The following is a 142,515-nucleotide window of genomic DNA, read 5'->3' on the forward strand; positions in this document are numbered from 1 at the left end:
GAGTAGGCTCGAGGGAGACAATAAAATGCCTAGTATCAGTAGTTAAGATTCATGAGACCTACCAATACTTTGCCCCAATGGCTACTCCTCTACACTTCCCTAGGATTTGTTTTTTTTTTTTTGTTTGTCTGTTTCTTTGTTTTTGCTTTTCGAGACAGGGTTTCTCCTGTAGGCCAGGAAGGCCTCGAACTCACAGAAACCCGCCTGTCTATTGCCTCCCGAGTTTAAAGGCGTGCGCTACCACTGCCCGGTTTTCTTAGCAGCTTTTTTAAAAAAGTATTTATTTAGTAGGTGTGTTTGTGGGCGCGCGTGTGGAGGTCAGACGGCAATCTGTACGAGTCAGTACTCAGTTCACCACGTGGGTTCCGGGGATCGAACTCGGACACCGAGCTTGGCAGCAAACGCCTTTATTCGCTGCGCACGTCGCCGGTCCTTCGCTGTTTTGTCCCCACCTCTAAGCCAAAGGGCTAGCGGGGACTGAAGGAGTAAACAGGATGGACGCAAAGCGCAGCGGACCGGGTCATACTGTCCCCGAGGCCGAGCCGAGCCCGCGGAACCCTCAGCGCGCGCGAACCTGCGGACGTGGAACCCGGCCGCGCCGCCGCACACGCCCCCGGCAACACCGCGCGACGTCGCGCGCAACCTCGGCCCCGCCCTCCGTGACGCACACCAAGGGGGCGGGAGCGCGAGGCCCCGCCCCCATCCCTTCGATTGGTCGGCGCGCTGTCACCACGTCGCGGGAAGCTGGCTGGGTGTATGTGTGTGTGCGTGTGAGTGTGTGTATGTGTGTGGGGTTTGCTTTGTCATTCGTACCCGGCTGCCGCGGCCGGCATGGCCGCACGCCTGGGCGCTCGCAGAAGGTGCCGGGGCTCCGCTCCCGGGACGCCCTCTTACATAAGGACGCGGCTGCCTGAAGCACATGTCGGCGCAAGGTCCGCACACGCAGTACACCACGCCGTTCGCTTCTCGCACCGCCAGGCGGGAGCCCGCGGCGCTGCACCGCACGGTGTACTCCGGCGTGGGTCTTCCCACAGCGAGATGCAGCCCAATAGCCGTGAAGCGCACCTTCGCAACAAGGCATAATATAGGATGTTATATTTATAGGGCCTATTTATAAGCCTCTATTTAACTCTTTTCTGATAGGCCCAGCCACGCGTCTAGACCCTTTCCTGATTGGTGTGTCCTTCTGTCCTTCAAAGAGGCGGGCTGAAGAGTCCGTGTTACCTCAGAGAGCCCCAGGATTGGCCCTGCACGGCGCGCCGGCGCCTTCGATTGGCCCCGCGGGCCGTCCGTCGGGGCAGAGGAGGCGGGGCAGGCGGCTGGCTGGTGCGGGGCGGGCGGGCCCCGGAATTGTCATTTCTTTGTTTCCGAAGGCGGAGGAGGCTCGGCGCCCCCCTCCCGACCCCCCCCTCCCCCCGGTGCTAGCTCCATGTCTGTGTGACCGGCCGCAGGGGTAGAATCCAGGCCCGACGCAGGGCGGGCGGGCGGGCGGTGGCGGCAGAGGTGAGAGGCAGCGGCGGCGCGGCGCGGGCACCGGCCCCCCAGCGGGAGGATGAAGCGGCGGAACGCCGACTGCAGTAAGCTCCGCCGCCCCCTGAAGCGGAACCGGATCACCGAGGGTATCTACGGCAGGTGAGCGGCGGCGCCCGGCGTGGGCCCGCGGGTCCCAGGCGCCGCTCTGGAGGGGGCCCGGCCCCGTTATGTAACCCCCGACTAGGCCGCATTCCCGCGCCGGGGGCTCTCCTGAGGTGCGCCGCCCGCGGAGCGCCCGGCCTGCCCGCCGAGGGTCCGCCCCGGGCCGCGGGGTGTGGCGAGGACCGGGAGGAGGGCGCGGCGGGCGCGGGCGGGAGCCGCGGGGCCGCCGTTGGCCGTGGTGTGCCGGGGGGAGGGGCGGCACCCCCGCGTCCCGGAGCCCAGACGCCCGGGGGTCCCCAGCAGGCTGCGCGCCGCAGAGTCCGGGTCACGCTGGGCTCGGGACCTGGGGAGTTGGCTGCCCGAGTCTGAGGCTCGTGGACCGGTGCGAGGGGGAGGAAGGTGAGGCAGCCAAAGTTGGGAGCTGCCAGGGGCCCTGGACCCCGGACCTCCCAGCTCAGAGCGAGGCCACGCCGGCTACTCTTCCGCCCGTCGCTGCCCTCACGGGATCCCAACTTGGCCCGGAGTGCCAAGACTGAAACCCCCAGATCATGCCCGTGGCCCCGCTCCAGACCTAGGCTGCTGTCAGCTCCTCAGCAAACATTATTTTAACGATTGCAAGCAGACACGTTGCTCTGAACCTTTAGCAGAGCTTCTCTCTCCCAACTCAGGTTTGGGATTTTTTTCTTTTTAATTCCTTCTTCATGAAGGAAAGTGGTGTCTCTTTAAATAGAAATTGAGTCCACTCCTCCTGGAGAGGACAACAGGTTCACGGGGCAACTTGGTTGACTGTCACAGCTTCCCCAAGCCCAATTTGTGTATGGCGGTTTTTTTCCGGGAATGCCTTAGAAAGAACCGATTTCAGTGGAGAAGTCATCAGTTTCCGAAAGAGAACGCTCAGCATGTGGCTATAGGCTTAATTGAGTCCTCAAGGCTGCACGGTTTTGTTCTTGCTGTGAGTTTTGGAGACATTTAGGAGGTAGCTGTTGACAACCAAGTTCTATCATAACTATACACCTTGCGCATGCAGTTGTTTACACGTGTGAAGTGGCTGCCCTCCACAGGCAGGTGACTGACCTAAACAGGAAGGGGGATTCTTCAAGTTTAGAAGGATTAAGAAGTCAAAAATCCTTGGCTAGATCCTCTTGTAAGGAGTCATCGATCAGAGACCCATTCATTCATTCAACAAACATAAATACTATCTGCTCAGCAGTGTTGGAGCCAGTCGGGACACAGCTGTTAGTAAAACTGAGGAACACTGTTGCTGAATCAGATGTGACGTTTAAGTAAAACTGAAAAAGCAAAACCAAATTTTTCCAGCAGATTGAATGGGTGGAGGCAAGTCTGCTTACTATAAATTCTTGAATGAAGCAAAGGCTTTTTTCCTACCCATTGAAAAAGATTAGCAGAACTTATTAATAGCAGCACAAGAACAGAAAACGTGTTAAACAAAGTAGGCAAGTTAGGAGGACTGTGACATTTGAATTTCTATTTACAGTCACATAAGACGAGGACCCTCATAACAAGATTGGGAACTCCGTGTTGTTTGCATGTTTTCTGATGTATATTAACTTCTTTTCCTATTTAAACCAACACCTGGTGTATGACTCGTACCTCAGCAGCCATTCAGTGTGTGTTGACAAGGAGTTCCTCTTCTAATGAAGATCTGATGTTTTACTAATGGATTTTAGACTTTGAATTTCCTTACTCTAGAGGTTAATAGTAGATACACCTTGTCCATCATTTGGTTTCATATGAAAACTTCAGAAAGTTTCTTTTGTCCCCTCATTTGTTTTTAAGGACTTCTTTGGACAGCTTCCAGTTAGTTCTTAAGAGAACAGAATGAGTGGGCTAGTTATAAATTAGGACATTTGAGGATTCATGAATATCAAATTTCTGTTGATCATCAAATTGAAGTCTGTATTCAATTCTGTTTCACGCCATCTATTGCCTGTTTTGTTTCTGAACATCTGGCCAATTTAGTCTCATTTAAGAGGCGCTATCCCCCCAAGGGCTTTGTTGACAATTTTGATAACCACTGTCTGCTGTTTCATAGCCTAACCTTTGGTGGAGTACTGTGTTCATGTTTCCTGTCTGCTCAGCTCTCTTGAGCCCTGGCATATGTGAGGGAGCAGCTGAGGTGGGAAGACTGGACTGCAGCCCACCAGAGACCTAGGGTTAGACTCAAAGTCCCAGCCCTGATGCTTTGGACTTGCAGAACAGCCCTGCTTTGAAGCTCAGTTTTCCCATCTGTTAAATGAACTTTGAAGATAAACGTACATACATCCATGCATACATTCAGTTTGTGTAACTCCTTATAAATTTCAAGGTGTTATTCAGACATTATTTACCATATGATTGCTGTTACAGTTAGCATGTATGGCTTAATTCTTTTCTTTTTTCATCTGAGACAGGGTTTCTCTGTGTAGTTCTAGCTGTTCTGAAACTGACCAGGCTGGCCTTGAACTCACAGAGATCCTCCTGCCTTTGTTTCCTTGTGCTGCGATTAAAGGGTGCCACCACTACCTAGCAGTGTGGTTTATTCTTTAAGGAGGCAAGAAAGGTTAGATTTGATCCAACCAGAAGCAAAAGTAGTCAAAACAAGGGGCTAGTTGCTGCTTGATCATGCTTTAAAACAATGGTTCTAACTTTCCCGATGCTGTGACCCTTTAATACAGCTCATGTTGTGCTGACCTCCAGCCATAAAATTGTTTTTGTTGCTACTTCATAATTGTAATTTTGCTACTATTATGAATTCTAATGTAAATACCTGTTTTATGATGACTCCCGTGAAAGGGTCATTCAGCTCCCTAAGGAATGGTGACCCACAGGTTAAGAACTGCTACTTTAAAATCCTGGTGCTAATGGGCTTGGTGGTGCACACCTTTGATCCCAGCACTGGGGAGGCAGATGTATCTCTGTGAGTTCAAACCCCCAAATCCTGGTGCTTTTAATCATGAGCAGCTGTTACTGAGGTGACTGTCAGATAAGAGCACTTGTTGTCAGTATCTAGCTCCGTTGGAATTATGTTTGAGGGACCAAGATGCTATGAGTATTAATCTTAGATATTATATTAGTACTGTGTGTGTATGCATTATCTGAAGATCCAAACATTCTCTGAAAGTGTTATTCCAGTCAAGTTAATGATCAGAATTAACAGGAAGGAAACAAGAATGGTCTTACTGTTGTTATTATTATAGAGCTTACATTTAGTGCAATTTTAAAAAAGCCACCACAGAATTTAACATGCAAGGCAATCACTATACAGATGTTGAATGAATAGATAAATACATAAATATAAACTAATGGATTCTATTCATTCAAACCCTACATTGTGGTGGAGTTGTGGAAGCTCTAGGATAAGACATAGGTCCCCAGCTTCAAGGATTTATACTCTAGTAGGCCATAGTAATACTCTCATAAACTTGTACAGTGACTTAGAGGTTTCAAAGAACCTGGGGTTCTAGTCAAGTAAAAATATTTCTGTTGGATCAAATTTTAACTTCCTGTTTTAGTTGTTCACCTGTCATGTTTGCAACTGCATTTTCTCACTGTGCTGTTTTTTTTTTTTTTTTTTTTTTTTTTTTTTTTTTTTTTTTTTTTTTTTGGTTTTTCGAGACAGGGTTTCCCTGTAGTTTCTAGAGCCTGTCCTGGAACTAGCTCTTGTAGACCAGGCTGGCCTCGAACTCAGAGATCTGCCTGCCTCTGCCTCCCGAGTGCTGGGATTAAAGGCATGCGCCACCACTGCCCAGCTCCCTGTGCTGTTTTATGAGGTAGACAGTTACCACTAAAAGAGGGAATGCTTTTTAACCCAAATGAGGTAAATTTGAAAATTATGCAAACAAGTTATTAATAATGAAAACTCTTCTTAATTATTACATATGGAAGTCCCTAGACTTCCTGGCTGTGAGTCCCTCTCCAAGCTTCCCTCACAACCAGCAGTGCACTAGGCTACTAAGCATTTCATTGCAGGTCACGATTCTCTTGGTGTGGTGTCTGACCCTCCTCTGTGTAGTTCCCTCCCTCTCTCTCCTGCCACACTACCCACTCCTTTCTTCTAAGACTTAAAAAGAGGAAGATATGGAGATAAAAATACTTTAATTAAAGTATTTTTATTAAGTATATTTCAAATCTCTATATTTAAAATTGTTACCTAAAAGAGTAACGTAGAATAAGAACTTGGATTCAGTTATGCATTTCCAGCTTCAGGAAATGGTTTTCTTTCTGTTACTGGTGGTTGACGGTGGCAACCTTCATTGTGCCGGCCTCAACTTGAAATGATGCCTGAAGCTTACAGTGCAGTACTGGACATGACAGCATAGGCAGTAGGACTGCCCTAGTTACATGAGACGTTTATACCTGTTTTTCAACTCCAGAGGTGTTGTTAGAAACTATCAATCTTTGTACTGTTCCTCTCCCTTCCAGTTTCCTTTTCCAGACCCTTGTCTAAATATGGCATCTCCCAAGGTTTTCTCTCTGTTGTTGTTCCTGTCTCCTTAATGATGTTTTCTAAGTCTGGTTTTAGATTCCTTAGGGCTATGCTTATTAAAGTCACTGGAGGCTGGCGCCTTGATTGTACATGTATTCTGCAACTGAAACTCCAGATTCTAGTGTTGCAATCTCACAGCCTGAAAGCATTTCTGTAATCTTGGTAGGCATTGACTTCAGGCTGGACCTGACATAAAAGACCTAGATAGAACCTAGATACAGGCTCTGTATGTTCTAGAGGGCTTTGGGGAAGGGATATAATGAATAAAGCAAAGTATTCAGCTAAACACTTAGTTTGTTATTTCTATAAACTGCAATTAATTGGTCACACTGGAGTTTGTGTTTAATTTTTACTTGTGGTATATTCCCTTAAAAACACTTTACTTCAACTTCCATTATGATTCTTACTGTTTGAGTAGTTTTGGTAGTTTAGTTTTATTAGATGTTTTTAAAAGCCCTGTAGGGGACTGGCTAGATGGCTCAGTGGCTAAGAGCACTGTCTACTCTTGCAGAGGATCTGGGTTTGAGTACCCACATGGTAGCTCACAACCATTTTTTAACTCAGGTGTCAGGGGATCCAGTGCCCTCTTCTGGCTTTTGTGAGCACTAGGGGCATAAAGAAAGGCAAAATACCCATATATAAAATGAAATACTAAAAATAATAGCAAGAAAGAAGAGCCCTTCAAATTGTTGCTACTGGGTTGAGGAGGGGAGGAGGGCATGCAGTTCAGGTTTTCTGCAGACCCTGCCTGCCCTGTTGTAGGAGCGGTATTCCCTTCATCTTCGTGTTGACTGCTCAGGGTCTTGAACCTCCACAGTCTTGGAGGGTGATTTAACTGTGGGCTTAGGAACTTGATATTTTTACTAATTTTTTATTCTTGTTATGTACCCTGTCTGCTATGGACTCATTTGGTATTCTGTGAACACTTATATTTCCAGAGACTTTCTGGGCTATTTCTCTCAGATATGCTTGCTAGGTTAATTTGTTTGCTTGTTTTGGTGTGCATGTGCACTCAAGTGCAGTTTGTTATTTTCTAGGCTGCTAACATCTTGTGGAGTCTACAGGATCAGATAAAACTCAGAAACACAAGGCCAGCAAGATGGGTTGAAAAGGTACAGGCACTTGCCACCAAACCCAACAACCTGAGTTCAGTCTCTGGGACTCACCTGGTGGAAGGAAAGAACTGATTCCACAAGTTGTCCTCTGACTACCACACACATCACGATACATGTGTGTGCACACAAAGTAAATAAAATGAAACAACAACAACACACAAACCTAGTTAGGTGAAATATTGTAATTGAGCTACTTCATAAAGTGTGGCAGCCTCTTCAAATGCACTGATTGTTCTCTGGGCTTACTCAGTTTGGGTGTAATTATTTTATTTGGACAGTATTCAGGAGTTAGGTTCTGAAGAACAAGTTGGCTGTGCAACAGGTGGCTCACATGAGATGGTGCATGCAGGCAAGAGCATACACCTTCTCTAGACTTTCCATCATGGGTCTCTTCAAACCTTTAGATGACTTGCTCCTCAATGACCTCACTTTTAGGCATGTGTGTGCTTGTGTCCTGGCAATGGAAACTAAATCTCTCTCTCTCTCCCCCTCTCTCTCCTCTTCCTCCTCTTCCCCTTCCCTCCCTCCCTCCCTCCGTACCTCCCTCCCTCTCTCCCTCCTTCTCTTCCTCCCTCCCTCCCTGCCGAGATGGGTTTTTTTTTTTTTGTGAAACAGTCCTGGCTGTCCTGGAACTCACTCTGTAGACCAGGCTGACCTCGAACTCACAGAGATCCACCTGCCTCTGCCTCCCAGATGCTGGGATTAAAGGGGCGTACCACCACTGCCCAGCCGAGGTTTACGCTTGATGGTCACCTCAACTGACATCAGCTGGGTCTCAGTTCATCAGACTTCCAAAGTCCTTTCATAACATTGCCTTCATTTCTAGTCTTTTATGCTGCCATTAAGGACAGTGTGCTTGTTTTGAGTCATAGGATTATAAAAGCAGAAGCTGTTCATTCCTCACTGCCTTCTCTGTGAGAAGTCAGGCTTGACATAATAGTGAATTGAAGTGGTGAAAGTGGCCATCTTATATTGGTTTCTGTCACTGATGCATTTGGGCATACGTGATCTTAGCACAGAGGAGGTGGCTGGAAATAACCTTGCTCTGTCTCTAGATCACATTATTGTTTTGCTCGTCTTCAAAACACATTTAAAAACCAAGACTTAATACTAAAGTCAGTACTTGACCATGTGGTTTCTGGGAATTAAAGAGCAGCCAGTGCTCTTAACCATTGAGCTATCTCTCCAGCCCATTAACTTTTTTGTTTGTTTGTTTGTTTGTTTTGTTTTGTTTTTTTTCGAGACAGGGTTTCTTTATGTAGCTCTGGAGCCTTTCCTGGAACTGACTCAGTAGACCAGGCTGGCCTTGAACTCAGAGATCTGCCTGCCTCTGCCTCCCGAGTGCCGGGATTAAAGGCATGTGCCACCACTGCCCGGCTAAAATGTTTTAAAACTTTTTAACATGAATTTCATTTTATTCATTTGACTGTTTGCCAGCATACCTGCATGAGTACCACACATGTGCCCTGGTGTCTGAAGAGGATGGGTGTCAGACCCCTTGGAGCTGGAGTTACAGATGGCTGTAAACTACTGTCACTGAACTTGGTTCACTTGAATGGGTGGGAACTGAACCTGTTTCTTGTGGAAAAGCAGCAAGATGTGTGCCACTACTTCCTGGCTCAGTTTTTCTTTTTCTTTTTTTTTCTTTTAATATTTATTTATTTATTATATATACAATATTCTGTCTGTGTGTATGTCTGCAGTCCAGAAGAGAGCACCAGACCTCATTACAGATGGTTGTGAGCCACCATGTGGTTGCCGGGAATTGAACTCAGGACCTTTGGAAGAGCAGGCAATGCTCTTAACCACTGAGCCATCTCTCCAGCCCCTCAGTTTTTCTTTTCTTTCTTTCTTTCTTTTTTTTTTTTTGTTTTTGTTTTGTTTTTGTTTTTCGAGACAGGGTTTCTCTGCAGCTTTAGAGCCTGTCCTGGAGCTAGCTCTTGTAGACCAGGCTGGTCTCGAACTCACAGAGATACGCCTGCCTCTGCCTCCCGAGTGCTGGGATTAAAGGCGTGCGCCACCACCGCCCGGCTCTCAGTTTTTCTTTTTAAATGACATGTTTCTCTGACACACTGATCATATTAGCTGGGCCTGCAGTACATGTGCTGAATCCCAGTACTCAGGAAGCATAGGCAGACAAATATTTGAGTTTGAGGTCAGCCAGGGCTACATAGTGAGACCCTAGCTCAAAGAGGGGGAGGGCATGGATATTATAGAACTCACCTATAGTTGTTTTTTGTAAAGAACCTTTAATTTTAATTATTTTTTTCAGTTTTGTAGTGTGTTTATAATTATCAACTGGAAATTTATGAAAACATGAGTTTTTTTTACTTTGATTAGAGCATATTTGCTCATATGAAAAAAAGACCCAACAAACCTACACAGAGAAACCCTGTCTCAAAAAAAACCCAAAAAACCAAAAACAATTTATATTAGATACATTCATTTTGCATGTGTTTTGCCTGCATATACATTTGTGCACCGTGTATGCTTGTTGCCTGCGGGGACTAGAAAGGGTCATGAGATCTTCTAAAACTAGAGTTATGGATACTTGGGAACCACCATGTGGGTGTTAGGAACCAAACCCAGGTCCTCTGCAAGAGCAGCAAGTGCTTCAAACCGTTGGCCCATCTCTCCAACCCCACTTCTTTGCATAGACATTTCTGGTATTCCTTTAAACCACATTCATGTAAAATTAACAGTTTCTGCTTTCTGTGCTCTTTCAGTGGTGTCCTAACCTGTTAGTTCCCTTCTTGTGCCTCAGGTTCCTTTCCTGTAAAATAAAAATGTTGTCCTGCCTACTTCACAGGAGAAAAAATGAGATAATTATAGGCACACATTTAGAAAACTTACAAGTGTGATGTAAATGTGTGGTGTGATTAAGTAGATTACTGTGTCTGTGTGAATAGTGGATTTACTGATAAGTGGATTTCTTGTGTTTACACTATCAACACAGTTTTTAAATTATTTTAAAAATTTCTGTGTGTGTATGTGTTGCTGGTTCAATGATGGTTTTGTAAGAGGCTGTGCATTGTCTTCTCTCCCCTATTTTGCTTTTCTTTTTATCCCCAACTTCATACATTCCATACTACTAAAATTTCATACTGTTAAAAAGTATTTGGGGGTGGGGGTTTTGCTCATTGGGCAGAAACATTTGTGCAAGCTGAGGACCTGAGTTTACGTACCCATACCTACATAAAAATCCAGGCATGACCAGTTGGTCATGTGACTAGTGCTGTGGGTGTTGTGACAGGAGGATCACTGGGGCTTATTGGCTGCTGTGGGTTCGGTAAGACAAGACAGTAAGTGCAGCAAACTAGAGCAACACGCTCAGCATCCTCTCACCTCCATGTGTACACAGGAACTCACACACATATGCAACATGCATCACCCCCCTCAACCAAAGTGTTTTTGAAGCAGAAATTATAGAATGAATTTCAAAGTCTCCACTTGCATTAGGTTACATTGTCTGTTCTTGATAGCTTTGTGATCTGTCCAGCTCTTTATAAAAAAAAGTCATACCCCCAAATTATAAGTTTATTAGTAATCCCCTGCCCCCCACGCGCCCACCACAGAGTTTCTGTGTAGCACTGGCTGTCCCTGAACTCAGAGATCCGTCTGCCTCTGCCTCTTAAATGCATGTGGCCCCAGCCCCTGCAGGGGTGTTCTTTTGAGGAAGTGAGATGGTGATTGGGCTTTGTGCTAGAGGGTGAGCAGGAATAGAAGTGCTTTGGGTGGTTTATTCAGCTAGAAGAAATTGTGCAGAAATGGGTGGGGGGGTTGGTTGGATTTTCTTTTTGAGACAGGGTCTAGTTAAGTCTTCTGAGTAAGTCCCTTTCTGATGAATCCACCAGATTGGGATGAAACTTGTCATCCTCCCACCTCAGTCTCCCAAGTGATGGACTTAGGTGTATGCCCATACCTAGTTTTCTTAGTCTTTTTCTTTCTCCCTCCCTCCCACCGTGCGTGCGTGCGTGCATGCGTGCGTGCGTGTGTGTGTGTGTGTGTGTGTGTGTGTGTGTGTATGTGTGTATTACTGAATACTTGGGTCTGTACTTTATTTTAAAATGTGTTTCTTGCCCTGGGGATGTTGTTCAGTTGGTAGAGTGCTTACTTGGCCTTCAGGAAGTCCTGGACTTGATCCTTAGCACTGCATAAACTACAGTGGTACAAGCCTATAATCCCACCACTTAAAAGACAGAAGCAGGAGGATCAAAAGTCAGGGTCATCCTCAGACACGTAGGCCGTTTTAGATCAGCCCTGGCTAGAGATTCTATCTCAATGTATAAATGAATATCACATAAATAAATGTATAATCCCTCCATTCCCCTGACAAGGTTTCTCTGTGGAGCCCTGACTGTCTTAGAACTTGCTTTGTAGACCAGCCTCCCAAGTGCTGGTATTAAAGGTGTGCATCACCACACCCACCCTGTAAATAAATATATAAGTTCTTAAGTTTCTGGGCCTAAAAGGTCCAGGTGTCTGAACTCAAGAGACATCTGTGTGGCATCTAATAAAGACCTGGCTACATTGTGAGGCAAAGCAGAGCAAGGCTGTTTCACTTAGGTGTCTTCCTCTTTCTTTGAGATGAAGTCTTATTATGTTTACAGGCTGACTTTGAATGTGCAAGCTTCTGAGTTGACTGTGTGAGTACCTTATAAACATGCTTATAAACATGCTCCAGGCTGCTGCTGCCCCTCCTCCTCTTTTGTTAAAGATTATTTTATTTTTTATAATGTGTGTGTCTGCAAGTGAGTGTCGGTGCCCATAGAAGCCAGAAGAGGTCATCAGATCCCCTGGAGCTAGAGTTATAGTGACTATGAACCACCTGATGTGAGTGTAAGGAATGAACGCCTGTCCTCTGCTAGAGCAGCAAATGTTCTTAATGGCTGAGTCTTCTCTCCAGTCCCTTTCACTTATGAAACTATGAGCCTATAACTTAATCTAATCCCAGTTACCTCTCTAAGGGCCCACCCCTGACTGTCATCGATACTTGAATTTAAGGATGAAGTTTCAACCTGAGTTTCAGAGGAGACCTCTAATCAAACCATGCCATGCTGCCGGTGCTTCTCAAATGTTAATATATGCACAGGCCTAGGGAGCTGGTTAAAATTAAGGTTTAGGTTAAATAGGTCTGGACTGGGCCCTGAAATTCTGCTTTTCTAGAAAGTGCACATGATACTGATATGGCTGTGCTATAGACTGTACTCTAAGTAGCAAGACTGCAATTACAGCCTGCCAGTGTGAGACTTCAACAAATCAGAGAAAGGGGATAGACGAATATTCTAGCAGTGCTGCATAACAGAGAAGACAGGGCTTGACAGGAAGTATACCACGTACTGAATGTGAAAGGCGATTCAGTTGCCGTTATGAGAGGACAAAAAAGCCTGGATTGGGACAGATGGCTACCAGCAGAGCATAGTTTGCCTAGGGAAAAGGTCAGGGACTGAGGATGGACGGCTAGCCCGTGGTAATTATGTGTACTGCAGACAAGCAGTTAGTGACAGTGGAAAGAGACACACTGTCCCTAGAAGGAAGAAGAATGTTCACTCCTCATTCCCATTAATTGGGGACGATGAATCCATAGATGGAGAGTATTGCTAGATGGATTCAAGTAAAAATGGCTGTAATTGACACTGATGGACCTAGAGTGAGGGGAAAAAGCTTGTAGTTGGGATCTATTTTCAAAGATTTACTGTGGTTAAGCCAAGTAATAACACTTATTTTTTCTTAATTTCATCGGCAACTTTAACAGAAGCATACAGTACCTTCTATCAAAAATGTTATGATATTAGAAAGTATCATTTTGCAGGTGTGCTTTAAGTTTTACTCACTTTTTTTGGGGGGAGAGAGGGGGTTGAGACAGGGTTTGTAGCCCTGGCTGTCCTGGAACTTGCTCTGTAGACCAGCCTGGCCTCCACCTTCACCTGCCTCTGCCTCCTGAGTGCTGGAATTAAAGGCGTGCGCCACTACCCCTGACTTATTCACGGTATTTTATAATTATTTGCCAGTAAGTGTTTATCAGAAATTTGGAATATCATCAAATTAGCCATAAATCATGTAATGAGCCATGTATGTAGAAATGTATCCAGTCATATTTTCTTCATGGATGAAAAGAAATGTTTTGATATGCCCTTGGGATTGCATCTCCTTTAATTTGACAGAAATCTCAGGATCTTCAGAATATAGAAGGACAGGGACTAATAAAGGCATGCTTTCTATGATCTCTCAAGAAGGGGGACAGAGTGAGTCTGAGTGCGCTGAACCTGGCATCTCTTGCGAACTCTCCCCCCCCCTTTTTTTTAAAAAGATTTACTTATTTATTATTTATGTATACAGTGTTCTGTCTGTATGTATGTCTGCAGGCCAGAGGAGGGCACCAGATCGCATTACAGATGGTTATGAGCCACCATGTGGTTGCTGGGAATTGAACTCTGGACCTTTGGAAGAACAGCCAGTGCTCTTAACCCTTGAGTCTCTCCACAATCCTCTTGTAAACTCTCTAAACTTATAAATGAAGCAACTTCAGTAGAATTCAAGACTGAGTCTAGGGAAAATCAGCTTTGTTAATTTGTTCTTAATGTTAAAGGACACCTTCCTGAAAAGGAAGCCTGAGGGAAGAGCTAGGATATGGCCTGTGTTTACTGTCCAGATTTATTTAGGTGTCTTTGCTTCTTAATAGACTCGGCAAAGAGTGATTGTCAAGGAATATCAAAGATCTGAAAGAGCTGCACCCTGGCCCCAAGCTGGAAGTTTCAGAATTGAAAAAGAATATTCACTAATAAAGACCATTTTGTACTGCCTTCTGTTTAAATGATTAGGATATCAAAAAATATTCAGCTGGCTGCTGTTCTATGGACAGTGCTGTCCTGTTACTGAAATAGGGTGTTGCCTGCTAAACTGGAACTCTGCCATTCCTTGGGTACCTTTTGGACAGAGCAGTTGGTAGGCACTGTTCATTTCCCACCTGGGAGTAATGACTGTACTCATTCAGCCACATTGCAGGAACAGCTCCAGAGATTATAAGGCTGGGGGTGTAGCTCAGTTATTAGGAGCGCTTGCCTCTCATAAGCAAAGCCCTGACGTGGGTCCCCAGCACCTCATACACTGAGTGTGGTGGTGCATAGCTGTAATTATAACACTTGGAATTGGAGGCAGAGGATGATGAGAAGTTCAGGGTCATCCTTGGCGACATAGTGCGTTTGAGGCCTTGGATACATGAATACTCTGTCTCAACAAACAAATGAAGCAAAACAAAAACAGGGCTAGAGGGATGGCTCTGTGTTTAAGAGTGTTGTCTGCTGCTCTTCCAGAGATCCAAGTTTGGTTGCCAGAACCTACTTTGGGCAGCTCACAACTGCCCGTACCTCTAGCTCCAGAGAATCCAGCTCCCTCTTTTGTATGTCCTCAGACATTATATTCACATACACATACCTGCATTCAAACACAGCCATATATACACAAAATAAAAAATAAAAAAATTATTGTTTTGTTTTTTTGAAACAGGATTCTTCTTTTTAGTGCCAACTGTCCTGGAATTCCCTGTATAGGTCAGACTGGCCTTGAACCCAGGAATTCCTCCTGCCTCTGCCTCCCCAGTGCTGGGATTAAAAGTGTGTCACTACTGCCTGGCTAAATAAAAATCTTAAAAGAAAAGAAAAGAAAAGAAAAGAAAAGAAAGTTTTCTATATTGAAAGACAAGGAAAGGTAGGATCCACAGTTCAGGTGTAGATTTGAATTACCATTTGACAGATGACTAAAGAAAGAAGTAGGTGAGAGTAAACCAACCCAGCATTCCCAGGAGAGTCTGTAGAGACACATACGTTTCCCTTGGGTGACACGTAGAAGAGAAGTGTCTGGGTCACGGGGCTGGTGTTTAAGAAACCGGAAGCCATCGAGTGTATGCTTACCAGTTTACATAATACAGAAATACATTTTCATGCATGTGATGCTGAGGATGGACCCCAAGGCCTTCCACATGTTAGACAAGTGCTTTATCACTGACCTGTACTTCCACCCCTCCAGCTAGTCCCTATTTTTTTTCCCCTGAGATGGGGTGGGGGGAAGGATGTAGCCTTGGTTGCCCTGGAACTCGCTCTGTAGACCAGGCTGGCTTTGAACTCAAAGAGATCCACTTGCCTCTGCTTCCTGAGTGCTGGGATAAAGGACACATGCCACCATTGCCGGCCTGCCCTGTACCATTTTTAAATGCCTTTAAAAAATGGCCAACAGACTGGCTTTCCTTTTTTAGTGCCTAGAAACAGTTCTGGATCAGAGGAAATTTTCTTTTAGTTTTGAAATCATTTATAATTCTAGGTATCTGCAGAACTCAGCTTTTTCTACTAAAATGCTTATCGCTTTCCACGGTCAGCTGTGGGTTTACAACAAAACTGTAGTGCAGTGAAACTGAAGGTAGGGCTTCGAATGAGATGGAACTGTTTTTTCCTTTGCCTCCTTGGTACTATGCCAGACGTCTTAGGAACTTATTACCAAACTCACAGAAGTTCTAAGAATTAGTGTTAGAAATTAGCAGCAGCAGTGGAGACACAGTTTAGTGATTAAGAACAATTACTGCTCTTGCAGAAGACTTGGGTTCAGTTCCTGGCACCCACATGTCTGCTCACAACCACCAGAAACTCCAGTGTCAGAGATCTGATGACCTCCTTGGGCATCAGGCTCATATGTGGTGCAATACATACATACATGAGGGCAAAAAACTCATGCACAAAATAATTATTACAAGAATTAAAAATAAAATAAATTAACACTAGATGGCAAATTCTATATTGTTTAAGTATCACATCTCTATTCTTGGTGTCTTCTACCTGTGTGGCTTCATAGGACACAGAATCTGCCGACTGAATTTTGTTTTGTCCTTGTCCTCAAGCATATTAACCATTCTATATCTATGGAGATGTTTCTTAGTTATTACAGTTCTTGGTTTGTGCTAGAAGTATTGTAAGTAAGTGGTAAAGCACATATTGAGTGTCTGTGTGCAAGGCCTTGGATTCAATTCCCAGCACCAGGAGGGAAAATACCTTGGCTCATTTTGGTCTGTATTTATTCAGATAATTAATTTGATCACATCAGCATAGGAATGCTGGCATTGCAAAGTATACAAGACTGGAAAGCTTTAAAAAAATATTGTGCCAGGTGGTGATGGTACATGCCAGCACTAGGGAGGCAAAAGCAGGTGGATCTCTGAGTTCGAGGCCAGCCTGGTCTGCAGAGTGAGTTCCAGGACAGCCAGGGCTGTCACTCAGAAAAATAAAAAATAAATAAATAAAAAATTTAAAAAAAGGATAGAAAAGAAAGAAAACAGTTGTTATTGTGTATGTGTGTGAGAAAGGACGATTGGTATTCACATGCCAGTAGTCCGAGGACAACATTCAATCTTTTTCTCTTCCACAGTGGAACTCAGGTCTTCAGAGCAAACTGTTTAAAGAACATTTAAAGTCCTGCTGTGGTGGCATTCGGGAGACAGAAGCAGGTGGCCCTCTGAGTTTTTAAAAAAAAAAACAACTAATTTTTAAAAATATTTATTTTGTGTCTAAAAGTGTTTCGTTTGCATGTATGTCTGCACTGTGTACATGCCTGGTACCCTTGGAAAGAGGATGTTGAATCCTGTGGAATTGGAATTATGGACAGTTGTGAGCTGCCATGTGGGTGCTGGGAATCAGCAAGTGCTCTTAACTGCTGAGCCATCTCTTCAGCCCTGAAGGGCAATTTGCAAACTATATTTATGTACTGGAAACTCAGAATACATGTATGTGTAACCCATTTTGTTGACAAGTTCTTTGGTCTTTACTTTTTCCAATTTGGCAAAGTGAGGCAGAGTTTAGACCCAGGACATTGCCTCCCTGTGGCAACAAATCTCATCATGTCTGTCTTTGTCATTGGTCCTGGTAGCTTCCACCAGCTTAGCCAGGGTTTTTCTCTTTGAGTTAACCTGTGTGAAGGCAGCGGTGGTGTCTTGCCGTGGTCCAGCTGCCACAACCCTGGTATAGCAAGGGACCCACCTTTGGACACCAGGCAGGGAGACTACCAGTTCCCTCTGGGCTGTAATGTGTAATCACCTGCTCCACCACCATAGTGACAGTATTGACCCCCCCACTCAAAGGACAGGTGGTGTCTTAGCGCAGGCCAGCAGCCTATGCTAACTAAGCCTATGGTCTCTGGTCTGTACTTGTGGGGTGACTTTAGCAACTGAGAGGCTGTCTGCCAGTCCAGGGCCTGGGTGAACTGGTTAATCTCAGGAGGCACTTTCAGTGGCTGACAGGGGACAGATAGCCTTTTGCCACTTCAGCCAGGTGTAATGAGGCCGTTTGACCAAGTAGGTGAGGTCTTGGGTTAGATGTCCTATTCACAGCCAAAGTTCTTACTTAGGCTTTTGTCTGACCGGATCCACTACCTTTTGACCTGCTGCTGCTGTTTCTTTTTCTCTAGTAGATCAGGCTGGCCTCAAACTCACAGACTGGCCTGTGCTGAGGTTAAAGTGTTTGCTACCATTCTTGGTTCTTGTCTCTCTGTCTGCAAGCTTTCTTACTCTAGATCATTTAACACTTTCCTAAAGTTTAATTTGTGTTTCTGCCGAGATTTTTGGGGGACAGCTCTGTGCTTTCTCGTGAATGACTGTTTCCTGACAGTGCTGAGTAGTATTACTTGGTGTAAAACCCTAATTGACTCTTTTTCTTTCTTTCTGTGTTAATTTACCTTTGGTCTGTAGCTGACTGCTGGTATCAAACAGTTGTAGGTAATATCCCCATGAGTCTGGAGACAAGTGGGCGTTTCTCTTGGGTATCATCCCCTCCACATTGTGAAAGTTCATTCTCAACTGCTTACATTTTCAATAGTACTCATATATGGTTAGTGTGTAAAATTTATTTTTCTAGGATGGAGTCTTTCTTAGTCAAGGCTAGGTTGGAACTTGCTGTGTTGCCCAGGCTGGCCTCAGACCTTGATTTTTCTGGCCCAGCTTTTCCTGTGCTGGAATTGTAAGTCTATGCCACTATGCCTGGTTTAGAAACCTTTTTTTGTTGTTGTTGTTTATTTTTTCAAGACAGGGTTTCTCTATGTAACAGTTTTGGCTGTCCTGGAACTAGCTCTAGACTAAGCTGATCTCAAACTCACAGAGATCCACCTGTTTCTGTCTCCCAAGTGCTGGGATTAAAGGTGTGAGCCACTATCACCCAGTTTGATTTTTTTTTTAAACTGTGTTTGTACCTTATTTTGAGCTCAGTACAGTGGTTATATGTGTGTACTAACTGGCTTTTCAAAATGTTTCTCTTTTACACGAATAGGAGGGAACTCAGAGCACATTTACATTTCAAGTCCCGAATGACTGAAGATGTCTCCTTTAACAGACATTTTTGTGTCTGCAGTCTTTGGTAGTGACTGGTGTCTGCCCTATGAGTTAACTTTGGTATTTTTTAAAAAGAGTTGTTTATTTGTTTATTAATACAGTGTTCTGCCTGTATGTATGCCTGCAGGCCAGAAGGGGGCACCATATATCGTAACAGATGGTTATGAGCCACCACGAGGTTGCTGGGAATTGAACTCAGGTCCTCTGGAAAAACAGTCAGTGCTCTTAACCACTGAGCCATCTCTCCAGCCCCCAGCATTTTTTTAAGGTTTATTTGTTATGTATACAGTATTCTGCCTGTATGTATGCCTGCATACCAGAAGAGGGCACCAAATCTTATATAGATGGCTGCAAGCCACCATGTGGTTGCTGGAAATTGAACTCAGGTCTTCTGGAAAAACAGTCAGTGCTCTTAACCTGAGCCATCTTTTCCAGCCCCAGCTTTGACACTTTTTGGGAAGTCAGTTATGTTTTGTTTGGTCAATGCAATTGAATGCTGTATAGAGAAGCAAAAGAAGAGAGAAAAGCACAGAATTATTGAAGCGCGCAGAGGTGCAGAGCAGGAATTTCCAATTCTCGAGCAGGTGTGGAGGGTGAGGAAGCAAAGCAGCACATTTGAAGCCTTTCAGCCATGACATTTTCTTCTAATGAAGAACAGCTTGAAAGCTGTTGTTCTGAAAGTATTGCAGTATTTTAAAGTCAGGCACTTGGCACATTTTTAAAATTGTGGTTAGATTTAGTGTTTTTCCTCCATTTTAAGTGAGCTGAGCAGGTTTGGTCATCATCTTGACAGTGTGAGGCTTGGAGAGAAGGAGGCTTTACAATCCAGATAGGCCACAGCAGCAGCTTTCGGAGCTTTATCTCAACTGTGTTCGTGGTAAATGAAGTTATTTTTATCTATTTTAAACAGAAACAGTGCATTCCTATTTCTGGTTCTTCACACATGACCTTGAATCCCTTCTTTCTATGTTTACAGTACATTTTTATACCTGAAATTCCTGGTAGTGTGGGCACTTGTCCTTCTGGCCGACTTTGTCCTGGAGTTCCGATTTGAATATCTGTGGCCATTCTGGCTTTTCATCAGAAGCGTCTATGATTCCTTCAGATACCAGGGACTGGTATGTTTCTATTGGATGCTCTCCAACTATAAGGGATTTAGTTACCATTCTAATTAAGAGAATACCTTTAGTGGCTGATACTGACTTGTTTTAAATGAATTTTATTAACAATACTGAAAGTGCCTAATTGGGTCTGTGGATTAAAACTTGACTGTTCTAAGCCCACTGATTAGCAATTCTGTTTTCTCCTCCTCCTCTCCCACTTGAGGGGACTGAGGAGACTGGGTAGAGGTTTCCGAGAGGGAGGAAGCACTCTGAGAGTGCTTTGGAGCTCTTGTCACTAGGTTGTAATTGAATTAACGCAGTGATTCTCATTGATCTCAAGATTCCTTTTATATCCTTAAAAATTACTGAAAACTCCAAAGAGTTTCTGTTAATGTAGGTTACAAAATAAAACAAGCTAGGTGATAGCACACACCTTTCATAACAGCACTCAAGAGGCAGAAGTAGGAGGATTTCTGTGATTTCCAGGTTCCAGGCCAGCCAGGTCTTCAGATTTGGCCAGCCAGGGTTGCAGAGACCCTGCTCTCAATGAAAATGAAACAAACAAACAAAAAATAGCAGCTAAAAAACCAAAAGAGAAAATAAAGCAAAAAATTAAATATATATTTATTAATTTATTAAAAATAACTACTTACCCAAAAAATAAAATAGAAAAGTAGCTCTGCTGTTTTTAGAGCTCTAGGTTTAGAAGAATCTCAAAGCCCCTCCAGGAGCCTGCAGTTCACAGGTTAGAGTTTGGGGCATAGCCTGAGCTTATTTTTTGACTTATGTGTTATTCTATTGTGTTCCATAGCTACATCTCATAACTAATTTTCCAATTCAGGTCTTGTGCTTTGGTTAGAGCAAATCCATGCTTCCAAAAGATGTCTTCAAGCTTTTGTCTTATTAGTGATGAGTAGTAGTGTCCAGAGGAAGGCAGCATTGTTAATATTACCACCAGCACATTTTTTGCCAGTGGTTTTGTTCATCTGCATTCCAGCAAGCCTGTCCTTTAAGAATGAAGCTCTTTAGGAATGGTTTATGAGGAAACAGGAGGCTTTTCAGTGTTAGAGTTCTTATTTATTCAGGTAACCTGCCTGTAGCATCCCAATGAGTTCACTGTGGTCCAGTCTCAGTTCTGGTCCAGTTCTTCCCCATGGTTTAAGAACCGTGGATAGTATCACTCTTTAATGTTGAGTCAGCCACTGCTTTTTAGTATATGTGCTGCTCAAGCAAGCTAATAACCACTGCTTCTACATGGTCTATTCTAAGTGTTTAAAATGTCTTCTTGTTCATTTGCTCTGTATTTAGTAATTTTATTCAACCAAGCTTTTAATAACATGATTGAAAATGACAAGTTCTGAAATGTGGTTTTAATTTGTCTTTTTTTTCTCTCTTCAGGCCTTTTCAGTATTTTTTGTTTGTGTAGCATTTACATCAAATATCATATGTCTCCTCTTCATTCCCATACAATGGCTCTTTTTTGCTGCTAGCACATATGTATGGGTCCAGTACGTATGGCACACAGGTAAGTCTTAGTAACTTCTTGGTTAGAAATTTTAGATACAAGTTTTTAAAATGTGGAATCTTTGAATGAATTATTTAATATTGACATTTTAAAGTTGCCTTTCCCCAATACATGGTAATATGTTGTTTGACCTTTGGTGGTGGTGGTTTGTGGGTTTGTAGGGTTTTGTTTGGGGTTATAGGGTTGGTTATTTGAGGCAGGAGCTTACTAGATAGTCTTGGTTGTCCTTGAACTCACTATATAGACCAGGCCAGCCTAGACTCATAGCAATCCTTTGCCTTCTGAGTTCTGGGATTATAGGTGTACCCCACAATGCCTTGCTCTATATGCTTTCATACATGGATTTTTTTTTTAAATTATTTGAGTCAAAAGCTTAAAGTTGAGGCATTTCAGTTGGTACCTTTATTGCAAAGATGTCAGTTTAAAAAGAGTTGAAGTGATTTGTGTTTAGTAGTTGATGACGTTCACATGCCATACAAGAAGACTGTTCACTGTATTTCAGTATTGGAAAGAGGGCTGGAATTCATTCATGTGAACCCAATCATTTAATCCAAAAGCATTCCCCCCAGCACCCCGGTACATAGTGACCCTTCTACAATTGGAAATGTGCAGTGGTCTGGACTCCTCAGCTATTCCCGCTCTCTGCTCTGTCATTCACTTTGGGCTACATAGGAGAAAGTAGTTCTTTATTCTAGATCACAAGTGTCCTTCTTGCACTTTTAACCAAAGGCGATGTTACACTTGGAGGCTTAGTGATTCTTAGAGGATCCAAAAAGGATTTATCCAGAACATAAGGGGATGGACAGAATTTGGCCTTTAAAGTTTCAGGGGGCTTGACAGAATACCAAAATTTCATAGGACCCTCCCAGCTGACATATATCAAGTGATTTGAAGACCCTGTCATAGTCTCTTAAGTCCTTGTTTTCTGTAGGCAAAAATACTCCTGATGTCACTAGCTTTTAATTGTCTGGCATTTTAAGTATCTTCCCATTTTGTGCTCCTAATTCTTTGCACTGTATTTCAGATAGATCCTTATTGGTAGAAATACACAGTCAGCTTCCTTCTTTTTTCAAGCTATCCTGTTATTTCGAACCAAGATCAGAAGAGAGATGTTGACAGCTCCAGCTCACTATGAAAGCATACATGGCATGTACTGCTGGGGTTTGAGGACTGGTCCTCAGAGTCACACTGTCTGCAGAGCTTTGTGAAGCGTTGTTTTCAGACCTAGCTGTAACCTGTAGGATTTTGACTCTGAGAGCACACCAAATAGTAAAAGTTTCTGGAGCAGCTTCATCCTTGAGGCAACACTGCTGAAAGTGGTGTTGGCCACTGCAGAAGACAGCTAAGCCCTGCTGTTGGAGGTCTCCACTGTGAGCAAGGTTTCTCCACTTGATTTTAAGATACCCAGAATGTTCTCAAGTTGACTATTGTCTAGTCTAATTCAAGAGATTTTCCTTTGAACCAGTTTTCCCTTGTATTTGCGTCTTCTGGGCCATTTATTTGTATCCCTGTCTCTAGAGCCCAGTTTCTTCTCTGTCACCTGAAGATGGGGTAATCTAAATGTCTGAGAGCCTCCAGCCCAGATGTGCTAGGACTCTGTTAGGCAATGGCAACTTTTCTGATTTCTTTAGTGTTCTTTTTTTGTTTGTTTGTGGGTTTTTTTTTTTTTTTTTTTGGTTTTTTCGAGACAGGGTTTCCCTGTAGTTTCTAGAGCCTGTCCTGGAACTAGCTCTTGTAGACCAGGCTGGCCTCGAACTCAGAGATCCGCCTGCCTCTGCCTCCCGAGTGCTGGGATTAAAGGCGTGCGCCATCATCGCCCAGCTTCTTTAGTGTTCTTAATAGAACCTGTTGGGAACACCTCCAGGTTCATAAAGTGACATACACATTGGAGAAGCCAAGTTGTGAAATATGTTTTAATTTGAAAGTTAATGCTGAGACAACCAAGCTACATTAAATAGAAATACTGTGTTTTTATTGGCTCTAAAAAATAGGAATATAATGTATATAACTTGGAGGGCTAATTTTTCTTTCATGTGTTAAAATTAAAATTCCTTGAGATTAAGAATGGTTAACAAGGGCTGGCAAGGCAAGACAGCTTGGCAGATAAAGGCACTTGATGTAAATAAAGCCTGAGGACCTGAGCTGGAACCCCAGAATCCTGTTGATAGAAGCAGAGCCCTGACTCTGAAAAGCTGTATAGAGCCAGATTTGCTGTGGCAATCACCAGTGTACACCCCCACAAAATACCTGAATAAATGTAAAAAAATTAAAAAAAGAATGCTTGATAAAATTGTGTATAGCCACAAAAGAATGGTAATGTTGTGTCATAAACTTTTTGGTGTTGGTGATGATTTTTTAAAATTTTATTTATGTATTTTATGTTTGAGTATTCTGCCTGCATGTACACCTGCATGTCAGAAGAGGCCTTCAGATCCTAATATAGGTGGTTGTGAGCCACCATGGGGTTGCTGAGAATTGAACTCTGGGAAATCAGCTGGTGCTTCGTTTTTGGGTTGGTTTTTTTTCTCCCCCTCCCTCAAGACAGGGTTTCTCTTTATAGCTCTGGCTATCCTAAACTCCCTCCATATGCCAGCCTGGCCTTGAACTCTTGGAGATCTACCTACCTCTGTCTTCCAAGTGCTGGGATTAAAAGTGGGTACCACCCAGCAAACAGTCAGTGCTCTTAACCTCTGAGCCATCTCTCTAGTCCCCCTGGTGATGATTTCTTTGAGGCAGGGACTAATGTATTCCAGGCTGTCCTTTTATTTTTAAGGTGGTCTTGAACTCTTGATCCTCTTACTCCCCAAGTGCTGGTTAAAGTTAAAGCTAGGCAGCAAGACAAAGTCTGCAGTATGGTTCTGTACTTACTTAAAAAGCTTCCAGTGGGGGGCTGGAGAGATGGCTCAGAGGTTAAGAGCACTGCCTGCTCTTCCAAAGGTCCTGAGTTCAATTCCCAGCAACCACATGGTGGCTCACAACCATCTATAATGGGGTCTGGTGCCCTCTTCTGGCCTTCAGGCATACACACAGAATATTGCATACATAATAAATAAATAAATATAAAAAAAAAAAAAGCTTCCAGTGGAGTTAGTCATTTAATAAGTGGAGAAATAACATGTTTTGTTCAGTTTTACCTATTTTTCAGTAATATTCTGGCATTCATTTTAACTTGATAAATTAATGTAGGAAGTAGGAAATATTTTAAAAATCACTGTTGTTTTGAGACAGGGTTTCACTTTGTATCTCTAGCCAGTCTGGAACCTTCTGTGTAGAAACAGGCTGGCCTTGAACTCAGATTCATCCACCTGCCTCTACCTCCATAGTGTTTGGATTACAGGTGTGTGCCACCACACTCAGCTGGAAATTAAAAAATTAAAATTACCTTGAAAGTTTGGTTAAGTGTGAAAATACTCATTTTAGGTGTATTAGATCTCTATGATCAGTTGAGGTTGTTAAGCTATTTTCACAGAGATTCCCAGCTTAGCTAAGGGACGAGGCATCAAGGTGCTTGGATTTCCTTTCCACAGAAGCAGACTTAGTCCCCTTTCTGTGAACTTGGACCCTTATGTTATCCATGTCCATAAACACTCCACAGCAGCCCTTTCCCACACTGACAGATGCAGATTGCACATTGTATTTTATTTATTCTGATGCAAGTTGCTTTCATCTCCCTGGTATTTTCATGCTCACTTAAATGGGCATCTGCTCCTATGGAGAAAGTTTTTTCAAGTGCTTCTTACTCTCAGAAAAGGAACAGTCCCTAACTGGCCTGGAACTCAGAGACCCACCCGGCTCTGCTGCCTGAGTGCTGGGCTTACAGGCGTGTGCACTACCACACGCAGCACTTTGCTTTGTTGTGGGTAGGGTTGTTGGAGTTGAACCCATGGCTTTGCACATGCTAAGCATAGGCTCTGCTACTAGGCCACATCCTCTGTGGTTTGATTGATTTTATTTGCTTGTTGAATCAGGATTTCACTATTTGCCTAGGCTGGCTTCAAAGTCATTCCTCAAGCCATTCCCCTGCCTCAGTCTTCCAAGTACTGAGACTACTACAGGTAGGCATACGGTACCATACCCAACTTTGGTTGCTTTTTTTTTAAGGTTTATTTAATTATATATACAGTATCCTGCCTGCAGGCCAGAAGAGGGCACCAGATCTCATTACAGATGGTTGTGAGCCACCATGTGGTTGCTGGGAATTGAACTCAGGACCTCTGGAAGAGCAGTCAGTGCTCTTAACCGCTGAGCCATCTCTCCAACCCCGGTTGCCGTTTTTTTTAAAATGATTTTTAGGGGCTCTTTGTATATTAAGATTTATGAGTCTTTTGTTTGACATGGATTTTGAATATTTCCTGACAGATGTTTACCTTTTGTTTTTGTCAATGAGTTTGTCATAGAAAAGCTTTTAGTTTAGCTGACAGTTGCTGTCATTGACTGAGTCTCCCAGACAATCCATCTGTTGTGTCAGCTACTGTATCATTGATGGTTGTCTCTCTGCTGCTTTCCTACAGAAAGGGGAGTGTGTTTGCCTACAGTGTCCCTCTGGATACTCTTTGTTTATATTGAAGCAGCAATTAGATTCAAAGATCTGAAAAATTTTCATGTAGACCTTTGTCGTCCATTTGCTGCTCACTGGTGAGTATTACCTCTGTTCTTAGTCTCTATTTCTGTAGTGGTAAGTTCAGCTGAGCCCCACATCAGTACAGTATGCTGGTGAAGGGTGTGAGCCTTTTCAGAGATGGAGTCCCAGCTCTGGCCCAACAGCTGTGCTGCTGAACCTGTCATTATTTCTAAGCATCAGCTTCCTAACCTCTCTCTTGAGGTCATGGGAAAGAGGTGCAGTGTGTCAGGTGTTTAACTTAATGCCAAGTGTCTGACTGATGATTTTGATAATTCCATCGTCATCTCGATGAGCTGTGGCCATGTCTTAAAGCTTCTATAGTCGTTTACAGAAGTGACAAGACGATTAACACTTTAAAAGGAGCTTGTCTTCTTAGAAGTGAGGATTATTTCATTTAACCTTAACTAAAAATATTAGAAAATAAGCTTGGTTTGTTTATATCAGTTGTAAAAAATACAAACCCCCAGATAAATAGGAATTGTTTCTAGTTGTTTTAGGTTTTACAAATAAATGAGTTAAGGAAACATTGTCTCTTTAATTTTGAGTGAAACCACATTTAAACTAATTAAAAACTATAACACTTTTTAACACTTAGGAGCCTTAATATGGGCTTGACAGTTTGTAGCTCTGGGAAAGCATTAAGCAGTCTGATTGGTTGGACGAAATACTTTTATTTTCTGTCTTAGATTAGAGTTCTAAGTATACTCACTTGAACTTTGTTAACAACCCTGATGATTCCTGACACTCACACATAAGAGGTTTTGGAAATGCTGTATGACTGTTATGAATTAATTTTACAAAAGCAGCTATTGCTCTTACTCCTTAGACACAAGAAGATTAATGTAATGTAATTGCCTAAATTTGACTCTACTTTCTGATGTTAAAAATTAAGTAATGCCCTGTCTGTCTGTCTGTCTGTCTGTCTGTCTGTCTATCTATCTATCTATCTATCTATCTATCTATCTATCTATCTATCTATCTATCATCTATCTATCTATCATCTATCATCTATCTATCTATCTATCTATCTATCTATCTATCTATCTATCTATCTATCTATCTGTCCATCTATACTTATTTATTTATTTTTGGGTTTTTCAAGACAGAGATTCTCTGCAGCTTTGGAGCTGGTCCTGGAACTAGCTCTTGTAGACCAGGCTGGCTTTGAATTCACAGAGACCCGCCTGCCTGTACCTCCCATGCTGGGATTAAAGGCATGCACCACCTCTGCCCGGCCTATTTGAGAATTTCATGCATGAGTGTAATATGTTTTGATCAAGTCTACCCCTAATTCCTTCCCTTCAAACTCTCCCTATTATATCCTCCGCATACACATATACTTATCTGTTCCAACTTTATTCTTTTTAAATCTACTGAGTTCACTCAGTGCTGCCAGTATGTGCATGGTGTAGGGCCATCCACTGGAACATGGGGAGCTTTAACAGCCCCTCAGCTAGGGGTGGACTTCATGAGCCCTTCACTGATCTGTGCTGCAACTTTGGCTTGCTATTGTGCAGTCATAGCCTCTGAGTTCTTGTGAGCAATGGCCCCATTATGTCCAGATACCTTTTCATTCTTAAAAACATAAAGATACCTAACTTCTAACACATAAAGTTATTTGTTTCCTCAAAAACATTAGCTACTGTATCTATCAGCCCTGTAGGGACTCCTAGAGGTATGGCGGGAAATGTTTTCCTATGGTGTCCACCAGACCTGTAGCCTGGGGCTTGTTCTGTATGCATGGGTTGATCATCATCAATTAGAACTGACTTTCTAATCTTTGGTCTCAGTAGCTGTTGTGCTTGATACACGCATTGTTTGTGTTGACCTTGTAATTGAGGCTGGACTGTCTTCTTTCTAGTATTGGGTACCCTGTGGTGACTTTGGGCTTTGGCTTCAAAAGTTATGTGAGCTACAAAATGCGGTTAAGGAAGCAAAAGGAAGTTCAAAAGGAGAACGAGTTTTACATGCAGCTTCTTCAGCAGGCCCTCCCTCCAGAGCAGCAAATGTTGCAGAAGCAAGAAAAGGAAGCCGAGGAAGGTAGGTCTTTACTCTGAAGTTGTGAACCTAATAGGCTAGTCAGATTTTGCCTCAGTAAAGAAAAAAATGACCAAGAGTCCAGGTTTTGGATTCCTTCTTGGGGCCATTGTTTGGTCATGAAATACAGAATGTGAATATAGTGTTTTACTCTCGTGGGGGGCGGAGGCATCTGCTTTTAAATACGGTATTTGTTTACATGTACTTCTATTTTATGTGTATGGATTTTTTCTGCATGTGTATATGTATAGTAGACTGGAGCCCTGGAACTGGGGTTGCAGGTCGTTCTGAGTCACCGTGTGGTACTGGAACTGAACCCAGGTCCTAGAGCAACAAGTATACTTAACTATTAAGCCGTCTCTCCATTCCCTATTTTATTATTTTTAATTTACAATTTAAAATTTTTGTTACAAATATTAAGAAATACTTATTTTGATGACTTTAAGAAATATTTGTCTTGACATTGTAATTGAAGCAAGTCAAGAACCAAAGGATAATAAGCAAGATGGTTGTGTGGACATGTGACATTGCCTTCTGGCAGAACAAGGAGCTGTGAGTCCTGTTTGAGTGTTTCATATACTGTATGGTGGATTTTAAATGGAACTTTTTTGTCTTTTGAGACAGTTTCTCTGTAATAGCCCTGATTGTCCTGGAACTCACGCTGTAGACCAGGCTGGCCTCAAACTCAGAGATCTGTCTCCTGAGTGCTGGGATTAAAGGCATGAGCCATCACACTCAGCAAATGGAACCAATTCTAATGGGGCTTTTCTTGTGGCTATTCAGCCAGTAGTGTTAGGTGAGCTCATAGTAATACTGGTTTTCTGTGCTTGGGAGTTAAAAGTTTGAGGTCATGCTTTTTAATTAATTTATATCAAAATCCTTTTTTTTTTTCTGGAGTGGTACAAAATAGCTGTAATGGAGATCACAGCAGATTGAAATGTACTGAGCTGATACAAAAAGTTGTTTTTAAGTACCCTGGTGAATGACACAGACATTACTCCAACACTGGAGTCACGAAAAAAATAGATGTCTGTAGCCAGAAGTCACATCTTTTTTTTTTTTTTATTTGAGCTTTTTTCAGTAATATTATCAGGTGTTTGTTTAAACCAAGCATTTAAGAAAAAGATTGTGTGTGCATGTGTGCGTGTGTAAATGTATATTCATGAGTTGGTGTGCATGAGAGAACGACTTTGTGACAGAGTCATTTTGTCATGTACCTATACTTGAGTCTTGGAGATTGAATTCTGGTTACTAGGCTTGTGTGGCAAACACTGTGCCATCTCCCAGGTCCAATTTAGGTCTCTTTTAAAATAGGGTTTCTTGGAAGGGTAGCCATTGTTGGACCAACCTGCCTGTAGCATACACCAATATAATAAATCCCTTTTCAAAATATTCGTTAAAAATAGGTCTTTAAAAAAAAAGAGTTGCTTTTGTTCTCTTACTTTTATGACTAATCTAGTTGACTTTATATAAATCTATATGCACCTATATAAATGTATGTTATATATGACTTAATTATGAAATTTTACTCTTATTTTAAAGCCAAATCTTTAATGTTTTCAAGTTCATATTATGGTGATTTTTCTCAAATGTGTCTGGACATGGGAGTTATTGTAATACATTGTACTTACTGCTTCTAAGGTTCTCCCGTGATTAATGTAGTGAATTTCTAGGTCTAGCTAATACAGTTACTAAGTCAATGTAGTCTTATGTTTTTAAAAGCTAAATATTCCAGTATGGGTTTTTGTTTGTTTGTTGGTTTGTTTTTGATACTGTAGCATCCAAAGGATTGCCGGACATGGATTCCTCGATCCTTATACACCACAATGGAGGTATCCCAGCCAACAAAAAACTTTCCACAACGCTGCCAGAGATAGAATATCGAGAAAAAGGGAAAGAAAAGGACAAGGATGCCAAAAAACATAACCTTGGAATAAATAACAACAATATTTTACAACCTGTAGACTCTAAAATACAAGAAATTGAGTACATGGAAAACCATATCAACAGTAAAAGATTAAACAATGATCTTGTGGGAAGTACAGAAAATCTCTTAAAAGAGGACTCATGCACTGCTTCCTCAAAAAATTACAAAAATGCTAGTGGAGTTGTAAACTCCTCACCTCGAAGTCACAGTGCTACAAATGGAAGCATTCCTTCTTCATCTAGTAAAAATGAGAAGAAGCAGAAGTGCTCGAGCAAGAGCCCAAGTGCACATAAGGACTTAATGGAGAACTGTATTCCTAACAACCAGCTGAGCAAACCAGACGCACTGGTGAGGTAAGTGTGTGCTGGCCTCATCACCTCTCGCCACAACTCTAAAAGTAAGGCTCCATGGCCTGCTGGAGCTGCTTGTGACCAGAAGCTTGACTGGTAGTGTCTGGGTGTTTGTTTTGAAAAGTTTGTTAGTCATCTGTGTCAGCATATTAAAACACTACTTAACCTTTTTTGTATTCTGAATAAGAGGTGATGGGGATGACTTCCCACATGTGATGGATTTACATGCAACTCAGTGGTGGCTTTGAAGAATGCTGTTAGTCCTGTCCTTTTAGGTTTACATATCTAAAGTTCCTTTTAGCAAAAAGAGAAAAATTTGTGTACAGTTGGTGCAAATCTTCTGTGATCAAACTGACAGATCGGGAGAGGGAGTGGGAAAGTTGTTGTTATTACCCTGAAGTTGTTTTATTTGTTAGTTTCTTTTTCACCAATTAGAATTTAAATTATCCATAGATAAGTCTGAGATACTCCAGCTTGAAAAGTATAATCTCTTGGGCTGACAAGATGGCTCATTGTGTAAAGGTGCTTGCTGCCAAGCCTGATAATCCCAGGACCACATGGTGGACAGAGAGAACCGATGCTGACAAATGTCCTTTGATCTCTACATGCACAGGATACGTGCACATACAAAATACATTGAGAGAGAGAGAGAGAGAGAGAAAGAGAGAACTCTTGCTAAAAATTCCATATGGGAACACAGTGTTAGATGTGGATTTTAGTCAGAAACATTCCTTTTCTCAGCCTTAATTTGACACTGACTGGCTCAGACTTCATTTGATCTAATGAGCAAACAGGTGTGGCTTTTACCCCCCTGGTCTTCAGTCCTGAAGCTGAGAGCTGAAGTCTGGAGGGTTTTTTTTGTTTGTTTGTTTTCGTTTTGTTTTGTTTTTTGAGACAGGGTTTTTCTCTGTAGCCCAGGCTGTCATGGTACTCACTCTATAGACTAGACTATCCTCGAACTCAGAGATCTGCTTGCCTCATGAGGTATGCTGGGATTAAAGGTGTGTGCCACCACTGCCCATTTTTTGGTTTATTTGAAGGCCAAGGACAGTTTATTCTTTGAGGAAGAGTTTCCAGCATTGTAAATAATGTAACCAAAATATTGATTAGTTTTAATTTTTGAGTAATAGCCAGCTGAGAAAAATGGCCGTGGTTCCATACTCTGCCTCTCACTCCTGCAGCAGCCTTGGCGCTGTGGAAGCTTGCATTGCAGATGCCCCCATCCTGCAGAGCCTGCTTCCAGATGCCCAGAGGAGAAAGGCCAGTTGTTTACCACTTATTTCAGAAGGCATTCCCCAGAATTCACTAACTGCAGCAGGTGAAACATTCGACACATGTTATTTAACATCTTTACATGATTTTAGTTCTAAAACAGGTCTCCTGTGTTTGGTGTTACAAATGAGGTGAAATGCTTTCTTAGGTACCCCAGTTAATTGTGATGCTAATTGGCTTTACTATCTAATCTACCTTTGATACTGAAGATTGAGAACCCAACTGGAGGGGCTGGAGAGATGGCTCAGCGGTTAAGAGCATTGCCTGCTCTTCCAAAGGTCCTGAGTTCAATTCCCAGCAACCACGTGGTGGCTCACAACCATCTGTAATGAGGTCTGGTGCCCTCTTCTGGCCTGCAGACATACACACAGACACAGAATATTGTATACATAATAAATAAATATTTGGGCTGGAAAGATGGCTCAGTGGTTAAGAGGATTACCTGCTCTTCCAAAGGTCCTGAGTTCAAGTCCCAGCAACCACATGGTGGCTCACAACCATCTGTAATGAGGTCTGGTGCCCTCTTCTGACCTTCAGGCATACACACAGATGGAACATTGTATACATAATAAATAAATATTTAAAAAAAAAAAAAAAGAGAACCCAACTGGATGGAGAAGCAGGACTGATGCTGTGGTACTTGTGCCCCTTGCCTGCTCCTGGGGACTGCTGTGCCCTGCTGTCAGCAGTGTGGACTCTGTCTTCACCTGTAGCCTGCCCCCCAGAACAAGTCTATTTTAGAGAAATACTTGCTGTCAGTGAGTTAATAGAAAATATATTTAAGTAGTTTTGTAAACTTCTCTGGAATGATTTTCAACTTTATTTATTTATTTATTTACTTACTTACTTACTTATATTTTTCAAGGCAGGGTCTCTGTGTAACAGTCCTGGCTGTCATGGAATTAGCTTTGTAGACCAGGCTGGCCTTGAACTCATTGAGTTCTGCCTGCCTCTGCCTCCCAAGAGATAGGATTAAAGGCTATCTCTTTAAAGTGCGCTACCACTACCTGGCTCAGTTTAACTTTTAATATAATATAAAAATAAAAGGAAGCAGGTATGGTGGTGTCCACCCTTATCCCAGTACTCAGGAGGCAGAGGGGACAGATCTCTGTGAGTTTAAGGGCAGCCTGGTCACGTGGGTTCCAAGAGAATCAGGGCAAGACAGTGAGACCCTATCTCAAAATAAAAGAGGAACCTAGTTATCCAACAATGAGAAAACATATAGTGTGCTGTTCCTTTGATGGATTTTCTTTTTTCATTTATTTTGGAGACATGATCTCTCTGTGTAGCCCTGGCTGTCTTGGAACTCTCGATGACTCACAAGATATCCACCTGTCTCTTGTCTCCCAAGTATTGGGATTAAAGATGTGAGCCACCACGCCTGGCTCTTTTGATAGACTTCTAATTTAGATACTGTTTTTTGTTTGTTTGTTTGTTTGAGATAGGATCTCACTATGTAGGTCTGACTCACTGGCCTGTCTCTGTGCTACTACACCTGGATTTTAATATAGATATTGTAAAATCATACTCTTGGGCTATACTTAAGAATTTGGGAGAAAAGTTACAGTATGAATGCTTCATGAAGAAAGAGAAAGCAGTGTAATTTAAAACACTTTCTTCAAAGTATACAAAAAAGATTTGAAGAGTAAAGCTGAAATGTTGAGAATAGCTATAGCCTGTGATATAATCCGGCATTCATTTTTTTCTTTTTACTTAACATACATTTCAGAATTCTCCACAGTGAACAAAAATAAAAGCATTTAGAAGGAAAAACATTATTTTCTAAGCAAATTATCCCCTTAGTTGGAGGAGACCTTGTCACTTCTTTCTTGTCTCCTGTGTTTGAATTACATATGTTGTGATGACTGCTGTTCAGGCTGTTTATCTAGGCCTGATGTGTTTGAGGTGTTAGCTAGAGAGTGGAGTGGGTGTGTCATCTGCAGATTAGTAAGATGGACTCAGGTGTGTCTGATTAGTTAGGGTTATCATTGCTATGGAACACCATGACCAAAGCCATTTGGGGAGGAGAGGGTTTATGTGGCTCACACTTCCACATCACTGTTCCTCACTGAAGGAGGTCAGGACAGGAACTCAAGCCGGGCAGGAACCTGGAGGCAGGAACTGATGCAGAGGCCATGGAGGGGTGTTGCTTACTGGCTTGCTCTTAATGACTTGCTCAGTCTGCTTTCTTTTAGAACCCAGGACCACCAGGCTAGAGATGCCACCACCCATGATGTACTGGGCCCTCCCCAACAATCACTAAGAAAAAGCCCTATGCTGGGCGGTGGTGGCACAATCCTTTGATCCCAGCAGCAGGAGGCAAAGACAGGTGGATCTCTGAGTTTGAGGCCAGCCTGGTCTACAGAGCAAGTTCCAGGACAGGCTCCAAGGCTACAGAGAAACCATGTCTTGAAAAACCGAAGAAAAAAAAAAAAAAAAAAAAAAGAAAGAAAGAAAACAAAGAAAAAGCCCTATAAGCTTGCCTACAACCTAGTCTTACGGAGGCATTTTCTTTTTTTTTTTTTTTTTTTTTTTTTTTTTTGTTTTTCGAGACAGGGTTTCTCTGTAGCTTTTTTAGAGCCTATCCTGGAACTAGCTCTTGTAGACCAGGCTGGCCTCAAACTCACAGAGATCCGCCTGCCTCTGCCTCCCGAGTGCTGGGATTAAAGGCGTGTGCCACCACCGCCCGGCCGGAGGCATTTTCTTAATTGAAGTTTCCTCCTCTCAGATGACTTCAGTTTGTGTCAGGTTGACATAAAAACTAGGCAGCACAGTCCCTAAGTGTCATAGTGCAGGGATACAGGACCAACTGTGGACCTGTGCCTTCTTCAGGCATGCCATGGTTTGCATAGTGCTAAGCTGGGTATAATTCCACAGGGACACTTTTTCCGCCTATTTTCAAATATTTGGGGAAAAAATTGAAATTGAGCCAGGCAGTGGTTTGGCATGTCTTTAATCCCAGCACTTGAGAGACAGAGGCAGGTGGATCTCTGTGAATTTAAGACCATCCTGATCTACAAGAGCTAATTCCAGGACAGGCTCCAAAACTACAGAGAAACCCTGTTTTGAAAAACCAAAAAAAGTAAATAAAATAAAATTGAATTACATAAACTGACCCATAGCTTTTTAAAAAATCATTTATTTATTTGTTTGTTTGTTTGTTTATTTGTTTATTTGTTATGTATACAATATTCTGTGTGTATGCCTGCAGGCCAGAAGAGGGCACCAGACCTCATTACAGATGGTTGTGAGCCACCATGTGGTTGCTGGGAATTGAACTCAGGACCTCTGGAAGAGCAGTCAGTGCTCTTAACCTCTGAGCCATCCCTCCAGCCCCATGATCTGTAGATTTTTATAATAATAAATTAATTGTAACACGATCTTCAGTTACATCTGAGGACCATGGTTGAAAACTATTTTTGAGGAGTGAATTTAATAATTTATTGGAGGATGTTAATTAGTGGGTAACAACTTTCAAAGAGAGTTTAAGCGGATGGCTGTTGAGATCAGACTTGCCAGCACTGTGCAGGGCCAGCATGCCAGTAGGTCTTTCCTCAAGCTTTACTAGCTCTTGAGTGTGCCCTAGGGTGCTGTATTCCTTAGTAGGCAGTTACACACAGGACACATCTTGCCCAGTGCCAGTTTTGCTGTTTGCTTGTTTGTTTTTAAGATTTTGTTTTTATTTTTTAAATGTTATATATTGTTTATTTGTTAGAGATAGGGTCTCATTTTGTCATCCTGGTTTGCTAAGAACTCACAAAATAAATAGACCCAATATCATCAAATTCATAGAAATTAGTCTGCCTCTTCTTCTTGAGTTCTTGGATTAATTTTGTGTGTTACCATGCCAAGAATATTTTTATTTCTTAATTATGTGTATGTGCGTGCATGTGGTTTCCTGCATTTGAGTGCAGGGCTGAGGGAAGTGTGAAGAGAGCATTAGGTTCCCTGGAACTGAAGTTAGAATCATTTTGAGCCCCCACCATGGGTGTTGGGGACTGAGATCTGCACAAGAACAGCGTACTCTTCCCCACTGAGTCCTCTCCAGTGCTACACTGCTGTCCTTGTCCATAGAGTCCTCTCCAGTGCCACACTGCTGTCCTTGTCCATAGTCCTCTCCAGTGCCACACTGCTGTCCTTGTCCATAGTCCTCTCCAGTGCCACACTGCTGTCCTTGTTCATACACATTTTGTTTATTTGTTTACACTATGCCAGTGGCTGCTGTTTTACCAGAGTTTAGTAGCTGCCATGGAGACTATAGCTACAAAGCCACAAATAATCACCTTTTGGCTCTGTTCAGAAAAGTGTGTTGATCTGCTTTGTACAGCACTTGCTTGCTCTTTCTTTTTAATAACTTGTGAATTTCACTTTTTGTGTCTTTGTAAAAAGAAGGTTTGGGGATTAGAGAGATGACTCAGCGATTAAGAGCACAGGCTGCTCTTCCAGAGAACCTGAGTTCAATTTCCAACAACCAAATGGTGGCTCACAACTACATGGTGGCTCACAACCATCTATATAATGAGATCTGATGCCCTCTTCTGGCCTGCAGGCATACATGCAGGCATAACACTATATGTATATACACTATATATAATAAATCTTAAAAAAGAAAAAGGGGCTGGAGAGATGGCTCAGAGGTTAAGAGCACTGATTGCTCTTCCTGAGGTTCTGAGTTCAATTCCCAACAGCCACATGGTGGCTCACAACCATCTGTAATGAGATCTGGTGCCCTCTTCTGGCCTGCAGGCATACATGCAGACAGAACACTGTATACATAATAAATAAAACTCTTTAAAAAAAAAAAAAAGAAAGAGACAGAAAAAGAAGATTCTTAGTGAATGGAGGTTTGTTGGCTAAGAGAGTAGCATGAGAGCAAGGAACTGAGTGAATGAGAAGGCCTCCCAGGCGATGCTGGGTAGAAATCAGGTATTGTGCTAGGTAAGAGATGCAAGGTAGATGCTGGGTAGATTGCTTCATAAAGGAATCTAGGGGAACTTAGAGAAGGCTGGGAATTTGGTCTGGGTTTTGTTTTTTTTTTTTTTTTTTTGAGACAGGGTTTCCCTGTAGTTTCTAGAGCCTGTCCTGGAACTAGGTCTTGTAGACCAGACTGGCCTCAAACTCAGAGATCCGCCTGCCTCTGCCTCCCGAGTGCTGGGATTAAAGGTGTGCGCCACCACCACCTGGCTGAGGCTGGGAATTTGGTAATAATGTCGCCTGTGGACTCTTTCCAGAAAACTTACTGACTTGCCAATGCCAGTCCAAAGTCTTCTTGGTTTGAGAAGTACATATGTTACTAAAGGCCCATGTTACAGTGTGATTTTTGTGAATTGTTTTGTGATGTGTGTGTGTTTTAGACAGGGTTTCTCTGTGTAGTCCTGGCTGTCCTGGAATTTGCTAGGTAGACCTCATTGACCTTGAACTCAAAGTCCTCACCTGCCTCTGCCTCAGGAGTGCTGGGATTAAAGTCCTACACCACTCCTGGTGATTTTGTGAATCCAAAACACAGGATTAAAAAAAAAAAAAGACTTAAAATATTAATAGCCAAAAATGTTTTTATTCCTAATGTAGCAAAAATCTGAGCCAAACGAGAAAGCAGAAAGACCAACTATTTCAGCTCAGTCTATGTAGGACAGGAAGATCATAAATCAGTAGGTTTGTTATTTCTCAGCATCCAGGTTAAAGACATGTTAGTCTTTCTAGTGCTACAAGGAAATTCCTGTGGAAATGGCTTAGTTAAAGGAGCTGGGCTGGACTGGTGGCTCACCAGTTAGAGCTTTCTATTGTTCCAGAGGATCATAGTCAGTTTCTTACAAAAGTTAGCTTACAGCTGTCTGCAGCTTTAGCTCCTGAGATCCAGTGGGTACCCACATGACCATGTGTACATGTGTGTGAGAACAGACCAACCGACACACATTCTATAAATTTAAAAAAAACCAAAAATCATCTTTTTAAAAATAAAAAGGAAGCCAGCACTTAGCAGGCAGACACAAAGTAGATCTCTGTTAGTTTATGGCTGGCCTGGTCTACAAGAGCAAGTTCCAAGATAGCCAGGGCTACACAAAGAAACCCTGTCTCAAAAATCGAAGAAGAGGGAGAGGGGAAAAAATAATAAGGAAGTTGGGCATAGTGACACACACCTTTAATCCCAGCACTCAGAAGGCCTAGGCAGGCGGATTTCTGTGAGTTCCAGGACAGTCAGAACTATATAGTGAGACCCTGTCTCAAAACTTACCCCCCAAGAAAATAAAAATAAAAAGGAGGAAGTTACCCCACTACCATGACACAAGCCCCTGAGAATTTTGTTGTGTTTTCTTTTCATCAGCTAATTCTAATTGATAGTTGTGGTCAGTATTTGTGAAATTTTTAAAAGACTTTATTTATTTTTCTTTTTTTTCTTTTTTTGGTTTTTTTTTTCAAGACAGGGTTTCTCTGCAGCTTTTTTAGAGCCTGTCCTGGACCTAGCTCTTGTAGACCAGGCTGGCCTCGAACTCACAGAGATCCGCCTGCCTCTGCCTCCCGAGTGCTGGGATTATAGGCGTGCGCCACCACCGCCCGGCAAGACTTTATTTTTTTTTTATATCAGTTTTTAAGTTCATTCATAGAAAAATTGAGCAGGAGGTACAGAGATTTCCTAACACATGCCCACCTTTTGGTACAACTGACAATTTGTATTGACACATCTCTCTTACCCCAATCCTTAGGGTTGACGCACATTTTTTTTTGGTGGACTAAGACAAGTTTCTAACAGGTATCCATCATTAGAGAATCACACAAGGAGTTTGTGTTAAAACTCCCACTTAGTCCTCCTTTGCCACCAAACCCTGTGATTCTCTGGTGTTCTTACATCTAAGATTGCTTCTGTCTTTGTGGCTTACGTGTGGGTAGATGTAGGATAGTTTCCTGTAGTCCTTTGTCTGCTGCAGCATAGTTATTGCTTCCAGGTTTTGCAATAGGATCGAAGCCACGGTGATGGCCATGTAATGCAGTGTGTTTTTTCATAACTCATTTGCACTTTATACTATCTTCTTTGAGAGTGTTTAAAAACTTTTTAATCCCAGTATTTAATCAGGTTGTTTCTTATTGTTAGGTTTTAAGATTTTTTTTTTTTTAATGTTTGGATCTTTTTTTCATTGAGACAGGGTCTCACTTTGTAGTTCAGGCCACCTTTGAATATGAAATCCTCTTCAGCTTCAAAATACTAAAATTGCAGGGATATGCTGCCATACCTGGCTGGATAACAGGTTTTTATTAAACCTCTTTTGCAAATATTTTCTCTGTCTGAAGTGCCCCCTCTCATTTGCTAAGAGCCTCGGCCTATAACTGATTAGTCATCTCTTCCCCTTTTCTCAGATATGTTTATTTTTATGTATTAATGTTTTGCCTGTGTGTATGACTGTGCACCAAGTGCATGCATGGCCGATGCCAAGGAGGTCAGAACAGAAGGGCACTGGATCATCTGGAACTAGAGTTGGAGACAGTTGTAAGCTACCATATAGATGCTGTACATTGAACCCAGGTCTTCTGCAACCACAAGTGCTTTTGACTGCTGAGCCATCTTTCCAGCCCCAGTGATTTTGTTTTTGTGTTGGCCTGTTTTTAAACAGGGTCTCACTGGGTAGCCCTGGCTTGCCTGGAAGTCCCTCTGTAGATCAGACTAGCCTCAAACTCACAGAGATCAATCTGCTTCTGCCTCTCTGCCTCTGCTGTATTGGTATTAAAGGTATCCACAACCACACTTAGTTTGTTGTTTTATACTTTTGACAGTCTTTTTTTTTCTTTTGGAGTTGTTTGTTTGTTTGTTTGTTTTTGTTGTTTTTTTTTCTTTATGTGTATATGTTTGTTGCATGTGTGGGTTTTGGAACCTCTGGCACTAGAGTTATATATAGGTGTGATTGGTGAGCTGCCTGACTTTGGGACTAAACCTGGGTCCTTTGAAAGAGCAGTGAGCATTTTTAACTGCTAAACTATCTCTCCAGCCCTCCTGGTTTTGTTGTTGTTGTTTGTTTATTTGTTTGCTTTTTATAAAGCATGTCTCCCATTCAACCCTAGTACTGGGATTGGATACAGCCCTTGCTTATGCTAGGGAAGGACTCTATTGGTGAACTTAATTCCTGATCCCAGATTTATTTACTTATTTATTTGTTTTTTCAAAATAGGATTTCTCTTTAGTTTTGGGGCCTGTCCTGGACCTCACTTTGTGGACCAGACTGACCATGAAATCAACAGAGACTCACCTGCCTCTGCCTCCCGAGTGCTGGGATTAAAGGCATGTGCACCACTGCCTGGCAAACCCCAGAAATTTTAAGTTTTAAGAAATGGAGGTTAGATTTGAAGTTCTTGCTTTCCTCACTTTAGAATTCGTAATTTTTCTGCTTTCCTGCTTTTCACTTAAATCAAAATCACTTTCTCCACTTCTCCTCACCCTCATTTTCCTGGTGAATGAAATAGTCCATTGTTGGTCTGTGGTTGTCAGGAGTCCCTGTCTGAGGCCCAGCAGGTCACGGTGTGACACCTGAACTGCTGCTGTCCTGGACGGGTCAGCAGTTTCATTTGCATTTGGCTCAGAGTTTCTTCTCAAATACAGCCCAAGACTGAGGATTCTTGTTTGTGATTGTTACTTGTTTTAGTTCCCTGGTTAAGGGAGACCTCAAAATGCTCCACATTTGGTAGAAAGCCTGAAACAAAAATCTCTTTTCAGTATATTTCTGTCCCCCTGCCTTTTATGCATCAAAAACGGGAGACTTTGTGTTTTGTTTTTGTTTTTTGAGAGAAAGTTTCTCTCTGTAGTCCTGGCTGTCCTGGAACTCATCCTGTAGACCAGGCCGGCCTCGAACTCAGCTCCATCTGCTCTGCTTCTGGAGTACTGGGATTAAAGGCATGGGCCACCTTACCTGGCTAGTAGACTCATTTAAAAATATATATTTTTTAATGTAACAAAAATTTGCTAAAGTAGCTGAATTATATATAGTATAAAGAGTTATTAAGAAATAAGTATCCTGCTGGGCAGTAGTGGCATATGCCTTTAATCCCAGCACTTGAGAGGCAGAGACAGACAGATCACTGTGCGTTTGAGGCTAGCCTGGTCTACAGAGCAAGTTCCAGGACAGCCAGGGCTATGCAGAGAAACTCTGTCTCAAAAAACAAAAAGCAAACAAAAAAAAAGAAAAAAGAAAAAGAGTGTCTAGATGCTATGATTGACAGAAGAACATTTAATACAACCATATGAAATTGAGAATGGTTTTTTTTTTTACCTATAGAAAAGATCTTAGAGGGGTGCTGGAGAGATGGCTCAGAGGTTAAGAACACCCACTCCTTCAGAGGTCCTGAGTTCAATTCCCGGCAACCACATGGTGGCTCACAACCATCTGTAATATCTGGGTGCCCTCTACTGGCGCGTAGGCAGAACACTATACGTAAAAAATAAATAATTTTTAAAAAAAAAAAAAAAAGATAGGAGAAGCATGTATACTGGCCTCCCTGATCTTCTCTTTATCAAATAATGAACTCTAGAAATGAAGGCTCTCCAGGGCCAGCCTGAAGTTTCTGGACTTCTAGGATCCTTAAAAAATGTTGGTCAACTTGCTCTATTTTTCTTCTTAATCTTGTTTTATGTTTTAAAAATTCAAATACAACTGCCATTGCCTCAGAGATTGGCACCAGAATGAGACGTTTTGATCTCAGTGCTAAAAATCTATAGAAGGGCCGGGCGGTGGTGGCGCACGCCTTTAATCCCAGCACTCGGGAGGCAGAGGCAGACGGATCTCTGTGAGTTTGAGGCCAGCCTGGTCTACAAGAGCTAGTTCCAGGACAGGCTCCAAAGCCACAGAGAAACTCTGTCTCGAAAAACTAAAAAAAAAAAAAAAAAAATCTATAGAAGGTATGCTTAAACTTCAGAATTTGTTACTTTCCTGTTCTGAGTGTCTTAAAAATTCTTACTTGTAAAAAAATCACAAGGTGTTACTTCCAGTAATATTAATAGAAGGGGGCCAATTGCTTGTGCCCTTAAATTTTTGTGGTCCCTGAAAGTCAGCTCTAGTGAGAGGTCTGCTGATAGCCTAGAGCCATCTGCTTAGGAACTGCCCTTCTTTCTGGAACAGGCCTAGCTTGACAACAGCAAACCTAAGTTCTTTCAGCTTGGAAGACAACAGGGACAGGGCTAAGGCTCACCTGTGGAGGGGAAGACAACAGGACAGGGCTGAGGCTCACCTTTGGCGGGAAGGCGCCATTGTTTGCTGCAGTCCTGAATGTGAGTGTTGCTGAGAGGGCAGATCCTGGGGAGTTTGAAGATTTGAAAGAAGAAAACCTTTAGAAATAGGGAAGATAGAAATCCAGGTAACACTAACCCACTGACTACTTCTTCCTTTATTCCTTTCTAAATTGATGGGCTCTCTTAGGTACAGCAAAATGTAATTATTTAAAACTTATTTTGTTCCTAAAACTTAGTTAGTGATTATAATTCTGTTTATTTGTTGACCTGAGATCCAGCGAAGGGTGATGGAGAAAACAGGTCTTAGGATTTCCCCCCAAGTCTTCAAACAACAGATGCTCTGCCAAAAAAAAAAAAAAAAAAAAAAGAGTATAAAGAAATACTTCCAGAAGTTTCCATTTATTTACACTAAGGGTATGCATGTAAGTTACACTCAGAGTCAAGAACCAGATTTAATAAAAGAATTAGGTTGCAGGACACATTTTGAGAGTACACAGGCAACACAGTTGGTAAAGAGACTTGGTACAGTTCTAGCTTATTGGTGACTGAGCTTCACTAACATGGAGTTGGAATGAACTTGCAGTCATTGTCTTTGGTAGTCTACATGGACCTTATATTTATTAAATTTAGGGCTTTAGGTTTCTCTTAAAAAGAGGGTTGAGGCTGGAGAGATAGCTCAGAAGTTAGAAGCACCTGTAGCTCGTGCAGAAGACCCAGGTTTGGTTCTCAGTGCTCATAACCCTCTGTAACTCCAGTTCCAGAGGATCCTACGTGTTCCTCTGACTATAACTCAGGTGCTAGAGAAATAAATAACCCAGCAGTTAAGAACATTGGCTGCTCTTCCAGACTACCCGGGTTCAATTTCCAGCTCACACCTGTCTGTAACTCCAGTTACAGGCGAATCTCTGTGAGTTCCAGGAAAGCCAGAGCTACACAAAGAAACCCTGTCTCAAAAACAAAACAAAACAAAACAAAAAAACAAAACAAAACAAAAACAAAGAAAGGAAAAAGAAAAGCTTACCACTGTCATGCCCTTTGGTTGGATTCTAGTAAGTTTTACATTTGGGCATCTGTCCCTACATTTTTTACAGGCTTTGCAAGAAGGGAAAGGAACCTGGAAGCTACAGAGAGAAGGCCAGGGAAGAACCCTCTGGGAGATTACCGTCCTGCTGGCCATTCACTCCAGCTGTCAGTTGCTTACGCTCAGGGCCAAGGGATTTTGGCTTAGGCCACCCCTCACCAGGAACAGAGAGAAATCTACCTTGTCTTCCTTCTCTGTCCTCCTGGTTCTGTCAGCCCAGGACTAGGCTCCTGCCAAGAACTCAGATTCCACATTTCTGTTCTTCCTTCTCTCCCAGAAGCACCTTAGATGGGGAACATTACCTCCAGCGCAGAAAGGAGAGCCTCCATTTGCTTATGCTCTTTGTGTTTGACTACATTTTGCTTGAGTGTCAGGAATAGTGGGTGGAAGGAAATCTGATCTTGGAAGAGATGTGCAGGTAACATACCATTGCTGCTGCAGGCTGACCTGCTGACCCCACCATAACAGGCCTTTCTGCTTCAGGGGGATGCATCAGGTCATTTCAAATGGAATATTTCCAAGCTAAGAGATAAAAGTGTGAAATTTTAGAATGAGGACTGTGAAAGCCAGACACTTAGAGGCGCTGTCCAGATTAGATTAAATGTGTTAGAGAAAGTGACTACTAGATTATTTGGAAAGTACTAAATGGAAAAAAAAATAAACCGTAGATTCATAAGTCTATTTTTAAAAGTTTAGTGGTTTGTTTTTTTGTCTCTTTGGAAACATACTTAATTTATATTTGTCTGGCACTCTGTCTGAGTAAGTATACTTTGGCAGACCTGGCTTGTTTTCATTTTCTGCTGTGTCCATAATATTTTAGGCTTCTGTAGTTTTACTTAGTTAGTCTTGTTTATGTTAATTCACAAGACAGGTTGTGCTTATTTTAAGCATTCAAAGAATTTTGAAACTATAGTCTCAAATATAATCGTCGTAGTAGGAGCATGATTTAAAGTAGGGCTACTGTGTGACGTGAGCACTACATAGTGTATTAGAGTCTATACATGTAGTGTATATAATGTATCCACATCTAATGATACCAACAGGGAGATAGTGATTTTGGATAGACAAATAATGGAGTAACCTGTACCTGGTAGGTATTCACATAAGAAGTGCAGGAGTGGTAGGTTCTGAGAGTTTACCTTGTCGAAGCTGCACTCTCTAGGACAGAAACAGCCTCACTGAAGTTGAGAAGGGATGCTGGCTGGCTCAGAAAAGCTTCCACCCCATTGTGTCAGAGCTCTGAAACTGAGGTTTCCAACCGAGGGAGTGCAGTGGATTCTCGAAAGGGCGGTAACCTTGAAGAGGAACCTTATTCTTGAAATATTACTCATGCTGTCAGTTAGAAATTGACTTTTCAGGTACTTTGCCTATCATTGTAAGTTTATATTAGTCTTTAACAAATCTCCTAGAAGCCCCCTAGACTCTACTTTTCCTTTGCCGTCTGGGGCTCTTAGGATTAAAACAAGTTTATTTTATATGTGTGGGTGTTTTGCCCGCATGTGTGTCTGGACACCACATGTGTCCTTGCTGCCCTCAAATGACAAATCAGCTTCTCCGGAGCTGGATTTCTATATGGTTGTGAGATGCCATGTGGGTGCTGGGAACGAAAAACCAAACCTGGGTCTTCTGCAAGACCAGCAGATTCTCTTACCTACTGAGCTGCTGCTCCAGCCCCTGATTTCTTTTATAAAGGGAGAATGGCTGTTTTCCTTCCATCACAAGGCCATTTCATCTTGCTAGTTACTGTTCAAACAGATCCAAGTCAGAAACATGAAATAATGAACTATAAAGGACCTTTGCTTCTGCCCATGCATGTGTTGAGGTCAGGGTACTTGCAAGAAAATTGGTTCTCTGCTTGGAACTGTCTGGGGTCTAAGAATCAAACTTAAGTCATCAGGCTAGGCAGCAAGCACCTTTGCCCACTGAGTCATCTTGCTAGTCCATTTTAAAGATTTTTCATAAGAACTATTAAGTTTAATCACATTCCTTTAAGATGCTGGTTTTTGGACTTGTGGTTTGTGGGTTTTTTTTATTGTTGTTATTGTTTTGTTTGTTTGTTTGCTTGCTTGCTTGCTTGCTTGTTTTTTTTGGTTGGTTAGTTTGGTTTTTCAATACAGGGTTTTTCTGTAATAGCTCTGGCTGTCCCAAAACTCACTCTGTAGACTGGGCTGGCCTCTTAACTCACAGAGATCCTTGTGCTGGGATTAAAGTCATAAGCTACTACACCTGACTGTATATTTTTCCCATTAATTTTATTATAAATAAAACCACCACTCATCAAAATTTTAGCGTGTGATGGCCCACTCTATTCTGTAAGGGAAATTAATGTGTTTGCTGTTTGTGTTTGGCATTGATGGAGCAGATACTTTGTAACAGTTTCACTTAATTATCAGGTTATCAGGATATTATTTATTTTTGGGCATTTGTGACTGGTAAGCAGTTGGTGTCCAGCAGTAAGGTACAAGGCAGCTTCACTTTGGTATTTGCAAAACTGTGGTTGATAAACTGTATCAGAGCAGCTTCCAGTCAGTGTAGACCTCACATAAGGAGGGGCGTGTCCACCACATACATGGCATACACTTTAGCCTGACTGACCCCGGGCCGCCTGTGCTGTCAGTGTTGTGAGTGACTGAAAAGGGAGTGGAAACTGGTATGGAGGATTGTCTGGATTTCTTCTTTGTTTTACCTACAACAAGCCCTGCCTTCTTCAATTAAAGTGTGCAAGGGACTACTGATGGCATTAATACTTATCTGGATGGGGTTCTCCATTGGTTCTTTTCATGTGTGCCTGCCTTCTTCACAAGCACACACATTTACCCTGTCTCTTAAAGCTGGCCATTGCCAGGTGATGGTGGCACATGCCTTTAATCCCAACACTCAGGAGGCAGAGGCAGATGGATCTCTTGTGAGTTCGAGGCGAGCCTGGTCTACAGAGCCAGTTCCATTTCTGACTCTGTAGGTACTGGAAAACCATGTCTTGAAAAACAAACAAATAAAAAAAGAAAGAAAGAAAAGAAAGGAAAAAGAAAATCTGGCCATCAGTTGTGCTTGTATTACTTCCAGAGATACAACACTGGTCCGAAGTACTGAGTAGGGACACTGAGGAACATGGTGTGAGGATTAGTGGCTTGAATGTTTTAGCATGGATAGTTTAAGGCTTCAAAGAATGTAGCCAAGAAAAAAAACAAAAAAAAAAGAAGAGGGCAAAAAAGAATAAGACTTGTGTATACAAGCAAATTCAACACCAGAATGGCAGGAGTCCAGTGCAAAGCAGTGAGCACTGCCACTGACCGTGAGGCCTTAAGGCTCCACCAGAAGGCACTATGAGCACATAGTGCTGGAGTTTGTTTGACTTTTGTTCCTTTCATAACTGGGCCTTGAAAAGTGGTTGGGATTCTCTGTTCCTACAGTACAATTACAGGTAGGTGTCTGGGAACAGATCAGTAATGAAACCTGTCTCAGTTACAAGTCTATGTGACTTAGACATGGCTTTCAGACACCCCTTTCGTTTGCCACTAGAAGCAGGGTATGGTCTAGAAGCACAGAGGAAAGGAGCAGAGCCAAGGGTCCGGCTCTGACCCCAGGTCTTGGGGTCCAGCCAGCAGCCTACAGAGACACATGGTTATGCATGACTCCTAGAGTGGTTGGAGTTCCCCCTCCCCTCTTGGTAAATTCCTATTTAGAAAAGATCAGCTTGTTTCTCACAGATCTTCATTTTGTCAAAACGTATGATACCATGCCTTAAGCCTCTCCTGTGCTCCGTCAGGCTTTATAAAAGCTTGAGGGTTTTTTTTTGTTTTTTTTTTGTTGTTGTTGTTGTTTGTTTTGTTTTTGGTTTTGGTTTTTCGAGACAGGGTTTCTCTGTGGCTTTGGAGCCTGTCCTGGAACTAGCTCTTGTAGACCAGGCTGGTCTCGAACTCACAGAGATTCGCCTGCCTCTGCCTCCCGAGTGCTGGGATTAAAGGCATGCACCACCACCACCCGGCAAGCTTGAGGTTTTTGATAGCACCATTAGAGACCTTTAGACTTCAGCGAAGTTCAAGTCTTTGTTGTGGTGTATGATTCAAGGCAATCACCAGAGAAATACAGACATTTAGATTCTGGATCGCCCTACCTTTTCAGATATTTAAAATATCCTTTCCAAGTATAAGCTGGCCCTTGAGAACTGTGAGGGGCTGGGGTTCTTTACCTTGCCTGCTGCTATCAGCCAGTCTGGAGATTCCCTTATTAAAATGTAAGTCTTTCCTCTTGAAGTTAACTAATTATTAACTACTTAAGAGCCTGCTTTCTTGGGTAGGATTAGGGAACAGATGAAGGTTAAAGTAGGTAAGAGCAGCCCTCAACTTGGCAGATTTGCATCCTAGGTGCCCTGCATCCTGGCCTGGGGACCTGTGGGAGTGCTTCTGTAGATTGGTCCCAGCTATGATGAGCCAGGTGAGTGCTTCAGAGCTTCCATAGCCTTTGAATCTTTCCAGGTGTCCATGGAGTAACTAACAGGTTGTCATGACCAAGTGAGGAACAGGTTAGAATCTAGACAAAGATCCATAGAACTGATTTGTCCAGAGTTGTAGATGGAGTGGCGGGGGCTGCATCCCACCACCCGGCTAGCTTTACACCCGAAATAATTACACGGAAACTGTATTCATTTAAACACTGCTTGGCCCGTTAGTTTCAGCCTCTTATTGGCTAATTCTCACATCTTGACTAACCCATATTTAGTAATCTGTGTAGCACCACGAGGTGGTGGCTTACCAGGAGAGATCTTAACCTGCATCAGACTCAGAGAGGAGAGGCATGGCGACTGCCTGAAGTGTCTGCCTTCTTTCTCCCAGAATTCTGTTCTGTCTACTCCGCCTACCTAATTTTCTGTCCTATTAAAGGGCCAAGGCAGTTTCTTTATTAACCAATGAAAGTAACACATAGACACTCCTCCATCACAGAGTGGCGGTTCCACAGGGCAGACCCAGGCTTGATAAGACTACCACTTCTTGAAAGAGTTCCCTTCATCCCTTCAGAATCCCTGATAGGATAGAACAGGCTTAGTTTTGAGACAAGGAAGTCCAAGTGTGGTATGGGAATTAGTATCCACCATCTTTGCATCCTTGCTTACTGAAATTATTATTATTTTTTTGAAGATTTATTTATTATGTATACAGTGTTCTGCCTGCATTTATGCCTGCAGGACAGAAAAGGGCACTGAATCTCCTTATAGATGGTTTCTGGGAATTGAACTCAGGACTTCTGGAAGAGCAACCAGTGCTCTTAACCAATGAACCATCTCTCTAGCCCACTGGAATTATTTTTGAGGGTTATAAACTGTTATTTTTGAGGGTTGAAAACAAGTTTTCTCTCTAGTCACTTGCTTCTAATTTAGGTTTTTAGCAACTACTATTGGCAGTTGAATAGACTCTAATGAGTACATTTGAGTACTAACATCATATCACATCAACCTCTGAACACTTAATCAGAGCTTCTTAATTCATACAGTAAATGGTATGTGTGCATTTTATCTAGGAAAGTGTGACCTTCACCAAGGGAATTAAATGTGCCATGATGACAGATAGTTAGTCACATCTGCTTAATAAATATTCCTAGCACTTGGCTGATTTAGTTCAGTTTACTAATTCACATAGGTCTCTTAAAATCCCCAGCATCCGTCCTTCTATTAAGCAGATAAAACAACTGAGCTATATTTTAGAAAATAGAGTAGCTGGAAATGATGGTACATGTCAATCCCAGTACTCAGGAGGCAGAGGCAGGCTAATCTCTTGAGTTCAAGGACATCCTGGTCTATAAGATGAGTTCCAGACCAGCCAGGATTTTATATATAGAGCGAGACCCTATCTAAAAAGAAGGAGGGAGGCTGTGTAAGTACATTATACAGTGGAACTTTTTCTCATTTATTTATCATGTATTTATGTGAGGGAATGTGCTTATGATGTGGTGTGTGTGTGGAGGTCAGAGGACAACTCCTGGAGTTGGTTCTCTCCTTTCATGGTGTGGGTTCTGGAAAGTACCTTTACCCACCGCTAGCCTCATACAGTGGAACACTGTGTAGTAGTTTAAGGAAGATATCTGTGAGTAGGCAAAGGTACATCTGATATGCAAACTGTATATGTGTAACCCACCTTCATTATAAATGTAACAACATGTATGAAAAGTAGAAAAAAGACTCATAGGAAAGAATTATACCAAATGCAAGATGTGTGATTTAGCCCAGACAAGAGGAGTGCAAGTTATTTACATTTTGAATTTTTTGGTTAAGAGTTTTTTGATGCTGAGTGGATTTCATCCTCACAGTAAAATGTTAAATGCAGGCCAGGCAGTGGTGATGCACAGCTTTAATCCCAGCACTCGGGAGGCAGGGGCAGGCAGATCTCGGTGAGTTCGAGGCCAACCTGGTCTAAAGTTCCAAGACAGGCTCCAAAGCTGCAGAGAAACTCTGTTTTGGGGTGGTGGGGGGAGTTAAATCCAGTAAGAGATTGTCAATCATTTTGCCAGCTATTTCAGTAAAAATTTTATTTCAGAGTTAAAGTTTTCTGTAGAGAGTCCATGAACAGTTACTCACAGTAAGTTTGACTTGTGTTTTTGAGCCAAGGTTTTGCTGTACAGCTTGGCCTGACCTTTAGCTAATAGTTTATTTTGTCAGCATTTGAGATGTTTGGATTATGAGTTTTTGAGGTTCCTGAGAATTGCTATTAGCACATTAACTTATGTCATTAGGCTGTGATTCTCAAGCCCAGTGTTTCTCTGACAGGAACACTGATCTTAACTCAGTTTACTGTAGCAGTTTTAAAACAGTAATTCTGGGTGAAGCTAGTGACAATAGTTCCAGGGGTTCTCTTTGTAGCTTTGGAGCCTATCTTTGGAACTCGCTCTGTAGACCAGGCTGGCCTTGAGCTCATAGAGATGCTCCTGCCTCTGCCTTCTTTTTTTAAAAAAATATTTATTTACTTATTATGTATACAATATTCTGTCTGTGTGTATGCCTCCAGGCCAGAAGAGGGTACCAGACCCCATTACAGATGGTTGTGAGCCACTATGTGTTTGCTGGGAATTGAACTCAGGACCTTTGGAAGAGCAGGCAATGCTCTTAACCTCTGAGCCATCTCTCCAGCCCCTGCCTGTGCCTTCTGATTGCTGGGATTAAAGCTCTCTGCCATCACTGCTTGACTAGTTCTATTTCTTAAAAGAAATATAATATTTGTTTTTGTTTTTCGAGACAGGGTTTCTCTGTAGCTTTGGAGCCTGTCCTGGAGCTAGCTCTTGTAGCCCAGGCTGGCCTCAAACTCACAGAGATCTGCCTGCCTCTGCCTCCCGAGTGCTGGGATTAAAGGCGTGTGCCGCCACCACCCGGTGAAATATAATATTTTTATAAGTTCTGTATTTTCAAAATAAACCATTTCTAATCATAGCATTCTGGAGACAGAGGCAGCCCAGCTCACTCTACATTTTAAATTTCAGGCTATCCTGGGTTATGTTGTAAGTCCCTGCCGTAAAAATAAAGAAACCATTTCCAGGGCTAGAAATGTGGCTCAATGAGAGAGTCTAGTATGCGAGAAGCCCTGAGTTCAACCCCAGCAGCCCAAGCTAGCAGTTTCCCAGCACAGTATGACATAGACACACAAGAGTATATATCTTACATAAGTGTATGCTTCTGAAGTGGTCTCGTGTTTCTTTAAACAAAGGGAACGTGTTTTTGTTTTGCTGTGTAGTAATGCTGGGTTGGCTTCGACAGAACTCTCACAGAATCGCACTCTCAGAAGTCACGGTGGGAGGCCAGTGAGATGGCTCCTGGGAAAGCACCGCTGCCGGCTTGAACAGTGGAACCCAACACTGGAAGAAGAGAAAATCTTGCAGAACTTGACCTCTGACCTCCACACGTGCACACATGTTCTTAAAACACTGTTTTATGTTTTACAAAAATTATGTTTGTAACTTTTGTTCTTAAAACTCTTTAGATTATCACAGTTTTCCAGAAACTTCAAAACATAGAATGAAGATTATTATTCTTAGTTTGTGGTAGGAAAATAGGCTTTTAGAGATTTATTTTAAAAAAATTTATTTATCGTGGATACAGTGTTCTGCCTGCATGTACACCTGCAGGGCAGAAGAGGGCACCACATCTCTTTATAGATGGTTGTGAGCCACCATGTGGTTGCTGGGGATTGAACTCAGGACCTTTGTGAGAGCAGCCAGTGTTCTTAACCATTGAGCCATCTCTTCAGCCCAGTTTTTAGAGATTTTTCTGGAAGTATGAGACCAGCCAGGTCTATAGAACAAGTTCCAGGACAGCCAGGGCAACACAGAAAATCCCTGTCTCAGGAAAAACCAACCAACCAAAACAAAAAAGATTTTTAAAGTGAAATACAGCGGTAACCACAGTTATTGAAATGTAGCCTCTGAAGGGAGTTTGCCTTTGTCTCCAGCGGCTGGCTGTGCTGTGGAACCAGATCCCATGTCTGCATCTAGTGCAGCTTAGCAGCCATTTGTAAGTGTGTCAGGCCAAGAAATCCTAGAGCAAGAGGGAGGAATCGTAGAGATGGTCAGCTGCAGGTTAGGAAGCTGTATGCCTTCCTGGCCCAGGTCATGGAGTTGGCAGCGGGGCCACTGGAAGCCCAGTGGTAGAGCCCATTCCCAGACCATACTGTCTCTGTCCTCAGTGAGGAACTTGCCTTTTCACAGACAGTGCAGTTCTTCCTCTGTGAGGCTAACGTCCCTTCAGCAAGACTTCTTAATGTAATGAACCCGACACAACCAACCTGTTTGGAATATAGCCCTTGGGTTACTTCAGGTGAATGAGGGACAGCATGGCTACAGTCTAAGTGCTGATCTGAGAGTACACTGAACTGGAATAACCCTGGTGATAGGGACAGTGTGGTGTGATGTGGACCTCTGACCCTTCCCCAGGGAGTAAGCCCTGGCAGGAGACCAGGCAATGCTACTGGAACTCGAGGTTTCTAGGCCAGGCTCTCACACCCAGGATGGAGCACTGTGACGGCACCTACAACATGACTGGGGCCTTGAGGCTTGTTTTTAGGTTGTCTAATAGTAGGTAGAGAAAGAAAATTATTCTTTGTTTTTCTCTGAGAGTCCAGGGAACATTACTGACTGAGTATTAATTTCTGAGGACTTTGTACTTAATAAAACATCTTTGGGGCTGGAGAGATGGCTCAATGGTTAAGAGCACTGGTGGTTCTTCCAGAGGTCCTGAGTTTCCCAGCAACCACATGGTGGTTCATAATCATCTAGAATGAGATCTGGTGCCCTCTTCTGGCCTGCAGGCATACATATAGGCAGAATATTGTATACATAATAAATAAATAAATCTTTTTAAAAAAACATATGTGTTTGTAGTCTGTGGAGCTAAAAGCTCCAAAGAGAGATCCATTGCCCCCGATAAGTTTTGATTCTGTTAGTATGCTGGATTAGAAGCACACAATGAGTTTTATCAGGTGTTGGGGTAGTAATTCAATGGTTGAGTATGGCTTAGCATAAGCAAGGCTCCAGGTTGTCTTTAAAACCTAGAATTGAGTTTCTGCATACAAAAACTAAAGCAAACTGATGTTTGCCCATCTGGACATTTGCATCTCAGTAGAAAAATGTCTCTTCTCAGAGCTTCACATGTGTGCATCCTAGGCTTGACCCTCAGCTCTGCTGTCACAGGCCCATCTAAGCCTTTCCTGTTGTTTCTACTATAATCCTTCTCAGGCACCAAACTGAGGACTTGTCTCTGAATACGCGTAACTGTTGATACGGTGAAGTTTTGGGTATGCCCTCTCCTTTTAGAAACCTTCTTCCCTGCTTATGTAAAACCTACTAACCATTCTCATCCTCTCTGCCCAGCCTTTCCCAGGCTCCGCAGAGTACAGATGGCACTTCTGTACTGTAGGCAAGCTGATGGGAAAGAGAATGGATCCAGGGGTCACTGTCTGGGATCTTGAGCTGCAAGATTTTTCTTACCTATATTTCTTCATCTGGGAAAAATAGGAGTAATCGTTGCAGGTGGCCCTTAGGTCTGCCGATTAGTGCACATTGCTGTGACTGTAGAGAGCAGTGAGGAACCATGGCTGTTGCTGTTCTTCCTCCTAGTATGTGTCTAACTGAAGCCTTTGTGCTACTGTCTGATTATTTAATCATCTATTTTTTGGCCTCTATTGAAATTATAAAACCTTCCTGTGAAGAAGGGACTGATATTGCCCTTCTGTTCCTTTCCCTGCTTGTTCATGTGTAGAGCCCTAGTGCACATCACTTGAAATAGCGTTACCTATTGGCTAGATGGAGCAAGTAAGGAATGGCACAGTAAGGTCGGTTTTAGTCCATAGTTTTCTTACTAGTCCCTTCTGTTGTGGAGCCTTAATGAGCTCTTCTGCCGTAATCACCAAAAGTGTGACTGTTCCTTAACAAGGAGGCTAGCACTTTCAGGAGGTGGATGGAGACCCTGTGTTCTGGTAGCCCCTCCAGGAAGGTGAGGACACAGTCACGGTGCAATCTGATTTAGGAGAGTGTGGAAAAGCAAAGTCAGTGGCCTGAGGTTGTTTTCACAGATTTAACTTGCTAAGGAAGTCAGCAGTGGAGAGGGGACCTTAGTGTTTAACCCTTCTTTTTTTTCCTCTCTTCCTTTATACATGTCACAGCCATTGACTCCTGTGAAGGGAGTCATGCCATAGAACTAAGCATATCGCAGGTATCAGTCCAGTGAGGACCCTCGATGAGCCCTCGGGCCCTTTCTCAGATGAAAATCTCTCTTTCTCCCTTCCTAGGCTGGAGCAAGACATTAAAAAGCTAAAGGCTGACTTGCAAGCCAGCCGGCAAGTGGAACAAGAGCTGCGCAGTCAGATCAGCTCTCTCTCAAACACGGAACGAGGGATCCGCTCAGAAATGGGCCAGCTCCGACAGGAGAACGAGCTGCTGCAGAATAAGTAAGTGTGTGTGCCACGTCAGCCTTGGGCAGTGCCTCCTGTTTCCAGGGGGACACACAGACTCAGGCTGACCAGGAAACATGGTCCAATATATCCTGCTTACTGACTGGTAGATGCTGAGTGTTCTCATCAAGTCTACACTTACTTTAATCCAACAAGAGTTTATTAGTATTATTTTCCTTTGATAATGTAGTTTAACTATTTAATATTAGTTATTAGGCTTTTGTGGTAAGTAACCTTGATAAGGAGTTCTGCTACTATTTGAAAATCTTGATCAGTTCCTAAGAATGAGACCGTGAATGTCAGAACTAAAAATAACATTGAGCTTTGGTTTTATTTGAAGAGACAGGCAACAGCCTGCTCTTCTGTGTGAATTCCCTTAAACTTTCCTTTAATTCATTTTGGGGTTAGTTGCTGACTCAGTGTAAGGTTATCTCTTCTGTCTCTAAGCACTGTATTTCTGTAGTAGTGATGCCTCACAGGCTTCCCCATGAAGAATACACTCAAGAGTTCTAGGAGTTAGCTATAACACTAGGGTACAACATGCACAAAACCCCTCCATCATTCTGGGCAACTTCTGCAGTTCTCAGCATTGGCCTCTGGTGACTAGCTCCCTCACCTTGCCATGTGAAACTGGGGGGAATTTAATGGCATGAGAAAAGGCCTTGCACCTTTTTTCAAAGAAAGGCTGCTGCATGGCTGTAATTTAGAAGGGCCAGTGTGGTAGTGCACACCTGTAATTCCACAGCTCAAGAGGCTGAGCCAGGAGTATTGCCTCAAGTTCAAAGCCAGCCTAGGCTGCAGACTAAGACCTTGCCTAAAAAAACAACTGAAAAAAAAAAAAGAAGATAGACCTTCTCCTCCCACCCACTTTAGATTGGACAGGACTGTCTTTGGTCTGACTGTTTCTTTCCCAGTGTACTGGAGCACTGGAATGAACTCTGCAGTCACCTCCTGCTCTGGTAGACGCTTTCTAGCAGTGTCTTCTGCCTGCCTGCTGGAGATCACCTAACAGTGGTGGGCAGGGCTGGCTCTGGATTACATAAAGCAGGTAGCTTATTAGTGTTTAGAAGCCATTACGTAGTAATGACCATGTGTTTTCTCTGGCACTCTGGAAGTTGATACTTTGCTATGTGATCCTCCCATGTACAGCTGCCTAACAGAGGCTGCATAGAGGCAGTGGTTCTTGGGGTTCATGGTGAAGCTCTCTATCAGAAGATTCTGTGTGACAATCATTTCCACATAGGTTACATAATGCTGTACAAATGAAGCAAAAAGACAAGCAGAATATCAGCCAGCTGGAGAAAAAGCTAAAAGCTGAGCAGGAAGCCCGAGGCTTTGTAGAAAAACAGTTAATGGAGGAGAAAAAGAGGAAGAAGTTAGAAGAAGCCACTGCTGCACGGGCTGTTGCCTTTGCTGCCGCATCTAGGTATGTCCATGTCACTGTGATATTTAATCAAGGTTGGGGATTTGATGCTTGGGCGGGACAGAGAATAGTTTGTGTGGATGGATTGATTGTGAGTTGTTGATTAGCTTGTTTCAGCTCCACCTGGGCCAGCTCACACTGCTCTCCAACCTTTCATTTCTGAGTGATGAAGGACTCACCCTACCCCATACTCCTGACAAGCTTCCTCTCCTTTTCTGTGTGGTATCTAAATGCTCTGAGACCCATCTGCAGTCTGTGCTTCACAAGACTGTTACTGCTTCCAACACAGATGTGGGTGATTTTTTAGGAGCTTAAAATTATTTTTAGATTAATATATTTAATTTATTTTTTGTATGTGAGTATTTTGCCTCATGTATGTCTGTGCCGTGTATGCGGTACCCATGAAGGCTTTAGATTTCCTAGAACTGGAGTGCTGGAGTGCTGTGAGCTATCATGTGGCTGCTAGGAATCAAGTGTGGATCCTCTGAAAGAACAGGAAGTGCTCTTAACTGCTGAGCCTCTCTCCAACCCCTGAGTATTTTAGAGGGCTGAAGAGATAGCTCAGTTACACAGTGCTTGAAGTGTGAGCATAAGGACCTGTTTTCAGTCCCATGTAAAAAAAAAAAACTGGGGTGGCGTGCTCAGCACCCTAGTAAAAAGGCGGGTGAGGTAGTGCACATCTGTGTCCTGTCACTGGGGAGCCCTGGACAGCAGATCCCTGGGACTCACTGACCAGCTTCCCAGAGACCCTGTTTCAGAAAACAAGGCGGGTGGCTTTTGAGGGATAGCACCTGAGGTTGACCTCTGGCCTCCATAGTACACACAGACACAATACAGATTTAAAAACAGCTGGGCATGGCTGGGCAGTGGTGGTGCACGCCTTTAATCCCAGCACTCGGGAGGCAGAGGCAGGTGGACCTCTCTTGAGTTCGAGGCCAGCCTCGTCTACAAGAGCTAGTTCCAGAACAGGCCCCAAAGCTACAGAGAAACCCTGTCTCAAAAGACTACCAAAAAAAAAAAAAAAAAAAGGCTGGGTATGGTGACCATACCTTTAATCCCAGCACTTGGGAAGCAAAGGCAAACAGATCTTTTTGTAAGTTTGAGCCCAGCCTGGTCCACAAAGTGAGTTTCAGGTCAGCCAAGGGGCATATAGAGAGGCCTTGTCTCAAAAAAAAATGAAAGAATAATTATTTTAGATCGTTGTTGAAATTTTCAAAGAGTAGTGGGAAGAAGCATATTGAGCCAAAAGTTAAAATTGGGCAGACCCACCAGGTTGTGGTGGTGCATGCTTTTAAACCCAGCACTCGAAGGCAGAGGTGGGCAGATCTCTGAGTTTGAGCCCAGCCTGGTCTACAGAGTGAGCTCCAGGGCACCTAGGACTGTTACACAGAGAAACCCTGTCTTGGGGGGGAAATTTTTAATAATCATCATGCAGATCCTAGACTCTAAGACGAGTGTGTAAGTCCTGCAGTAAGTGCATTCTGCCTACCTGCCAACTCCAGTTGTAGTCAACTACAGAGAGTACTTGAGAGCTGGGTGTGGTGAGGGATGGCTATGATAAAAGGCTGAGACAGGAGGATAGCAAGATCAAGGCCAGTATGTGCTACATATTAAATTCTGTCTCAGAAAGACATAAAAGGAAACACTGGAAAGGCTAGATTGCAAAGCATAAACACGTGGTTTCTTGTCGTCAGCCCTAACCTAGGGCACAGCGACAGCACTTCATCTGGCTTTACATTGTGCTGGCTATTAGTGATCTAGAGATGGCGCTATGGACAGTCTATGCAGAAACTGCTACTTTATATGAGCAATTTGAGCATGGGTAGATTCTGTATCCACAGTGGTCTTCAAACCAATCTTCTATGATAGGGGAAACTATAAACCTTGTTTCCACTGTCTTTTTCAAAAGGGGAGAGTGCACCGAAACCTTACGGAGTCGGATCAGAGAGCTAGAAGCTGAGGGCAAGAAGCTCACAATGGACATGAAGGTGAAAGAGGAGCAGATCAGGGAACTGGAACTGAAGGTTCAGGTGAGGAGGAGGTGGGGGAAGGGCCTTCCATCACCCAGTCCCCTCCAGCCTGCCAGTGTATGTGCTCCAGTGTAGATCAGCACCTCACACCAGTCCTCTGTCTCATCATCTACACAGAAGGAGACTTAAAGTTCCAACCTTGTTCTGTTTGATGCAGACAGGTTCTAACACGAGCTGCAAGTTTTGATAGTCTGCTACAGGTATCAGCCCAGCATCTGTCTTAGCAGGCATGCCTTTAGCTTTTTCAGGCTGTAGACGAGGTTAATTCCTATGGGACCTGCATCTCTCCTTAGACCTTTCCTGACCTATCCACGGCCTTGTGGTGGCTCTGACTAGGCAGGTGGTACTGAACATGAGGCAGAAGGATGCCAGTGCTGTGGACATAGATAACTAACTAGCTTTGTGGGTTGTGTACCTTAACCACGAACTTGGTAACAGCTTTTCAAGGTGGCATTTTAAATTAATGTCATTTTGTAAAGAGCATAGTAATTTAAATTGTATGAGACTGATAGGAAACACTGGCAGGCCAGGGGAGTAATGGATGATTTGAGACGGAGCTTGAAGTATGTAGTAAAGGTGGCTTCAGAGAATGGCAGGAAAGGACAAGATGAACCAGTAAAAGGATTTTGAATAATTGAACAAGTGAGGAATAAAGTTAGAGCTTTACTAACACAGAAAGGAAATTCCAAACAAAGAGTTGAATGTAGAAAAAGAAAAGATAGGGGGAAATAAAGTATTATTTGATCTTGAGACACAAGAAGACTTTCCAAGCATAAAAACTGTAGACAAGCCGGGTGGTGGTGGCACACGCCTTTAATCTCAGCTCTTGGGAGGCAGAAACAGGTGGATCTCTGTGAGTTCAAGGCCAGCCTGGTTTATAAGTGCTAGTTTCAGAACAGGCTTCAAAGCTACAGAGAAACCCAGTCTCAAAAAACCAAACCAAAAAAAACAAAAAAAAACCCCAAAAAACAAAAACCCTGTAAACAAACTCATAAACAGCAGCCAAAAAGAGTTGAATAAGATAGAGATACTCCGCCGGGCGGTGGTGGCGCACGCCTTTAATCCCAGCACTCGGGAGGCAGAGGCAGGCGGATCTCTGTGAGTTCGAGGCCAGCCTGGTCTACAAGAGCTAGTTCCAGGACAGGCTCCAAAGCCACAGAGAAACTCTGTCTCGAAAAACCAAAAAAAAAAAAAAAAGATAGAGATACTCCGAACGCTGGAGAGATAGGTCATTGGATGGTCAAGAGCACTGGCTGCTCTGCAGAGGACCTGGGTTCAATTCCCAGCACCTACGGAGTGGCTCACAGCTGCCTCTGTGAGAATCTAAAGCCCTTTTCTGACCTCCACAAGGACCAGGTTCACATGTGGCAAACAGATACACATGCAGGCAAAACATTCATACACTAAAGATACAAAAAATTTTTTTAAATGAGAGAGATATTCACTGAGAATAGTGGCATACACTTTAATCTCAGCACTTGGAAGGCAGAAGCAAGGGGATCTCTGAGTTCCAGGACAGCCTGGTCTACAGAGTGAGTTTCAGGACAGCCAGGGCTACACAGAGAACCTGTTTCAAACAAACAAAACATAAAACAAACAAAAAATACAGGTATCAATGAGTATTAAAAATAGCACTTTTATGCCGAGTGGTGGTGGTGCACGCCTTTACTCCCAGCACTTTGGAGGCAGAGGCAGTACTCTGAATGAGGCCAGCCTGGTCTACAGAGTAGGTTCCATGGCAGGCTCCACAGCTACAGAGAAACCCTGTCTCGAACCCCACCCCCAAAATAGCACTTTTAGAGTATAAATAGCTGATGAAAGTTACCAACATATATAGAGAACTGAAGAAGACAGACAGATGATTTACAGAAGAAACACACGTTCTAAAAGTGGATCTTCAGGATTAACAACATGGCTCATCATGCTTACTGCCAATCCTGATGACCTCAGTTACCCACATGGTGAAGGAGAGATGGAAGACCCAGGTTCCATTTTCTATTTGGTGTCTTACAACTGTAACTTCAGTTCAGCCAGTCTGACCCCTCCTGACTTCCACATGTTCCTGCAAGCACATGATACACATACATACTCTCCGATACACATCCATTCAAGTAAAATTAAGTATTTTTTAATTAAAATTAATGTAATATTTAAAATGTTTATTTAAATTCTTTAAACATTTAAATTTTTATTAATCAATAATGACATGAATATAAAAGTTAGCAAAAACATTTAAATTTTTATTAATCAATAATGACATGAATATAAAAGTTAGCAATGACTTCTCTCCTATGAAATTGGTAAAGAATTTTTGTTTTGCATAAACACAGGGTCTTGTTATATGACACAGGTTCCCAGGTTGGCCTCAAAATAATGGCAATCCTGCTTCTGCCTACCACGTGCTGAGATTATAGGTGTAGGCTACCATGCCCAGCATAGGATTTTAAAGGCAAGACCTCATCAGTGACTGACACCTTATTTAGTGTAGTGGTGTAGAAGTGCAAAAATAAAAAAGAAGGAAACAGTTTTGATAGTGGGGCAGATATTTGCTTAAGGTACAGTATGTGTACATACAGAAGTAGCAGTGAGCCATCAAAAGGGTTTTTTTTTTTTCCCAGCCAGGTGTGGTGGCACATGCCTGTAACCCAGCACTTAGAAACCTGAATAGTTGAAATAACCTTAAGTTTTTGCTTTTTAAAAGGCTTTATCTAGCACCGTACATATGCTATGATTTCAGTTATATTAAAAGATTATGGTTAAATTTCAATTTTTCTGTATTTTTGAGTTCTCTGAAATAAGTTTGGGTTTCTATCTTTAAAAAGATTGAGGCTGATTGGTGGTGGTGCACGCCTTTAATCCCAGCACCTGGGAGGCAGAGGCAGGCAGATCTCTGTGAGTTTGAGGTCAGCCTGGTCTACAGAGTGAGTTCCAGGACAGGCTCCAAAGCTACACAGAGAAACCCTGTCTCAAAAAAAAAAAAAAAAAAAAAAAAGAATCAAGTTTAATACTTACTGTCTATATTACCAACTATTGTAAATGGGTTTTTCTAAGTTTGCCTTATCAAAATAACAAATATTTCTGCAATTTTTTAGCCCCATTTTTAGAAATGTGACTACAGCATAAGGCACTCTTTGCTAAGAAGAGCAGTGTCTGCTGAGTCAGCCTTGCAAGAGAGTACTTGATTTGGAAGCAGTAGCCACTGTTTTCCAGCCATGTGAGAATCTGAATATTTCATGGCACACGCTCTAAGAGTGATATGTAAACACACAAAGTGTCAGGGTTGTCTGTTCTGATGGCCAGTAGGACTGGAATTTAATTTGTGAGTTCAAGCTAATATATACACATTAATGCCCAAACTGCTTCATAGCATTACTGGTTTGATTCTTTTGATAGGAGCTCCGGAAGTACAAAGAAAATGAGAAGGACACCGAGGTGTTAATGTCAGCACTCTCTGCCATGCAAGACAAGACGCAGCACCTGGAGAACAGCCTCAGCGCAGAGACGAGAATCAAGCTGGACCTGTTTTCTGCACTGGGTGATGCAAAACGGCAGCTCGAGATTGCCCAGGGTAGGAAAACAGCAGGCACCCATGGGGTGGCAGGATGTAGAGGTTGCAGGACTGCATAGAGTGGACCTTCTCTCAGAGCTCTGAACCAGAGGGCACCTCTGTGTTTCTTAAGCTGTTTGGTTCATGTGTGGCCAGCGTTGAGCTCAGGAGTCAGATCAATTTATGCTACTGCTGTATTTGAGACGAGAGCATGTTCAGTGCTGGACGTAAAGAGAAGACTATGGGTGTCTCCTCAAGGGGTGCACAGTATAAAATCTGGAGCTGCAGCTTCATTGTATGTGCAGCCTGTAGGGACAGAGAGGCAGGGCCTAGACCAGGCTATGGAGCTGGGTCATGTCATGGCAGCTGATGTTTAAGCTGAGCCTGAATGAGGAGAAGGGGTTGGGAGCATGGGGAGAGTGAGGGTCAAGAAGCCTCTATGCAGAAAAGACAGTTTCATGGGATCTTCCAAGCTGTAGCAGGCTAGAATTGACTTGGACAGAGCAACAGAGGCATCTACGGTCTGGAGCACAGGCCATGCACTCAACAGAGAGTTGCTGAGACCTACTAGTGTCTCTGATAGACACATGGACAACATGACAAGCAGTGAACAAGCCATTGCGGTATTTGTAAGGGCAGTGGACAAAGTGAGAAGAAAGAGACTTCTCGTCACATGGCAGCCACAGAAGAGCCCTTGAACATGTAATGTTTGAGCAGACTGAGGCCAGGAACAGTGACGGCAAAGTCCATGGGCATGGAAGAAACTCACTAGTCTGCTGGCCCAGGTGGGGCAGGGATAGCTGCAGCCAGGTCTTGTAGGAGTGTCCAGTGGAAAGAGCTCAGAACTTTAAACAACATGGAGGGCATGGGAGGTTTCTGACAGAGAGTGGGTGGCAAGAGCCAATGAAAAGAAAATGGGATTTTTGTTCACAAAACTGATTAGTCACCTAAGTGACTAGAATATTGAGAAAACCTGTCTGCCAGTTGACCTGGTCCATGTAAAAGGGCATTTGAATAGGGACTCCCCAAGCTGCCAAGCTCTAGAAGCCACCATTCCAGAAAGGCCAGAGTCTGCTGGGGTAGCAGGGCCCAGATGCTTAAGATTAGTGAGCACCCTGGATAAACTTATTTCATGTAAATTATCTAGCTGTTTCTCCCTACTATAAATTAAAAATTAAAACATCTAATAATTTATTTAAAATGATACAAGCATATTATATCTTAACATTAATAGTATTTTATGAAAATAACTGTTGTCCAAAAAATGAGAAAAGTGTCATTGTCTTACATTTTTCATATATATTTACTGTCTGACTTAATAGAAAATATTTGCATTCTCTTAGTGTTTATTTTATATTCTGCACAGTTCACCAGAGGCCCAGCTTGTGCTTACTACAGAGGGCTCTGGTATTTCATGTCCTGTGGGCCCTGTGAATCCTGGCTGCATTTTGAGAGTTTTGAGAAGTACTGCATTAGGGCAAGCCAGATAGGAAGGACGGCAGAGATGGGAGAGTAGAGAGCGCATCATGCAGGCAGGAGTGAGTAGGCTTATGGGATGAATCCTGAGACCAGGGGATGGTGGGGAGGAGCACAGTCTAGGGGGAGTAGTGTAAACTGGGAAAGAAAGCTTTGGGGCTATATCCAGGCCCTGACTCTGGTGACCCCAGGCCTGGAGGCCATGACTGAAGCAAACTGAAGAATGTAGTCTGTAGGTCTTACAGAGGAAGCGGGCTCTTCTAATGGCAGCTTGAAAGATGAGTGGCAGAGCTAGTTCAGAAACTGTTGTTGTGTCCTATCTAAGGAAATACAGAGCAAGAGGAGGACAGTGTGTGAAAAGAGCTGATTTGCCTTAGAGATCAGAGGATTAGGATGCTGGAACCAAGGCAGAAGAGCAAAGTTTCTAGGAAGTCAGGAGAGGGTGTGCTTGATTTAGACACTGATTGGTGGGTGCTCCTGAGACACCTGATGAAGGACATTCATCATTCACTGGAACTTCCAGCCATGCCTGGGAATCTTTAGAAAAGAGAGAAACTAAGAAGTTGGTAAACCCACCTGAGAGGCTTGGGCCAAGTGATTAAGCAGGGGCAAAGAGTGGGCATTGGGTTGCCTTGTCTGTGTGCCCAAGGACAGGTACTTGAAGGGTTTCCAGGGGCTCTGCCTTGCAGCTGAGCATCTCATCTCCCACTGGCCCTTCTTCCTGTCTGGTTTAGCACTTAGGAATAAACACCTCTGGTTAACTAACCCTCTGCTGGGATCTCTACACTTGGAGAAGATGCCCTGACATGGAAGTAGCACTCTGGGACCAGGGCATCAGGCTTCCTGGCATGGCTGTACTCCACTCTTAGCCCACAAGTGCTTGGGAAGAGAGAAGGGTCCACGCTGAAGCTGTTGGGGTGCTTTATTCTTATTAATTAAAGAAATCAGACTGAAGTCTGCTTGGGAAAAACAGTAGCTCATGTTATCAGGTGCCACTAAGTACCTGTTCATCTGAAGTTCATTGTGTTCAAAGAGAAAGTGGCTCTTTGACGTTTACTTGAAACTTAGGGGCCCTGAAGGAAGTGAGGGTGCAGATCTTTTCTCCTGCTCTTGGCTCCTGCTCTCTCACTGCCTCCCTCCGGATCCTGTCCAGATTCGTAATTCAAATCCAAACCTGTTCCTTCCGTTAGTGTTACTCATCCTGGTTACAGAGTGACTCTTTATCTCACTCAGTCCTTCTGAAACTTGCCACCCAGCCTTCTCACTTCTCAGTCACACTGTTGTCTTCACACAGTGAGGCTGCTCACACACAGCCTCTTTCTTTCCCTTGGAGCTCAGGGAGGCACATAGCATGATAGAGATTACATGGTTTTTGGAACAGGGTGGCTCTGGCATCAGTCCTGCTCTGTCTTAATAGCAAATGGACTGGACAAGATGCGTGGCTGTGAAGCCGTGGCTCTCCGCTGGGCTGGGGCAGGGATTTAGCAATGGGAAAGTAAGAGGCGCAGTTTCTAGACTGCCTCACAGAGCTCATCATCCGGCAGAGAGATGATGGGTCATCGCCCAAGGAGGGGCATGAAGGCCATGGGACATGTAGGTGCTACAGCCAGATATAGAGTCAGCTCCCACCTCTGTCACTAGCGGCACACTGGTAGTACTTGACCAAGTGTTACGGCTTCCTGTTCCCTGTTTGTCCGTCATAAAGTGGATGTTGCTTAGAATCCTCTCTTCTTGGTTGTAAGTGAGAAGTGGGTAGGTGTCTGAGCACTGAGCCCTCCTGTTCCATGCTGGGTTTTAGATGCTGTAGAGACTGGAGCATAAGGGAAAGCTGGGGATGTGTTGAGAATCTAGGACTCAGACGTTGGTTGAGATTGATGATTGGGAAACCTCAGCAGCTAGCACATACACAGGATGCACGGAGGCCTGAGCTAGTGATGTGCTGAAGCAGCCAGCTGAATGCTGGGCAGAGGTCAGAGAGTATCTTGCCAGTAAGCTGGGCACCCGTCCCAGAATGTCATCTGCTTTCTGTCAGGGAACCTGATGTGACCGATCGAAGGTCCTGAGTCTATGTTCCTTGGTCTAATGCTCAGAGCCCAGCCTTCCAGAAGAGAACCCAAGCTCAGGAGCTATAGCTGTAAAGCTGCTACTTTCTTGTACCCCACAAGCTAAGAACTGGTCAACACTTTCCATAGCATCTGAACCATAGTGCCTAAAAATGCCCTACTATTGGGCACTTTACAGAAGTTTGCCTGTCTTTACAAGACAGTGCGTGGGGCTGACCTGGGTGTGTGTGTGTGTGTGTGTGTGTGTGTGTGTGTGTGTGTGTGTGTGTGCGTGTGTGCGTGTGTGTGCACGCGCACGTCCACCAGCCCTCCCTCTTCACTTATGCTGGCTCTTTGATCTTGCAGGGCAAATCCTTCAGAAAGACCAGGAAATCAAGGACCTAAAACAAAAGATAGCCGAAGTCATGGCCGTCATGCCCAGCATAACATACAGTGCTGCCACCAGTCCCCTGAGCCCCGTGTCCCCCCACTACTCTTCCAAGTTTGTGGAGACCAGCCCCTCTGGACTCGATCCTAATGCCTCTGTCTATCAGCCCCTGAAGAAATGAAGGCCAGCTGTGTGTTTGCCCAACCATTTGGAACCAGAAGGCTTCGAAAAGCAGCGTCTCTGGCGGTCAAGATAAAAACGTTGATATTGTGTTTTGTGGGATTGTGTATGTTGTCATTTTTAAAGGGGGGGAAATAACATCCAAGTCTGATTAGAACTGCCCATCAGTTGTTCTTGTAAGTTTTTAGAAGACCTCACAGGACTTTGCAGTTTATTTTTCTTGGCCAACACATTAAAACCATTCTTGGATTTCAAGTAGCCAATTTTGCCTTTTTATATATTTTTACATAGTTTCCTCTTGAAGGAAAAAAAAAGCAGTTTTTGCTTTTCAGCTCTGTTTTGTTCTTAAATAAGCAAGAAAATTGCATGTTGTGTTCACACGATGACAACAAAAGCTTAGTTTCTAGCAGGAGAGGGCTAAATGACCCGACACAGCTCTGATTCCATAGCTGAATTGAAGACGATACTGCTGTTATAGAAAAAAAGATTGCCCTTGCAAGGACCAGACAGATCAACGGAGCATCATGGGAGACTTAAGGGGTGAGGCTAGCTTACAAGCGTGTGATGGCGTGTGTGGAGTGTTGACATTCCCATTGGTGTGTAGTTCTAGAACACATCTGAGAGCAATCTCTCATCACCTTAAGAAAAGACAATTCAAGAGGAAACTTGATCATTTTCAGCCCCCCCAGCCCCTTTCCTGTCATCCATCTTCTGTTTGTTGAGTTCACTGTGGATCCTGTTGTACAGCTGGTAAGTGACTGGACTGCTGGTCACCACGCCACCACAGGGTTTTCCCATGCAGGGTTCCATGCTTGCTGCCAGCCAGGCACCTTAGGGAGTCGGCCTGGTGGGTGTGAAAGAGGCCGAACGATAGCTGTAAAAGCCGTGGTCTAGGAGTGGTCCCCACATGCCACTCCCTGCTCTCCATTCCCTTCATCTCATATGGGACGGTTTACTGGGGCTTGGCTATTCCGGAGCTCTCGTGCCAAGGAGGATTTGTTGTTGTTTGTTTTTAAGACCTAAACTCTACACAAAGATACTGGTTCAACCGTGTGTCAGACGCTGGTAGAAAGCTTCTACACAGACCTGTGAAAGTGTGTCAAGGGTCAGGGAGGGGGCGGGCAGGGGAGAAGTGGGACAAGGTAGAGTTGCATTTGGAAGTTTGGGGAGATTAAGAAACCAAATCAGTTGGCTGTGCTTCTGTGCTGTGTGTTCTGGAAGGACATAGTTCTAAAATTTCCTGTTGATTGGCATGTATATCTTATTTAAAGCAAATTAGGTAGGACAAACCGGTCAGTACAATTAGAAGTATTAAAGAGAATCATCCTTTTAATCACAGATTATTTTGGAATAAAACAGACCTCTAGCTTTAGCCAGGTGTGCATGTTGCTGCCATTTGCATTTTGAATCATCTTGTGTAACTGTCACCATGAAAGTGTTACTCAGAATTGTCACGATTTTTTCCCATCTTTGTGCAAAAACACGGAAGATTGTTACTGACTTTGTGTTGAGGTTCCCCCATTTTGCTGCCTTTGGGACACTGTTTTCGTTAAATACTTGGTCTTGGCTGCATTCTTTTCCCCCATGTGGGGTTCAAAAGAATAAACATTTTCTTACTGATAAACTTGTCTTCTGCCTTTTTAACATTTCAGGAGGATGCAGGAAGGTAGATGGTTCTGGGGCTGAGGTGGCGGCCAGCTTGTTTTCACCTTGTCTCAGCTCTGGTCAAGATAGTGGTGCCACATGTGGCACTGGGCAGGGAGCAGGCACAGAATTTGAGAGGTGCGCACCCAGGAGCTCCAGCTGGCTTCATTTCTAAACTTGAGACATTCACCCCCATCCGCCTTCCTCCCACTTCTCCCCTTTTCCAGCATCCATTATAGCCAAAGATGTCTTTGTTTCTGGTGTAACCTCCTTTCTCAAGACCTGGATGGGAATGGGCCTGGAGGTGACTGCCCGAGAAGGAGAAGCCTGAGAACTAGTCCCTTCGCACTCTCTTACCCTCTGCCGCTTCATAGTCTCTTCTTTGGCTCCTTCCCTGTTGGGTTTCCCCCCTGCTACAGATGCTTAACCTATTATGCTTAACCTATCTCCAAAGTGAGCAGTCCCACCCCCTCATGCTTGTTTTTAGAGGCTTGTCTGTTTTCATCTGAGAACTAACTACCTCTCTTGGCCCATGCTCTCCCATCTTGGCCACAATTTATCTTGGCTCAAGTTTCTAGAAAATTTTGCTCTTGGTATCTCACCCTCTGTCCTTGTTGCTGGATAGGCATCTGAATCTTAGCCATTAAGGCTTGCAGACACACCACACTTAATACTGTGAGCAGAGTTCCCAGGAAATGCCTGGCTTGGCGCTGGCCTTAGTCTTCCCTGAAGGAGTGTGTCTGCTCATGGTGCTCCCACTGGCAGTCTTCCCTGGCAGAAATCACCAATTGTCTTGTCCCATCACAAAGTGGCTCCGTGTCCTAGGATTTCTGATTTATTACATGTCATAAAGTAAGATTTGCTATTCTAGATGGTTCAGTATTGACAGGAAGGATAGGCTGAGTGTGTTGTGACTGGCGGAAAATCCCCTTGGCTTACACCCCCACACTGTACGTAAGGAAACGGCTGTTGCATGTCCTTCCCGCCTTGGTAATCCTTCCAAGAGATCCTAAAACTGAGAAGGAACTGCTGTTGCTCAAACCTGAGGGACGGGGCTGCTCCTTCACCCTGTCATCCCCTTGCCCCTGCCACCCAGAACAGCTGTCGTCTGCTTGCTGCCTGTGACCCAGTGCTGAGGAGGATCACAGACCCAAGTCCGGATTGTAAAACCCTGTTTCAAAGAAACTGTTGGTTCAGACCACATGGAAGGAACTGAAGGAGAGAGAACCCAGACTGCTTCAGAGGTAAACTTGTCAGCTCTTTTCAGGATGAACCAGGGGAGGGATGGGAGCCAGGCTCACTCATGGTAAAGGGTCTTAGACCTGGAGTGTCAAACTGTATGGGACCATGGTAATCGCCCCTCAGGTTCACTGCCTCACTAGTATCTTTTGTTTTGATCTAGACAGTGTCTCCCTGTGTAGCCCTGGCTGCCCTGGAACTAACTCTTTAGACCAGGCTGGCCTCAGACTCAGAGATCCACCTGCCTCTGCCTCCCGAGTGCTGGGATTAAAGGTGTGTGCCACCACTGCCCAGCAAGGTTTCTTTTTCCTTTTTTTACACCCCCCCCCCCGGCCATACCGCTAGATGGTGGGGGTCAGCCCCCAACTTTGCTGCTACCCCTGCCCTGAGCCTCTCTGTACTGTCTCTTACGTCTTGTCCCTTGCCAACCACCTACTCATTGGCGTCGCTACAAGTCTGTGACAGAGTGCAGGGCACTGTCCAGGGCTTCAGCAAGGAGTCTGTAAACAGACCCGAAGATAGTGAAACCAGTGTGCTAGGCAGCTGGGCCAGCTCACAGTCCGCGTCAGCCCGGCTCAGTGCCCTCATCTGATCCTGCTCTTAATAAGGTCTGCACGGTCAGCTGCCCCTTCCTGAGAGACAGATCCGACCTGAAGAAGACTCAAAATGGCATCCTCTCGCTTCTAGTCCAGAAAAGCCAACATCAGGCTTTTGAAATTTTAGGATGAAGAACTTAGCTGATGAGGGGTGAAGGAGGTGAAGACCTCTAAGCCCTACTTCTTTCGTTTGGAGATGGAGCCTCACCATGTAGCTCTGACTGGCCCGAAACTGGCTGTGTAGACCAAGGTGGAGCTCAGAGTTCCTGCCTCTGTCTCTCTCCCCCCCTGCCCCTCCCTCTCTTTCCTCCTCCCTCTCTCTCTCTCCCTGCCCCCGTCCTCCTTCTAGGAGCCCAGTGTTTGAGAGCAGAGCCTCTCCTTTGCTGCACCGCAAGGCAGATGCACCGCAGGTGTGTAGTCGGCATCACCGGCAGAGCCAGGTCAGCTAATAAGAACTTGTGACCTGAAGTGTGTGTTGCCCCATTGGAAAGCATCTTGTGGATTTTAGGCAAGTCTAAACAGACTGCCTCCAGGACAGGCAGAGTGGAAGGAACCTATCTACCATGACGTCTCCCATCTACCTGGCTCTGGGCTTTTGCTGAAGCCTCTGTTTCTTGTCAGAGCCTCTCTACAAGTGCCTGCTTGTTCTAGCCAGGCCAAAGATTTCCTCAACAGCTGGGTGCTGTGAGAACAAGCCATTCTCGGGCACCCTGGCAGCAGGGGAGCTAGCCCTTCTTTCCTGGGGGCCTTTTTCTGTTTCTTCCTTCAAGAGGGAATCTGGCGAACACTGTCCGGGGGGCTTCTTTTGGCCAAGGGTGCCACAATTCTTCCCTCCCTCCCTCCTTGGCTTCTTTCTCCTGCTCTCAGCATTTACCTTTATTTCCTCTGCCTTTGCTAGAGATTCAAGCTCAGGCCCCATGGGTTGGGCTCTCTGGATCCTGGGTTGGGTTCTTCGGTTCCTCTCCTGGGAATGCCAGGCTTAGCCATACCCTGTCCAAGAAGCCAAGACGAGTGTCCCCTGGGAGCTGCTCTGTCCCGTTTCCCAGCAGGACAGTCTCTGGACACATTGGGGGTGACAGGGACATGGAGCTGAGGGTGGCAGGACCTTTTGTGAGTTTGACCTAGAACTTGCACTTTCTTTTATTTTCTTTTTACATTTATTTCCTTTGAAGGGACAGGACAACCTGCAGGAGTCAGTTCCTCCCTCTGCCTTGTGCTAAGGGAATCAACCCAAGTCACCAGGTTTAGCTGCTAGCTCTTTCACCGGCTACCATTGCTGGTCCCCAAACCTGCACTTCTCCATCTTAGCTCTTCCATTTCCCCCAATGGCCCTGTGGTGGGTCTCAATCAGAGGTGGGGATCTTACTCTCAGAAGTCTGTGTTAGACTCAGGCTTAGGTGGTTCTCAAATTTTGGGTTCATAGGAAGAGCCCGAAATAGTCCAATAAAACACTCCAAGTTCCATCCCCTGACATACAAGGTTCAAGGAATGGACCTCAAAATGCATCCTGAACAAGCTCCCAGTGAGGCTGAGTCCTAGGTCCTCTGCCCAACTTTGAGAACCACTGACTGAACCACTGTCTGAAGCTATGGCCACCAGCTGCCACTAGAGGGCACAGGCCCTCTCAGCCAGCTGCCCTGGCTCCTCTCCAGCCACTCTTCCCTAAAGATGTCTCTGACAAGCACTTCTTCGTCACCTCCTGGGGTGCTGAATGGCCAGGCTCTGGGTAAATACAACTGATTGGTGGGGAAGGGTCCCCCAGCCTCCCTCCCGCTGGATGGAGAGCCTTCGTTCAAAATTTCTCTAGTTAAAATGGCAGGTAAGTTTAGTTTCCTTCTCTGCGCCTCATATGCACCCCCAAATTTTTGACGGTAAACCTGATTGCTTTTATAAGAAGTGAATTTTAAAACATTTTAAATGTAATTGAGAGACAGCTCAAGGGAAGAAAAAAGAAGAAGAAACGGTGGTGAGATGACTGAATGGTTGGAAGTACTTGCTATGTGAGCCCAAAGACATGGGTTTGATCCCCAGATTCCACGGTAAAGGCAGAGAGCAGGCTCTCTGCCCTCCACGCTGGCCATCTGGGCACTTGTACGCAGGCACACACAATAGGAGGAGGAAGAAGGAGGCGGGAAGAGAAAGGAGGGAGGAGGAGGGAGAGGAAGCAGATTCAGGAGCTGGAGCAACTTGAAGAAAGCCCCAGCAATGCTTACCCCTTACTTGTTGGTTCTACTGAGGTATCTGCCTGGGGGTGAAGGTTTACTGGGTGTAGCACAATTAATTAAAAACCCAGAGACAGATATTGGGGTTCCACCTGAAGGTCAGAAAAGCAAAACAGCCAGCCACTGGCTCTTACCTCTACCTCAGTCCGAAATGGCAATCCTGCCTCCAGGAATCTCAGAATAAGACTGACTGACTGAGAGCTGTCTCCTCCTGTTTTATATTCCTCTCTAGTGCTGGGATTAAAGTGCATCACTATTACCCGGTTTTTGTGGCAAACTAGTGTGGTTACTGGGATTAATGGTGTGTGTCACCACTGCCTGGTCTGTAAAACTGACCAGGTCAGCTGATTTACTCTGATCTTCAGGCCAGCTTTATTTATTAAAATACAAATGAAATATCACTACAGTGGGGTCACAGCTGACTCAGGAAAGTCAGGATTTGCCCCATCACCTCTGCAGGCCACTGTCCCTAGCGCTGGAGTCTAGAGTGTTTGGGTTCAGACAGCCCAATCCAAGCACAACCCATGTCACATTCGGACATGACCATTCTTGAATGCCTGGGAACATCTATGGCCAAGTAGCTGGGAGCAGGCCAAAGTATTAAACCTCAAAGACACCCTGGCATAGGTTCCTGTGGCTTGTGAACATATTGTTTGAGTTGCTTAGAATTTCAGATATTTAAAATGGGGAGAGTTTGTATTATCAAGTTCTGGGGTTCTATCAGTGAATCATCTATCATTTATCAACTATCATCTATTAATTGTCTATCATCTACCTACCTACCTACCTACCTACCTACCTACCTACCTACCTACCTATCTCTCATTTAGAGATAGGGTCTTGCCATGTAGCATAGGCTGGTCTTGAACTCTGTAATTCACTGCCTTGGCATCTAAACAGTTGGGTACCAGTCTTGATCCTGATTTGTTTTGTTTTTGAAACTGGGTCTTGGTGTAGACCAGGCTAGCCTCAATTCTCATTCCCCTGCCTCTTGAGTGCTGGGACTATAGGTATGTGTTGTTTGGAGGTTTCTGTTCAAATACCTGAAGATCTGGCGCCCTCTGTACTCTGTAGGGCCTGGGAAAGATGAGGTGGTTCCCACCCTTCTTGCATGATCACCTAGGAGCTGGCAACATGCCTTCTTCTAGCCACCCAGACATCCTGGCTGAACCGAGCTGTTTGTTTTAATTTGGCAGCAGAGTTGGAAGACTGGGAATGGGGGGCAGGGATTTAAGAGGAAGCTTCTGTCCTGATGGCCTGGGGCCTCAGAGGAGATAAATGAGGAAGGGGGGGGGATGGAGCTGGAGGTGGGGAAGTCAGAGTTAGACTCAGTCTCCCGGTTCCCGTGGGTCAGTGGGCTTCGCTCCAGGCCCTGGCCTCAGTCTCCCCGCAGTTCTTATGCTGATGTTTACCAACGCCAATTAAGCCCAGAATTTCTTCAAAGAAGTTCTATGAACATCACCTGAATTTGTGGTCTGTACATTTCATCATCTGGGGCTGTCTGGTTTGGTTTGGTTTGGTCTTGTTATCTTGCCCTGGCTGGCCTCAAACTCCTTGGCTCAAGTGAATTCTCTCTCCTCAGCCTCTCAAGTAGCTGGGACTACGAGCACACACCACCATAATTGGCTTTCTCTCAAGTTTTTCCATAGTAAGCCATAGAGACTGGGAGCAGGATAAACCCAAAGGAGACAGAGCCAGGCAGGACAAGCACTATGCTGTCAGGAAGCCAGTGAGCCAGCCAGAGACAGAGATGGCAGCCAGCCAGCAGAGCAGGCAACTGGACAGGAGCTGCTCCTGCCATGAGTCTGTGCTCTGGGCTCCCCTAGACCTAGGTGGATGGGTGTGGCTGCCCTCAGTGACCCTCTCCATCCCCTCTGTTCTGTGACCTGGGGTGTAACACTGACGTGTGACGCAGAGCAGAAGTGTCGTGTACACCAGGGGCTCAGTCTCTCGCTTCCTTCTGCAAGGACTGTAGCCCCAGTTAAAAGTTACAACATAAGTCAGAGCCGGCCCTCGGGTCTGGTGGCAAAAACTTGTGTCAGCCATTAGGGTCGGAGGCTATCACTACAGTGAACAACGAGTTCTACAGAGAAAGCTCCGTGTTGGGGTCCCCTGCTCTCTCTGTGGCCAGACTCAGGGCTAAGAGATAAGGAGCCAGGAAGGAGACTTGGGGCCCTGCCAACCTCTTAATATGTCTGTCTGTCCCTAGTTCCTATGTTGACATCCCAGCCTCCAAGAGGATGGCATTGGAAGATGTGTGTGGTGTTGGGGGAGGGGTGGGATTTGGCAGATGATTGAGTCTGGAAGCCAAGGCTCAGGATCCACCAGTGGGCTCCTAAAGGAACCTAGAGAACCACTGTCCTTTTCTCCAGATGTCACGGAGGCGGCGGCGGGGGGGGGACGTTTGCTCTAATCAGACATCAAACCTGAGGTGTTTTCATCTTGGGCTCTCCATATATTGGAGAAGAAGCTACCTCAGGAAGCCTGGGTGGACCCAAACACTTCAGGTTCCTGGTGGGGACAGTCTGGGGCCTGTCTAAACCATACAGAGATCAGGAGCTTTTACAAAACAAGGTCCACTCACTGCCAGGCTGAAGGGGTCCACGATCCCAGCTACTCGGGATGCTAAGGCAGGAGCAAGATGCCATCTCAAGGCCTGCCTGGGCTACCAGCCTGGGGAACTTAGAGGGACCCTGTCTCAAAATAAAAAGGGAAAGAGGACTGGGGGTGTAGCTCAGTGGTAGAGCACTAGTGGGGAGAGCCGTAGGTGTAAAGTCTACTTACTGTGCGGAGGCAGGGGTGGGGAGCAGGGGGCACACAGGCAGTGGTAAGGGACACACAGAGGCAGGGGTGGGGAGCAGGGGGCACACAGGCAGGGGTGAGGGACACACAGAGGCAGGGGTGATGGGGGCATACAGAGGCAGGGGTGACGGGGGCACGACCTCCAGAACTGTTGCTGTTCTTTCTTCCTCTTCTTCTTCTTCCTCTTCCTCTTCCTCTTTCTCCTCCTCCCCCTCCTCCTCTTCCTCCTCCTTCACCCCTTCTCTTCTTCCTTCCCCCCTTCTCCTTCTCTTTCCTCCTCCTCCTCTTCCTTCTTCAGTTTTTCAAGACAAGGTTTCTCCTGGCTGTCCTGGAACTCAGTCTGTACACCAGGCTGGCCTTGAAATCAACTCACAGAGATTCGCCAGCCTCTGCCTCCAAAGTTCTGGGTTTAAAGGTGTAAGCCACCACCGCCTGGCTCTAATTCTTTTTAAAAAATATTTTTGTGTAGGGCTGGAAAGATGACTTGGTAGTTAAGAACACTGGCTGTTCTTCCAGAGGACCCGAGTTCAGTGCTCAGCACCTTCTTTGGGCAGCTCACAAGTGCCTGTCACTCCAGTTTCAGAGGGTCTGACACTGGCCTCTGGCAGGCACCTGCATGTGTGTGCGCTTTACTCCCCCTCCCCATCACACACACACACACACACACACACACACACACACACACGCAGAGAGAAAGAGAGAGAGATAACCTTTTAAAACCATATGCATGTGTATATGTGTGCACATGCGTATTCATGTATGTGAGTGTGGGTATGCCCTTGCCACAGTGTGCTTGTGGAGGTCAAACAGAGGACAATCTCATGTGTACACCAGGCTAGCCCATAAGCTTCTGGAGTTGCCTCTCTGCATCCCATCTCTCTGTAGAAGTTCTGGGGTTATAGAGGTATGCTACCCTGTCTGGGTTCTGGGCATGAGACTCAGATCCTCATCCGTGTACCGCAACTCCTTACCCGCTGGGCCATCTCCTCAGCTCAAAAGTCTTTAAAACTTTTGTCTTCTTAAAACAAATGAAAATTTTCTTTTTAGTCAGGCTCAAGCTGATATGAGCAGTCACATTATACCACCATCTGGTGGCAGCATACTAAACTCACAAGTTTGATTAGCATTTGGGTAACCAAAATATTGCAAGCCCCAAGTTTTTTGGCCATGACTAAAGATATCAGAGCTAGTCCTTCGCCCCGTTGTTCAAGCCTGCTTCCCTACATGAGCTCCCAGGTTTACAGCATCTTTCTCTCTTTTCTGAGCCATGGTCTGCAGTTTCCAGTCAAGAAGCCATCCTGGTTCTCCTTCCCTCCTGGTCCTGTCCTCCAGCCTAGGCAGAGTCCCAGTCCCCTATGCACCCCGCTGTGCACAAGAGCTGAGCCCCTCCCAAGGCCCTAAGCCAGGCCCGGTCTGGAGAGAAGTCCACCCAAGGATAACAGCGTGGGGCGCAGGTCCTACCCTTGGGCCCCTTAAGGTTCAAACTATGCAGATGGTGTAATGGCTGTGGGCCTCTGAACCACTCAGAGCCAGCAGAGCCAAGTATGGACTTAAACTGAGCTTTCCTTTTCGTTCTATTACATGTTTGTCATGTTCTATTGCTGTGAAGAGACACCATGAGAGCGTTTAATTGGGGGCTTGCTTATGGCTTCAGAGGGTTAGTCCCCGATCATGGGGGAGAACGTGGTGGCATGAAGGCAGGGACGGTGCTGGAAAACTAGCCGGCAAGCCACAGACAGAGAGAGTGGAGTCACACTGGGCCTGGTGTGGGCTTTTGAAGCCTGGAAGCCCACCCCTAGTGACATACCTCCCCCAACAAGGCCATACCCCCAACCCTTCCCTAACAGCTTATCAACTGGGGACCAAGCCTATAGGGGTCATTCTCATTCAAAACACCACAACTTCCTTCCTCCAAGACTGGGGGTGAGGGGTATGGGGCGTGTGCGCATGAAACTTTGGCATGGAGCACGGATGCCAAGGTCTTTTCTTGCTGGGCAGTGATGGTGCACACCTTTAATCCCAGCATTTGGGAGCAAATCTCAGTGAGTTCGAGGCCAGCCTGGTCTACAAAGTGAGTTCTAGTATAGGCTCCAAAGTTACAGAGAAACCCTGCTTTGAAGAACAAAACAAAACAAAAACAAACAAACAGAAAGCAAGCAAAAAAGGTCACTTGTCTGAAATGCAAAGGCTGTGCCCCACCTGGAGCCCCTCAAATCTGCTTCTGGGCCTTTCCATGGTTCCGAGCCTCCAGACCATCTCATAGCGCCTTACTTAGCCCAAAGGAATAAGGACTAGGTGCAGGCCTGGCATTTACAGAGGAGCCCCCTAGTGTGAGTCACAGGGTGGAGAGGGGAGGAAGATGCCCTGTAGCTCAGTGTCCCCAACCTTGGCAGCACCAAGAAATGCTTTGAACCCTGGAACACCAGCCTTTCAGTCACTGTTGGTGCCAGGATCCTGGGTGGTCCTGGGCGAGTCACACACTCATTTGAGGCTTGAGTTCCTTACCTCCGAAAGGGGACAGAGTGGCTCTGGACAGTGGTTGCGGGTGAAGGACAGAGTGGGCCTGTCATCTCCCTCCCCTGCCTCCTTGGGGACATTTGGAGAAGGCACGGTGCACCCCCACACTGGCTGTGGGCCGCCAACAGTGAGCCCTGTGTTATCACCACCTCCCTCAGCAAAGCAAATTCAAAGTGAGGTCACCATGGTAACTCAGACAGTGCAATGTGACCAAATTTTTAAAGTGCTCAGTATGTTCCAGACATCGCATCCTGGAGGAGGAGAAGGAAGGGGGTGTCAGTCCCACTCCTCAGTAGCTTCTGTTGTTTGGGGTCTGGGGTCTTCTGCAGAGAAAGTGAGGTCGGTCCGGGATGGGACCAGAGAAGAGCTGGAAATGACCTTGGGGGCCCTGAACCGAAGCCTGGACAGAAACTCACAGCTTCTAGTGCCAGCTTAGGTGCCGACTTGCTCTGTACCCCCTGACTGCTTCTATGCCCTCTCTGGGCCTCCAAGAAAGTCTCACCCACGAGTGTTTCCTCACGGGCCAGAGAGGGGACACACCACAGTTAGCAAGGAAGGGGCTGGTCCCCGTGTGAGTCCCGTCTAGGTCTGACCCCCTGGAACTTGGAACCATCGTTGACCTGAGGCAGAAAATGGGACTTTGTGCCTAGCATAGTAAAAGATGTCATGGAGCTGGGCCTGGAGGTGCAGGTCCCACTATTTGGAAGACCGAGGCAGGAGAATTCCTAGTTGGAGGTTTGTCTGGGCTGTAGTGACTTCACATCCAGCCTGACTTAGTGAGACCCTGGCTCACAATAAAAAGTGAAAAGGCAGCTGGGCTACAGTTCACTAGTGGAGTGTGAGTGAGCACTGGGCTACAGTTCACTAGTGGAGTGTGAGCAAGCGTGGGCTACAGTTCACTAGTGGAGTGTGAGTGAGCACTGGGCTACAGTTCACTAGTGGAGTGTGAGTGAGTGTGAGCTACGGTTCACTAGTGGAGGTGAGCAAGCACTGGGCTACGGTTCACTAGTGGAGTGTGAGCGAGTGTGGGCTACAGCTCACTCGTGGAGTGTGAGCGAACCTAGCATGCACAGAGCCCTGGCTTCCAACCCCAGCACCACACACACCAGGAGTGTGAGCACCTGCTTGTGAATCCACTTGGGCGATTTTAGGTCTCAAACGGTGGACAAATGGCTTACTCAGGTACCTACTTAACACATCAAAGTGGACCTGGCTGTTAGGTTCTCCCAGCAGCCCCCAGTCCCTACCTGTTACAGGGCGTGGCTGGCACACACACACACACACGCACACCACACCCCTCCTTCCCCCTAAACTCCCCAGTCCAGGGGCTGGGCTGCCCTTCCCTATGTAACTAAGCCATTTTGGTTACCAGGCCCTTTGGTCTACCCTTTATCCTCTTGCTCTGGGCCACCTCTTGTCAGCTTCTCCTCCCTGGGTCTCCTTCCCCCTCTCTCCTCTCATGGTCTGGTTTAGCCTGTCAGCCATGTTTAGCCTGGCCTCTTCCTTCTGCCTGCTTTCTTCCTCCTATCTACAGTAAAGATGGTCTCCATATTTAGAAGTAGTTATGTCCTCTTTCTCTTTCATGTTTTCATTCAGGAGATAGAGGTAGGTGGATTACAAGTTCGAAGTTACCCTTGACTATACAGTGAGTTCAAGGCCAGCCTGGGCTACATGAGACCTAGCTCAAAAAAAAATTAAGTGATTGAAATTTAAAAATAAAGGGTAGCCGGGCGGTGGTGGCACTCACCTTTAATCCCAGCACTTGGGGGGCAGAGGCAGGTGGATCTCTGTGAGTTCGAGACCAGCCTGGTCTAGAGTGAGTTCCAGGACAGCCAAAGATACACGGAGAAACCCTGTCTCACCCCCTGCCACCCCCCAAAAGAATGAAAAAAAGGACCAGTGCAGCTCAGTGGTGGAGCACAGGATGCTGCTTCCGTCTCGGTACCATGGCAACAGCCATGACGAATTAGCACTGGATGAGCAGCAACGTGCTTGCAACACCTCATTTAGCATCTTGGCCTCTTCACGGCCCCTGGGCCCCTGGCTGCCCCCTCACAGTAGGGAGACAGAAGCACAAGTCGCCTCTGGTCCCCTACCGCCCCCACTGCCTTTCCTGCTGGGTCAGCATCCCACCCCATGCTGCCCTCTGCTAGCCCGGGGGCAGGCCTTTGGAAGACAGAATGAGGCAGAGCGATGGGTGGCAGTAATAGGCGGCCACTACCACAGGCAGCCATTCGCTGTCCTAGGACAACCAGGGAGATGGTCTGGCGAGCCAGAAGGGTGGCATAGGCACAGAGGTGAACCGTCCAGGGTGCTAGGCCCTCGAGGGGCCCAGAAGGACCCTGGACTGAGTACTCAGGATGTCGGAACCCTGGTCCTGGCCTTAGACTGTGCTTCTTGGAGCTTCAGTTTTTCTGTCTACAGTAGAATGGGTAGGTCACACTGATGCCTACATCAAGGCTTGCTGCAGAGACCCGGCCAAGAGCAGGCGAGCCCTCATTTTGTAGCTCTCTGGAAGCTAACTCTCAATGAGAGTGAAGGAGGAACTAGTTCCTTTGGGCAGTGGGGAAGTGAGATAGGGAAGGAAAAAACATTGAGGTGCACTGATGAGAAAGCTACAATGGGGAACTCTGGATTCCACTCTTCTAGAAACACTGAGAAGAGGACTACATGATACAGAAGGTCACATGCGACATTTACCCCAGTGTCCATTACCCAGCAAACACACAGCAAAGTGTGGTCTCTCTCCTCATCCGTAAAAAAAGACCAGTGCACACTACAACACAGGTAAGTCATGAAAACCTGTCAAGTCATGAAAAAATGCCACGACAGAAAAACCAGTCACATTAGGCCATATAGCATATCATCCTCTTTACCCGAGCTGTCTGGGGCAGGGAAATCCATAGAAGCAGAACGTGGATGGGGTGGTCGCCAGCTTCTGGAGGGAGGAGGGAACTGGGAAGAACGGCCAAAGGGCTTGAGGCTAGGGCGCAGGGATGCTCTGGAATTAGAAACGGGGGACGGTAATCCCATATTGTGGATATACTAAACGCCAACAAATTATGCATTTAAAACAAGAAGGTGCTGCGGGGATGGCTCAGTGGGTAAGAATGCTCACCGCACACACATGGAGATCTGAGTTCAGATCCCAGGATCCATGTAAGGAGCTGGGTGTGGTTACATGCACCTGTAACCCCGGTGCCCAGCAGGGGCAGGTAGGAGACTCACTGAGGCTCACTGGCCAGTCAGTCCAGCTGAAGGGCCACTTTCAGGTACAACGAGAGATGTCTCTAAAGAATAAGGGGGAGAGTGACAGACAGAGGGAGATGCCACATGTCTTTTTCTGGTCTCTAGACACAGGCCATATAGGCCTTTACCACTGCAATATACACACAAAAATAAAAATAAATTGAATATAAAATAATAAATCTTCATGATAAAAAAAAAACTAAATAAGCTGGACAGTGGTGGCGCACACCTTTAATCCCAGCACTCAGTAGACAGAAGCAGGTGAATCTCTGAGTTCAAGGCCAGGGTGGTCTACCAAGTGAATTCCAGGGCAGCCAGGACTACACACAGAAACCCTGCCTTAAAAAACCAAAACACAAAACAAAACAAAAAGCCAGGAGGTGCTGGAGAGATGGTTCAGTGGTAAAAGTGTTTGCCATTCTTGCAAAAGGCCCCGGGCTCAATTCCTAGCATCCATCTGGTGGCTCATAACCACTTCTAACTCCAGTTCTAGGGGCTCTGATGCCCTCTTCTGGTCCCTTTGTGCTCCTGCACACACGCAATGCAGGGAAACTCATGCAGGAATCTACATATACACTCAAAGAGAATAAATTTTAAAAAACTACTTATGAATGGGCTGGAGAGATGGCTCAGTAGTGGTTAAGAGCACTGACTGCTCTTCCAGAGGACCCAGGTTAAATTCCCAGCACCCACATGGCAGCTCACAACTGTCTGTACCTCCAAGATCTGACACCCTCACACAAACATACATGCAGGCAAAACACCAATGTACATAAAATAAATAATTAAAAATAACTCTACCTAAATAACAAAAGCCCCCATGCTAGCTAACGTTCCCCTCTATACCCCTGGAGAGTTACCTATTCCACACATGCAATGTGAACAATCTTTTTGATTTTTGTTTGTTTTGCTTTTGTTTTTTGAGACAAGGTTCCTCCGTGTAGCCCTGGCTGTCCTGGAGCTCACTCTGTTGACCAGGTGGCCTTGAACTCAGAGACTCACCTGCCTCTGCTCCCAAGCGCTGAGACTGGAGGTGCCCACCACCACCACCTGGCTTGCCATGTGAATCAAGCTACGGGTGCCATCATTTCTTCTGAACCAGTCTGTCGCCTGGTCTGGGAGCCCTTCCATGGCAAAGTCATGTTTGGCTATTTTGTCCCTGTCTGTAGCTACTGCTTCATACAGGTAGCGGCAGCAGCAGCTGAATGGCCAGAAGTCCTCCTTGCCTTTGCTTAAACTGGGCCTTGTGGATGATACGTGGGCCTGGAGCATGCAGGAAACTGGCTCATATCCAGTTCTCAGTGGAGGTACCCTGGGCTCCCCAGGCCTGTGTCCTACTGTGCCCAGGACCCTTGTCATCCAACCCCTTCCAAGGAGGAAAGCCAGACCAGATAGGAAGGGCTTGTCACTGTTTAACCGATGCAGAGTTGGACCAACACCCCAGGAACCTCACGGCTGTGGAGTGCCCTCCCGCATGGTGGCATAGCAGAAGACAGCATGGACTCTGGGTCTTCTTGAGATCCTCGCAACTGGTATCGGCTTGCGTTGTGGCAAACAGACGGGCTTAAGGCTGCTGGACCTGGAAAGGCAGCCAGGCAGGGAGGTCCTGCGACACTTCCTGTTTTTATCATCGCTTCAGTCGTGAGAGACAGATGTCACCACAAAACCACAGCGCCGAATCCCCTGGCTTCCCTTGGCAGGTGTCTGTCAGTCTCAGTCTCTCTCTGGATTCTGTCCCCTCCTCTTCTCCAGGTCCACAGAACAGACCCCATGCCAGGGAAGTGGATGAGCCTGGAGCCTCGCTGGGTCCTGGTCCATGCCCTTTTCCAGAGCTCACCAGCTGGGCGTGTATCGAGCACCTCCTGTATGCCAGCTCTTATGGTAGGAGCCTCACAGCTGGATGTGACAGCACACACCTTCAGTCCCATCACTTGAACGGCAGATGGCAGGCAGATCTCTGTGAGTTTGAGGCCAGTCTGGTCTACATAAGAACTTTGATGCCAGCCAGGGTTACTTTCTCCAAAATAAGAAAGAAAGAGAGAGAGAAAGAGAGAGAGAAAGAGAGAGAAAGAAAGAAAGAGAGAAAGAGAGAGAGAAAGAGAGAAAGAAAGAAAGAAAGAAAGAAAGAAAGAAAGAAAGAAAGAAAGAGAACAAGCCATAGCATCATGACTGGGTCACCTGCTCTTGGGGGCTCAGAAGGTTCCCATGAGTGAGGAAGGGGCTTCCTGCTGTCACCCTCCCTGGAGTAATGCCCAGTAACTGTGGGCAGGCTCAGGAGAGGACTGCTGGGTGCTGTGGACTAGGTTGGGTTTCTTGCATGTGTGTGCATTCCGTGTGTATGCACCTGTGCATTTTACACAGTGCAGGGGGGCACAGAGGGAGTGACTGAGGTGGGCTGTCCTTTTGTATATGTGTTGGTTTTATTTGTTGATGACTAAAGCTGTTTTGGCCAATGGCTGAGCAGAAAATCCAAACACAGATAGAGAGAGTAGGCAGAGCTGAGGAGACGCCATGTAGCTGCCAAAAGAGCAAAAGAGACAGATGCCGACCAGAACCTTACCAGTAAGCCACAGCCTCGTGACCATACGCAGATTAATAAAAATGGGTTAATTCAAGATGTAAGAGCTGGCTAAAAATATGCCTGAGTCATTGGCCAAACAGTGTTGTAATTAATATAGTTTCTGTGTGATTATTCGGGTCTGAGCGGCTGGGAAATGAATGAGCAGACTCCGCCTACAAGTGACCAGGCGTTGGTGCAGAAGGAGGAGGCTGATGCTCCCCCCCCCCAAGCCCTCTCACCTGAGTGCTAGAGGAAGGCATTCTTCTCATCTGCGGTGAGATGGGGTACTGCCCACACTTCCACCGCAGGATGGGCAGGGTGAAGGTGCCACCGCACCTACCTGAGAGCAGTGCACTGGGTGGGCGGGAGCCTCATCATGTGTGTAGTGTCTAGTGAAAACAGCTGGGGTGGCCCCAAAGGTGAGGCGGTAGGTGACAGAGGTAGGAAAAGCTCAAGGGGGCACACACATCGCACACACCACATCACACACACCACATCACTCAAGTTTCTGACTGGGTCTCGACAGCACTGACTAGAAACTTGAATGACTCCACCCAACAGCACCACAGAAAACATCCTGCCTACAAAAACTACTAGTGATTGTGCTTTGAATAAAAGCATGCCCTGTGTGTGTGTGTGTGTGTGTGTGTGTGTGTGTGTGTGATCTCTGTTAGAGACCAACATTTCCTGCCATTTCCCAGGCACTGTACCCTTGGTTCTTGTTCGTTTTTTTTTTTTGTTTTGTTTTGTTTTGTTTTGAGACAGGGTCACTTGCTAGGACTTGGGGCTCAGCAGTTAGTCTAGACTGGCTGGGCCCAGGGACCCAACTACTTCCCCTCACTGGGATGACAAGTGCACACACACCCTGGGTACTCCTGTGTACACGAGTTCTGAGGACTGAACTCAGATCCTCACGATTGTCTGGCAAGCGTTTTATAGACTAACCTAGCAATTTTCTTAGCCTTTTTTTCTTTATTTTTTTAAATTTACTTGTTTATATGAGTGCTCTGCCTGTGTGTTCCTTTGCTCAACCAGTGCTCTTAACCACTGAGCCATCTTTCCAGTCCGTTTCTTGTTGTTGTTGTTGTTGTTGTTTTTTAAGACAGTATTTCTCCATGTAGCCCTGGCTGTCCTAGAACTCGCTTTGTAGACCAGGCTAGCCTCAAACTCACTAAGATCCACCTGCCTCTGTCTCCGGAATGTTCAGATTAAAGGTGTGTGCCACCACCGCCTGGCTTGTTTCGTTTTTTACGAGATGGAGTCTCACGTAGCCCAGGCTGGTCTCAGACTTTCTTTGTAGCCTGGGATGACGTATCCTTCGTATGGTCCTGCCCCAGCTTCCCCAGTGCGGGGGTTACTGGTATGGGCCCCAAACCCAGTGTACTGGTGCTGGAGAGGAAACCGAGGACTCTCTGTGTGCCGAGTAAGCATTCCACCATTTGAGCCGTATCCCCAGCCTGGAGTATAGACTCTTGGTGTGGCAAAACAGATTTTTCATTCTGATTCATCTTTTTATCTTGACCACACTTCTTCCTCACATTAACCTTCCTGGGGATGCATAATCCACCCTATAATTTCATTTACTTAAAACCCTTTCTGTGCCAGGTGGTGGTGGTGCATGCTTTTAATCCCAGCACTTGGGAGACAGAGGCAGGAGGATCTCTGGTCTACAGAGCGAGTTCAAGACAGCCAGGGCTACGAAGAAACCCTGTCTCGAAAACCTAAATAAATAAATAAGTAAATCTTTAAGAGTAAGACCCCCCCCCTTTTTTTTTGACAAGGACTCGAGGAGGCCAGTTGTTTCAGAGTGCTGTTCTCTTAACAGACTTCATCTTCATCAGCACGGAGGTGACTACAGACAAGATACCCTGGAGGCCTGGCCTGCTGACAGGGTTGACAGGTGCTGTTCTCCCACAGAAGGAGCGGTGGGGAGGGTCTTTGGACTCTGGCCACTCCCTCTTACCACTCCCAGACAGCTGCAGGTGATAATCTGTTAACTGCCAATGGCCTCGGGGTGGGCAGGCTCTTGTCTGTAAAGGGTGGAGGTGCGACAGCTGTAACTGGAGGGAAGATGCCGTCTAAGCAGCTAGGCCCGGATAGCATTCATGCCTGAGGTGAGATATTTTGGGGGGTTCCCCACACTTCTGTAACTACCCTCTCACCCTCACCCTGTAAGCAAGCCCAGTATTCTTACTGGCTCTTCACAATGGACTGCGGGAGAAGGTTACTTTGGTTTGGTGACGGTGGTCAACAGGAAGACAGGAAGTGGGCAGACATTTGTTTCTACGTCCCAGGGAACGTGTGCTGGCCACCAACTGTTTTCCTTTCTGGCCCCACCCTAGTCACAGATGACCACCTTAAGTCCCTTTGGTTCTTCGTCCTGTATACCAAGGCAGGGTCTCTGTGGCTCACCATGTAGCCAGCTGGCCTCACACTTACGGCAATTCCTCCTGTCTCGGCTCTTCAAGTGGTGACATTACAGGCACACATCACCATGCCCAGCCCCAGGTTCCCTCTGGCTGCTGCGGTTGTTCCTCACCCTACACCCCACACGTGACTCCCTTTGAGCATGGCCGCTGCCTGCCTCAGTGACTCCTTCTGAAACTCTTCCCTGCACCCCAAGTCTCGAGTCCCAGCGGGGGAGCCTCTGAAGCTCTGGCAGACAGTCCTCAGGCTGTCCAGCCAACAGAGCAACAGAGTTGTGCTTCCCGCAGCTGGTGACCATGGAAATAAGCCGCTGCTGTCCACCGGCTCCGTCCTGCTGCCCTACCCAGCCAGGCACCCGCCGGCTTCCACATTCTGCGCCCTAGCTCCCTCCATCCTGCCCTTGCTCAGGGCCTGACCCACTCACTCTGTTGCTTCACTAGGCCCAGGGCCTCAGCTCAGGCCTCCTTCAGGTTCCTGTTTTCCCAGCACCCCGCAGAGGACATGGCAGGTGCCCAGGATGACGGCAGGAATTGTTGGTTTGGGATTGTCAAGGATGAGCGGCTGAGGCTGCAGGTTATCAGAGGAAATCAGTTATCACTGATTTTGGGAGATCCAGCTGAGCCCAGCTGCCTGCTAGAAGCTGCCCTGAGACAAAACACCAAGCTGGGGCTGCTTGGGATGCAGCCCAGGACTCAGTCAACTCAAAGTCAGATTCCCTCCTGCTCTGCTCCTGGCACATAGCCTCAGAGCCACGCAGTCTCAAGATGGGGCAGGTGAGCACATACGCCACATTCATGGAGAAAATCAGGACATTTTGGAGAACAGACACTCTGTGTTTTTAATGCCTTTCTGGCCTTGGCCCACCATGATGGGTTCTGTGGCTCAGAAACCAGGATCCACGGGACTCTAGCCATCGCTGGGCTAACCAATGTCACAGCCCAGAAACTCTTCGGTTCCCACTCAGGGCAATCTTGTTATTTTCATGGAAAATAAAGTTTCCAAAGCTATAGGAGGTGATTTTTGCCCCCTCCAGACAACATTAAATGGCTTCTGGCTCAGGCAAAAAGCAAAAGTCTGTGAAGGTCAGGAGTGGGTGCGGCAGGGCCAAAGGGACTGACTCACGGGTGTCCGGGTCCTTGTGTGGCAGAGCACTCAAGGTCAAGTCCTCCACCTGGAGTACGTGGCCTGTGTCCTTGAGAGTGGAGGCCTGGGCCCAAGCCGGCCTTTCAAAGGCTGTTTCTTCCTGAGTGCACACGCCATCCGTCTGTCTGCTGGCACCTGAGCCCACCGGTCCAGAATCATCCTTACTTCTATCCTCTTCGTTTCTGTCCCAACAGTTTCCTCAGTACATACATTTATACTCACATGCAATACATTAATAATAATAGATAAATTAATTAAAAATCATTTCAACTGTTATTTGTAACTCTGCAATACTTTTAATCTTTAAAATTTTTTAATTAAAAAAATCAACTTATATGTATGAGGGTTTTGCCTGCATGTATAAATGCACACCTCATGTGTGCCTCATGCCCACTGAGGTCAGAAGAAGGCATCAGATCCCCTGGGACTGGAGTTACAGACAGCTGTAAGCTACTGGGTGGGTACTGGGAATCAAACTCAAGTCCTCTGGAAGAGCAGCCAATGCTCTTAACTAGTAAGCCGTCTCTCCAGCCTCTACAATGCTTTTAAAACCTTTGTCCTTCCCTTTCTCAAGTTTTTGCTTTAGGATTTCTATCCACTTTCTTGGTTCTGTGATATAAACCTGAAGGAGTCTGAAACCCAGACATGGGCTGTTGAGATAGCTCAGCAGGTAAAGGTGCTTGCTGCCAAGCCTGATGACGTGGGTTCAAACCCAGGCTCCACATGCAGGAAGGAGAGCACTGAACCGACTACTATAGATGTCCTTTGAGCTCAATGCATGCATACACATATACAAAAATAAACAAATGCAGTAAAATAATTGTTTTTTGAGACAGGGTTTCTCTGTGTAACAGCTCTGGTTGTTCTCGAACTCGCTCTGTAGACCAGGCTGGCCTCAAACCCACAGAGATCCACCTGTTTCTGCCTCCTGAGTACTGGGATGAAAGGCGTGCGCCCTTACCACCTGGTAAAAAAAAGTTTTTTTTTTAAAATAAAACCCAGGGGCTGGAGAGATGGCTCAGTGGTTAAGAGCATTGCCTGCTCTTCCAGAGGTCCTGAGTTCAATTCCCAGCAACCACATTGTGGCTCACAACCATCTGTAAAGAGGTCTGGCGCCCTCTCCTGGCCTTCAGGCATACACACAGACAGAATATTATATACATAATAAATAAATAAATATTTAAATACTTAAATATTTAAAAAAATAAAACCCAGACTTATCTTCAAGAGGGAAGGAGGGGGAGGGAGCCTCCCTTGCAGGCTTGTGCCAACACCAAGCTCTTGTCTCCCACTATGAACGGAGGAGCCAGGGCCAGCCCTCAGTCCACCCCCAAACCCTCTTTTCTTCCCTGCTGGCTCATCTCAGACTTGGTGAAAATCCATTACAAAATGGAGACCACAGCAAGGAAGGGCTCTGGGTCTCTGTGTGGTGCCCAGGAGCCTTCGGGGCCTAGGATGCTTGCTTGCCCTGACTGGTTTGTGAGAGAGAAACACTCAGCCAGACAGTGAGGATTACCGTGATCCCAGCACGTGGAAGGCTGGGGAAGGAAGAGCAGAAGTTGAAAGGCATATCCTCAGCTATATAGCAAGTTAGCCTGGGCTACATGGTGGACTCTTGTATCAAACACTCAAAATGGGGAAGAGAGAGGGGGCTGATTTGTATTCTCTAAGCTGCTGTCGGAGTCACTGAGGGGTGTTAATGTTGATCCCATGTGATGGAGAGAGGAGGAAGGAAAGCTCCCCAGAGCTCTCCAGGACCTTTGCCCCATCACACAGCTGTGCAATGAGGGAATGAATGGATGAATGAAGGAACGAATGAACGAAAGGCTGCTGATGTCTACTGCCACAAAAGCTGTTTCTCATGCGACTACAGGGAAGGAACTTAAGTGGGGCCATAAGATACCAGAAGTGCAGCGGTTCCGAGCCATACGGAATCCAACTGCTCAGCCAGCCGTTTTCCAAGGGGCTCAGCCTTAGGTGGAAAAGGGCAAAGGTCCCTGCTGAGTCCCCTAGACTCCCCCCTCCCCCCATTACAAGGGCCTGACTGGAGAACTGTAGCTGGCTTGCCCAAGGTCTCCCTGGCTGGCGGTTAGAAACGGAAGGGGCTGAGGAAACCCTAGCAGAGGCTTTGGAGCCAGAATGGGTTTGAGGGGGAAGCAGATGGGAGGCCAAAAAGGGAACCTTCCAGCGGAAAGAGAGGCCACAGACAATGGATGGAAATGACCTAAGGAATCCCAGGGGCGGGGGTTGGGGGGGGAGATATTTGGACCAGGGCCTCAGGCCTCAAAGCTTGTAGGCCCACTGCTTCCATCCTCAGGCCTGAGTGACAGGAAATGGCTGGTGAATCCTTGGAGTCTGGACGCGGGACTGCCGGAACCACCAAGTTCTGGCCTGACGTGCCTGAGCCAAAAAGAATGAGATAAATGGAACGGACCAAGGAATGTCTGTGGTCCCAGGTGCCGTCCATCCGTCCACTCCTTCCCACAACCTCTGCTTTTATTTGTTTGTTTGCCAAGTCCCTACTAAGCACCAGGAAACCCCTCTTCCTCCAGGGTCTGGGTTCTAGCAGGGGACAACCCCACAACCATAACAAAGAGCCAATCCCCCAGAGAGCCAGGATGCTTCTGGGGCTATGTGAAACCAGACCACAAGTCTGGAGTCAAGGGCACCTGAGATTTGCAGAGACCAAACACAATGCAGGTGCTGGGGCAGGTTCCCCTTCGCTCTGCTGCCCCTGCCATTTCTTGCCACCGCGTTTTAAATTAGCTATTAATGTCATTCTGAGTAATGAAAAATTAAAAATTTAAATGATCAGCATGAGTTTCGCCATTCATCTTTGTGGTGTGAATTGCCCGTTTTAACGGCAAATGTCAGAGCCTGTCCCTCATGCGTGGAGTCACAAAAACTGCAAGGTTTGTATTTCGGGGTTCATCCCGGGGAATGAGGATGGGTTTGAGCTGGTCAGAATGGCAGACACAGCAGACTGAAGACGGTGGGAAGGTAAAGGGGAGAGTTTAGTGCCAGGCCGTTTATTGTTAGCGTGTTTAAAGAGTCATTCTGGTTCTGGACGCACAGTGAAGCTTAAGGGGTGACTACATAGAAACTCCTACGCAGAGCCCGCGTGACTGCGAAGGTGGGTTGTAGAACCCGGGCCTGCGACCTGACTAGGATGTGGGTTCTGAGATAGTGTAGAGGTGAGCAGGCTCTACAGTACAGGTGACAGCTCCCTGAGGGTGGACTCTGTTGACTTAGAGCTAAAGAGAAAGTCTAGGGAGGGAGAGTCCTGAGAAAAACATTCTGGGGGATTTCGGTGAGGTTCGTCTCCACAGAGAGCACAGGTCACCACGTCACTAATAATATTCACTCCTGGGGCTGGAATGTAGCTCAAGGCCCTGAGTTCAAGTCACCACACCACATAGAAAAGAAAACAAACAACAACAACAACAAAAACAAGACCAATATTTCCTTCCAGCCTTTCCTTCGTGATTACCATTCCTGATTTCCCTAGTGATCTGTGGGCAGGCACGTGGACCTTTGTGCTCCCAACAATGCACTCCACACGGACTGGGTCTTGGCAGGGAGATAGGTGATGACCTCCGTGTGGCTGGGTGGGAGGATATAGAGGGCAACCCCTGTCCTGGGTGCTCTTCTACTTCAGAACACCCACTGGGTGCTGGTGCAGGAGCTGGTGCAGGAGCTGGTGCTGGAGCCGGATGCTGGAGCTGGATGTTGGAGCTGGTGCTGGAGCTGGATGCTGGAGCTGGTGCTGAAGCTGGGTGCAGGAGCTGGTACAGGAGCGGGTGCTGGAGCTGGGTGCAGGAACTGGTACTGGAACTGGTGCAGGAGCTGGGTACTGGATCCAGTGCAGGAGGTTGGTGCTGGGTGCTGGAGCTGAGTATAGCAGCTGAGAGCTAGAGCCAAGAGGTTCAAAAGAGCAGAGGAGAGAATACTTGGGGAATCTGTAAGCTAGCTTTTAGCAACTTGAAAGTAGTCATGGCAGCTGTGTTGATGCCATGGGAATCAGCAAGTGCCCTTGTAAACTGACGTCTCCATGGAGGGAGGGGCCACACCTGTGCTGAAGAATTCTACAAAGTCAAACGCCTGATTCAAACATCATGATTACAGGGTTAGAATGCCACAGATTCAAAGCCAAATTTTCCTGGGTTATTTTTCATCCAGCCACTTGTGGGGCTGGAGAGATGACTTGGTGGCTAAGAGCACTGGCTGCTCTTCGGGAGTTTGTTTCCCAGCTCTCATGCTGGGCCGCTCACAACTGCATGCAGCTCAAGCCCAAAGAGATCTGGTACCCATTTCCCATCACTATAGCATCTTCGCATCTGTGGCATGCTCTCTCACACACAATATAAAAACAAACCTTTAAAAAGTAAAATAAAGTAAAAGCATTCACTGTCCACCCATGTGTGTTATCCTTTTACTGGAACTCCCTCTGTAGACCAGGCTGTCCTTGAACAGCCTGCCTCTGCCTCCTGAATGCTGGGATTAAAGGTGTGCGTTCTTTAAGATTACTAGCTTCCGGGCTGGAGAGATGGCTCAGTGGTTAAGAGCTCTGGCTACTCTTCCAGAGGACCTGGATTCAATTCCTAACACCCACATGGTAGCTCACAATTGTGTGTAACTCCAGTTCCAGGGGATCCAACACCCTCACACAGACATGAATGTGAACAAAACACCAATGTACATAAAATTAAATTAAATCTTTAAAACGAAAGAAAAAAAAAGACTACTTGCTTCCAAGCCAGAAAGGTAGCATACACCTTTAAGCACTTGGGAGGCAGAGGCAGGCAGATCTCTGCAAGTCTGAGGCCAGCCTGGTCTACAGAGTGAATTCCAGGACAGCCAGGGCTACACAGAGAAACCCTGTCTCAAGAAGAAGAAAAAGAGACTACTTACTAGCTTCCACCAACCCAAAAGCTGAGTACACCATCAGATGGCACCTGAGACCCATAACAATTTTTCGTGTTTTGTTACAACCTACCTACCTGTGTTCCCACTTGCATACTTGGGGAACATCTTGATTAATGGCTTCCTTTGTTTGGTAACTAATAAAATCTCGTGTAACCGCTCCCACGGAGGTTATTATCCTAGGCCATAGCCACTCACATTTGGCTCAAAATAAACTGTCTTAGTCCCTTTGAGGGGAGACCTGTGCTCTCTGCCAATGTTCCACACCAGCGTAGAACATGCTTTTTCTTCCAGAGCGGGTTTGTCAATGCCATTCACAAGACTGCTCCAGCCACCAGCAACACCAGGCAGGAAGCAGCTGGAGACCTCGGTGGACTACACACCCAGCATAAACCACATGCTTCCCAGGAAGCCTCCAGGTGAGTCAGACCCTCCAAGGAGCCCCTACCCTCTGTCTAGCGATGAGCTAGAAGAAAGAGACTGGCCCAGTCCCAAGGCATGACAGCAGCAGCCGCCACTTCTCAGATCTCTTCCTGCAGGCCATTCACAGCGTCTCAACACTTCGTACAGTTGGGGCTGTCTATCTCAACAGGACAGCCACCTGCCTGTCACAGCTGAGATAAACAGGGCTGACTCCAGAGCTCAAGCTTTAGCCCGTGAGGCCTGCCTCATGGGTCACTGAGGAGCGCAGGAGCTGGGGCAGCAGGAGGAGAGCCTTTTCAGGGGTGGTGACATTTGGTCAGGCCTTGAAGGAAGAGGGCAAAGCTGGGGAAGGCTTTACAGATAGGAGAAATAGGATAGGAAGAGGTTTGGAGGAGAAAGAAAACACAGAAAGTAGGGGGTGGGGAGAGCGGGGTCACTCAGTGCCGTGTATGGTTGTAGGAAACCAAAAGGGAAAAGGAGCGTGGGGTCTGAATGAGAAGTTTCTAGGAAACAAGTCTGAAAGACTTGGTATTGGGGGGCAGAGGCAGGCAGATCTCTGGGAGTTCGAGGCCAACCTGGTCTACAAGAGCTAGTTCCAGAACAGCTAGGATTGCTACATAGAGAAACTCTGTCTCAAAAAAATAAAAACAAAAAAGGCTTGCTGTTTATCCTATCGGCTCTAGTCTGTGGCCCTTCTACTAAGTCCAATACGGAACTGTACATTCACTTAAAACAATGTGAGATAGCCGGGCGGTGGTGGCGCACGCCTTTAATCCCAGTACTCGGGAGGCAGAGGCAGGCAGATCTCTGTGAGTTCGAGGCCAGCCTGGTCTACAAGAGCTAGTTCCAGGACAGGCTCCAAAGCCACAGAGAAACTCTGTCTCGAAAAACCAAAAAAAAAAAAAAAAAAAAAAAAATGTGAGGTGATGGGGACAGGCTCTGTTAGGAAAACGCTTGCCATACAAGCATGAGGACCTAAGTGTTGTGTAGCATTAGCTGAGGATGTGTTACATTTGTTTATGCTGTGGAGCATTTGTTTAAGGATGCAAAGATGTGTTGCTTTCTTTTCTGTTGCATTTGTTTAACTTTGTGACTGTGCCTTCCTAAAACTGCTGATTGGTCTAACAAAGAGTTGAATGGTCATTAACACTGCAGGAGAAAGGCTAGGCAGGGCTGGCGGGCGGAGAGAATAAGCAGAGGAGAACTCTGGAGAGAAGATGATTGGGGACTGAGAAAGGAAGGAGAGGGTGACATCAGGGACCAGCCACCCAGCTACACAGCAAGTCATGGAGTAAGACATAAAGAAAAGCATATAGAATAGAGAAGAATAAAAGCCCAGAGACAAAAGACAGATGGGATAATTCAAATTGAGAAAAGCTAGCTAGAAGCAGTCAGCCAAGGCTGGACCATCATAAGTAAGGACAAGCGTCAATGCGTGTATTTATTTGGGAGCTGGGGGGTGGTGGGCACCTAAAGAGCTAAAAGAGTTAACGAAACAAGACAACCACAGCGTCTGAGTTCAACCCCCAGCATCTTATAAAGAGCCAGGCCCGAGCCGGGCAGTGGTACACGCGTCTTTACTCCCAGCACTCAGGAGGCAGAGGCAGGCAGATCTCTGAGTTCGACGACAGCCTGTTCTCAAAAAAAAAAAAAAAAAAAAAAAAAAAAAAAAAAAAAAAAAAAAAACCCCAAACCAAACCAAACCAAAACAGAAAACAACAAAAACAAGACAAAACCCGTAACAAAAGAGCCAGGCTCGCAGGGCTCTCCTATCCTTCCAGTGCCAGGGAGATAGAAGCTAGATGTTGCCTGGAGCTGCTAGACCAGCCAGTCTAGCCAAACCAGTGAACTCTGGGCTGGGGGAGAGAGCCTGTCTCAATAAATGAAGGCCTGGGGGGTTGGGGGGGCTTGCAGCCAAGGCTGCTAACCTGAGTTCAACCCCCGGGGGCCCACATGGTGGTCAGAGAGAGCTGATGCCTCCACTCATACCATCACATGTCACACGCCACATGCACTCACCCACCTCCACACGTGAGACGATTAGCAAAATCATTTTTTTAACAAAAATTTTGAGAAATTGATGAAGACACCTGACGTCAATCATGTGAACACACAAACCCAAAAAATCTTGATTTTTTTTTTTTTTTGGTGGCCATTTTTTTGGTAACTTGAGTGTGCTGTTCTTGAGCACAAACTCTGTAAATGAAGCACTGGGTTCCAGTTTGGGAAAGGTGGATGTGGCTTGTGGACTGTGGAGCTTTCCTGGAAATCAAACTGTAGATCTAGGTAGAGGACACACAGGTTGCTTGGGTCTCCAAGCCCCTTGGCAGGTGCTGCCTGCCAGCCCTATGGAGAGGAGCGTGCTTTGAAATGTTTCCAGCTGTTCGTAGTGGGGCACACCTTTGATCCCAACCCTCGGAGGGCAGAGGCAGAGGCAGGTGGATCTCTGTGAGTTCGAGGCCAGTTCACTGGTCTACACAATGAGCTCCAGGACAGCTAGGACTACACAGAGAGCCCAACCAACCAAAAACATAATAATAATAATAATAATAATAATAATAATAATAATAATAATAATAGAAAGGAAGGAAGGAAGGTAGGAAGAAGGAAAAAAAGAAAGATAGGAAGAAAAGATGAATATTTTTATAAAATACATATAAAATTAGTTGGAGGAAGACTCATCCCCCCTCCCCAGCCTAATGTTTTTATTTTTGATATTTGGTAGGCATCAAATCCTCCCCCATATGCTCACGAGTTCTCAATCTCAGACATGTCCTCCCTCTGCAAGCCGGCTCCCTCCTGGGACATATAGGGCTCTTCTGATCACAGCCAGGTGCCTTGAACAACCTCCACAGCATAGGCAAAGAGCTTGCTCAGTGGAGGCAGGTGGTCTGCCCAAGGTTACACAGCTGGTGAGTGAGAGGGGTTGAGCCAGAAAGCCTTGCTGAGTCGCTGGAGGCCCTGGACCTTGTTTTCTCCTCCTCTTTGCCCAAGGTCAAGGGCCCTGTAGATGGCACAGGGTGGTAGTGGTGGTGCTGTTGTGCATATGTGTGTGTGTGTGTGTGTGTGTGTGTGAGCGTGTGAGCGTGTGTGTTGGAGGCAGTTTAAGACAATCGAGGAAGCTTGCTCAGTGTCCTCCTACAAGGGGGTGGTGGAGACAGCCAGTCTCCCATCGTCTCCCGACATAGTCAGTGCTTAGCTTCTCAGTTATGGCCTCCAGGGAGGGCCAGAGATGGAGGACAGGAAGAGGCAAGGGAACTCATCAGTCGCTGGCAATTACACAGTGCTTTGTCATTCTTAATTAGCTCAGTGGCTCTGCAGCCTTAGATCTCCCAGGGCTGCCCACGCTGGGAGGAGGCAGCTGCAAGGGTTCACTGGGGACAGCAAGTGGGGTGGGCAGGGCGGGGCTCCTCAGGAGTACCTTGTCCAGATCCCTCAGGCTCTGCCATTCCTCCAGCTCCAGAGAGTTTCCCCCACCTTAGAGAGGCATCAGAGAATAGAAAAATGGAAAAGCTGGGTGGTGGGCACTTCCAGGTATTCCCCAGTGGCTCCGGGAGACCCTGGGAAGGTAAGGACTTCCAGTCCCTCACTGGAGACCTGCTCACCTGTTGGGAACTGCCCACAGACTCACTGTAAAAATTTCAGATGGCCAGCATGGCTGTTGGTTGGGCACCTGCTTCATGCCCCAGAAGCCTCACAAAACCCTCGAAGGTGGCCATGAGCCCACTGTCCTGACAGGAAAACTGAGGCACTGTTAGTTTGAGGTGACACATACATAAATGGAGGATTTGGTTAAGAGCCAAGGCATACGCCCAAGGTCCGAGAGATGCTGTCAGTATGTGTATATGCGTGCAAGCACGTGCAAATATGTATGCATGCACATGTGTGCATGTCTTAAGGCAAGAGCAGTGGTATAGCCATGCAGTGGTGGCACACACCTTTAATCCCAGCTCTTGGGAGGCAGAGGCAGGTGGATCTCTGTGAGTTCGAGGCCAGCCTGGTTTACAAAGCAAATTCTAGGACAGCAGGGCACATAGAGAAACCCTGATTCAAAAATAACAACAACAAACAAACAAACAAATAGTAGTTTAAGTAGCTAAGGCTGGGATATTGGAGAGGGAGGCCTTTAGATGCTATAGCATAGGTGAGAAAACCAGGAATAGCTGGTAGTTTCTAGAAAAGGAAGCATTGTAAGCAGAGATGATGGGCCAGGTGAGCAGGATAGCAGGCTGGTTAAAGGCTGGAGCTGTATAATGGTTTCTCATGGACTACTGGCTTTCAGTCATTCAGATCCACCCAGGTAGCTGAAGTGAAGTCAACTTGCTCGTGGCTCTTCCCTGGAACCTGCATGAGAACCACAGCCACAGAGTTTGTTTGTTTGAGACAAGGTCTCACTCTTGGTAGTTGCTCTTGCTGTCTTAGAACTCACTCTGTAGACCAGGTTGTCCTGGAACTTGCTTTATAGACAAGGCTGGCCTTGAACTCACAGAGATCTGCCTGCCTCTGCCTCCTGAGTGCTGGGGTTAAAGACGTGTGCCACCACTGTCCGGCTCAGTTTGATTGTTTTTAGTAAACCAAGACCCTCAGTATTTAAACATTTTGCCAAAGGCCAAACTCACGGCAGCCTCTTTCAGGTGAACTTGCCCTGTCCAGGAGACAGAGGAACAACAGGTGGAGGCCTGACCAGCGAAGCAAGAAGATTAAAGCTTTTATTAAATTTACTTATTCATTTTCCTGGGGGGCCGCATGTGCACAACATGGTGTGGGTATGGAGGTCAGAGAAAAACTTTGAAAAGTGTATTCTTCTACTATGTGGGTTCTGGGGATTGAACAGAGCCACTGGCTTCTCACCTAGGCCTCCTTTTCTGTCTCAGTCGCTGCACAGAGATGCTAATGGCCCATCCACTTGACACCTGCTCTCTCTCCGGGGGTCCTTGTGGGTACTGAGAAAAGAAGCCATTCAACTAAAACCAGAAGCTGGTTACTCCTGTGAGCGCATCTCCCCTTTTTACTTCATTGGTTTTTATTTTGCTATTACTAAGGGATTTAAGGTCATTGTAGAAGTGTTTGTAAAATTAGAACAGGGGAGAGAAAAAATTAAAAACAAACAAACAAAGAGTGCAGGGCATGGTGGCACACAACCCAGCACTTGGGAGGCAGAGGCAGGCGGATCTCTGTGAGTTTAAGGCCAGCCTGGTCTACATAGTGAGTTCCAGAACAGCCAGGGCTGTTACACAGAGAACCTCCCAATATATATGTATACATACATACATACATATACACATATATGTATATATATATATACATATATTTGTAAAACAAAACAAAAACAGAGGTATGGAGATGTAGCTGGTAATATGTTTGCCTTAGCACGCATGAGACTCCAGGTTCAATCCACAGCACCACATACACCTGGAGAGTTGGGGGATTGCTCTATAAGGCCACCTGGGTGGTGGAGGCAGGAAGGTTAAGGTCTTCTTCATTAGTCTAGGTAGTGAATTGGAAGCCAGTAGGGAGCTACAGGAGGCCCTATCTAAAAACAAACAACAACAGTAAAACCTCCAAGCAGAAAGACACCTCAAAGCCTGTCTTGAGTGCTGAGTATGAGTCCCTCACCCCTGTCCTGGACTTTTAAGCATCACAGTATCTCAGATGGGAGGCGGAGAGCCCTGGCTGCTGGTCCTAGCCTGCTGTGTGACCTTGGGCAAGTTCCCGCTCCTCTCTGGGCCTTAGCCTCCTCACCTGTGAAATGAGGCGTTGGGCACAGCGACTGCCCTGAAGGCCCCTTGCAGCTCCGACCTTCTGTCTCCACTTCTCTTTCTGGAAGCAGCAGAAGGGCCCCCAGCAGCCTGCCCCTCTGCAGGAGATACATGCCTGACAGCTCTCAGCAAGTCACCTCCGGAAGGACACGAAACGGCTAAACAGTCTCTGCTGCCCACACAGGGTTCCCAGGCAGGCCTGATTACGGGGTCCATATGTCTCCCCTGCCAATCAGACACCATGGCTGCTCTTGGGTGCATAGCCCTGGTCACTGTTTTCTCTCCAGGTTCCAGAAATCTCTCTGCTCTTCTAGGATCTCGCTGATCCTGGACAAGAAAGCTAGGGTCTCAGCTCTGTCACCTCCTACCCACTGCCACAACCTTCTGAGGGGACAGATGACCTGGAGTATTAGAAAGCTGGACTAGAGAGAGAGGGGAGGAGGAGGGACAGGCAGCCCTTCCTGCTGACAACCCTCCAGCTCCTCTTGTACCTTCCTTAGGCACCTGGGGTTAGAAATGAATCACAAAAACCTTTGTAAGTCTTTGAGGACATGACCTCTAATTCAGGGGAAACAACAGGGGACAGCGTTACAGTGCTCCAAGTTCAACGCTGTGGGAACCCATGGGGAGAAATTTAACCCAGGGGTGGTGGTCCAGGAGAGCTTCCTGAAGGAAGCAGATGGATTCTCGAGGACAGGATTTAGCTTCTCTAATCCAGTCCCGCAGGTCACCTCCGTGGAAAAGGTTTTATTGTCACCTTCACAGATGAAGCCAAGGAAGGCCAGATCACTACCATGACCGCCACAAGGACCACTGGGTACTCTGTGGGGCTTCTGTTTCTAACTCTTGGGAATCTCAGGTGTGTCTCCTGCGGTAAGGGAGGCTGTGGTTGGCTGCACTGTCTGCTCAAGCTGAGCTATTGGAACAGACAGGAGGGTTTAGAAAGAGCGGAATGTGAGCCAGGCACACTGGAGACAGCCTGCCTGTCTCCCAGCCAGGACAGGCCTGCAGGCTTCTGAAACTAACCAGAGGTCACAGCTGTGTGGCTGAGGCATGGCCTCTGAAAGCCAGGGAGTGAGTGCCTGCCTTGGATGTCCTCTGCCTGGGACTCCTTTGCACACAGTCTGACCCAAGGCTCAGGGTTTTATGGTAAGAAATATATATATATATATAATATATATATTATATATATTATAAAAATATATATATATATATTTTTTTTGGTTTTTTCGAGACAGGGTTTCCCTGTAGTTTCTAGAGCCTGTCCTGGAACTAGCTCTTATAGACCAGGCTGGCCTCGACCTCAGAGATCCTCCTGCCTCTGCCTCCCGAGTGCTGGGATTAAAGGTGTGCGCCACCACCGCCCGGCTATATATATTCTTTTTTGAGACAGGGTTTCTCTGTGTATCTCTGGCTGTCCTGGAACTTGCTTTGTAGACTAGATTGGCCTCAAACTCACAGAAATCTGCCTGCCTCTGCATCCTGAGCTCTGGGATTAAAGGCGTGCGCCACCACCACCTGGTTTATTTTGTGGGTTTTTTTTTTGAGACGTTTCTCCTCTATGCCTTGGAACTTGTAGGAATCCTCCTGCCTCAGCTCTCCCTCCCTAAATGCTGGGATTACAGGTATGAACCATCACTCCCGGCTCTAGAGTTCGTCTAACTTCCTGGAGTTGGAAGAGGTGTGCTGTCTTGGGAACAGACAAGGGCTGGAGCAAGGTTATAGTGTCTGCCAAGGCAGGTGGGTAGGTTTTCTAGAGACAGGATCATGCTTCATTCAACAGATAGCATGACTCAGAGCAGGGAAGGACAGCCTGGGGTCACACAGCAAATCTGAGTCAGAGGCTAAAACTGCAATGTCCCCGAGACTGTGGGGAGGAGGACAGCTAAGAAAGCTGCTAAAAATGCCTACTATACATTCCCATTCCTTCCCAGCAAAATTCACAGCTGTCACTCTCTCATTAGAAGCCCCATTGCCTTGGTGAGCCCCTCCTTCAGATTTAAATTAATTCTTTACATTTATTTTGTGTATGTACACAATGGGAGAGGGCACGTGGGTGCCACTTTTAGCCCCTGGAAGTCAGAGGACAACTTGCAGAGGTTGGTTCTCTTCTTACACCGTGTGGTCTTTGGGATCATTATCATGCTTGGCGCTGGCGCAAGTGCCTTTATCCACTGAGCCATCTCGTTCCCATCTACCACTTTTCTTTCTCTTATTTGACGTCTCAAGCTCTCACTCTCCCCATCTGTATAATGATCTCCAGGTGTCGAGCTGTCAAGAAGACCGTGGGATTCTGTAGCTTGGAACAGGGGAAGGGAGCGGAGCTGGGAGCCTTGTTGGGTACAGCGCGCAGGAACGCACAACTTGCTGAGCAGAGTCTGTGCTGGGCGGGGAGGGGTGGGGCAGCATTCAGGGAGCGTGTCTGGGGCGTGGCCATGGGCTTAGCCTCTGTGGCCCCGCCCCCGGACGTCGCGGGGAGGGCGGGGAGGAGCGCGGCGGGCGCGCGCCGCCTGGTCCGGCGGAAAGTTTTCCTGGAGGAGTTTTGGCGGTGGCGGCGGTGACCGGAGCGGGCCATGGACGCGCTCAAGTCGGCGGGGCGCGCGCTGATCCGGAGCCCCAGTCTGGCCAAACAGAGCTGGGTGGGCGGCCGGCACCGCAGTGAGTGTGTGTGCCCCGGGTCGGGCCTCCGCGGAGCTCGGGGCCAAGGTGGACCGGGCGGCCTCGTCCCGACCCGAGCGGCCGGGCCCCGGGGATCATGTCCGGCTGTGTCTGGGGCGGGTCGGCGGGGAGCGGGCTGAACTCTGGGTCCCCAGGTATGGCGCGGTGAGGACGCCTAGAGCCTCTCCACCCGTTCCAGCCCAACCCACGGGGTCGCCTCTAGACGACCCGCAGGTCTCTGCTCCGAGGGGCGAGCTCAGACCGGGTGCCACCTCTCGCCCTCCCCTCTGGTCGCGTTCAGGTGGCGAGGCTGGCGTCCAAGCTATTTTCAAACCCTGTTTTCCCTCGTACCTTCCCTTGGGGGCTGCCCAAGTCCCTGGGTACCTAGGCAAAAGGCAGACTGACTAGCTGCCACTTCTCCCGGGTGTCTGGAAGAGCAGAGAGGAGCCTTCCCCAATCACCTCTCGGGTTACTCTCTGGGAGCCGTCACCTGGCACCCTCCCCTGAGGCCTGAGAAACCTAGCTCAGGTCCCTCCCTTTTGGGGAGTCGTTTATAGGGGATCACCCGAGCCTTTCCTTCCACATGTGAAGCCAAGGCGCCTGGACTCCGGCATAGTCTCACCTGCCACCCACCTGGGGCTCACTGGCAGTACCCCTCCCTTCGCTCCCAGCTTCTTGCCAGCACCTTGCCTTGCCGGGCTCCACCAGGGGAGCCCGAGTTCCCTGGTCCCTGGAGCGCCAGCGTGTCTGGGCCTAGGGAGCCCGCCCTGCCCCTCCTCTCTCCCACTGTGGTGTTCCAGCTGTGGGTTTCTTCTAGCCCTGACTGGCATTGGGAATGTGTGCTGGTGCCTGCTGGTGCGGGTGGGGTCAGAGGCCCCTGGGGTAGGGCATGTACCATCTTCCACACTTGCTGACTCCCAAAATAGCCCTTCAAAAATTCGTGGGATGTGACCAGGACTTTTGAACGTGACCTTCCCTTCCAGTGGATGAACCCTGTGGTTTTCTCCTGGGACGAGGGGAAGAAGGGTGGGTGGGGAGGAGTTCTGAAGAGGAGGGAGCCAGGAAGCAGAGATGAATCTGGAGGACCAGGGTGCGTTTTGGATGGTGAGATTTCCCTGCCATCTACACTCTAAGGCAGAGATCACTTACTTGGTCTTCATGATTTTGGTTTCCCAGCCTGCAAAGTGGGGATAAAATCCCCCTGGGGCTGGGGATGTGTGTGGTGTGTAGGTGCTTGCCTAGCTTTCAGGAAGTCTTTTGATCCTAAATTCTTGGTTCTATCATCAGCACTTCACAGATTGTTTGGTAGCGGCTCTAGTCTGTAATCCCAGCCTTAGGGAGGTGGAATCCTGGTGCCGGGAGAGGGGTGTGCACGGGGTGGGGGTTGGGGAGGATCAGAAGTACACTGTCCTGCTGTGCCAAAGAGTGAGTCCAGCCTGGTTAGTTAAACTGGTGCTAGTGTATTTTCCAGGTTGTAGCCCAGGCTGGCGTGGAATTTGTTGTGTAGACCAGGTGGGCTTTGTGCCTCTGCCTCTCCCCCAGTGCTGGGATTAAAGGTACACGTCACCATTCCTTGTCCTCCTGGCTAAACCTAGTTCTTAACCCGGTTTGGCCAGCACTGACTGAGATGGGAGTGGCAGCCTGTCTGGACCCTGGAGGAACTCTGAGCTCTCTCTTCTCCCCTCCCTGCACCTCTCAAAGCTCTGTACTTAGAATGAGCTCCTCAGAAGCCTGGCCTGTCTTTGGTTAAGTGTCAAATTCATAATCTTATTTTACCAAGAAAACTATTACTTGCCTGGGACTCTTGTGGGAGTGTCTGTGTTTTACTTACCTGGGGGTGGCTTTGATGACTGTGTGCTCCTGCTTTTGTCTCTGGTGTTTGACTTCTGTTAGCTCATTAGCTCCTGGGAGGTGTCAAAGCTTGCTTATCTTCTGACCCATTTTAGAGATAACGGACAGGGAAGTCCACCCGCGGCTCTAGGCACGGAGAGGCAGAGCTTCCTCAGTCCTGGGATTTTAGTCACGTGCTGGGTTTTCTGGCTGTTGGGGAGCTAGGGACCCCCACTCTAGGTTGGGCTGGCTGCCCCCAGGACCAGTGTGGACACAGGTTAGAGGGGACCTACATGAGAGTTTGGGACCTACTCAGCCAGTCCTTGGGTCTAGCTTTCATGATCAAAGGCCAGAGCCTGTTAGATGGGAAAAGGAATGTGCTCTCAAGCCTGAGGACCCACATTCAATCCCTGGGTCCCTGGGGGTGGGAGGAGAAAACTGATTGCCAAAGGTTGCCCTCTGACCTCCACATGTGTACTCTGGTACATAGGCTCCTCTCCCCCACATGCCTACTAAGTGTGGGGGGAAAAAAAGAAAAGAAAAAAAGCTCAGAGGGCAGAGCCACCGCCTGACCTGGAAAGAGGATTCCCTCCTTCTCAGGGCCACTTTCTCCTTCTCTCTGGGAACCATAAAGATCATATCTCAGGGCCTGACCCAGAATTAGGATCACTTCCCCCAGCTCAGTGGCTTCCTAAAGGTCCTGGGGTCACTTTGACCCTCAGATTCCTGTATGGGTAGTGCTAGCCTGTCAGAGAACCCAAAGCAAATGATAAAAAAAAAAAAAGTAAGGTGTCTGTTTCAGTAAAGGTAATTCATGACTCTCTGTGGGGGGTCTATTCATATTTCCATATAGGATCCTAAATACTGCTGGGCATAGTCCTTTAACCCACACCTTAACCCTAGCACTGGGGAGGCAGAGGCAAGTGGATCTCTAAGTTCCAGGACAGCCTAGTTTATAAGCCAGTTGCAGGACAGCCAGAGCCACATAATGGAGAGAACTTGTCTCAAAAAAAAAACTAAAAAAACAAAAAACAAAAAACAAACCAAAACAAGAAACCAGAATGTCAATACCCGTGGCAACAATAGGGCACAGTGAGTCCGAGTGTGTCCCCTGATGGTGTGTACTGTGATGGTCCTCACTTCTGATGGAGGAAGGGACAGAGGGAGAAGGCCGCAGATAGTCGGTGAGGCTTGCACCAAATGCTAGAAAAAAAAGATGAAACAGCAGAGGGGTAGCTTTTTCAGATAGGGTGGGGATTGTGTTATTCTAGCCATAGCCGCTGAGACATGGGTCCAAGTGCAGATTCTCTGGGAGGATTTCCCAGGAAGTATGGTGAGAATAGCTGAGAAGGGAAGGCCGCCCCCATAGTGGACAGTGGGACAGCCCTTGGGCCTTAATTCTGAGGTCCCTCAAGGTAGAATTAGCCCTATGCTGTTTTCTGGATGGCGATGGCTGGTGCAAGACCCACTGGATTCGTGACTGGAGGGTACTGCAGATGGAGATCACAGTCCTCCAGTTTGTGAGGCACCACAGGCGCTGGGTACCACTAACAGCCAGGCTGCAGGCAGAGTGGCAGGCGCTGGCGTCTGGTGTCAGAAAGTGGTGTGCATAGAGGGGATCAGAGTAGTCCTGGCAGCCACCTCTCTTCAGAAGCTGGCCTGGAAGATACGGATGAGTCCAGGGAGGGACAATTTGGGAAGGGGATTTGGCTAGTGGACCTGCAGGTCTGAGGGACATTGAACTGGAGGCTCCTTGCAGTCTGATTACTGAGGGAGGGGCAGGATGTTTGAGGAGACAGGTGAGGTCAGACACTCTCTTTGGGTGCCGTGGCATGTGTCAGTCACCCCTGCCTTGCATTGGAGGAGCTTGGTGGTTGCAGGATGGGGTGTGGGGCCCGAATCTCAGGGCTGTCACTTAGGATCCTTCTTTGTATTTCTTGACTGTGGCGCTGTGACATACTGATCTCATAAAACGTGGTAAGCTGCCACACGTGCATGAAAGCCCTTTGCGCTTGATGGGTGGAGGTGGCAGTGGCTGATTCTCACAGGGCTCTAGGTGTGGTTTCAGCAGGGTCACGTGTGAGCTCATCTGGCCTCAAAGAAACTGAGGCGCAGGAAGGTTGAGGACTGAATAGCCTTTCGCTGCCTTACTTTTTTCTTCTAGAGTAGGTAGGAGGGAGCTGACTGAGGTAGCCATCACTTCATTATTCACTTTTGAGAATGATCTCAGTGGTTTTAGTTTTTGAAATTGGCTTAGTCTTTGTTTTCTTTTAGTTTTATTTTGAGATGGGGTTTCTCTGTGAAACCCTGGCTGTCCTGGAACCTCCTCTATAGGCCAGGCTGGCCTCAACTCAGATACCTGCCTCTGCTTCCTGAATGCTGGATTAAAGGTGTGCACTGCCACAATGCCTGGTTCTTAGTCTGTTCACTTTCTGAAACTTTTGCCATGAAAGTCCCGAAAGACCCGCTGGATTTGTCAGAGGTTGTCATGTTCCCGCAGGGTAGAGTTTAGGCCCCTCCTAGGACGTCCTTCCCACTCCCAAGTTGCCCTCACCAGGCTTGGGAACCAGACTGGGTCCCTGGGCAGAGGCTTGTCTTCACTGTACCTGTGGGTTGGCTGCAGCTGTGGTGTTCAGACACCACCCAGCCTGGTCCCAGCTATGGGGGTCGGGCAGGACGCCCAAGTAGCCCTAACCCCTCTTGGGGCCCTTACCAGGAAGCAGCATGTGGTGGGAGCTGAAGCTAGCCTGGACTTGCGGTCCTGTCCCGAGCTAACTCCCATAGCAGGTCATCTGTAAAATCATAAAATGAAAATAGCGTAGTCATTACCCACCACAGGGCTGAAAATAACTCGGACTGGAGAAAGGCACAGGCCTGTATTTGCCCAGGGGCCTCTGGGAGCTCTGCTTGGGAAGGGGTGCGGCTCTGGCTCCTTGCTGTATGTGGTGTCTGGTGGTTGGAGACCACACTGGTCTGTCTGTTTGTCTCAACGCTCTTTCTTGGGGAAGTTGTGGGCGCCAGAGGCCTCGAAGAACCTCAGTAAAGAGCACGTCACGTGTCCAGAGGCTGGCCTGCAAGGATAGGCCGGCAGAGGCGATGGGAGAAGCGCTCAGGGCAGGGGCCCTTCCAGCACCACAACCTGAGGACAGGTCCTTTGAAGAGAGGCAGGCAGCTGCTGTGTGAAGAATCTGCAGAGCCCTGCTCAAGGCAACAGCCGTAGCCAGGATTGAGCAAGCCTGCAGATACCTGCCCCTGGACATGGCCCCCAGCCTGCACCTTTGCCCACCATATCTCATCATCTTACCCACAGCTCTGAACAGCCCTGTGAGCCTAGTGCAGTTGCTTTCTCTATTTTATCCTGATTTTGAGACAGCCTCGCTATGTAGCCCTAGCTGGCTTGGAACTCATGTAGACAGACTAGGCTGGCCTCAAACCCACAGAGATTCACCTATTGGGATTGGGGGCATGTGCCACCACAGCCACCCTTTATTTCTTAAGTATTTTTATTTTTTGATAGTGTGCATATGTGTGTATGAACATGAGTGCAGGTTCCCGCAGAGGCCAGCCTATGACGTCCCCCTTGGGCTGTGAGCTTTCTAACCAAACCCGCCCCGCAGTGTGCTCAACTGCTGAGTCATCTCTCAGCCCCTATTTCGTCTTTATTTATTTTTTTCTTTTCTTAGACAGTCTTGTGTACGCCAGGCTGGCCTCTAACTGGCTGTGTAGCCAAGGATAATCTCTAACTTCCGATCCTCCTGCCTCTACTTCCCAGTGCCAGCATTATGGGTGTGCCCCACTATACCTGGTGTATGGGGTCCTGGGGGTGGAAACCAGGGCATCGTGCGTGCAAAGCAAGCACCCCACCAACTAAACAACGCCCCAAACTCCTTCCCCCCATTTTAGAGATGAGGAAATAGAGCTCTCGCTCAGGGTCATTCAGAGTATCAAACTGAGGTCTCACTCTTAGCCACTGGGCTGGCCTGCCTCTGATTAGGTGCCCTGGGAGAGGGTGAATGTGTGGATCGCTGTGTAGCTCTAGCAGCGTAGACCAGGCTGGCCCCAAATTCACAGAGATTTGCCTGCCTCTGCTTCCTGAGTGTTGGGATTAAAGGTTTGTTTCTTATACAAGATCTCAAGGTGTGTTCTAGGCTAGCCTCTAATTTAGAATCCTCCTGCCTCTTCCTGGGATTGCAGGTGGGTACTGCCATGCCTTGATTGGAAAGAGCATTTGGGATATTGAGAGAGTAGATGTTGCCATGTGGCGGGAGCTTGTGTAGGGAGGTGTGTTGGGGGGTTGAGGGGCGCTGCTTTCAAACAGCCCAGCTGTCACTGTGGGCACCTCCTCTCTCTGACTCGCTGTGTCATCTTGAACAGGCCCTGCACCTCTCTGGGCTTCAGTTGGGTCATCTGTCAAGCTACAGGGTTGGGCAGAGGGTCTCTGAGGCTGGGTCTGGTAGCCAGTGTAGAAGCTGGCAGGCAGTACTGTAGAGAAGGGTCAGGCCAGGGAAGGAGGAACACAGAAAAATGTCAAGCATTTGGGGTCAAGGAGGAGAGAATGTTTTGACAGCAAAGAGAACACCAGTGACCTTGGCAAGCTTTGGCCCTTTGGAATGAAGTGAGCGGAAGTGGCTTTGGACCTGAGCCAGGGAAGGGCTGAACCAGAGGAAATGGGAGAGTGGGACCCAGAGATAGGGGAAGGATGTGTGCCTTAAGGCAGGGATGGATAATGGGAAGAGGTCACTCCTGATTGATTAGTTTTGCCTGCCTGAGGCCATAGTTGAGAAATAGGGGAGCACTGCTGTCTATTAGCAGTGTCTGCCAAGGACACAGGCATTGAGCATGGATGCACCTCAGGTTGGAGATGGTGGGCTGGGTATCCTGGGCTGTGAAGAAGCAGCATAGGTTATTAGGAAAGACCTAAGAACCTTTCCCTGACCTTTGACTAAACTGGAGGCAGTTTGCCTTGTGGCAGGTTGTGTGGTCCAGTGACCAGGAGCACAGGCTGGTGTCCTTCGCACTTTAGTTCCTCTGCTGTAGAAAGGGCCCGAAAGACCTTTAAGGCCGACATGGTGGCTCTGCTCATCCTTTCTTCCAGAGCAGGGAGTTGTTCTGGCGTCCTCATTGCCTGACCCAGGACTGGGGATACCATGGGGACTCTGCTTCCTTATGGCAGACCTAATGGATGGGACGTCCTGTTGGACTTTGATTGTCTTAGTTGGGGCTCAGCAGGCCCGCAGGGCAACGTGTCACACACAGCTGGGGCTGAGGGTATTTAGGACATCTTCACGCTCAAAAGATGAGGACCAGCTGTGTGTCAGGCTCTGGTGACGAGTCAGTCACCTGGGTCTGAGAGAAGGGGTCATACTTGCAGGTCCCTTCCTGTTCCCACCCACAGTGAGAGGCAGTGTCTTGCTCGACACAAATCCCGAGCCATGAGCCATGGAACGAAGTGATAGCATCCCTGGAACTCAAGGCTCTGGGACATGGCCCGAGAAAGTAACAAGGAGTCTAGAGGGGTCAGGGGCATGGGGTGACAGGAGAGGCCGTAACAGGGCTGTGCACGCATCCCCAGTGACCTCACTGTCTTGAGTAAGCTTGACCCCGTTTCCCACTATGTGATGGGTGCCCTCAGCCTCAGCTCTAAGGAGGAACTGGGGAATGGGCAAAACTTCCCTGGGGCCTGCACTCCCTTTACCTCAGCACTCTCTCCTTCACGGGGATAGGTGTGCCCCTTCCTAACTCTCCTCTGCCCTGGCTTTCACTCCACTCACCCTCCTCCTTGCTGACGTTAGTGATGGCCAAGACATCTTGGAGGACTCTTCCCATGTGTCATTGCTGCAGCCTTGTGGAGCCAGTGGTGTCATTTAACTCTAACCTTAGTCCCTTTCCTTGGGCCATTGTATCTTTGCAAGTATGGGTTGGGATGCACCAGCTGGTGGGTAACTCTGCCTGTATTTTACTGCGGTGGCTTTTGGCCCATACCTTCCGTTCTTGAGCCTCAGTTTCCTTAACTGTACTGTGTGTCTTCTATTGCTATGAAGAGACACCATGACAACAGCAACTCTTTCAAAGAAAACATTTAATTGGGGCTCACTTACAGTTCCAAGGTTCAGTCCATTATCATGGGGAGACATGCCGGTAGACGTGGTGCTGGAGAGGTAGCTCTTACATGTTGATTGCAGGCAGCAGGAAGTAGACTAAGTGTCACACTGAGTGAAAGAGACCTCAAAGCCCACCCCATAGTGACATTTCTTCTAACAAGGTCACACCTACTTCAGCAAGACCACACCTCTTAATAGTGCTACTCCCTTTGGGAACCATTTTCCTTCAAACCACCATAATGTGATAATCCTCATCTTAAAGAGTCATACTGACTCATTGAGGAGGAGAAACCATTTGCCCTCAGCGTTGCCATTGAGTTGGGGCTCATGAGATGGCATAGTCAAGTCTCGACTCTAGACTGTGACTTGGTTCAACTTCCTGGACTTTGGAGTGGCTGTCTGCAGTGTGTGTGATAGGTTGTAGGTGCTCCTAAGGGTGGACAGGGACAGTGTATGCAAAGCTGGCCAGGTTTTGGGTAGGCCGGGAGGTAATAGCTAAAGTAAGGATGGGGGTACCCCAGGGCCCTTTGTAGGTGTGCTGAGAAGGTGGGTGGCGTGAGCCAGGCCTGCTCAGCACACTGAGGGCTGTCTGTCCTGTGCTAGAGTTGCCAGAAAACTGGACGGACACTCGGGAGACACTGCTGGAGGGCATGGTTTTCAGCCTCAAGTACCTTGGCATGACACTGGTGGAGCGGCCCAAGGGCGAGGAGCTGTCTGCAGCTGCTGTCAAGAGGATCGTGGCCACAGTGAGTGTCCAGGCAGCAGGACAGGAGTCCGGGCCAGCTCCCCTGCCCCAGCTGCCCCTGTCTCCAGGTGGGGTCTGTATAACGTGTCTTGAGCCTGGCGCACATTGGGTCTCTGTGTCCAGCTCAGGCATTTTGTGAAGATTGCTGGGTCAGTTAGCATCCTCTGCAGGCCACCCTGGCCTTGACTGCTTCCAGCCTGGAGTCCCCACCTCAGGCTCCTGGTGACTCACTAGCTCCAAGGAGGGAAGGAAGTTGTTCCCCATTTACCGTGTTCTCACTGCTTGGCCCACCAAAGTGTCCTTCCCCTACCTCCCAGAGGATGTGAGCTCTTTAAGTCTATTCCCTAGGGTAGCTCAGGCCCTGGCATGTGGTGGAGTTGGGTCCCCAGGTCGAGGTGCTGGCCTGTTGTAATCTGTCTCAAATTCTTCCCAGCTATATGTCCTTGGGCTAGTCCCTTCCCCTGGGAGTCCCCATCTTCCTGGACAGGGGGTGTTGATTCCCTCATGTGAGGCCAGTGCTCACTGGGCAATGGGCTAGCAGACAGCAGTTGTCTGTTTGCACCTCAGGAGACTTGTCGTAGTGTGCTTAGCACTGACCAAAAATTAGGAAAGGGTTTGTTTGTCTTAAACTTGCTTCACAGCCGTCACTGAGAGAAGTCAGGGCGGAAACCCAGGCAGGGACTGAAGCAGAGAACTTGGAGGAATGAAATTTACTGGCTTGCTCCTCATGGCTTGCTCAGCCTGCTTTCTTATATCCAGGACCTTTTACACAGGGTAACACCACTTCCCAGGGGACAGGGCCCTCCACATCAGTCACCAGTCAAGGAAATTCCCCCACTAGACTTGTGAACAGGCCAGTCTGATGAGTCTCCCTCTTCCCAGAAGACAAAAACTAGCCAGCACAAGGGTGCTGTTTGAGCATCCATCCCCCCTGCTCCCGTGGCACCTGCCAGTTGTCTGAGCTGAGGGGCCTTGAAGCAGTGAGGTACAGGCCACCAGAGAGGCACCTCTGACCCCTGTGTGTCTCTAGGCCAAGGCCAGCGGGAAGAAACTGCAGAAGGTAACTCTCAAGGTGTCACCCCGGGGGATCATCCTGACGGACAGCCTCACTAGCCAGCTCATTGAGAACGTGTCCATTTACAGGTACGCTCAGCAGGGAGTAGCCATGTCTGCTCTGCTGCCCAGGGGTTGATTGGATTGTCCTGTCTGAATCTAGGCTCTATAGCTTTCTTTGTGGGCTCTGCGGAACCTCAATTTCCCTCATTGGTAAAGTGGGCTGGGGGAGGTCCTGCTTCTCTGTACTGTTAATGTAATACCAGCAGGTAACCCACGGCTCACAGGGAGGCCTGTGGGCACTGCTGTCCCCTAACCAGCTGAAGCCGGCTCAGAGGGCCTGTGCTTGGCCATGTGCCACGGAGTCAGGCTGGGGACGCACACCTGTGAAAGCTCCCTGTTCTGTCTGCCTTGAACAGTGCTCAGCCCCGAGCGTCTGACTCAGTGTCCCTGAGAGGCCTCATGCAGGATCTGGAACAGTAATGAAGATGCTCCCTCTCTGTCCTAGGGGGCTTCAAGGCTACCCCACCTCTTCTCAGCTGGTCAGGGGTGGGAGTACAAAATGGGAGAAGCAGCCCAAATTCATGTTATCCATGGGGAAACTTGAGGCCCAGAGAGAGAAAGTGGCCCAAGACTGTACCATAAGGTGGAGGCTGAGCTGGGATTAAGACACCGACTGGAGCTCTGTCTGCCCAGGTCCAGGGTGTGGCAGGCACAGGTGTGCTGGAGTGTTTCCAAAGGCCCACGCTGCCGCTTGTAAGCCACCATCCAGATTCTGCCTGCTGTCCCTTAGCCAGCACTTCTAAGTGCCTGCCAGCCCCTGCCCTCTGAGCACTTCCGGTCTGGAAAGGAAGGAAGGGAAGGACGCAGAGACAGTGTTTCCCAAGAAGACAGAGAAGGGGGTGTGTCGGGGAAGCCTGGGAAGACCTCCCGGTGGAGGTGGCTCCCTGCAGGATCTGGATCCTGCAGGAAGCCAGATGCCTAGGATAGAAAAAGCCCTTGGGAAAATGGCACCCCCATCTTCCCTCCAGGGGTTATCAGTGGTGTTATTGAAACAATGTTCTGAAAGTTGGGACTGCTTTGGTGAGGGGTGAGTCTGCTGAGCTGCACTCCTAGACAACAGTCCCTCTCCCAACTGTGAGTCTCAGGATAAACAGAGGTAGGGAGGGATTAGATAAGAGAACAGGTGAGAGGCCTGGGGAGCTGAGGTTGTGGGCAGAGATCTGAAAGGCCACTGTTCGCAGCAGAGGAAGCTGGTAGTCTCCTCTGTACCCACGGGGACTCCTGGGTTGATATCCACACACAGCCCCAGCCCCAGCTCCGCCCCTAGTCACAGTTCCAGGATGACTTGCTCTTGGTCCTGGTCCCTAGGGAGATGGTCCTGGATATGCTCTATTGTCTGGTTGGTGCGGGGCAGTGGTAGGCAGGGCAGTGTCTCGCTTCTCCTTCCAGCCAGTTGACACAGATGCCTCAGGGTTTTGGTTGTGGCTCTCTCAGCAGCATTGTGTCACAGACCCCTGGCTCAGAGGTTAAACAAGGAAGACTCTGTGGGGCCCTTGGTGCACTGACTGGTGTGCAGTTGGGTCCAGATGTTCCTCTTAGGGCTGTGGCTCAGTGTGGGGTGGAAAGAAGAGGAAGGGGCTTCCTTCCTTATTCCCATGTTCCCTGCCTGGCAAGGCCAGATCTGGAGAGGCTTACCCAGTGGAGATCAGGCAGCAGAGTCTGTGAGACCCAGCAGAGTCGCATCCGGATGTGACGAGGTGCCGTGCAGGCCGGTGACACTTCTCTCCTGCTTTTCAGGATCTCCTACTGCACCGCAGACAAGATGCATGACAAGGTGTTCGCGTACATCGCCCAGAGCCAGCACAGCGAGAGCCTGGAGTGCCATGCCTTCCTCTGCACCAAGCGGAAAGTGGTCAGTGGGGGGTGGGCGGCCCAGAGGGGACAGGCTCAGGGACTTAAAAACAGGAGGAAATCCCCCGGAATCCCAAGTGGGTGTGAGAGTCCAGAGGACACTGCGAGGGTTGGAGTCAGCCAGCCTGGCTGGACCGTAGCCTGGCTACGGGCAATGAGCAGCCCATGTCCCCTGGAAGTCCCTGGGCATATTCCTCTCAGGATTGTTATTGTTCGGGTTTGAGGCTGTGACCCTCTTGTCATTAGTACAGTCTGGGGTGCAGGCCTTGTAGGGATTAGCTTTTGGAGATGGGAAGCCAGAGGAACCTGGTACAAGGTAAAAGTGAGACTTCTCTAGATTGGGTTTTCTGGGGTCGGGCAGAGGCAAATGGCTCCTTTGCAACCCCCTCTGTGCCCATTTGGGAGTTGGGCTTCAAAGTGCTTTCTTGTTTAGTCTCCAGGGCAGCTGTGTAAGGTGGAAATGGTCTCTGTTGCCTTTTAATTACAATAAGACACACCCCAGAAGCCAGCAATCTTGCTCATAATGGCACAGCCAGCCAGGTGCAAAGTGAGGCTCAGAGCCCACAGTTCTCTCCTCTGCATACCCGAGAGGCTGAGCACTTCCTGTCCTGACCCCTGGCCACATCTGTTGGGGCAAAGTGATGGTGGCACCTTGGTGGTCTCCAGCGTGTGCTGGGAATGGGGAGGAGCTGGCGCTGTTCTGATTTGGTTGATGACACCTTGGTTTCTGGGGCCTTTGAGGGTTGAGTGTGAGGAGGCCCCTGGTGTCAGCCGGCTCAGCATCCGCGTCTGCAGACAGCTCAGAGCCTGATCCCTAGGCCCCTGGCTCTCAGACGCAAGGAGATGAGACCTTTTTCTTCTCCATCAAAGGACATATCAGGAACTCCATGGTCTCTGGGGCCGCAGGAATAAATGATACAAACGTAGTGACTCAAAACAGCACAGGTCATCCGGTCCTGGGAAGCGGCAGACTGGAACAGGCCAGGACTTACATCCTCAGCAGCCCGGGAAAGAGCTCTGTCTTTGCTTTCCTACCTCCTGAGTATTCACAGCCCACCTACAATCCTTTCTCATGAAGCATCCTTCGTTTTCAGAGGCGCCTGTGTGCCGTCTTCCCATATCGTGTCTGTCTTAGTCACTGTGAAGAGACACTGTGACCAAAGCAACCCTTATAAAAGGAAGCATTTAACTGGGGCCGGCTTACAGGTCTGAGGGTCAGTGCATTATGACAAGGAGCATGGCAGTGTGCAGGCAGACACTGGAGCAGCAGTTGAGAGCTACATCCTGATCCAAAAGCAGAGACAACAGCATTGGGCCTCAAAGCCCACCCCCAGTGACACACTTTCCCCAACAAGGCCACACCTCCAAAGTCTTCTAATCCTGCTCAAATAGTGCCAGTTCCTGGTATATATTCAAATATATGAGCCTACGAGGACCATTCTTACCCAAACCACCACAGTGTATTCTCACTCTGCTGCTTCTGTGCCTCTCCCTCTCGGGTTCCTGTGGTGATAATGTCTACTGGATAATCCAGATTTATCTCCCGTCTCAACCCCTTCCTTCCCCTAATCCTCCTGTGAGGCTGTGCTCAGGGCGTCCTGGAGAAGGGGAGCAGCTAGTGTGCTGTGTAACCATGGTGAACCCTGCCCTTCTCTGGTCTGCTTACTAATCAGCAGAATGAGGAGGTCACTTCATTGACCCCAGGGTCATTCCAAAGGCCCCATTTCCTTTGCATGCCTTATCTCCCTGCAGACTCTGTGTTACCCAGTCATCCCTCTGGGGTCCTTCAGGGCTCTGAGCAGTGGTGGCTTCTCCCGTGACAGCCTGGATCCCACAGATGGTGGGAGACTTTGGCATGACTGAGGCCACATTGACTTAACACTGCAAAGTTACTGTGTTCTCACTGTTTGCTTCTTCCTCCGCACTGACCACACCAGGCAGGACTGCTGGCCCTAAGTTATTACTGCAGTGTGGGCACTGGTGGGAGGGACATGATCATGTGAAGCAGCTCTCTCTGGGATGGGGTTCTGTGCAGAACAGGAGCAGGCCCAGCCATTCAGAAGGAGACCTGGGCCAGAGGACTCTACACAGCCTGCCCCAGGTCAGAGGGCATTGCTGAGAAAAGCAGAGGCTCTCTACCCCATGGCTGTGGCTAGCATAGCCTCATGGGCGGAGGGTAGGGCTCTTGCTGGACACCCAGCTGCTTGTTTCTCTGTGTGCCTGGCTGTGGTCTGTCTCCCACCTATTTCTAGCTTTTGTCACCCAGGGTTTCCAAGTTGCTCTGGGGTGGTATAGGTTCTTCCCAGGGCTTCAGGACCTTTGCTGGGCTCTAATGCCATAGCTCGGTGGGCCAACACTGAAGGCTGTCCTGAATTGGCCTGAGGTTCCCTGAATATCTGAGGGAGAAGCAGGGATGAGTTGGGGGCCTTGGCTCTGCTCCGCCTTCTGTCAGCTGTCTCCAGTTTGTGGGCAAGGCTCTGCAGCCTACAATTTGAGCCTGCATAAGTCTGTGGGGGAAGGGCTGACTCTGACATTGAGTCTAGGGTGGAGGTTAGGGAGATGCCTAGAGACTGGAGACGTAAAGGATGAGTAGGGTGGTGCACACGAGTGTGCCAGGCTTAGGGACTAGTGTGCAAAGCACACTTTGATATGATGTGCCGGGCCTGGAGACTCAGCATCAGGCACGGTCAGCCCACAGGACCATGGTGCAAGTGTGGCCCTCACTGAGTCTCAGCCTTTCCTTGTTGGCCAAGCAAGAAGCTTGGAGAAAGGGGTTCCTTCTGGGATCCCCCACAGTGCAGCCAAGGGCTCCCTTTTCTGGTCTCGTTTGAGCATGATCAGAAGATCGCTGCAAGGAAGTGGTTCACTACGCTCATGTGAGAGGCCTCAGCTCAGCAAACACAGCCTCTGTGATCAGACGTGGAGGAGGAGTCTGGGCTCCCCGTGTGGGCATAGGCCCGGACACCCCAGTTCTGTCTAGCAGAGGGGACAGGGCTATTTCCTCCACGTGGACCTTGGTGTTCTGGAGAAATCTTTGTGCAGAGGTTAATATGGGAGCCAGGTGAGCGCTGGCAGGGCTGATGGTGAGCACAAGACTTAGTTTGGGCTCTGTACCTGGCCCTGGGTGACCTACTGATATAGCCTGCTTAGGTGGAATGATTTAGGGACATGGACAGCTGGACCAAGAGGAAGCTTCTGGGTCATAAGACAGCCTCACAGCAGAAGTCCCAGGAGGACTGTGCAGCCTGGGGGATGGGGTCTTCTTCCCACTGAGTGTTCCTGTGACTCATCCTGCTGGGGGTCCCTAGGGAAGAAGGCCACCCCCAAGGCCTGCCCAACCCAGACCTGTGGCCACTTGCACTCATTGCTTCAGATCTCGGCTCAGGTTTCGTGTTTATTATGACTTGCTGTCCAGGACCCTAGGGCGCAGGAGCAGGAATTTGCACAGATGAACCAGATTTACGTAGACAGCATAAACCCCTGTCCTCAGGTTCCTGCAGGCAGACGTAATGGTGTTTCCATAGCCCTGCCGCATGGGTGACCAGCCCTTGCTCCAGAGTATGGTGGTCTGACTTGGCTGGTAATTAGCCCATATTTTTAGTTCATGGGCAATTCTCAGTGGTAACTGGGTCTATTAAACTTGATTCAGACGTGACAGCTTAAATTGTAAACAGCTGTGAAGACTTTCATACTTAATTACCATATTTAAGTTTCACCATAGAGCATCCTCACTTCCATCACAAATGTAAATGACGGAGACATTCAAATGAGATTTTTATACTTTGTGAAGTTTAATTGGCGCAGATCAGCCAGTTTGGAGATTTTGAAATTTTTTTTAAAGGACTTTTGAAGGCAGTGGCCTCAAATTTATTTCTCAGTTAAATCGAGTAGTCTGGTGGAGGCTACTTAAGCCTGAGCTTATTCTACAGTTGAGTGTGGTTCTCTTCTCTGGGACTTGCACGCCAAGCTCTGGGCTGATTATTCCAGGGCTGGGCTAGCAGGAGGTTGTAGCAGATCTGTGTGACAATCGGGACCCGTGACGCCATCGCTGCCTCCTGAGGGCGCTGTCTGAACTGTGGTATCATTCTTGCTTGTAAAGAAAGCATGTGAGCTAGGGCCTCTTCCATCAGCAGATTCCAGAGAGAGGTGAGCAGCGGGGCTGTAGAGCCCTGTGCTGGTGACAGGAGAGAGGTGACATGTGAAGTGGGAGCCAAGGCAGCTGCTCATAGGCCGGCCGCAGTGCTGGATGGCTTTTCTTCCTTACCGTCACTAACATCTTGATTCTGCCACCTCCTGCCTTGCTAGGATGTCAGTTATCAGCTGTTGGCACCCTCAATGCCCTGTAACCCCTGTGTGGCCTCCACCTCTCTGCCTGTAGCTCACTCAAGCACGGCTAGGTCCTTCCATTCCCTCAAGGACTGAGTGTAGGGAATCCTCGGCTAACCCAGGAGGGAGTTCCAGAAGTAGCTCTCACAGTTGGCTTAGATATACCCGAAGGGAAGGAAAAAGTAGAGGTGAACAGTCATTGAGGGTGGGACTGGACAGGAGGTGCTGCATTGGCCCCCATTGCCGTTCTAGCATGTGGCTTCATTATGCCCCAGGCTGCTTTGGGAAATGGAGGAGCTAGGACCCTCCTTCCCCCCAGGCCTTCCAGAGCCTGTCATGGGGTAGGAGCCCCCAACCCTCCAGTTCATACTTGCTTTTACTGCCTGAGGCTGCACCCATCCCCACCCTCATTTCCTGTTTTTCAGGCACAAGCCGTCACCCTCACTGTAGCCCAGGCCTTCAAAGTTGCCTTTGAGTTTTGGCAGGTGTCCAAGGAAGGTGAGTCTTCCCTTCTGAGCTTTGTGAGTGATGTGAACAGGGACAGGTAGAGGCCAGAAGTCAGACCCAACTGACCCCAGGCCCGTCCCCTGCTGGGCTTGTGATCTTTGAACAGGTTGTCTTACCTCCCTAAGCCTCAGTTTCCCCATCTGGACAAAGGCCATCTTCCCCCTTCTTGAAAGTGTTTGGGTTTCAGTGTCTAGAAGGTGTCTTTTCTCCTGGGGGAGCCCTCATACTGCCCCTGAGTGCCCTCATTCTTCCCAGGGGCTTATGGAGACAGTGTCCACAGGGCCCCAGCATGTTGTGCCTTGATCCCACAGAGAAAGAGAAGAGGGAGAAAGCCAACCAAGAAGGAGGAGACATCTCAGGGACCCGACGTGACAGCGCCCCCTCATTGAAAAGCTGTGAGTCTTGGCACTGAGCTTGTCTCCCATCCAGGGCTCCCTCCTGACCTATTGCTGCTTCCTTTTCTTCTGTTACATCAGCAATACCGATGCCTTGTAGGTAGCTAAGAGGGTACTGTTCAAATGCACACATTAACCCAGGTGTGTCCCTGCAGACACACATAAATGTGTGTGTGCACCTGTCTGCTTCGCAGCCTGTTAGACATCCCAGCCTACCTGGTGTGTGTGCCACCCCTGCCTGGCCATGTGGTGCACTTTTAAGCATTCAGCTTATGTTATGAACATGCAGGCTTCAGGGTCTCACCTGTGGACAACTGTCCTGTAGCTGGGGGTCGGGGAAGGTGTCAGAATGGGGCTCCATGTGATCAAGGTCCATCCTGCATCTGGACCAGGCCAGAGTCCCAGAGCTCCTTGGGAATGCTATAGTGCCAGAGTACCGGAATGTGAGTGTGGAAGAGGCTAGAGATGATGTTCATCCTCCTCCTGATGCCCCCAATAACCTCCCCATAGTGGTTGCCACGGGGAACCTGCTGGATTTGGAAGAGGTGGCTAAGGCCCCGTTATCCACGGTTACCACTAATACCAACAACATGGACGAGACAGCGCGGCCTCAAGTCTTGGGCAGCAACAGTGTCGTCTGGGTGAGTAGTTTGTGGCCTGCGTGGTTTTGGGATCTGGTGAGCGTTAGCCAGGTCTCTGAACAAGCCTGAAGTAGTTCCCAGACCCAGGCCCTGACTCCGTGACTTATGGGAAGGACCAGATGCAGCCCAACAGGCCCTGGGTGGAGTAGCTGAACAATGTCCTCTCTGAACACAAGGTTGTGTCCCCAGCAGGCCTGGTTCCCAGCACGGCCATCTCCTTACGATACTCAGTCTGAATCTGCGTGTCTGTACTGTTCCCTCTCTGTCAGCAAAGGCTCCCTTGTTCTGGGCATGGCAGGTTTGTGCCTGGCACCCCTCCTTCTCAGCTGTCTGAATTCGCAGCCAGGCTGCGGGCTCTCAGGACTCATGGCCAGTGCCTGACCTCTGTTGGGCCTTTTCACTCCCTCAGCGACGAGCTAACCTTCCACGCATCTCCCAGAGGAACCTGAATGGCCGTTAATTTCAATTTTCATTTGGAGTTGGTTGGCTTCAAACTGTTATTACAGAAATAGCACCAAGTATTCCAGTGCCTAGAGACACTTTATATCAGCGCATGAGAATGACCAGTGGGACCATGCTCCAGCGTCAGCAGAAGCCATCCTCTGCTTGTCATAGCTCATTCCTTTCTTTTTTGTGGGGGGAGGGGTGGTTTTTTGTTTTTTGTTTATTTGTTTATTTATTTTTGAGACAGGTTTCTCTGTGTTGCCCTAGCAGTCTTGGAACTCACTCTGTAGCCCAGGGCTGTCCTTGAACTCAGAGATCTACCTGCCCGTGTCTTTTTTTAATTTTAACTCCCTCAGGGAAGACACTGACCTTCTATGGCATCCTCCTGCCTCAGCCTCCCAAGCATCTCAGGCACCCCAAGCCTGTCCCCCACCAGGCCAGTTTATCTCTTCACATGATGGTACTCCTGACAGTTGTCAGCTCACCTCTGTCAGTTGGGAACAACTTGGGTATCCCTTGTACCTGTCCGTGCCATTTGTCATGTGTCCTAAAGGCCTTGGAGGGGTTTCACATAGCACTTAGCCCTTAAGGCTGAGAGGCCCTAGCATCAGTTATCCTGAAGTAGCACAGGACTGTGACTGGCGTTGGGCATGAAGGAGGTGCAGGCGAGGGTGTCCTTCCTTTGGGGCTGGAAAGCTGTGGCTATCATGTCCCTCAGTTTACAGAAGGCAAAGCTAAGTCTCAGAGGAGCTGTGACTTATCTGGGTCACTGAAGGTCCAGACATGCTTGTTCCTTTTCTTTGTTTTTTAGGGGTGGGGTGGGATTGGGGTTTCAGAGACAGGGTTTCTCTATGTAGCCCTGGCTGCCCTAGAACTTGCTCTGTAGACCAGGCTGGCCTTGAACTCAGATTCGCCTCCCAAGTGCTAGGATTGAAGATATATGGCACTACTGCCTAGCTGAGACACACCTTTTCTTGCCCTGCGCCCCAGCCTTGGGTCCGTGGGCATGACGCTTGCCTATGCTAGTTTCCCTAGGCACCCCCTCCCAACACACACACAGGTCCTGGGTCCCTGGAGCTCCCTTGGGGAACACGGACCGCTCAGAGTTCTTACTTCTTGCTTTGTTTCTAAGGAGCTGGATGATGGCCTGGATGAAGCATTTTCAAGGTAAGACTTTGAGGGCCTGTGCTGGGGATGTGGGCCTCGGGCGACCTGGCTTTGCCCTCAGGTCTCTGTCCTGACTAAGAACTCGAGTGCCCTAGCCGTCTACACAGCCATTCTCGCGTTCCTCCAGCCACAGGGAGCTTATTACGTAGGATGTCTCGTATGTGAGAATGCTTTTGGGGTTCAGTCAAAATGCAGGCTCAGCCTGTCATTTTGTAGCATGTCACGAAGGCAGCAGGCGAGGCCTGGACCACTGGGGTTCCTAGTACTGAGTCTAGACCCTCAGGCCTCCCTCCGCCCCTTTGGATATACAGCCCCTTCTGAGGCTTCCTGCTTAGGGTCAACACCATTGCCATCCCTCTCCCTACCAGCTCCTGCTGTAGCCAGGGACTGACCAGCAGGTGAGGCCCTTCCCAAGGAAACAGCCCTTTCCCCCACCTTCCCTGCTTCAGTGACCAATTCCACCCACATTTGAAAAACAGTCTCATCTGCTTTTCCAGAACGTTGAGTTGTGTGTGGTATGATCCCAGGCCGGCCCCATGTCTGCTGATCCTGCCCACGAGCACAGCAGCTTGTATCCATCAGCGCACAGCTGTGGCCCTGAGGACTCTGCATTTTTCTCAGTGCTGTCAGAGGCCTCCCTCAGGCGTTCACACATCCCAGAAACCCCTCCTGAGGTCAGGGATGCCCGGTACTGACCTCACCAGGTTCTTCTGGACATCAGACTTGTCTCCTTACATGGCTGTTGGGAAGCATGTCTAACCTGTGTTACGCCAGATGTCTTCTCAAGACTGAACACTTCCTGCCCACAACTGGCCTCAGCTAGAGTAGGGTATAATGGCCCACCTCAGTGCTCTGACCCTCTTGGGTACCCTGTTGTCAGGGGCACTAGCTCCCCTGCTGAGCTTTGAGTCTGGCTATTTTCCCACACACGTTCCTTCAGGCCTTCTGTCCCCATGTTTGCCAGGCTATCCCTGTTGCTTAACCCCTGCCAGCCTCCCACCTGTTGCTTGGCTCACACAGCTCTGCCTTCCAGGCTGGCACAGTCACGGACGAACCCTCAGGTCCTGGACACTGGACTGTCGGCACAGGACATTCACTACGCACAGTGCTTATCGCCCACCGACTGGGACAAGCCCGACAGCAGCGGCATTGACCAAGATGACCTCTTCAACTTCTGAGGGCCTAGGATTGGCAGGACGCAGCTGGCCTTGACATGTGATGGACCAGAAGCCACCTGCAGCAGGGCAGCCATCTCCAGGAGCCGCCAGCCGCTCTGCAGAGCTTGCAGAGGAGAGCTGCACAGTCAGGCAGGGAGAGAGGGCGGAAAGAGCCTGGAATACCCAGGTTGGCATCAGGCACTCGTGGTGTGTGCAGGCCAGGGCCTGGCCTCCTGGCCTATGACCAAAGCATTCCATGTTCCTTTTCTCGGGGGCACTCACTCCTCAGGTGGTGAGAGCCTTGTGCACTGGAGGGGACATGGCCTTCAGGGAAGCTGGAGTCCTGAGTTCAGCTTCTTCGGGGCTCTGACCGGCAACCCCTGACCAAAGACACAGAGCTCTGCACTTTAACTCTCACATGGTGGACATGGTTTGAGGTCCTCGATGGTGCTGTGGGAGAAGCGCTCGCCTCCTGTCTCCCTCCACAAGAGGGCACAGTGCCTGAGGTGGTCTGTATAGTGCTAGGACCTAGTGTACTGGCTGCCCAGACTCCCAGAGTCTCACGGCAACCTGAGGAACACCTCTGCGTGGCTCTCAGGGTGTCCCCAACAGGTGAAGCTGGGCCTGCTCTTCTGTTTTGTCTGTGTGTCCTATATGTGCCCCCATCTTCTGCCTCCTCATAACCATGGGATGATACCAAAGCCTAACACTAGGTTGTGGCAAAATATTTCTCATCCATTTTACAGATAAGGAAACTGAGGCAACTCATGTGGGGGGAGTTGGGGTTGAGAATAGAACCCAGGTCTGATACCAAAGCTTCTGTCTGTGCTGCCAGCTTCTCACAGCCCACGCCTCCTTTCTCTCTAGTTTTGTTGTCCTCCCAGGAACCAAAAAGCCCCAGCTATTTTCTGACCAAAATTTGTTTCATAACAAACCATCTGGTGCCTTTCCACTCAGCACTGGCGCGGGCCTCCTTGCCCTGCTAGCTGCCACGCTGCTGACTTCCGGGAGGATGTGTTTTGAAGTGTGTCGATTCCACGGGTTAAATGGAATCCTCCAGAAACATCTTGCTGTCCTTTCCTGACGCTGCATCCCCGGTGGTCGAGCAGTCCAGCGGTGAGCTGTCCTTAGTCTCACTGCTCCCATGGCTCTGGCATCCTGAACCTCAGCCAAGCCACAAGCATCTTTGCATGGCTAGGAGCCCCCAGTGACTGGGCTTGTGAGAACAGGAGAAACACACCAACCAGCATGACTTACTGAGTGGCTGAGTCAGACCCTTGCCTTGGGGAAGGGTCTTGGGGAACCCTCCCTAGAATCAGGGTAGCTCCCTTTCTCCAGCCAGCTCCAGGATCCTGAGCATGAGGGGCTGCGATGGTGTGGGTGGTGCTGTGGTCGTGACAGGCTGTGCACTGCTGCAGGCTGCCTCTGAGGAGGAAACAGTTAAATGTTCCCTTTAAAAAAGTATAAGCACCACTCAGGGTATTGCTGGTGACAAGGGGCAGTGTCATAGGTCCTGCCCTTTGGTGATATGAGAGGCAGTTGTCGAGAGCCTGGGGGAGGCCACAGCCCTAGCACACCAGAATGGAGGGTGATGGCAGGATCCCCGATGATGAGCCAGCGGGGCTCCTTTCTTTCCAGCTGTCACCATGTGACAGGGTGCTAATGAGTGATAGGGTCTATGTGTTGACACTGACGGTGTTTCTAGCCATGTGTCCTGGCCAGACTCTGAGCCCCTGAGACATTGAGTGTGTGAGGTGTGGGTGTGCCTGTGTGCACCCTTCCCAGGACAGTATCGTTCCCACAACTCCCATGACTCAGACTTGCAGACTTGTCTGTTACTCCTGTTCAGGTCCTGAGCTCAGTGCCTTGGATGAGCCTGGCTCATGTGGATTCAGCTTGTGTGGCTTTGTGTGATGGGGACAGAGGTGGAGGGTAGGGGTTCAGTGATTTTAGGAACCCAAAGTCCAGCTATGGCCCTGGGTTAGTTACCTGCTTCCTTGAGGTTTTCCTGTCTGTAAACAGGGCACAGCAATCTCCATGTCTGTGTCCCAGGATTTTGAGACTGTTGTCCACTATGACGTTATGGGTAGCTCATGGCTCCTTTAGCTCACAGTTATCTCTGAGCAAGAGGTCATTTGGATCGAATTTGTAAAGTCTCAGTGGACTCTCGGACAGAGTACTTCCTGTGTACCGGCTGTCATGACACAAGTCATGGAGAGCCCAGATGTCATTCAGTTCCTACTGCTGAGGACTCGAGTTTAGCTAGAAAGGTGGCCCTGTGCTGGGCACCTGGTGAGGCCACAGCCCCTTCTCATATCCCTGACCCTCATCCTGTCGTGTAGGGATTTCCCAAGAGCTGGCTATGATCCAGCTGCTCGACACTCCTGCCCAGTCTCAGTGACCATTCCAGTGAGGCTGCATTCCTCAAGTTCCACAGGCTTGCGTCTGGGGACTCCCCAGCCGCTGTTCCTTCCTGTAGCCTGTGGGGGTCTCAGGCATTTATGCAATAGTCCTATTTCGTGTCCAGAGGCAGCCTTCTGATGCCAGCCGACGAGCAGACTCCCTGCGAGGCCCAAGTAGATCAGAGCAGACTAAAGAATTCTTTCTTCTTTGCCCCATAATTTGAAAAGACACTCAACAAGCTCATCTTTCGGTTTAAATTTGGCCAATGCCTTTAGTCTCCGGATGTCTCAAATTATGGATTCCGAGCCCAGCTGCCTGCTCTTTCATGCATAACAGATAAAGTGAAAGAACAAAGCCACCTTTTAGATTTGACGTGACCTTCAGCTCCTCTGGGTAGACGTCGGGTTGGCTCTCCAGGAGAAGCCATCACAATTAAACCTCACGAGGGCTTTTCAGCTTCTGTGCCTGGGACACAGACTTGAGCCTGGCTTTGCTCCATCATCCCCTGTGCAGCGGTCAGGACCCTTGTGCCCAAACTCAGCATTATCAGTCTTCCTTGGCACAGTAGGAGGTGGGTAGGTGGTTTTAGAAGTAAAAGAAAAAAAAAAAAGGAAACTTTCGTTTATTCTTCGACAGTTTCATACATGTAAGCATTGGTCCTGTGCACCCTGCTCCATCCTCTGCACCCCCCCTCAAACTCCAGCATCTTCTTTTTCCTTTTTCCTCTTTAATGCTTTGTAACCCGAGTCCAGTTAGTCCTCCCTGGTGAAGTGCTTGCTGGCCTCGTTGGCTTGCTCTAGTGCAGGTAACCACAGCTGCAGAGAGCTCTGGAATGTGTTGTCCATGTCCTGTAAAGGATAGCATTTCATAGCTCTCCCCGCCCCCATAGTGCTTAGCGTCTGTGTGCTCCTTCCCCGCAGTGTCCCGATCCTTGGGAAAGGTGTGAGAAGGTCTGTGTCAACCCTTCTGTAAAATCCGCCCTGTTTAGGACTGAGCACCCACCAGGCCGTCTCAGCTTTGACCCGTTGAGTCTCTATTAACTCCTGGCCACTGCCGAGAAGCCACCTAGCCAGGGTTAAGGGCAGCCCTGACCTATAGGTATAAACATAGGTGGTATAGGACATGTTGCCATGTCCTTCAGCAAAATAACAGTAGTAGGTTCCCCCCTGGGCCTGTCTCTGCCATAACCATGGGCTTTTGGCTAGGTTTGTAGTACCAGCCTGAATTCCTTCCTGTAGAGCAGGTCTAAATCCCCAAGTGGTTGGTTATCCCCATAACCTCATGCCACTATTGTACCAGTGGACACACTGTGCATGGTTAGGCTGGTGTTGTGGCATGCAGGGTTGAGTGCTGAGTTTCCTTCTCTCGGTGACCTGCATGGCTCCTTCCTGCACTGAGAGCTTGCCGACAAGGAGGGAGCTTTTGGAAAGTTCAGTTTGGTTTCTGTGTTATACAGCCAAAGTATGACTTATGCAGTGGAATCTCTGGGGCCTCCCAGACCAGTAAACTGTAGGGAGGTATCCCATGTAGTCTCACTTAGATGGGGTACAGGAAAGATGCAAACTGATTTGAGGCTCACATTCAGGAAGAGGTTAAGTCAGGGAATTGAACCCCAGGCTATCTGAACCCAAAACTTATTCCGGCCACTCTGTAGGCCAGCAGCACCAACAGTGGGCATCATCATCTACCCTGGGAGTTGCTGCTGGGGCCTGACCCCATGGGCAGTATTGGCAGGTGCCAGCCACGTAGATCTATCGGCTGGCATCTCGACTCTTCCCAGCTGGCTGCCCCTCATGCAGCTGCTCTGGACATGCCCAGCTCAGGATACTGCAGAACCATGTGCCCATCACATAGGCCCCATCTTTTCCTGGGTGACATCGTCCACTCTGCCAGCTTGAGAGTAACTTATCACAGGAGGGACATTGAGTCCGAGAGGGCTGGAAGGAAGGAACCCTTGACAGTGTCCGTGGTTTGAGCCACTGTAGTGACTAAGTGGTGTCTGTCTATGTGAGGTGAAGGCACTGAGGCCCATAGAGATTCTACAGGCCTAACACTCAGATCCTCTGTTCACTGTACTGGAGTGGCCCCGTATCTGCAGGTCACTGGAACATTCAACATGGCCTTGCTTGCTGGGAGCTCCTGAGGCCAGCTCAGAAGAACAGCCTTGACCAAATGCCAGCACAGCATTGCTGGGGCAGCTTGGAGCTCCCAGCCAGGACAGGTGTGAGCTGGAACACAAGGTCATGCTGCTGGGCAACCATGTCTGCACATGTCTGCTGGTCACCAGTTTGGCCTTGTCTCTGGATGACGAGAGGCCTCTGCTCTTGATCCTTCATAGTCCAAGGGGCAGGGGCATGGTTCCCAGCAGTCCCAGGTTATGCAGGCTAGCCTGCACCAGTGTGACACTGGAGAACTGAGGGGTGTTGCAGGGAATGCCAGATGGGCTGCTGAGTGAGGGGGTGGTCCTGCTGGACTTCAGAAGGAAGGTTGGGGTACCTTCGATGGCTTGGTAGCTCTGATGTTCAGGCCCTGTCTGAGTCACTCCATGGCCAGGTGCCCAGGCACTACCTGACTCCTGTGGCTATGGCTGAACCATGGCAGAAGGGGGTAGACCCAGTCTAAGTTTCTGAGAGACTGGGCAGCCCCAGGTCAGTGGCAGCACGGTGGTTTGTTGGCCACCAAGGTTCTGGTCCCACAGACTCCCCAGCAGGCCTGGTTGAGGGTGCCCTGTGTCTTCATTGCTCTCAGCCAGCAGCCCTGCAACCCTCCCTAGGCCGCGTTGCTGAAACTGGGGTCTAATGTTATATCCTGACCAAAGATCTTGCTTTCCAAAGTGTTTTCAAATAAAGGTTCTAGAATCAAAGTGTGTGGTGTGTATGCAGACACAAGCGTGTCACAATGTGGTGCATGTGTGGGGGTCAGGGGACAACTTTGTAGAGTGGTCTCTCTGCCCTCCTTTGTGTAGGGCCCAGGGGTTGAAGCGATGCCATTGGGCAGGAGGCACTTTTATCTACTGAGCCACTTTGCTGTCCTTGCTAGACTCTCAGTGCCAGGGAGAACCACCGGCCTCTCTCTGCCTCCTGATGACTGGTAGAGGCATGTACCACTATGCCAACCACAGCTGTTATGTCTTCTGTGGCTGTAATAGGTGGCTCCTGGGAGGACTGAGTCTGACGGCTGAAGTAGGGAGGCCCAGACTTCCAGTCCCCCAGACTGTGATCCCCAAGTGCAAGGTCTTAAAACCAGAGACTGCCACCTTCCCCCCCTGGTTTTCATGGAGCAGGACCCTCACTTCCCAGTTGGGGAAGACTGGAATGTTTGGGCTCTGCCAATCCTAAGTGAGTCAGATTTCTGAATGTGATGGCCCACAGGAAAGTCAGGACTTCAGCAAAACCAACTGTGGCAAAACCAGGAGCCAAGGAATTCTGGGTTCATCTATCCTCCCCCTTTTCCTTGTTTCTATAACCTTCGTCAAACAATGGCTCGGCAACTCACCTCATACGTAAGTGTGGAGATGAACCATCCTGCCCTCAGGCCCACCCTCTGCAGTGGGGTTCCATCTCACAGAAGAAGCTTAGGCCCAGAGAGGTGAAGGTACTTGGCCTGCGTCACTCAGCAGAACAGGGGCATGCAGCCTGAGAGATGCATCTCAAATCTGATGGTTGGCTGATGGGGGCATTTGATCAAGGGCGGCTGTCATCGGAGCTCAGAGAGATGAAGTGACTTGCTGGGCTCACACAGGCAGGAAAGGGTTAGTCCAAGAGGAAGGCTGGATGTGACAATGTTGCATTCTCTCTGTTATGGCGCCTTTTCCACTCTCCGCAGCGGCATCCAGATTGGGAGGGACACAGAAAGGTCACCCCCGGCCAGAAGACAGGTCTAGGTCTAGATGTCCGTGTGGTTAGCAGAGCCCAGCTCTGTGCCAGGGGTCTTGGGGTGCCTGGTGTGGGGTGGAGAAGGCTGCAAGGTACCCTCAGACAGGTATCAGGGGCTTGAGTGGAGACCAGACAGTGTGGGGCAGGCCAGTGTTCATCATCCCTAGGATCTGGGAGACCTTTCTGCCTATCACAGAACAGAAGGGAGGCTGAATGACAGAAGGCCTCATGATGGGGGAGCTGACCAATCTCTTTGTCTGAGTGCCCTGACCCCTCGGGGTGCTTTTGTTTGCCCTCTTTGTTTTCCTGGGCTCCTCGCTGGAACCTTGGCTTTTGTAAGTTCCCTTTTCTTTCCTTTATTAAAGCTGAATATTATATATTAAAGCTAGTCTGGTTAATCATAATTGCCGATCGACCACGCCCCTTCATTTGGCGTCCAACTCGGGGCATTTGGGAGCCTTTAGCTCCGAACCCCAACGTCAGACACACTGCGTTGGGCTTTTGATTGATTCAGCAGTCACCCCAGCCCTGCTCCTACAGAGCACAGGACGTGCGCGTGACTGCCTGCTTCCCGGCGTTTGAGCTTGGGCAGCCGCTGCCACTTAACGAGTGCCAAGTGCAGGTACTGCTGACTAGGTTTACCTCTCTTACGTGGGGCTAGCGGCTCCCCCCCACCCCTGCCCTCGCGGGAGAACTCCCATCTGCGCAGCTTCTGCGCTGTGGGGATTCGGCGTTGATTTTAATTCAGCAGGTTGCCCGCGTGCAGTTTTTTTCCAGGAGCTGCTTGCGTCTCAGATGCCAGCACGTGCACATGCTGAGACGGAGCTCAGGCTCGAGCCTTGCCCCGTCTGAGCTGCGCCTGGTCCCACGGCCCCACCGCGTGCGCCTGCCCAGAGCCTCGCCCACCCCCCCCACCCCCCAGCAGCGCAGATTGCAGATTGCACTCTTTCAGCGCAGTTCCCTCCCCTGCCAGTCTTAGCAGCAGCCTGGCCTGCTCCTGCACCACCCCAGTTCCCCGTGCTTGAGAGCAAGTTAGCAAACTCGTGACTTGGCCAGAGGGTGCTAACCCCTCAGGTCGGCTGAGTCCAACCTTGGCTTCACCTGGTTCCCTTTCCTGGCCGCCACCTTTTACCCAGCGCCTGCATTCCACAGCTATAACCTCTGGTTTTGAGCATTTGTTTTTAGGACCCGGTTCTGACTTTTTCGACCACGTGGATCCAGGTGCACCCTGCCACCTACTGGCAGGCAACGGTCATTACAGGTAAAATTTCTTCCGATTAAAAATAAATAAATACATAAAAATAAATACAGATTCTATTGAAAATGTCTGATAATATCACCGTTGAAGGATTTTACAGATTGTTTGATTGCACCATGGCTGAATTATGGCAGGATGCAAATGAGGTTTTCTTTGGTTGGATATTTACAGGGCTTGGTATTTTTCTTATTTTTATTTTTTTCATTATAACGTGGTTGGACAATAGGGAAATGGTAGAGTCCTTACAGGATGAATCCAGGATTCTTAAGGCAGAAGTTGAAAAATTAAGAAAGGGCACGACTGTTTTGAGAGACAACTTCCAAATGGTTGAGGTAATTTCAAAAACAATTCAGATTGACAATAACCACATCAAGAAACAGTTTGAAGTTCTCGAGGAAAGGAATAGATCTTTGTCTGATATGACTCTGTCAACTGAGCAAAATTTAGGAAAGGTACAGACTGCTATTGAGAAGAGATTCATTGCTGTGGAGGAGGGAACAGCTGATTTGAACCATAAATTTCAGTGCCTGTCTGTAGGAACTAAAACATTATCTGAGAAGATTCGAACTGCTGAATGTATTAATAGGACTTTATCAAAGGGCTATGAAAGATTAATGGACAGAATTTCAATACAAGACGGCACAATTCATGCCATGAAAATTCTATCCAAGGATGAGATATCTGTATTGGACAAAATCATCCGTGACGCTCCAATAACTGGAGCCCGTACATTTTATACTGATGCTAATACATATTGAAACTGCTGAATTTATACCTGATGATACAGAACTAACCTCATTATTTATCCAGGTACAAGACATGATCAGGAACAGGCTTTGCCCTATGTATATAACACACATCTGATCCCATACGGGTCTGCCAGGACCTCTAGCACAAGGTAATGCAGATATTGACCAATTATTGATTGGTAGTGTGCTACAGGCTTCTGAATTTCATAAAAAACATCATGTAGATAGCAAAGGCTTGAAGAAAGAGTTTTCTATTACATGGCAAGCTAAGGAGATTGTAAAGAAATGCCCTACTTGCTCTTTCTATAACCAAACACCACTGCCTGCAGGGGCTAATCCAAAGGGCACTAAAAGGAATGAAATCTGGCAGATGGATGTGTTCCATTTTGCAGAATTTGGCAAATTAAAATATGTACACCATACCATTGACACTTATTCAGGTTTCCAATGGGCAACTGCTTTAAGTTCAGAAAAAGCTGATTCAGTAATCACTCATTTATTAGAAGTTATGGCCATCATGGGTATACCTGCACAAATAAAGATGGATAATGGTCCAGCTTATGTCTCTAGGAAAATGAAATGGTTTTTTGCTTATTACAATATTAAGCATGTTATAGGTATACCACACAATCCTACAGGTCAAGCAGTCATAGAAAGATCAAATCGAACTATAGAGGATATGTTAAACAAACAGAAAGGGGTGGCCCAGAAATAGAATACATAATGCTTTATTAACCTTGAATTTTCTCAACACTAATGAGAAGGGGACAACGGCTGCAGAAAGACATTGGATAATGGAAAAGTCTGCTGAATTAAATCAACCAGTTTATTTCAAGGATGTGCTGACCTCACAATGGAAGCCAGGAGATGTGCTGCGTTGGGGAAGGGGTTTTGCTCTTGTCTCCACAGGAGAGGAAAAATTGTGGATACCGTCAAAATTAATAAAGGTTCGGTTTGAAGAGGAGAAGCCCCTTGAAAAAGAAAAATAATAATTCATACACAAGGATGATGATCATACTGGTGGTAAGAAAAAATATAGGTTGGGGGCAGGGTTCTTTTCTTATCTCCACAGGAAAACACTCATCTTCAAAGAATTTAAGAGACCCTGGATATTTAAATACTGATGGGTGGAAACTAGTTACGACCCACTAAGGATCAGCAATAACACTAAATAAGTTCCGTGAGTATGAAAAACAATTTTTTTAATGTGTCTCAATATACATTTCTTTATAAATATTTAGAGCTGGTTTTGGAGTTGGACTCTGGCCCAGTCCCTCTTCAATTCCAATCCTGTTGATAAGAGATATCTCAGAGTTTCTGTCTCAGGTCAGGAGTCATGTTATGGGACAGAATAATAATAATAATAATAATAATAATAATAATATATTATATATATAATATATATATTGAATATATATATATTCAATGAAAGGTGTATTAAAGACAGACACAGATATGAGGGAAGGCAAAGAAAGTTTATCAAGTATATCATTATATACTTGATAATATATTAATATATAATAATATATATAATATATAATATATAATATTATATATAATATATATTGTATATATTCAATATATATATAATATATACATATATATATGTCTGTATATGTCTTTGTAGATAATGTTTACCTTTTCCGTAACAAACAACAAATTTTCCTTCAGTAATCTTTGAAGTTTCCAGGATGAAGATGGGGCCCCACAACATCAACTCCACCTGGTTACTATGACATCATGTTTTTAATAACGCTGAAATTAGATCTGTTTTTTGGTAACAACTGCACAGGACACTTTTGAATGGTGTACATTTTGACAACATTCTGGCCGGATCTCCTCAAAACATTCAGAGGCTAGTTACAATTTTCTTAGACCAAATGTTAACCTAGGTATTTTACCATCATTTGCTTTCACAGGACCCCCTGAGAAGAACGTCGCCCCCATGTCAGCTGGAAGCAATCTTAGAGGACGACGCCCCCTCTCCCAACAGAGTTTGCCCTCAGGTTTAGGGACACTAATTGGTGGTTGGTATAGGGTTGAGGGGATGGGGAAGGTATTATGTGGACTCAGGGGTGTATATTGAAAAAAAAGGGGGAATTAACTGGTTTGATGGGATGATTGATATTTGTGAGTTATTGTTTTTAGAAAACTGTATTGGTGCTGATTCTTTTTTATTTATTTATTTATTTAGTGTGTGTGTATGCACCCACACATGTGCATGTCATGGCCCATGTGTGGAAGTCAGAGGACTACTTTTTTTAAAAAAATATTTATTTATTATGTATACAATATTCTGTGTCTGTGTGTATGTCTGCAGGCCAGAAGAGGGCACCAGACCTCATTACAGATGGTTGTGAGCCACCATGTGGTTGCTGGGAATTGAACTCAGGACCTTTGTAAGAGCAGGCAATGCTCTTAACCACTGAGCCATCTCTCCAGCCCCTGGTGCTGATTCTTGTATATTGATATATTGAACATTGTATGTGAGTATGCTTCTACCTCTGTTTAAAACAATTGTTATATTGAGATGTTTACCATATTGCAATGTACATTTCTACCTCTGATATTATTTATGTAATGACATTGTTTACATTTGGAAATCATTGTCCTCATTTATTGCACAGTTGTTTATTCTCTTAGTCTTCAAGTTAGATAGGTATTGAGAATTATATGTTTGTCATATTTATATTTAGGATAATCAAGTTTTTTAGATACATAGAGATTATATTTAGTATAGATAGTATAATCTTCAACCTCTTCGAAGAGCTGTAGAAAATGGCCTTTAATCTAACCTAGAGTTTTGTACTTATGAGACACAATCACTCCTGGCAACACTGCTCTACTCCCAAGAGAACGTTGAGCACCAAAGACACTCCACTGGGAGCTTGTAGTCTTCTTGGCAGAACTGGCCTTTGGGCAAAGAAAAGCCCATACCTCGACTACTGACAAAGATACAGAATATTCATAAGTGGATAAAACAGGATTGTCTTATCTTGCCAAGACAGGGTAGGATAGTTCTACTAAAGGTTCCTTGCCTTTGAAAAATGGTATGTTGGTTGTGTTAGGCCTTAGCCAAAGTTGGTTGCCTCAGCATTGCAAACGAGACTTTGGGTGATTGCCCAGGTAGTCAGTTGTCTCTGTCATCTGTTACACATTTTGGAAGTTTCTCGTTTGTACTTCCTGGTTTCTTAAGTAATATTACTTCCTTTCTCAGATCTTTGATGGGGTTGAAGATTAGATAATTGTAGCTACCCTCTACATTATTTAGACTCCTTGAAGTAGAATGCTTAGTAAAACTTTTGTTATATGTTTCTTGCTTAATATTGTGTGCTGCTTGTAATTTTATATTTATTATATTTATTATCTGTTCCCATTGTATATAGTTGTATTTTTTTTTTTTGCTTTTTTCAAGACAGGGTTTCCCTGAAGTTTTGGAGCCTGTCCTGGAACTAGCTCTTGTAGACCAGGCTGGCCTCGAACTCAGAGATCCACCTGCCTCTGCCTCCCGAGTGCTGGGATTAAAGGCGTGCGCCTGTATTTGGTTTTGAATCTGTCTTATTTAGACAAAAGGGGGAGACGATGGGGGAGCTAACCAATCTCTTTGTCTGAGGGGCGTGACCCCTCCGGGGCTCCGAATACCTTTAAAAACAGCCAAGTGCTTTTGTTTGCCCTCTTTGTTTTCCTGGGCTCCTCGCTGGAACCTTGGCTTTTGTAAGTTCCCCTTTCTTTCCTTTATTAAAGCTGAATATTATATATTAAAGCTAGTCCGGTTAATCATAGTTGCCGATCGACCACGCCCCTTCAGCCTCAGCTGGGCCACAGTGTCCAGTCGATGTCCTTGTGAGGGTGGTGGTCAGGCCCAGACACCGAGTCACTCCCCCAGCAGCAGGGCCCCCTGCACCATACACTGCCGTAGCCTGAGATCAGGACCGAGCACGTCCCGAGTGCCGCTTTATCGCTATAAGTTTGCCGATTCAGCTCATTACACTTAATTAGAATTATTTAATTAGAATCTTAATAAAAGAGTAAAAGAGGAAGGAGGCTGGGAGCGGAGGTGAGGAGATCCGTGCTGAGCCTGTGAAGTAGACGCAGCTTTGCTGCAAGGACCTGCTTGGAAGGTTGCACAGAGAGTCTGGAGCAGGTAGGGGGCCAACGAGGCGCAGGAGCCTGACAGGGGACATGGGAGGCCCTGGACTGGTCATCATCTGTTCTTTACCAGGTGCCAAGCCCCCGGCTAGGGGAGTGGCCATGTGCTGCGGGGCCCACTTCCTGTCATCCAGGGACACCCAGTCCACAGACTAGAAGACAGATGTTCACACAGATGGTGTGGGAAGCAGAGTCGCTGGCACCTGAGGTGAGGTACCTGACTGGCTGGGGTTCGCATGGTGATAGCTACACAGTCCTGAATCTGAGTTGTAGGTAGACAAGAGGGGAGGTGTGGGTGAAGATGGCAGAGAATGCAGCATCAAATAGGGAGGAGGGGCAAAACACAGGAGACAGTCACAGCTCAGACCTGGGGCCAGGAGGCTTATGTCCGGGCTCCAGAGCAGGGACCCCCGTCACCTCCTTTTCCTCTCCTGGGGGTGAGGGTAACAATGGAATCGACCTCACGAGGCTCCTGCATGGAGAAGCTGAGCTAATATCTGTATAGCACAGGGCTAGCACAGGGGCGTGGCTAGGGCCAGGTGCAAGGGCTGACGTTCCTATGCAGATGTCCCTTTAAGTGGTCAGTTACACAAGTCTGAAGCACAAAGTCTGAAAATCAGATATCGGGAATCTGCAGCTGTGGGGAAGCCACCAAGTAGGTGTGACAGCAGTGCTGCTATCTGTCCCCTAAGCACATCTCTCCTCAGTCTTTGAAGAGCCTGGGTGTGGTTCAAGGACAGCTCAGTTTTTCAGCGCCCTGCAAGGGAAGCAGCCCACACCATGGCTCCAGGGCAGATCCTACCGAGACCGAGACAAGATCTGGCTGCATGGTCAGCACGGGGTCCCCCTGCCCTTCTCTCCTGGGCACAGCTGGTGGCCCATGCTTCCCTTTAGGAAGCCATGCTGCCCCTGGTGTGAATGTGCCCTCGTAGCTTATTTCTTGCCCTAGATAGGACATCCCCCCCAAATGTGGTAGGATGCCCACAGTCAGTCCTTATAAACCAAGGGTAGCTGATGTCAGTGCCCCCTTGATTGAAACCATCCTGGCTGGAGATCAGCAGACATGAGAGAAAACTCCTAGCAGAGCTGGGGGAGGGGTGCCAGAAACCCACCTCCTTCAGGGTCTCATGGTTTCTGTTACTCGCAGCCAACCAAATGTACCCCACACATCACAGGGCCACAAAATAAGAGAAGACCCAGGGTTGCCCCGGCTGTCTGCCTGGGTACAGCTGGGCAAGGGAGAAGAAGCTGTGGGCTCAGCTGCCTCTGGAATTTGTCCCCGCGAGGGATCTGACTTTGCACTGGCTTTCCACAAACCACTCCGGCGGCAGAAAAAGACAGGAGAATTTTTAGCCCAGTTACATAAAGTGTTTCTCAGCCCCGGGCACAGACTGAAGCTGTGTATTTGAGGGCTTGAGTTCTTTCCCACCCCCACCCTGGGTCACTGAAGCAGCTTCCGTCTTCAGAATTCTCCTGGCTCCCACAGGCTGTGTGGACTCAGGTCCTCTGCCCTCCAAGGGACTTTTCCCCTCTCGGATGGCCGTGGGCCACCGTTTAATTAATAGATTAAATGTAATTTAATTAGCTGTTGTTTCATCACCCGATACGCTCTTCGGGCCGTTAGACTTGTGTCTTGCGTGTGCAGTGGAGTTTCCCTTCTGCCCCGACTAGACCAGATCTTCCTCCCTTTCCCCAATTTCCCGGTGACTTTCTTGATGGAAAACAGCAGAACTTAACTGGAGAGACACCATCTTGCTCATGGAATCTACTGGAAAAGCTGGCTCAGGGGGAAGGTGGACTTCAGAACTGTGGCTTCTGTTGCTGTAAGGGAATGGGGTACTCACTGGGCATCCTGGCACGGATGAATCATGAACCCTGGCCTGTGGCACCGGCGTGTTCCACCCTGTGGCACCAGTGTGTTCCCTGACATGGGGGCAGGTTCGTGAGTGGTGGCAGAGGTCTGCAGCAAGAGGCCTGCTTCTGACTGGCTGGGACCAATATCAGCTTTTCACTTAAGACAGATGTGCCTCCTGTTCTCTGGATAAGAAAGGGGCCAGGAGCCGGGCGGTGGTGGCACACGCCTTTAATCCCAGCACTCGGGAGGCAGAGGCAGGCGGATCTCTGTGAGTTCGAGGCCAGCCTGGTCTACAAGAGCTAGTTCCAGGACAGGCTCCAAAGCCACCCAGAGAAACCCTGTCTTGAAAAACAAAAACAAAACAAACAAGCAAACAAAAAAAAAGGGGGGACGTGGTAGGGGGAACGGGACTGAATGCTAAGCAGGAGAATTTCCCACTGAAACAAACCTAGAAAGCCTGCCATGTTCCATCTTGTCTCTACACAGTGTTATCATTTTGACGGCGTTCTCTTAGTTTAATGTTGACCATGAACTTCCAAGAGCTGTTACTGGCATCGGCCTGTTTTGTAGACTGGACGGGGGGTTCGCGTCTTTGTCACGGTCCAGGCTTTGGGGTGTGGTGACGACAGGACAGTTCTGTGGCTTCTGGAGGAGACACTTGGACTTTGGACCAACTGTAGTTCTTCAGGGTCCAGCAGAGGCAGGCAGGGCTGCCTGGTACCAACCACTGTTGGCCTGCTTGGCATGGGTCCCAGAACAGGAGGGCACCGTTATGGAGACAGCCACAGCACGCCAGTTTCTCACCAGAAGCAAGGGTGTGTCAGGGATATGAGCTTTCTGTTGCCTCAGGGTGTGGCGGCCTTGTGAGGATGCTGGCTAACCGCCCACAGTCGAGGTGGTAAGGCCCCACTGTGGTAAACTAGGGGCCACTGTGCTGAGCTCTGAGACCCACTTAGCCCACAACTGGGCATGCTCACAGAGTTTCCTGTTGGTGGCAAGGTCTCTGCATCAGACTGGCGGTCCCTGAACCTCAGGCCATCTCATCTCTCAATAGAGGTTCCTAGGGCTTGGATAACACTTCCTCCTACATATCCAGAGTTCCAGTATACAAGAACTTTGTCTTCCTCTAGGTACTGAAAGCCATGGTCCCCACTCTAGGATGGGACATGAAAGGTGGGGCCAGCGGCACTGGGAGGAACCGGTTTATCCTGAAGGAGGCCCTGAGAGGAGTTAGGGCTTGCTGAGGTAATCCTCCAGGGGAGCCATCCCCCAGACAGCCTCCCATCTTGTAGCCAGGAGGACCTGGGTAACAGGGGTGAGGTGTGACCTCAGGAATGTAGTACTCAGAGCCAGCAGAGGGGCAGCCCCGCTGGTCCAGGCTCAGCTCCAGCATGTAGCTGCCAGCTCCACTCCTCGGAGGATCCTGCAATGTTCTGCCTTGATGCTTTGAGTCCTTGGCCCTGCTTCTGGCCATTGTCTCATCCTACAGAGGCTGACAGATGTGCACAGCTGGGTGGGGGCTCTCAGCGAAATCCAGCTGGCTCACCACAAGCCTGAGCCATGGAGCTGGGCTCTGGATTCTAGTCCAGGTCTCCGCTTTGCTGAGCTGGGTGACTCTAGGCCTGGGGCTATCCCCTGCCATGGGCCTTAGTTTCCTTCTCTGTTCTCCATCCCTACCAACACTACAGTAGCCAACACTAACCTGCTTTCTGGTTGGTGTGTGCTCAGCTATCCTGGGCTCGTCATGGAAATGTAGTCATGGACTCTGGTGCCTCTCTCACGTAACATAGTGCCTCCCAGGCTCAGCGTGTAGATGCCTCGGCCCTCCCTTCCCACCATGCACCAGCCGGGTAGAGCTCAGAACAGGGCCTCCATGGGGGCACTGAGCCCCTCTCTCTGGTTTAGCCCTACCAGCAGCCGGGACACTGGCTGTGACAAGGGTCAACAAGCTGGCTGTAGAGCACGTGTGTACTCTCTGGGGTACTATGGAACCTGCTCCCATGGTGTTCCACCTTGGTGGCTTCCTCCTCCCCATCCCTGCCTGCAGTTACCAGCCTGTCGCTCCTGCTGTTGTCCCTTGATTGCCCCGTGACAGGAGTCCTCTTGGGTGGGTGTCAGAAGGCTGCATGAGCTCAGTTCCCTTCTGTGACCCCTGCTGACCCTCAGCACCTGGCAGCCCCTCCTCCCCTGGGTGCCCGTTGCCACCTCTTCCACCATAACCCTTTTCTGTTCACTTGTCTGTTCTTAGGCTGCCCGAGGGATGGGACCGTCTACCATACCAGCCAATGTTCCCAGGAGGGAAATTTTTCTTTTTTTTTTTCTTTTTGGTTTTTTTTTTTTTCGAGACAGGGTTTCCCTGTAGTTTCTAGAGCCTGTCCTGGAACTAGCTCTTGTAGACCAGGCTGGCCTCGAACTCAGAGATCCGCCTGCCTCTGCCTCCCGAGTGCTGGGATTAAAGGCGTGCGCCACCACCGCCTGGCTTTCCTTTTTTTTTTTAAAAAAAAAAAAAACCTTATATTTATTTTATTTTGTGTGTATGCGTGTTTTGCTTGCGTGCATGTCTGTGTACCATGTGTGTGCCTGGTGCCGTTGAAGATCAAAAGAAGGCATTGAATCTAGAGTTAAGGATGGTTGTGAAGCTGGGACTCCAACCTGCCGCCTCTGCAAGGCCTCATGCTCTTAAGCGCTGCACCGCCTCTCCAGCACCTTGCGTGTTTTTCTTGACACCCTTCCCTGGGATTAGTGGGGAGGAGAGCTTCAGTTTCATTCCTCCAAGACAAGTGGAGGGGAAAGCGGCCGGTTGCGCCCTCAGTGAGCTCTGGAAGGAGTGTCTGGCCTTGGTTGTTGGGGCTCCCCAAGGCCTTGGTTTGACTTCTTAGCAGTTGTGCTGGGCGTGGAACCCAGGGCTTTGCATATGCTTTACCACTTGGCCACACCCAGACGCCATTAAGGCTTCACCGTAGCTCCGCGTCCCCATTATCCATCCAGAAGCAAATGGAACCCCCACCCTCATCCCATATTCCCAGCCCCATTATCCCAACATCGCTTCAGAAGGAGGTGTATGGAATGTAAGTGAGAGACTGGCTTCTGCATGGCAAACCAGCAGGAGGGAACAGCAGGTCCCAACTCCCCAGCAAGAGAGGAGGAGTGTGGAGGGCCACTGGGGAGGGAAAGGCCAGCCAGCGTGTTTGGGATAGGAGAGAGGGTAAGGGGTGAGGGATGAGCTGGGGTAGGCGATGGCGACCCTACCAGTTTTTCTAGAGCGCTTTGCCCATGCTTGCTCCTTATCTCATAGACACAACAGGGAATGGTTTAGTGAGCTCCCCATTGATAGAAGTTTGCATCTTGCGCAGAGAGGTGAGGTGAGACTGGGATTTGATTCTGTGTCCAGGGTTGGGTTTTCCTTAGTGCAGGTTGGCTTGGTCTTTGGGCCTATTTAAATGCCTCCCCTGCGCTGCAGGATCTCAGCGGGTCCAAGATGCGTGTCTGTCTGGCACCAGCTCACACTTTCTTCTCTTCAACGGCCTCTGGCATGGGTGTGGACAAGGGATTTTGCAAATAAAGATCCGAGGGGCAGGAGACCTGTGGGCTTTGATGTTGGCATGCCTGGTCCTCATCCCATGCTGCCATGGCTGCACTGTGGGGCTCCAGGTCAGACTCCTCCCTCTGCCTGGAAGTTTCCTCATTCGTCAACAATCTGCTGTGCTGACTAGTTGTGTTATCAACTTGACACAAGCTAGAGTCGCCGGAGAGAAGGGAACCTCAATTGAGAAAATGCTTCCATGAGACTGGTCTGTAGGCAAGCCTGTAGGACATTTTCTTAATTAGTGATTGATGGGGGAGGGCCCAGTCTGTTGTAACAAGCCATGAGTAACAAACCAGTAATTGGCACCCCTCCACGGCCTCTGCCTCAGCTCCTGCCTCCAGGTTCCTGCCCTGCTTGAGTTCCTGCTCTGATGTCCAGTGATGTTGAACAATGATGTGGAAGTGTGAGCCAAACAAACCCTTTCCTCCCCAAGTGGCTTTGGCCATGGTGCTCCACCACCTGATTAGAAACGCTAACTAGGAAAGCGAACCTTCTTACTTTACTCCTGTTTTGTAGACGGCCCAGAGAGAAGATGCAAGGCAGTGACACCCAGGCCCTGACCTCCAGCCACAGCTCTTTCCTCTGCACTTGGCCACTGTCTTTCAGGGGGTCTGGGTAGTGTCATTTCCAGGGGATGGTAGGTGGCATGAGCAGGTCTGCAGAGGCCTGGACTTTTAGAGACTGGTGCTGCCGAACTGATCTTCCTAGGCCCATCCGACCTTGGCAGGTATTCCCTGCAGATGCCTCTAGAGGTGCCAGAGTCTTCCCAGGGGCCTCCTGCCTAGATCCCTAATTCCCATGTATGGGGTGCACGCGTGTTTGTATAGTGCATTTGTGTGTGTCGTGATGTGAGCATGTTGTGTGTGTGCATATGTCTATGTGTGCTTGTGCATATATGTATATGAGTGTGCATGTGTGTGCATGTGTATATTTGCATGTGTGCGTATATTTTGTGTGTATATATGTGTACACGTGTGTATATTCGTATGTGTGTATATGTGTTTCTGTGTGTTTGCACATTGAGCCAGGTGAGGGAATCACTAACGTGTCTGTGGCAGGGAGGGGAGAGCCTGTGGGTGTCATGGACTTCTGCCTCACTGCTACGCTGGCCACAGCTCACACTTCAGGTCTGAGCATCTGGGTGCATCTCCAGGAAAGCCAGAATCTATATCCTCAACCAGGTTCAGACCCATAGGTCTGTGCTCTTCCAGGCTGAGACCCAGCCCTGGCCTGCACTGACCCTTGGCCTCAGCTCCAACTTTGGCCCTGCTTCCGGTCCTCAACTGAACCCTGTCCTGCTTCCAGGCTGAGCCCTTCACTGTGCTCCTTGCTCTCCCCCTGACCGGCACCTGAACCTTGACTCTGGTCAGAAATTCTCTCTTGAGCCACCTTCATCTCAGTGTGACCTAGACCGAGCAAAGAAATGACTGTGGTGAGTGAATTCCAGACAAGAAACCAGCACTTGACCTCAGACGTGACCCAATGGACGCCCGGGATCCTTCCAAATAATAGAATTTGTGTTATCTGTGTTTGTGTGTGTGAGGTGTATGTGTGTATGTGTTGTATGTATGTGTGTGTGTGGTGTGGTGTGTGATATATATATATGTGTGTGATGTATGTAAATGTGTGTATATGTGGTGTGTATGTCGTGTGTGTATGTGTGGTGTGTGTGTGCCTGCTAAACCGTGGTTTCCTCAGACTTGAAGATGCAGACTGAGGGCTTCCCAGACTGAAGGTGCAGACTGCATGCCTTGGCTGAGTCCCGTGGTTGTAGCTGTCTCTATTGTTCAGCCTTGTTCTGCCTCACAGAGAATCCAGGTTCACTGTGGAGGCCCAGAACTGACCCCGAGTCAGACTCTTCTCGTCCCGCCTCTCCCCAAAGCTGCTCATGCCTTGAGGGGAGGATCTGAACCTGCCTTGTTCCCTGCACACCCATCGCGGTGGACGAATGCATGGCCAGGTCAAGAGGTCAGAACGGAAGAGCTTTGTGCAAGGCGTGATGACCAGGGAGGACACTCCTAGTCTTTCCTTAGGAAAGTAAAACCCCGCAGAGGTCTATTAAGAGATCCAGTGGACGACTGGTAGCCAAGGTGAACATCCATGTTACCAGGAAGCACTGGGGGCGGGCTCTGGCAAACTCAGACACTCTGTGGGCGCTGGGTCCAGACAGAGGAAGGCTACTTCTGCTGGCTCTGGGCATATTCTCGCCTGAGGCCTGAGCCTCAGACTGCTGTCGCCAGAGGGACTCCCCAGTTCCAGCTCCTGGATTCTTCATGTCCCTTAAACCCATCAAACCTGTTGACAATTCAGGCTTACCCTGACTGTGGCTGTCCTTCCTCCCCTCTTTTCCTTCTGGTCTCTGGACAAATGCCACTCTTCAGAGAGAACTTTTCTGAGCTGACCTAAAATGTCCCCAACACCACTTTTTAAAAAGAATTCCCTCCTACATGCCCTTGAACTCCTGATCCTCTTGCCTTAGCAGAGAGAGAGAGATGAGATTGCAGGTGACCTCCACACCTGGCCCAAAGTTCTAGTACTTTGAAATAGTTGCCTAACTTGTTCATTGTACACAAAGGTACATTTTTATTTTATTTATTCAGCCAAACTCCTTCATTCATTCTTTCTTTCTTTCTTTTTTTTTTTTTCCGAGACAAGGTTTCGGGAAAAACCTTGAACTTGCTCTGTAGACCACACTGGCCTTGAACTCACAGAGATCTAACTGCTTGGCAGTCACCCACCTACAAAGAGAAACCCTGTCTTGGAAAACCAATATATCATGGGTGGTAAATGCTCTTCACCTGTGCTGCTTTACATAAGCATTCCTTTGGTGTTCTCTCTCTCTCTCTCTCCTCTCTCTCTCTCTCTCTCTCTCTCTCTCTCTCTCTCTCTCTCTCTCTGACAGGGTTTCTCTGTGTAATAGCCCTGGCTGTCCTGGAACTTACTCTGTAGACCAGGCTAGCCTCGAACTCACAGAGATCCACCTGCCTCTGCCTCTCGAGTACTAAAATTAAAGGCATGGGCCTCCACCACCAGACTTAATCTTTTTAAATAAATATGATTGTTTAGAATGAACCCTTGCAGCTACAGCATCTTCACAGGCAGAGACAGTAAACCAAACTAATAGGAAAACAAAATATTATATACCACACCGCATGCCTATCAAAGATCAGCCCCGAAGTCTGCTTTCTCTAACAGGGAGATTCCTGCCCTTCAGGGAGTGTCAGACATGATGGGAACAGTGAAATTTTCTCTTGCCAGCATGATTTTTAGAAATATTGAATCAGACTCCCTCTTGCCAGCGTGATCTTTAGACATACCGAAGCGACTCCCAAAGAGAGCATCTCTCTCGCAGGGTGATTCCGTGCGGCTTCAAGCTAGGTCTGGCTTCCTTTTCCGATGATTCCAGTAACTACACAAAACCTTCTCATTTGTGACCAGAGATGCACAGCGGCTAGCTGTGACATTCTTGGGCTTTACTGAAGGGGAGCAGGACGTGGAGGAGAAGCCAACCAACATAGCCAGGAAAGCCAAGCCAGCCACTCTTGTTCTGTTCTCCACGCACAGCCCCTCCCTGCAGACGGCTTGCAGAGGACAGGAGTTTAGTTCCGAGCACCCATGTCATGCAGCTCATAACCTCCTATAACACCATCTCCAAGGGATCGAGGGCCTCTCCTGACCCTGGGAGGCACCTGTGTGTGCACATACCTGCTTACAGACAATATGGCTGCACACGGTTTAAGAAATAAAAATAGATGGGCTGTGGTGGCTCACGCCTTTGATCCCAGCGCTCAGAAAGCAGAGGCAGGCGGATCTCCGTGAGTTCGAGGCCAGCCTGGTCTGCAGAGAGAGACAGAGTTCCAGGGCAGCCAGGGCTACATAGAGGACCTCTGTCTCAAACCCCATCCCCTCAAAAACAACAACAACAACAAAAAAAAAACAAACAAGGAAAAGGAACAAAGGAAGGAACCCAGATAATGGCTCAGCCAGGTAAGGCATTTGCTAGGCAAGTCTGATGATGGCCTGAGTTTGATCCCCAGACCCCCCTCTCCGGGGAAAGGAGAGACAGACCCCTGAAAATTGGCCTCTGATCTCCATACCCATGTTGTGTGTGCCCCCTCCTATCATACCCATTAAAAATTAATAAAATAAGATAGAAATCCTGCTAAGTAGAAATGTCGGGCCCATCACATGTGAGCTGTATGCAGCACCCACAATGCCTGGGGTGTAGCTATACTTAAAATGATCTGCTACTTATTTGAAACTAAAACTTAACTGGACTCTGCACTGTTTTTACTGGTTAAGTCTGGCAACCTGAGCAGCAAAGGCCACCGAGTTGCCACCTCTGCGGAAGCCTTTTCATTCTACTGAGAAAGTAGGTGTGGTCCCCTCTCTGGCTTTTTTTTTTTTTTTTTTTTTGGCCATGGTCTTTGATGGAGGTGGCCACCTGAGGTGAGGGGGAGTGGCCTTCCTACCCACTGACTCTGGGGGCTCCTGCGACATGGCAGACCCTTTGCCTTCTCAAGGTGGTGTCTTCAGGAGTTTAGGGAAGCTGGTGTGCCTTGGACTCTGAGGTGACTGGTCGAAGCCATGGCCTCTGTCTCTAGCCAGGAGACATGCGTGGTGCTTCCTCGGGGGTGGTCTGTAGATTTCAGGGGGTGGGGCAGTGGATGGACGTGACGGAGGAGGGTGTGGGGATCCTGGGCTGGCCAAAGCTCTCCTTGTGCTTTTTCAAGTCAGAAAGGAAGGACTGAAGAGCAAGGTCTAGAACAGCTCTCCTCTGCCTGCACAGATAAAGGGCGCCAGAAGGGGTCAGGGGAAGTGATGTGGCAGGGTTAAAGGACAGGAGTCAAGGCCACATTCCTGTGGGTCATCCCAGGTCACCTGACTTCCCCTCTCAGTTCCACTTTGCCCTGCTAGGCTTTCTCCTGGAGCCTGAAGAAGCGACTCCTTTGTGTGAGCCCCCCTTTGGCTGTCCTCCATGTCCTCACCTGGAACCTGTTCCAGCACCGGGTACAGATGGATAACACATGATCACGGAAGGCCTGGCCAGTTGCACACCTTTTCCTCAGACTCTGACCCACAATATCCACCCAGAACTGCAAAGCCAGGCAAGGGCGAGGAGCAAACCCCCATCCCGGTTCAGCTGCTCACTGTGGCCTTGAGACTGGCGCTGGGCCTTTGCCAGTTCAGAAGCACAATCAGGTTGTTCCCATCTTTCCTCGTTAGCAGTTCAGGGGCTTGGGCAGTTCCCCTGCGCCTCATGGGTCTTCTTCCTACTTTCCAAATTTCATTAATGTTATCTCCTCTGCGCTCGTTATTCTTATGGTTTTATGTTCCCAAAAATAGCCGCTTGTCTTGGTGAGAATGGAGTGTCAGGATGGAGCAGATATATGTGTGTCTAATCTATCTTAGTTTACCAGAACCCACGTTCAGCCTAATTTAATCTTCACAACAGTCCCAAGGCTA

At 47.5% G+C, this 142,515-nt stretch overlaps 2 protein-coding genes across 2 annotated transcripts; both read left to right on the plus strand.

The window, feature by feature from the left end:
• The first annotated feature begins 1,391 nt into the window (after positions 1-1,391).
• Positions 1,392-66,356, plus strand: Maco1 (macoilin 1). Its single transcript, XM_038334295.2, has 11 exons — positions 1,392-1,632; positions 19,575-19,716; positions 21,100-21,226; positions 25,738-25,861; positions 27,709-27,887; positions 29,663-30,164; positions 53,485-53,643; positions 54,890-55,072; positions 56,979-57,099; positions 60,493-60,667; positions 64,531-66,356. Exons 1-11 carry the CDS (start codon positions 1,553-1,555, stop codon positions 64,731-64,733), a joined length of 1,995 nt encoding a protein of 664 aa, XP_038190223.1. The 5' UTR covers positions 1,392-1,552; the 3' UTR covers positions 64,734-66,356.
• A 32,378-nt stretch (positions 66,357-98,734) lies between these two features.
• Ldlrap1 (low density lipoprotein receptor adaptor protein 1) lies at positions 98,735-124,440 on the plus strand. The gene is made up of 9 exons (XM_038333102.1): positions 98,735-98,894; positions 107,429-107,571; positions 108,601-108,713; positions 110,424-110,538; positions 115,289-115,361; positions 115,682-115,765; positions 116,276-116,406; positions 117,983-118,017; positions 119,051-124,440. The coding sequence occupies exons 1-9, from the start codon at positions 98,810-98,812 to the stop codon at positions 119,193-119,195; spliced, it is 924 nt and encodes a 307-aa protein (XP_038189030.1). The 5' UTR covers positions 98,735-98,809; the 3' UTR covers positions 119,196-124,440.
• Positions 124,441-142,515: the final 18,075 nt, after the last annotated feature.

Source organism: Arvicola amphibius, chromosome 6 (assembly GCF_903992535.2).
Source record: "Arvicola amphibius chromosome 6, mArvAmp1.2, whole genome shotgun sequence".
In the NCBI taxonomy this organism is placed as follows: Eukaryota; Metazoa; Chordata; class Mammalia; order Rodentia; family Cricetidae; genus Arvicola; species Arvicola amphibius.

Coding starts and splice junctions, on each gene's coding strand:
- Maco1 (XM_038334295.2), top strand. CDS start 1,553: ATGAAGCGGCGGAACGCCGACTGCAGTAAGCTCCGCCGCCCCCTGAAG. Junction 19,717..21,099: donor CCTTCAGATACCAGGGACTG/GTATGTTTCTAT, acceptor TTCTCTCTTCAG/GCCTTTTCAGTATTTTTTGT. Junction 30,165..53,484: donor AAACCAGACGCACTGGTGAG/GTAAGTGTGTGC, acceptor CTCCCTTCCTAG/GCTGGAGCAAGACATTAAAA.
- Ldlrap1 (XM_038333102.1), top strand. CDS start 98,810: ATGGACGCGCTCAAGTCGGCGGGGCGCGCGCTGATCCGGAGCCCCAGT. Junction 108,714..110,423: donor GAGAACGTGTCCATTTACAG/GTACGCTCAGCA, acceptor CCTGCTTTTCAG/GATCTCCTACTGCACCGCAG. Junction 110,539..115,288: donor TCTGCACCAAGCGGAAAGTG/GTCAGTGGGGGG, acceptor CCTGTTTTTCAG/GCACAAGCCGTCACCCTCAC.